Source organism: Balaenoptera borealis (genome assembly GCF_965194805.1).
Source record: "Balaenoptera borealis genome assembly, chromosome: 10".
Classification (NCBI taxonomy): Eukaryota; Metazoa; Chordata; class Mammalia; order Artiodactyla; family Balaenopteridae; genus Balaenoptera; species Balaenoptera borealis.
Genome location: NC_138874.1, coordinates 106,588,547 through 106,732,725, shown reverse-complemented (window position 1 = coordinate 106,732,725; position 144,179 = coordinate 106,588,547). Strand labels below are relative to the sequence as shown.

General features: G+C 43.3%; 1 protein-coding gene and 2 pseudogenes across 5 annotated transcripts in view; 2 read left to right on the top strand and 1 right to left on the bottom strand.

The window, feature by feature from the left end:
* LOC309635625 overlaps positions 1-1,014 on the top strand; it is a 1,730-nt pseudogene extending 716 nt beyond the window's left edge. Inside the window, exon 2 of the transcript in view lies at positions 187-1,014. The product of the transcript in view is annotated as an uncharacterized misc_RNA (transcript). The remainder of the gene's footprint in view (positions 1-186) is intronic.
* Positions 1,015-48,712: 47,698 nt separating this feature from the next.
* On the bottom strand, positions 48,713-60,288 carry LOC309635624 (N-alpha-acetyltransferase 50 pseudogene; annotated as a pseudogene). Its single transcript has 2 exons — positions 60,202-60,288; positions 48,713-59,993 (listed from the first exon to the last, which is right to left on the bottom strand). The product of its transcript is annotated as an N-alpha-acetyltransferase 50 pseudogene (transcript).
* Positions 60,289-67,786: 7,498 nt separating this feature from the next.
* CACUL1 (CDK2 associated cullin domain 1) lies at positions 67,787-133,657 on the top strand. Of its 3 annotated transcripts, XM_082407018.1 has the most exons (9): positions 68,504-69,461; positions 90,074-90,200; positions 91,089-91,191; positions 111,440-111,535; positions 113,907-114,009; positions 115,900-115,989; positions 119,633-119,771; positions 126,811-126,854; positions 127,267-133,657. In XM_082407018.1, exons 1-9 carry the CDS (start codon positions 69,095-69,097, stop codon positions 127,305-127,307), a joined length of 1,110 nt encoding a protein of 369 aa, XP_082263144.1. In that variant the 5' UTR covers positions 68,504-69,094; the 3' UTR covers positions 127,308-133,657. The 3 variants fall into 3 exon arrangements, with proteins under 3 accessions (XP_082263145.1, XP_082263146.1, XP_082263144.1); XM_082407019.1 differs by lacking the exons at positions 119,633-119,771; positions 126,811-126,854; positions 127,267-133,657 and adding an exon at positions 116,588-117,545 and having other exon boundaries at positions 67,787-69,461; XM_082407020.1 differs by lacking the exons at positions 119,633-119,771; positions 126,811-126,854; positions 127,267-133,657 and adding an exon at positions 116,679-117,545 and having other exon boundaries at positions 68,490-69,461.
* The last annotated feature ends 10,522 nt before the right edge of the window (positions 133,658-144,179 follow it).

Here is a 144,179-nt window from a genome sequence, read left to right as displayed (position 1 = left end):
CCCAGTTGCTCCGTGGCATGTGGGATCTTCCCAGACCAGGGCTCGAACCCGTGTCCCCTGCATTAGCAGGCAGATTCTCAACCACTGCGCCACCAGGGAAGCCCTCTTGGCTGGCTTTTTATCAGCTGTTTTGTTGGTCTGTTTTTGAGGTGTAATTCACATACCATAGTATTCACCGTTTTAAAGTGCACAATTCAGTGGTTTTCATTCTATTAACAAGGTTTGGCGACCATCACCACTGTCTAATTCCAGAACATTTTCATCGCTCTCTGCACTCAGGGATTTCCCCGGCGGTCCAGTGGTTAAGGTTCCGGGCTTCCAGCTGCCCGGACGAGGGACGGAGCTGGGAGATGGCGTGGGGGGGGGGGGGGCTCGCTGGCTGGCGTTGGCACCCGTCAGATCTGGGGCTTTCCGGGGCCGGCTGAGCCTGAGGAAAGGTGGTGAGGTCTCCGACGGACGACGGATGGGGCGGCTGAGTTCAGAGTCTGGTACCATGAGGTCAGTCATCGCTACTCTCAGCGGCACCATTTTGCCCAAACCGGTGAAATGTCCTTCTCCCTTCTCCGTGTGTTCTCCATCGTGATCCCCTTTCCCTCTGTCGGGACGCTCATTAGCAAGAACTTTGCTGCTCTACTTGAGGAGCATGATATCTTTGTTCCAGAGGATGAGGATGAGGATGACTAACAGGGCATGGAGGAAGTGTAGAAAGGAGAAAGTCCTGACGTAAGAAATGGAGATGCTTGCACCCTCTCCTCCTTCCCTATCAGCACATGGGCCCCGGGAAAGCCCTCAGCCTCCCAACCCTAGTGAAGCCTCCTGCGTGGTCTGTGACCGTAGCTCAGATCCCCCGGCTCCGGGAGGTTCCTGGAGATGTGCTGCCCACTGAGCATAATCAAATTATGAATAAACATAATAAATATCAAAAAAAAAAAAAAGGATTCTGTACTTCCACTGCAGGGGGCGCGGGTTCGAGGAACTAAGATCCCACATGCCGTGCAGTGCTGACAAAAAATTTTTTTAAAAAAATTCTGTACTCAAAGCAGTCCCTTCCCGTTTCCCCTCCCCCCAGCCCCAGGCAGCCACTGATCTACTTTCTATCCCTATGGATTTGCCTTTTCTGGACATTTCATATAAATGGAGTCATACAATATGTAGCTTTTTGTGTTTGTCTTCTTTTACTTAGCATAATAATTTCAAGGTTCATGTATATTGTGTAGCACGAATCAGTACTATGCCTGAATAATATTTAATTTACGAATATACCATATTTTATTTTTCCATTCATCAGCTGATGGACATATGTGTTGTTTCTACTTTTTGGCTATTATGAATAATGCTGCTATGAATATTTGTGTACAGTTTTTAGGTGAACACATATTTTCATTTCTCTTGTGTAGATATCTAGGAGTGGAATTGCTGAGTTATATGACACTTCTTTTCCCTTTTTTTTTTATAAATATAATTAGCGTTTTTTAAAAAATATTTTTATTTATTTTATTTATTATTTTTTGGCTGTGTTGGGTCTTCGTTTCTGTGCGAGGGCTTTCTCTAGTTGCGGCGAGTGGGGGCCACTCTTCATCGCGGTGCACGGGCCTCTCACTGTCGTGGCCTCTCTCGTTGCGGAGCACAGGCTCCAGATGCGCAGGCTCAGTAGTTGTGGCTCACGGGCCCAGTTGCTCCGCAGCATGTGGGATCTTCCCAGACCAGGGCTCGAACCCATGTACCCTGCATTGGCAGGCAGATTCTCAACCACTGCACCACCAGGGAAGCCCTGACACTTCTATATTTATCTTTTTTTTTTTTTTTTTTTTGCCACACCACTTCCTAACCACTGGACCACCAGGGAATTCCCTATATTTATCTTTCTGAGGAACTGCCAGACTGTTTGCCAAAGTGTCTGCACCATTTTACATTCCCACCAACAGCGTACGAGAGCTCCAACTTTTCCATATCCTCGCCAACACTTATTATCTGTCTTTCTGAGTATAGCCGTCCTGTGGGTGTGAAGTGGTATTTCACTGTGGTTTTGATTTGCATTTCCCCAGTGGCTAATGATTTGAGTATCTTTTCATGTACTTATTGGCCACTTGATACCTTCTTCGGAGAAATGTCTATTCGAATCTTTGCTCATTAAAAAAATTTGACTTGTCTTTCATTAATTTACTAGCTGTTTGACCTTGGGCTCATTGCTAAATCTCTCTGGGACTAAATTTTCTCACCTTAACAGTGGGGGTACCTACCTCTCAAGGTTGTTGGGGGCATTACATGAAGTCACGCATGTCAGTGTCTTCCTTACACAGTGCCTGATGGATGGAAAAAACTCAACTTACTATTGTTGCGCCACTGTGAAGACTAACTTAATTTCTCAATAGCATAATCTCTCCTCCACAAAGGAAACTGTTTTGCGGGGAGGGAGAAGGGACTTATGGAGAACAATCTGATCAGCAGCGGAGAAGCTGTGTCTGGATGGAGGGCGAGGATTCTCATCCCCACCAAGGGACAAGCGTCAGTTACAAGAGATGCTTAATGCCTTTTTTGCTCAGTAGGGTTTCAGGCCAGGGCTGAGGACAATAGAAGAATTTGGGAAGTGACAAAAGGAGATAAGCTTGGGGGGGACATATGCAGAGAAGAGAGAATCTTTAAAGGTGGTTTTTATGGAGCTTCACCTTGTGATGTATAAAATGTCTTCCTTGTCTTCCCACCAAAGTGTTAGTAAAATCTACATCTCACTAAGAATTGTAGAGTTGGATTTTTTTGAGAGAATGCTGTGAAATGCTTCTGGTTGGAGGGGGTGGGGAATGAATGGGGTCAGCCACACCTGGAGTTGCACCGTGATTAGTGGAAGATGTGAATCCAGGAAGTGCAGGGGGTCAGGTCGCTTTCCTAGCTGCGCGCTGCAGCTGTGTGACGTGGGGCAGGCTGGCCCCGTCAGCCTCCATGGTTCAGGGTGGGTATATTCAGGGCAGAGATCTCCTAGCCCTATTGGGTGTGGTGCTTCGGAGTCTGGCCCCCAACCGACTGAATGAGCATGGGGGTTTTACTTCTGCTGTGCTGGTGTCACTTCCTCTTGGCTGGTGCATAAACCCACTCCAGGCTGGGTCTGCAGCTGGTGCAGTTCCTTTGACAGTGGCTGTCCCCCGGGGCCACAGAAGGGGATTCTCAGCCTTTCCGATTTCAGTAGGGAGAACTTGTTTTGGCTGGGCACTGCCTGCAAGATTCCTGTGGGCTACAACAATTGTCTCCCATCAACGGATGCTGAAGTTAAAACTATCCCCATATCAAGAAAGTACTGCCTTGCTGGGGCATGGGCATTTCATGCCCTCAACATGGGATTCCATGTCAACGCTAGGATCATCCCTCCTGGCATGCGTGATGGCTGGCATGTGTGCAAGTGCCACCTGAAGAACTATTAGAGAACAAGCTCTCTTATAAAAACACCCAAGAGGACAATTTATTTGTCAGTCAACAAACACGGATTAAATAGCACCTGCTGTGTAACGTGCACTGAACCAGGCATTGTGGAAAAGACAGAGGTGAATGAATGAGATCTGCCATTCCATCTAGTGGGAGGGATAGAGTTAGACCAAGAGGGAAACAACATGCAGAGTTCATGATAGGATGAAATAAACGTCATTGTACAGTTCAAAGTAACCTGCTGTGGGTGGAGAGAGCACTTCACTGTGACTAGAGCACGAGGGAAAATGTGGTAAAGGGTGATGGGGCCTTGGAAGGGTAGGATGCTTCCGGCTGAGGGACTGCCGGTAGCAAAGTGCCGTGGGTAGGTGGTGTGGGGTGTGAGCAGAGAAGGGTGTTTAAGTTCTTGTGGCTGGAGCACAGGAGGTGTGGACAGCTGACCGGGAGAGGACGCTGAAGAGGTGAGCTGGGGTCAGGTGGCGGGAATCTTTGGTGTCAGGCCAAGAGGTTTAGACTTTATTCTGGAGGCAAAAAGGAGACCAAAGAGGACTTCAAACAGGGGCTGTAGCATGGTCCTGCCTCTTTTTAGGAAGAAAGTGAGACAGAAGGAAGACAGCTAGGAAAGGTGAGAGGCTCAGAAGATTAGTAAGATGAATCAATCATTGTTAATTATATTTAGGAGTGAGAATTCCATTATAGATTTTTTTTTAAACAAATAAGAGTCCTCATCAGATGCATCCTTATCTCAGACCCATATTGAAATATTTACAACGACTCTGTAATTGAACCCTGAATAATGCTGGCCACTGGAAGATCTCAGGGGCTGGGCTTCAGGGGGGTGATGGTGGAGTAGGGATTATTGGGATGGTCCAAGGGAGATGGGAAGCCCTGGTCCAGGATAGGGCCAGGTGAGGATGGAGGGGAGGGTGGATGAAGGAGAGGATGTGAAGTAAAGCTGATTAGACTCTGAGTCCCTTTGGGGCAGGGGCCAGGTCTTCTGTTTCCTGCGCAAGGTCTGGGGCATAAAGAAGGGGCCTGCTCCATCCTCAGAGGTCAACCATCCCCATCCCCAAGTCATCATTCTACCAGGTGGTCCCTCCCTCTTCTTGGATCCACGGGAAGATAGAGCAGCTGGGCAGTTTGGAAATTCTGTAATCAGCTGGTCAGGACAGCGGGGAAACGTCATGACCGTCAGCTGGCCTTGGTCATGGGCCTGTAATCTGGGCCCACTCTTGAGGCTTCAGCACCTTCGAGACACAGAGCGAGCACCTGCCTTACAGGACAGAGGCACAGGGGCTTTGAATGTCCCGAGTTTGAACAAATGGGAAGGGGAGAGGGAGGTCTGCTTTTCCTTCTTCTTCTTCTTTTGAGCCTTTCCTGGAGGTCTATGAGTTTGTTAAGGGCCCTGGTTCTCCTAGACCCACCCATAAAGGTCTGGGGTGGTGGATGACCCAGAACCTGTATTTTTAACAAGTGAGTCCGATGCCTTCCAAAGTTTGAGCACTACTGATATGAGAAAAATTTTCTAAGGAAAAGGAAGGGTCTGTGTATTTAAACCCAAATATACTAGGGTTTAAATGACCTTGAATAGAAGAAGCCATTGGATTCTCTTTTCTTGCGGGAAACTGTCAAGAAATTTGAGTATTTAGAAAAAGTCCTTCCAGGTTTGTACAAGAAACTGTCACCTTTTTGTGAATAATATGCTGCCTGAATTTCTGTAGACCTTGCCAGCCTGTGCATATGGAAGAGCCGTGTTACAAGTAATAATCCCAACTAACCTGATTCTACCCCAGCTGTAGGCACAGCGTCTCTAGCGTTTCCCATGAGGTAACTTAAGCATGCTCAGGATCAAGTTCTCATCCGCCAGGTGGCGCCATGGGCTTCCCAAGGTTCCGCTAGGCATTGGCCATCTTCCACCAGGCGCCATCTCTTGGATACCCCAGAACTGGCATCATCACCCCCACTGAAGCCTAGGCTCTGAGGTTTTCCAGTAGCCAACACTATTCAGAGTTCAACTGCAGAGTCACGTAAATATTTCAGTATGTGTCTGAGATAAGGATGCATTGGCTATTTCTAAAAAGACATACCCAAATAGAATTACCACCCCTAAAAGAAATTTGTAATGATTTCTTAATATCATCCAATACCAAGTCAGTGTTCAAATTTCCAGCTGTCTCATAGATGTCAAATTTTTTAAACAGTTTGCTTATTTGAATCAGGATCCGCAAAATTTCGTACATCGTGACTGGTTCATTTGTTTCTAAATTTGTCGTTCTTTTTTTCTACAGTCTCCCCCTCCATCTGTTTTTTTCCTTCTTGCAATTTAATCATACAAGAAACCAGGCTGTTTGTGGGGCTTCCCCAGTCTGGGTTTTGCTGATTGCGGCCCCTTGGTGTCCTTTAACATGCTCGTCTGCTGTATTTCCTATAAATTGGTAGTTGAATCCAGAAGCTTGATCAGATTCAAGTTCATTTTTTTTTTAGTCATTACTATTTCATAGATGGTGCTGTGTTCTTCTATCAGAAGGCAGTTAACGTCTGATTCTCTCTGTCTCTATCTCTATCTCTATCTCTGTAGCTATCTCTATCTCTCTGTGATATTAGCAGCCATTGAGGAGCAATGCTTAGGTCCATTAGTTTATTAGGGACTGTAAAATGGGACATTCTAATTCTATCATTGTTCTTTATTTATTAGCTCAGTTACTTCTATAATGAGAAATGTCCCTCTACCAACTCTTTGCTTCCTCAGTGGCACAGTCCTTTTTGGAAAGATAGGTTAAATGCTTGATTGCTTTAATTTTATCAGTTTTCAAAATAAGGAATGGGTTCTCTAGCATCCTCTAATGGTAACCAGTTAGGTTTAGCGCCATTAATGATCTCATAGATTTAAGTATATTTGGTGTGTTTCGATCCACGGCAGTTATTACCCTTAGGGATGCTCAGATTTTGCAACTTGAGCCAGTGGCCCTTGAGTCCTTTGTCATGACCCTTTGATGGCTTAGTCTCATCTTGTATATTTCCTGAGCCAGTCCTGGAACCAATCATTTCTCCAAGTAGCCCTGGTTCCTTCCAGTAGGAAATGGTATTTTAAAAGTGCTATCTGGGTGTGAGGGATGCTTATTTCTCTTGGGTTGGTGATTGTTTCTAGGCCTTTTCAGTGAATAAATCTCAGAACTAGTTCTTTTCTTTCGTTAAAGTTAAAATGCATCATGAATACTTACTGATACTTCCTATTCAAATTCAACTACAGGATTTTTACCAGATTTCTTCTATCTTACACATGTCTCCTTTCTGCCATGCCAAGGATACAAGAATGATAGAATTAGAAAATCACAAAATCACTCATTTTCTTCATCCCACATACACACAAGGAAGTCAAGTGACTTACACAGGTCATGTGTGTATTAGGAGGGGGCAGCAGGCATAGGTTCAGTCTGCCTGGCCTCAGAACCTGAGTCTTAATGAGCACACAGTAAGCTCCCTTTCTCTTACCAACTCTGCTCTGTGTAAAGTTCCGTCATGGATCCATGGGGCCGGCTGAGGGACCAACCAGTGCAAACAACAAATCCCTCACCGAAATCAGAGTCTCCCCTCCAACGAATCTGTTGACTGGGCCAAGAGCTTCCCCCTAGGCTCCCTTTCCCATGGAATGGGTTCTCTCAAGATGCAGCTTGACCTTGATGCCAGTAAAGCTCTCATGAACACCATGCGGGTTTCCCAGACATGGCCATGCAGTCTCTTCTCACTCAGATGAGAGTGGGTCTCCACTTGCTTTTATATGGCCCCCTCCCACTTCTTTTCCCCGTTCAAGGCCAGGTCCACTTCCCCATCCTCAGTGAGTCTCGGGCTGAGAGGTTGCTTGGGTTTGATGTGAGGGCTGAGGCATGGTGTATTGCAGGATACTGAGGGTCCTGTCTCCGTGGCATAATGAAAAGAGCTCAGGATTCAGTTTGCTGACTTGATTTCCAGCCCTCGCTCTGCCTCGATAACCTCCCTGAGCCTCAGTTTTCTCCACTGTAAGATGGGATTGTCACACGTGCAAGGTGGAGTGATGATAAAGCCTCCTCGCAGGGTGACTGTGAGGATTAAATGGGGGCATGTGTAGGGATAGGGCCGTGACATGAATCTGTTGACTGATTGTTTTCCTAAAGGGCCTCTGTACCCTGGGGTAGAGAAGGGGTGGCTGGGGAAGGGTTTGGGTCCCAAACATCATTTGTTGCTGGTGGCAGATCAGGACCAGAGCATCTGCTGGCCGAGCTGAGAGGGAATTTATTTTGGCTCTAGCTACCTGGGCAGCCCAGCCGCCTGGGTGGTCCCCGTGCGCAGTGGGTATGCTGAGATCATAGCTCAAGTACTTTGTTAAAAGAGAAAAGCTCTCCACGTTTCCATTAACTGCCCACGTGGGGCAGTTTCAGCTCACTGCTCCAGGTTCCATTTACAGTCGAATTTCTCAGTTGTGATGGACGGAAATACCTGACTTGCTTCTGCTTCTCTCCACGAACCACACGCATCCACAAACGGCAGAGATTCATCAGCTCACTCCTCACCCGTCCTTTCTTGTTCAAGTCATTGCCTCCTCCTCATCTTTCTTCCCCTTGTCCTCTTCAAATGATAGAGCCATGAATGCATTTCACTTTGAATTTCAAATGTCCCATGAAGTGCTTTCATCCACATTGGGGACTGATGAGTTAATTTCTTAGCAAATAAGCTGAGCACGCAGGAGCTGTTATAATTCCCTACCCCCAATGCCAACATCACAAAGAATAGCACAGCAGCACATAAATCTATTACTTGCATATGTTTACTTAATCACATTGGAATTCTCTTTGAACTTGACCCCAGGGGAGAGAGATCCCAGAACTGGCTGGTAGCTAAAATAATCCACTGAAAAAAAAGTTCAGTGTCACACTAGAACTGCAGGGGCTGTTTGTGAAAAGCATGGAACCAGTGTGACTTCTGCACTGTTTGATTCTGACAACAGGCTTACCCAGGGCTGGGTATGCCTCCCCACCATAGGCTGTGGGTTGCAAACTGACTGGGAGGATATGATTTTCTTTTAAAATAAATAGGTGCCCTTACCTTGAATTTCCAAATGGTAGGCAATTAATGTGTCTGATCTCTGGAAAGCACAACGGGCAGTGGGGCCCTGGGCTAGACTTGTTAAGGCAAGATGGCAGAGTGGTTAGTACTGACTATGCTTGGGGATCCAAGGGGTGCGTGCAAATCTGGGAATCAAAGAGGTCAGGCTGGGCAGGCCCAAGGACAAGCAAAGAGGAGCACGGGGCAGGGCAAGGGGTGGGGGAGTGAAGTGATGGGTCTGAGACCAAAACTGCACACAGGGCCCAGATACCCCAGCTCATTGCTACGGAGGGTTGCTTGCCTATATGTGGATGGATTAGTGCAGGCAAAACTACGGCCAGTGCCGAATCTGACCTGATGCCTGTTTTTGTATGGCCTGTGAGCTAAGAATGGTTTTTATATTTTTAAATGGTTGGTATCAATGAAAAAATTAATCAGTAGTCAATCTAAGAAAGAAATGGAAAATTTTATTCAAGCCAACCTGAAGATTATAACCCGGGAGACAGCCTCTCAGAAAGCCCTGAGGACGGCTCTGCCCGGGAGAGGTCAAAGCACAGTTATATAATTTTTGAGACAAATGACGTATTGACAGTTTACGCAACCCAGATCCGGAGGTACAAGAAGTAGCGGGTCATTGTGACCCCTTACAAGATTAAGAAGGAAGGTTATCTTCTAAGGAATTATGGGTCATCATGACCCTTTACAAGGTTAAGAAGGAGTGTTATCTCCTAAGGAGGTCTGGATAATGCAGGTGCACAGTATACGCTAAAGGGCAGGGAGGAGGCCCAAATGGGCAGAGAAAAATTTTATGAGTTTTTTTGTCTTTCCATAAAATATGAATTTTATTTCATCATTGGAAAAAAATCAAAAGGAGAAAAATATTTTGTGATGTAAAATGTATGAAATTCAGGGGCTTCCCTGGTGGCGCAGTGGTTGAGAATCTGCCTGCTAATGCAGGGCACACGGGTTCGAGCCCTGGTCTGGGAAGATCCCACATGCCACGGAGCAACTGGGCCCCGTGAGCCACAATTTACTGAGCCTGCGCGTCTGGAGCCTGTGCTCCGCAACAAGAGAGGCCGCGATAGTGAGAGGCCCGCGCACCGCAATGAAGAGTGGCCCCCACTTGCCACAACTGGAGAAAGCCCTCGCACAGAAACGAAGACCCAACACAGCCATAAATAAATAAATAAATAATTAAAAAAAAAAAAGTCATTAAAAAAATGTATGAAATTCAAATTTCACTGTCTAGCAATAAAGTTTTATTAGAACACAGCTGCACTTGCTCATTTACATAATGTCTAAGGCTGCTTTTGTGCTGCTGTGGCAGGGTCAAGCTGCTGCATCAGAGGCTGTGTGGACCACAGAGCCTGAGATGTACTGTCTTGCCCTTTGCAGGAAAAGTTTGCCCACCTGTGGATTAGTTTAAGATGCACAGATGTGAAGCACAGGTTTGAGACAACTTGGGTTCTGGGTGGAATTAAGACCAAGTGAAATGAGCCATGAACTAGCTGGCCTTAGTGTGGGCTAGTTTCCTAATCTGTGAAATGGGTGTATTAACATTACCGGTCTCATAAGGTAGCTGCCCACTGAGAACCTGCTGACGGACTCCTCATGTGTATTTCAAGATATTTGCGTGGCTGGGAGGGGCCACAGAAATTGGCTGGAGATAATTTGCAGACCCGGGTCATCATCTGAACCGCTTGCTGAGCTCTAAAAACAGGGAGCCCTGGGCCACCATTCCTTGGAGAGACTGATGCAGTAGGTCTGGGGTGGGACTGAGAGGCCGTGATGTCACCAAGCTGCCCCGGGTTGGGGAAGCGGTGATCTGGCTATGCACCTCGAGCCACAGGTGAAGACACAGGGGTTTGATCAATCCTTCCAGGTCCATCTTCAGTGACTCCTCTGCCTGCACCCTTTCTTCCTGAGATCTCATGGCCCCATGTTCTTCTTTTGTCCCCACACTGAGCTCAGGCTGTCCTGTGGCATCACAGTTTGTGGACGCCATTCCCTGCCCCTTTAGGCTGAGAGCTTGCTAAGGCCAGGCTCGGGGGAACACTTTTGTCTCCCCACTAAAGCCCTAGGCCAAGGCCACTCCTGGTTCCACACCCAGGGAGGAGTGGGCAGCTGTGCCACAGGTGGGAGGTGTGGCTTTGACTTCTACTTGGCTCTTCCCTAGCTGGGGGCACTCAGGCCAACCATTTAACAGTGCCTCCCTTTCCCCCCATCCAAGGCCTCAATTTCCTCATCTATGATATGTGGCTGGTCCTTCTCATGGACTGTTGTAGGGCCCAGAGAGACAATAGTCATAAGAGCACTCAGTAAAAGGAGAATACTGTGCAGGTGGAGATGCGGCTCTTAGATGCTCAGTAATTGTGTTCCCGTTTGCCCAGAACCAGGGGGATGTGCATTCAGCCCATTCTCTGGACATTGTGTCTTACACTTTCCAAACTACCTCCCAAGGCTGTTGACTTCCCCTGCCAACATGGATGTTGGGCGTAGGGTGACCAGCACTGAAAGTCCTTTGTCCGGGGAAACCCCTCAATCCTAGGCAAACTGGACGCTTGGTCACTCCGGTTGGGCCTGACCTGGGAACTGAGCTTTTACTCACTGGCACAAGGTGATCAGCTGAGTGCGAGGGAAGGTCCTGGAAGGATGGTAAATTAGGGGTGTGGGCTTTTGGCATCCTGCCAAGGCCCCTTTCCTCCTGGCCAGGACCTCCAACCCTGCTCCTAGGACCCCTCTCCTTCTGGCCTCTGCTGAGTTGACATGGAGCCCAATCTAAGCCCATATTTAGAACTTGTCCACTTTTCTCCATCTCCCACTCCTTCCCAAGTCTGAGCCGCCATCATTTCTCACCTGGAGGCAGCTTCTGAACTTGTCCACCTGTTTCCACTCTGACCCTCATCAAACGTACCCTCCACAGTCTACACGACCAATACACTGATTGCCTTAAAATGCCAGTATAATCATGTAGTCTATGCCTACGTTTTTTTCTTTTTTAAATTAATTAATTAATTAATTTATTTTATTTTTGGCTGTGTTGGGTCTTCGTTTCTGTGCGAGGGCTTTCTCTAGTTGCAGCAAGTGGAGTCCACTCTTCATCGCAGCGCACGGGTCTCTCACTATCGCGGCCTCTCTTGTTGCGGAGCACAGGCTCCAGACGCGCAGGCTCAGTAGTTGTGGCTCACGGGCCTAGTTGTTCCGTGGCATGTGGGATCTTCCCAGACCAGGGCTCGAACCTGTGTCCCCTGCATTGGCAGGCAGATTCTCAACCACTGCACCACCAGGGAAGCCCCTATGCCTACGTTTTTTAATCGCCCTCAGTCCTCTTAGGATACAGACCGAACTCCTTACCTGACCTGCAGGACTGGCCCCTGGTCCCTCCTCCTCTCCAGTCTTAGCTCTTGCCCCTTCCCACTGCTCACCTCCTTCCTGCTTTGGGGTCCGAATCTTGGAATGCTCTTTCTCCTGCTTAGCCTGGCCAACTCCACTCCTTTTCAGGCCCCAGCTCCAACATCATTTCCTCACGGAAACTTTCCTTAGCCTCCCTGGTTTTACCTGAACTTCTTCATAGCAGTTAAGACAAATGTAATTCTGATTTGTGTGTGTGTGTGTAATTACTTGTTGTCTGTCTCCCCACAAGGCTGTAAACTTCATGAGGGTAGAAACCACATTTTCCTTGTTCCCAGCTGCATTCCCAGCAGCTGGCACAGTGCCCAGGATATAATAGCTGCTCAATAAATATTCTTGAACAAATGAATGAAGGGTTGAATGGATTATCAGATGGATAGATGGATGAAGGTTGCAGGGGGTGGATGGTGGATAGATTATGATTGGATGGTGGATGGAAAGATAAGTGGAATGAATGGGTAACTGGAAGAATAAGTGGTTAGATAGTGGATGGGTGAGATGGATGGTTGGATGGGTATACAGTGGACAGGGGCCCCTGAGACCCTTGTCCTTGGATGGCTCTCTGTCTCAGCCTCATTCCATCTGTGCTCTTGTTTTGTTCTCATCAACAATAATAGCTACCAGCATTCCTGGCAAAGGGGACTTAACTTTCCCCATCTCTTTGGGAAGATGTTTGCCTTCAAGGAGGCAGCAGAGTGGTTGGCAGGCCCCAGGGAAAATGAGGTCCAATGCTGTGACATCACTTTCACCAAATCCTACTATCTGTTAGGATCACTTGGATGTCATCTGGGAATATGACCCTCAGTAGCTGCTGAGGTCCTAGGCGCTCCTCCCTGGGGATGGGCCCTCTTTGGTCAGATTCTGCAGTTGTGAGTGGCAGAAGCCAGCTGATGGTGCTGGTGCTTTGGCTCCAAACACCCTGAACCCTACTTATTCCCTAAAACACAGGTCAGCAAACCTTTTCTGTACAGGACCAAATAGTAAATATTTAGGCCTTATAGACCATACGATCTTTGTTGCAACTATTCAACTCTGCTTTGGGAGCATGAAAGTAGGCATAGAGAATATGTAAATAAATAAGCATGGCTGCATTCCAATAAAACTTTACAAAAGCAGGTAGGTTTGGCCCAGAGGATATAGTTTGCTGACTTCTGCCTTAGAGCAGTAGGTCTTAAAGTGTAGTCTTTGGCCCAAAAGCATTAGCATTACCTGGGAACATGTTAGCAATGCAAGTTCTTGGGCCCTATTCTAGACCTACTGAATCAGAATAAATATTTTCTGTTTGCATCCCCACTTCCTTCTGGGACTCCAATTACATGTATGTTAGGTTGCTGGAAGTTGTTCCAGAGCTCACTGATACTCCTTTAATTTTTTTTAAGATCTTTTTTCTCCTCTCTGTTTCATTTTAGATAAGTTCTGTTACTGTCTTCAAGTTCACTAATCTTTTCTTTCGTAATGTCTAATCTTCCACTAATCCCATCCAATATTGCTTTTTATCTGAGACACTGTAGTATTGAGATGAAGTTTGATTTTGGTCTTTTAAAAATATTCTCCATGGTTAGGGACTTCCGTGGTGGTCCAGTGGTAAAGAATCTGCCTTACAATGCAGGGGATGTGGGTTTGATCCCTGGTCAGGGAACTAAGATCCCACATGCCGCGGGGCAACTAAGCCCGCATGCCACAACTACTGAGCTTGTGAGCCTCAACTAGAGCCCGGGTGCCGCAAACTACAGAGCCCATGTGCCCTGGAGACTGCGTGCCACAGCTAGAGAAGAGAAAACCCACATGCCACAACTAGAGAGAAGCCCACGCACAGCAAAGAAAGATCCCACATGCCTCAGCGAAGATCCTGTGTGCTGCAAATAAGACCCTACGCAGCCAAATATAAATAAAATAAATAAATAATAAATCTTAAAAAAAATAAAACTATTCTCCATGGTTTTATGTAGCTTTTCAACATATGGAATACAATTATAATAATTGTTTTCATGTCTTTGTGTGCTAACTCTGACATCTGTGTCAATTCTGGGTTGATTTCAGTTGATTGCTTTTTGTTCCTCACTATAGTCATGTTTTTCTGCTTCATTGCATGTCTAGTAATCTTTGACTGGATGTCAGATATTGTGATTTTACCTTGTTGGGTGCTGGATATTTTTAAATTCTTGAGCTTTTTTCTGGGATGCAGTTAAATCATCTTTTGACTCTTTTGAGTGTTGCTTTAAGATTGGGTAGGCAGGACCAGAGCAGTGCTGTCTGGGGTTAATTATTCTCCACTACTGAGGCAAGACCTTTCTGAATGCTCAATGTCCATGTTTTCCAGTCTGGCTGGTGGGAATAGGCACTGTTCCTGGCCCTCCTTTTGGAAGGTTCTTTCCATGACAGTGGGTAGTTTCCTCACATGCATGAGCTGATCAGTCTCGGCAAATACTCAAAGGCAATCCTTTGCAGGTCTCTGGAGATCTCTCTGTACAGCTCTCTTCTCTCCAGGACTCTGTCCTTCGACCTCTAGCTGCATGGGTCTCCCCCAACTCTCAGCTCCATCTCTTCAACTCAGAGAGTCCACTGGGCTCCTCCTGGGTTTCCCTTTTCTGCACCGCCCCGGGAAAATTTCTGAAGGCAGCAAGCTGGGCGATCATAGGTCTTATCTTGTTTATTTCCTGAGTCTCAGGGTCACTGTCCCTCATTACCTGATGCCCAGTGGTATTACAAATCCTTACTCCATCTTGGTTAAATGCACTTCTGTAAGCAGATGTATTGATCGCTGATATTCTGATGGCTCAAAAACAGCAATTCAGACTTTATAAATGTTAGGACATTTGATTCCTCAGAAACTCCAGTGAAGTACTGTAGTTATTTTCATTTTGTAGCTGAGGAAACCGAGGCTCAGACAGGTGAAGTGACCATTTGCCTGACCCCCAAGCTCTCATATTTTCATTGCTTGATGCTGCTCCCCTTCCGCATCTGCCAGCCCCTGCTGGGATATCTTCTCTTTGAACCAAAGCACACCCTGGGAGTGCAGTAGACGGGGTTGTGCAGTAGACGGGGAGTGCAGTAGACGGGGAGTGCAGTAGACAGGGAGTGCAGTAGACGGAGTTGTGCAGTAGACGGGGAGTGCAGTAGATGGGGTTGTGCAGTAGACGGGGTTGTGCAGTAGATGGGGTGTGCAGTAGACGGGGAGTGCAGTAGATGGGGAGTGCAGTAGACAGGGAGTGCAGTAGACGGGGAGTGCAGTAGATGGGGAGTGCAGTAGACGGGGAGTGCAGTAGACGGGGTTGTGCAGTAGACGGGGAGTGCAGTAGACGGGGTTGTGCAGTAGACAGGGTTGTGCAGTAGACAGGGTTGTGCAGTAGACGGGGTTGTGCAGTAGACTGGGTTGTGCAGTAGACGGGGTGTGCAGTAGATGGGGTTGTGCAGTAGACGGGGAGTGCAGTAGACGGGGTTGTGCAGTAGACGGGGTTGTGCAGTAGACGGGGTTGTGCAGTAGACTGGGTTGTGCAGTAGACGGGGTTGTGCAGTAGACGGGGAGTGCAGTAGACGGGGTTGTGCAGTAGACGGGGTTGTGCAGTAGATGGGGTGTGCAGTAGACGGGGTTGTGCAGTAGACGGGATTGTGCAGTAGATGGGGTTGTGCAGTAGACGGGGTGTGCAGTAGACGGGGTTGTGCAGTAGACGGGGAGTGCAGTAGACGGGGTTGTGCAGTAGACGGGGTTGTGCAGTAGACGGGGTTGTGCAGTAGACTGGGTTGTGCAGTAGACGGGGTGTGCAGTAGACGGGGTTGTGCAGTAGACGGGGTTGTGCAGTAGACGGGGTGTGCAGTAGACGGGGTTGTGCAGTAGACGGGATTGTGCAGTAGACGGGGTTGTGCAGTAGACGGGGTTGTGCAGTAGACGGGGTTGTGCAGTAGACGGGGTGTGCAGTAGACGGGGTTGTGCAGTAGACGGGGTTGTGCAGTAGACGGGGAGTGCAGTAGACGGGGTTGTGCAGTAGACGGGGTTGTGCAGTAGACGGGGTTGTGCAGTAGACGGGATTGTGCAGTAGACGGGGTTGTGCAGTAGACTGGGTTGTGCAGTAGACGGGGTTGTGCAGTAGACGGGGAGTGCAGTAGACGGGGTTGTGCAGTAGACGGGGTTGGATCCTCCCAATACTCAAAGTGTGGGCTGGCAGCCAGCATCATCTGCATCCCCAGGAACTTGTTAGCAGAGGCTTGGCTCCTCCCAGGCCTGCTGAATGAGAACCTGCACGTTAGCAAGATCTTAGGTGACTTTTTGCAGGTGTTACAGTTTGAGACACATTCAGTCAGAAACTATTTCCTGTTCCTTATCTCCTGAGCCCAGTGCTGGCTCCGTGGGAGCAGAGAACGGAGCTGAACTGGGAGGAGGCACAGCCAGAAGCTGGGTCTCACACCCAGGGTGAGCAGGTAGGTCCCCACCTCTCTTCCAATGGCAGTTTGTGTGCCTGGCCCAGCACATACTGGACAAGGCTGCTGGAGAAGCTGGTTGGACATGGCCTCTGCCCTCTGGGAGTTTGTCTAGAACACAGTTTTCCAGGAAGTTGTGACTCACCTGCCTTCATCCACCTGCCAGGTGCTAGCCTGGCTGGAGGCCAGTGGGCCGAGCTCTGGGAGAAGCGGCCAGGAAGGCCTCCAGGGGAGGGGAGCGGAGAGAAAGTAGATGGTGGTGGGGAGCAGCCGCTGGCTGTGGTGCCTTCCCTGCAGGCCTGGCCCGGGCTGCCTGGGGGCCACTGCGGCGTCGCCTGCCCCACTCCCTTGCCCCCCGCCTCGCCACAGCCAGAGGCGGGTCATAAAACAGCTGGACAGGTCCCTCTGCACTTACCTTCTGAGGCTTTGTCTCTGCATTTTGAGAATCTTTATGAAAATGCCTCTGGATTCCTTCTCAGGACAGGACACAACTGATGGTTCTACTGGACCAAAACCACCGGGGAGGAGAAGGCAGGGCTGTTAAAGGACTATTTCTTGTTTATTTCCTCTGAGACCCTTACCCCTTACCTTGCAATTCACATAAACTGCCTCCAGGAGGAGGGTGGTACCCGAAGGTCCAAAAAGCTGGGAGAGACTTAACAGAGTTCTAGATCAGCCTACTCTTCCCAGGTAAGCATGCTTGTTCTCTAAAGAGGGGGTTCCAGGCACTGGTAGAATTTTTCTCCTAACCAGATACCCTGCAACCCCTCTCTAGGCCCCTCTTTTCTCCTAACCAGATACCCTGCAACCCCTCTCTAGGGGTTCCCAGACTTCTCTAACCAGTACCCACACCTGCACAGTATTTACGAACCATACTGCAGCCAGGTGCCAGGGAAAAATGAACCAGCACAGCTGTGAAGTCAGAGAGCCCTGGCTTTGGATCTGGCACACACTGTGACAAGCTGTGTGGCTTTTGGCAAGCTTAGAAGCTTTGAGCCTCAAATTCTTCATCTAGACCATGGAGTGACAATCAGAGCCACCTGAAAGAGTTTCAGTAAAGTGAGTTAATGTATGGACCGGGCGTGATGGTTCATTTTAGGTGTCAACTTGACTGGGTCATAGGGTGCCCAGATTGTTTGGCTAAACATTTCTGGGTGTGTCTGTGAGGGTGTTTCCAGATGAGATTAGCATTTGAATTGGTAGACTCAAATAGCTAAATAATCCAGGCTATAATAGCACCTGATTGAACTGTGAATTTATGCCTCATTTCTCTGGGGTTTTGCTCCAAATCCCTGCTTTTGTTGTCCAAATGCACCTCACTGTTAAGACAGCTCTGCATCTTATGACAGTAACTGAAGCCACTTAGAAATAACTCCACTGTGATATTCAGCAAATTATTTTTTATCTGATGGGTAAACTCACCTTAGTGCAGCTTTCATGTCAAAGAGAAGGGAACAGAGTGAGGGGTGTTCAGGGCGCCTGCTGGGCTCGCTTCATAAAAGGTGCCTTGTTATTTTGCATTCTGTCTCCAGTCGTGCTATTTCTGCTGAGCTAAGCTGTCACTGACGTGTCGCTGGTGGCAATAATAAAACTTGAGGAATGGGGGGAATATCCTAATTCAGCTAGAAGGCCCGGACTGAACAAGTGAGGCAGTTTTCCAGATGAAGGAAGATCCTGGCCCCAGTCTCATTTTCCCAAGCCTCATGCTAGGCAGGCTTCCTGCCCATCCACCTCTGCATCATGTTTTCTTTTCCTTCTGCACAGCCCACTCCCAAGCAGAGAGCACCAGCTGCCTCCTTTTCTGGCCAGTTGGGTTTGCCTGCCGCTGGGGCTGAGATCTCCCAGCCGAGGTCCTGGAATCATAGCCTTCATAATTGCTGTTCCTTCAGCTGCAGACAGGCTTCCCCTGGGTATCTGCATGGCTGTCTCCTCACCATTCAGGCCTCAGCTAAAATGTCACCTCCTCAGGGAAGCCCTCCCTGACCACCTCTATAAAGCAACCCCCACTCCCACCAGCAGTCTCATCCACTGTCAGCCCTGTGAGTGAGCTGTCTTGGACACCCAGCTCAGCCAAGCTTCAGGTGGCCGCAGCTAGCCGATATCTGACTATAAGGACATGAAACACCAAGTGAGACCCGCCCAGCTGAGCCTTGTCAACTCACTGAACCGTGAGAAATGCTGTCCCCTGTTGAAAGACACTGAGTGTTAGCTAACTTCATCCTCACCACAACCCTGTGAGGAGGGACATTCTTATTCCCTTTATTTTATTTTTTTAATATCTTTATTGGAGTATAATTGCTTTACAATGTTGTGTCAGTTTCTGCTGTACAAGAAAGTGAATCAGCTATACATATACATATATCCCCATATCTCCTCCCTCTTGTGTCTCCCTCCCACCCTCCTTATCCCACCCCTCTAGGTGGTCACAAAGCATCAAGCTGATCTCCTTGTGCTATGCAGCTGCTTCCCACTAGCTATCTATTTTACGTTTGGTAGTGTATATATGTCAGTGCTACTCTCTCACTTCGTCCCAGCTTACCCTTCCCCCTCCCCGTGTCCTCAAGTCCATTCTCTACGTCTGCATCTTTATTCCCGCCCTGCCACTAGGTTCATCAGTACCGCTTTTTTAGATTCCATACATATGCCTTAGCATACGGTATTTGTTCTTCTCTTTCTGACTTACTTCATTCTGTCTTATTCCCTTTAGAAAGAAGGAAAGGGAGCCACAGAGAGGCAGTTGAATCCCCACAACTGTGCTATGAGGCACGAAGATCCTCATTTTATAGAGGGGAACTGAGGTTCTGCAGAGTTAGGAAGTCTGCCCGGGGATCCCCACTGGGGACTGTGGGGTGGGTGAGAGGTCTGAGGGGCTCAAGGCCTGAGCCTCCACCCCCCACCCGCTGCGGCTCTGCCCTACCTGTCCCTCAAGTGCGGCTCTTTTCCAGCCCTGCTTCTGCATTTCTCACTCAACAGGCCCTTTCCAGGGAGCTCCTCCCTCCCCAAACAAGCACCAGGGGCTGACATTTTGTAAGCTGTGCTCGGAACAGTGCTGGGTGAAAATAAATTCCATATGCAGCAATGAGCTAAACAAACAAAAAACCAGCATAGAATATTTGCAGAAAATATAGGAGAATATTTTTGTCACCCTGGGGAGTGTGAGCCGTCCTCACCGATTCACAAAACCCAGATGCTACCAAGGGAAAGACTGACATACTTGACTACAGAAAACCAAAAAGTGTTCAGATTGACGAAGGCACGATAGAGTGAAGTGCAGACCAGAGAAAACGTTTTCTTCATATCTGACAAAGAATTAATATTCAAAATATACCATGAGAAAAAGTCAAAGTGCCCAACTTAAAAAATGGGCAAAGGGGACCTCCCTGGCGGTCCAGTGGTTAGGACTCTGCTATTTCACTGCCGAGGGCCCGGGTTCCATCCCTGGTCGGGGAACTAAGATCCCACAGGCTGCACGGTGCGGCCAAAAAACAAACAAACAAAAAAACCCAAAATGGGCAAAGGATCTGGCTAAGACAATTCACAGAAGACAACTGTGATTAGCAGTCAACCTATAAAAATGGACTTGGCCACTTCCCTCATGGTCAGGGAAGGGCAAACTAAAACAAAGACACTTCATTAAAAACAGATGGACAATTTTTAAAAAATTGCTGCTATCAAGTGGTGTTGAGGATTAGGAGAAAAGGCATTTTCAGCCCAGGCTGGTCTTCGTCATTGCATGTGTGTATTCACAAAGCGCTTTGTATTTTTGAGGACTTGAAGCTTTCCCACCAACCGTCAGGCAGGACCCCTGCTGTTCCATACGGGAGCCACTCACCACCTGTGGCTATTGAGCCCTTGAAGTGTGGCTAGTCTCAACCGAAGCGTGCTGTAAGTGCAAAACACATACCGATATTAACGCCCTAGTACGAAAAAGATAATGTAAAACAGCTCGTTAGACATAGGGCGCTCCTGACAGCAGCCCTCCTGGCCTGACTCGACGAGTCAGATGGACAGACTTCTGGGACTTGGAAGGAGGCCGCCTCACTGGTCAGCGGCATCAGATGGAGGGCTGCCAAGGAGAGCGGGATGAGGGTGGGGTCCAGGAAGCGAGGGCCCTGGCAGCCCAACTCCCACCCAAACCCCAAGGCCATGTGGGTCCCATTTACCTGAGCCCATAGGGACAATGGGGCTTGAACCTCAGGAGAGCTAGAATGTTCTGAGCCAGTGAGAGGAGGGAGAGCAGGGCCAGTGGGCCTAGAACGTGTTGTGGTGCGGAGTCACCATGGCCAGATTCCTGCTCCCCCCTTTCACGTGGCTGCCCCCTCATAAATAGGTGCTTCTCCTTCCAGCCTGACAAACTTTGAGTGAATCAAACCTTTGGGGCTACCCACTGCCAGTGCTGAGATGGCCATATTCCTCATTTCATGACTTAGAAATAGTACTCAACTCTGAGCAGAGACAAGACTCCCCACACCCCACCCCTCCCGCCCTGCAATAAAAACCGCAGCGCAGAAACATCACCTCAGGTGTTTTGTTTTCCCTCCCACATACAAGTCCAGAGGACGGTGTTTCAGGGCTGATGCCGGGCTCCACAGTGATCAGAGACGGGGGCTTCTTCTGTCTTTCTGATCCACCCTTGTTAGTGAGTGGCTTTCATCCTCAAGTTTGCTTCTGCTCCAAAATGATTGTTGGAGCACCAGCCATCATGTCTATATTCCAGGCAGGGAAAAGGGAAGAGCAAAAATGTGCATCCCAGCTTTCTGTTCTCCTCAGCTGTCATACCCAGTAATCTCTGCTTATATTTCATTGACCAGAATTTAGTCACTCAGGTGCAGGTGAGGCTGGGAAATGTAGTTTTCTAGCTGGACACATTGCCACTTTGAATTAAACAAGAGTTCTGTTTCTAAGGAAGAACAGGAGAATGAATACTGGTAGACAACTAGAAATTTCTGCCTCACTTAGCATGGCAGTCAAGGCCTTGAATGAACTTTCAGAACCAGTGAGCTCATTCTGTTTTTCCTCCTGCATTGCAGGCCTGGCTCACGGTTGGGAGGACACGGAAAGTCGGTCATTCAGTTCTGTTAGGCTTGTCCGCTGACTTGGATAATCAACACGTGACCAAGCCCGAACATTCTGCCTTCCCGCTCAGCTTTTCTGCTGCTTCCAAGGTAGCATCTGGAAGCCCACGTGAAGGGCAGAGCTGCTAAGGGCTCCTATCCTGTTCCCCAGCGAGTAGGGCAGTTCCCGTTCAGCTAGCCTGGAGTCGCCCGCTGGGAAGACACTGCTGCTGTAGCGCCATGGGCTGGAGCCTACTGCGTGTTTGCACGCGTGCACACCCCACGCACACATTCCCCCAACTCTCCGTCTTCACCAACACTTACATTTCTCCTAGCTTTCTCTCTCTTGCTTCTACACATACACCCCAAGGAAAGAAACCTCTTCTAGTGTTAGTATCTTTCCACCTGGAGCAGGTTACAGGGCTCCCACATGTGAGCAGATCTTTGAAAGACTTGAGTGCAGTGGAGGGGTGATGGTGACGGCAGCCTGTGGTCCAGAGTCCCTCAGGTCCCCCGTGGCAGGCTGCGGGTGCCTTTGTGATTCATCCTTTCAGCTGGGCAACCTCACAAATCAAATATCGGGTCTAATTGTTAAAGCTGTTTTCATGACAGTGGTTTTCCATTCAATCCCCCAGAGCTAACAATATGTAATCAGTTTTCCTTAACAAATGACCTCCTTTAACTTCATTAGTTCATAATTAATTTGCTAGCATGTAGCAAGATAATTAACACTCCTGATTAGAGACAGGCAAAAGAAGGAACCTCTTTTTTTCATGGCCAAGGCAAATATTGATTAAAATCCGAGCTGTTTTCTAATTTTCCTTTCAATTTAATTCATTGAAGATGGTGGTTGGTGATTCGTGGGTTTTGTTTAAAAAAGTAAAATGGAGGTGAGATGAATGAGTCTTGCTACAGAGCACTTTATTACCAACTCATGTTTTGGATACTTTTGCTGTCTTTCCCTCGGATATAAAGACGTGAAACCAGAGAATCAAGGGGCAATTGAATATGTTTAATAGAGGCTTTAAATAACTGGAGAGACTTTCAGCTCATTAGGAGGGGAACTGAGGGGTGGGCTGGGGTGAGGAGAATGGAGAAATCCTCCCAGAACGTAATACTAACCATCCTGACGGTGAGCCTCGTCTTTTGAGTGGTCTGATCCATCTAGTTTACAAAGCCCTTTCACTCCCTTATCTCACTTGGTCCCCACACAGTTCTGAGTTGGGGATGGTGGGGAGGGACCCACTGTGGGAGCCTCAGCGTCTCTGATGTGTAAACAGGCCCAGAGATGTGAGGAGAGTTGAGGAAGTGGAGCCAAACTAGGAACTGCGCCCTCTGCAGGCTGGACCCTGCGTCTTCCTACCCTTTGTGAAGACAGATGCAAATGGCTGATTCCGGCTTTTTGCATCTCTCAGCTTCACCTGTGCATTATCAGTGAGGTAAGCCAGGTGCCAGGCCACGAGATTTAAGGTGCCCTCACTCTCGGGCCCCTGCACTCTGTGCCCTCGCTACCTCGCTTGTTCCACTCCAGCCCGGGCCCTGCGTCCAGGCCCTGTGCTACTTCTTCATGTTTCATGCACTATTTAATCCTCACGACCTGGTGAAATGGGTGTTTTGGGTATCTCCATTTTTACTGACGAGGATAATGGGGCTTAGAGAGGGAGTAACTTGTCCAAAGTCACGAGGCTGGAAAGGCGGAACTTGTTTGGAGTCCTGGCTGGCTGGCTCCAGGGCCTTTGCTCTTGAGGCAGAATCCCAGATTTCCCAGGAGGAGAAATGCTTGGACCTGGGCATCATCTACCCACAGGCTGCTTGCTTGGCCTGCCCTGGCTGTGGGTTCCTCAGAGAGGGGCCGGGGAAGGGAGAGAAAGCCCAGTGCAGGTGGGTCTTGGGAACGTGGCTGGGATGTGTGTGTGTGGAGGGGGGAAGGCGAGTGGCCACAGGAAAGAAGTGAGGAATCTTGCTCAGTCCCCTCAGGTGGGCAGACCCTGCTGATGAAAACAGGGCTGCTCTCACTTTGGCCTCTTGCAGCCTCCCAATTTTTTTTTTTTGGAGTTTATTTATTTATTTATTTATTTTTGGCTATGTTGGGTCTTCGTTTCTGTGCGAGAGCTTTCCCTAGTTGCAGCAAGCGGGGGCCACTCTTCATCGCAGTGCGCGGGCCTCTCACTGTCGCAGCCTCTCTTGTTGCGGAGCACAGGCTCCAGACGCGCAGGCTCAGTAGTTGTGGCTCACGGGCCCAGTTGCTCCGCGGCATGTGGGATCTTCCCAGACCAGGGCTCGAACCCGTGTCCCCTGCATTGGCAGGCAGATTCTCAACCACTGCGCCACCAGGGAAGCCCCCAGCCTCCCAATCTTAAACACAAAATTCCCTCAGGGCATTGGGTTCCTCTTCTGGAGATGGAGCCTTTCCTGGGGGATGGAGGATGGAGTGGGCATGCTCACAGGGGCTGGGGTTTGGGGCTCAGGCTGTGGCCCTCCGATGGGTGGGCAGCTTTCTGGAAGTCCTTCCAGGGCATCCCCTCACCCCCAGCCCAAGGAGCATAGCAAATGCTTGGGGGAAGGAAAGCTAGGGGCAGGAGGTAGGCAGTGCAGGGGTAGCAAGATCCCCCCCAACCCAGGGCCATGAACAGCACTCTGAGGGGACCCTCCCAGACCTCTGTCCACAAGGGGGTGAGAACCAGAACAGTGGCTGATCCAAAAGACTGTGATCTATAATTTATCCCCAACTCCTTCCAGAAAAGACTGGCGGCTGCCTGCCAGGGGATTTGTAACGGAGGATTTTGCTTTGATGTAGCTAAGGGGATTTCAGGTGGTCCCTCGGGTTAGGTGCTACTGAATTAAGACCATCTGTGAAGCAGATTCCTATGTATTGACTTCTCTATGCTCACGGCACTGCTGCAGTCAGGATGATTGTCTCCGTGTGACAGACGGGGAAACTGAGGCTCAGGGGGTGAAGTAACTTGCCTAAGGTCCCATACCTAGGGAAGGCAGGATTACAGTTCAGGTCCATTTAACTTGGGCAACATCGAGGACTCTTCCCTGGAAGCAGATGGTGATACCATTTAAAATCTGACTGAAATCTCTTTGGTGCCTACAGCCATTTGAGGCATGACCCAGGTTACCCAGATGGTTCTAGCCACCCACTGAGCACTGGCCTGTATTTCCCTGGGACCATTTCCACCCAAAACATGGGTGTTGGCTAGTCCTGAATGGACTGTCTTTTGTTATGCAGAATAGGAGGGAAGGGGGTGAGATTTGGCAATCTGTATACTTTGTACACACAGGCTCAGTCGTAAGGAGATCCACTACCCACCTCTCCAGTCAGAGTCAACTTGTAGATGGTGAAGTTCTTATGGACATGGCCCTGAAGTCAGATTGACTGGTTCCAGTGATGGCTCTGCCATCGGGAGATGTGTCAGCTTGGGCTGCCATTACAAAATACCACAGTCTGAGTGGCTTAAACAACAGAAATTTATTCTCTCACGATTCTGGAGGCTGGATGTCCAAGATCAAGCGTTAGCAGGATTGGTTTCTTTTGATGCCCTCTACCTGGCTTGCAGATGGCCACCTTCTCCATGTCCTCACGTGGTCTTTTCTGTGTACGAATCCCTCCTGTCCTTTCTTATAAGGAAACCTATCCTATTGGATTAGGGCTCCACCCATATGACCTCATGTAACCTTGTTTACCCCTATAAAGGTCCTATCTCCAAATACAGTCACATTGGGGGTAGGGCTTCAACATATGAATTTTGGAGGGATACAGTTCCGTCCGTAATAGGTGAACATAGGCGTGTGTCTCCCTAAGCCTCAGTTTCCTCGTCTGTTACATGAGGTTAATAAAAGTAACTATTGCATAGAGTTTTTGAGGGAATTCAATGAGGTACTACATGAGGACAGTGATGGCATGCGACTAGTGCTCAGTGTGCTACGTACCATCACCATCACTTTTATCATCCCCATCACCACTGCATCATCTCCATCAGTCTAGAGATCTGCTGGTTTCAGACCTCTGGGTCCTGCTTGTCATTTGTGGTTCAAGGCTGCAGTTAGTGAGGATCAGAGCTGCAAGGATCTGGACCTTTAACACCAAAGGCTGATTTTACAAATGAGGAAACTGAGGCCGAGCTAGTGGTCATCTGGAATCAGAATGCTGGTAACCTGTCCCCTGGCCTGGTGATCTTGAACCATTTCAGTGTCTAGGAGGGGCCAGGAGAAGGCTCCCTTCCCTGTTGGGACCACCCATGGAGTATGTGGACAATTCAGTTAGTTTTATCCCCTTAGTATTTTATGGACTGTTTCCCTCATGTCTTAATGGAGTGCCTGTCACATAGTGAATGAATAAAAGCCATTCATTACCAAATCCCTACACATGGGTCCTCAGCCCAGCCCCTCTCCATAAACCCAGAGTCCCAGCTCCTGGTGTGATGGCATCAAACCCTTCCAAGGGCAGCCTAACATTTCCTTGCTTCATCCCATCCAGACATATGTGTCTCCCTGGGAATTTGGATGGCAGTATTAATAAGCCATAAGGCTTCAGTCAGAAGGGCATGGTGACTCACTCGTTTTGACAGTATAATATCTCTAGTTAAAAATAACGCAGAAGCTGAAAAACAAAAATCCCAACAAGCCCTGGCAGTTCGGTTGGTTTCCAACCGAATGTCCACTCCCACCATCTTCCTTCCAACAGAATCCCAGCTGTGCTCAGGATGGGGTGCCGTGTACTCAGTGGGGGTCAGCCTGGAGCCCGGCTCTCGCCTGTTCGCCAGCGATTGCTTTGGGACTGGACATGTGACCCAGTTCTGGCCAATGGGACTTAAGGGAAATCTCCTGAGGACTTGATTTGGTTGAGAAGCCCCCGCCCCCCGACTTCCGGTCTTGGGACGCAGTTGTCTGCGGAAGTGACGCCGGCAGCAGGTGCCTTGCAACCAGGCAGGCGAGGCCGACAGCACGGACTCTCAGGGGATGTGACCTGGAGCCCAGACCTTATAGAGCTGTGAACCTGCCCTGGAACCTCCCACACCTCCAGGTTTCTCATTACATACTGTTTAGGCCTGGCTCACTGAGGTGCTACTTGCAGCCAAAGCCAGGCCAGCTGAAGCCGGGCTGGTGGTGACGCCCTTGGCCAGGCGCAGGTGAGGGGAAGCGTGTGTTCCCACTCAGGGATGGAGGTGGCTGTGAGGATACTGGATGCAGCTCTCAGTCTTGATACCTTACCTGGTGACTGTGGTCAGGTGATCCTCCCACTTCCTGCCTCCCCGCCCCCCTCCCCCACCTTTGTGCGCTGCACCACCAGGCACCGCCCTGAGGAATGAAGTGGGGTCGTTCTGAGCTCAGCCTTGCTTGGGCTCCCTCCTCATCGGCCTCAGGTCAGCTGCACTCTGCCTTCGCACGGTTGTTTCTGCACCGGCGTCTCCATAGCTCATCCTATTTCTGGACCTCAATTTTATATGCAGATCCAGTAAGCAGCTGCTGAAGACTACACATGTTCCAGGTCATAGACGCCCTATGCTGGGCCCCTCCTCCTCCAGTGAGTGTCTGATTTATGGGCACCTGAGCTGGGCACGGCGATCACTGCATTTCACAGATGGGGAGCTGTGGCTGAGCGGCTGGCTCCCAGGTCCTGCGGCCAGGGCTCTGACCCAGGCTGTCCGGTGCCACCCCCAGGCCTCTTTCTGCTAGTTTTTCCCTGTAAGATGGGGTGGAGTGGGCAATATAATCTAGAAGGCCAGGGTCCCAGCATGAGGCTAAGTAGATTCAGATGCAGCTGGGGCTTGGGCACTGGAGCTACCAGAAGTGTGTTTGTCTGATGGACTAAGGAGTTTGCTGGGAGAGAAGTCACCTAAGGGAGAGGGAATCAGGAAGACAGTCTTAGCCCGTCACCAAACGTGGCACAGGGGAGGGGGGCATCGCGACCACAGCAGCCTGGGCACAGCTGGGGGCCTCGGCAGTCCCTGAGGTAGGGCAGCGTCGCCGGTAAGGACCGGGAGGTGTCAGGACGGTCACGTTGCAGCTCGGGGGCCCTGTGGGACTAAGTGGGTGGGGGTGGGGAGAGAGGCCACAGCATGGCACAGGTGGCAGGCCAGGGCTGGGGAGGGAAGAGACCGACACACACACAGTCTGTCCCCAACTAAGGTAGCCATGCACGGGGGCTGTGGAGCTTGGCTAGCCCCAGACCTTCATGGCTCTGCCTTGGAGGAAAGCTGTAGGTGGCCTCTCGTGCTGGATCCCTTGCCCAGGATCCCTTGTCCAGAGGTTGGCAAGTCTGGCCCACGGCCTGGTTTTGTATGGCTTGTGAACTAAGAATCTTTTTTATATTTTTAAGTGGTTACATTTTAAATATTTATGCAAGTACCTACACAGTATACTCAAATTTTGCCTCTTGGGTCGTAAAGCCTGAACTATTTACTACCTAGGCCTTTACAAAGTCTGTTGGCCCCTGGGGTGGTCGGTTTTTAGAGTCCAACCTTGGGGGCCACAGGTTGCTGGTGGAGACACCTGGCCTTGCCTGCGTCTTGGCCCTGGGGGTGCGGGATGCCGGACCTCCTTGGCCTCAGGCTCAGTGTACACACATGCCCTCCACGTTTTCTTAAGGCCCCCCCAAGCACAGAGGGGTAGGTCTGGGAGAGGGTACCAAGCCCCAAGAGCAAGCCCATGGCTCCAGCCTTCCCACCAAAGTCTTCCCAGAGCCATCCGTGCTTCTGGAGGCTGCCCTTGCTGGGGGCAGGTGTGTTCCCGCCAACGGAGAAGCATCTTGCTGATAAAACCTGATGAGCTGCAGTTAACAACACGGCCCTGCCATGTGGCTTCCTCCCAGGGCTGCCCATCTGTTGGCCCTGGGGGACCACTCTTGGTGTAGCTGAATCCCACCCCACCCCACCCCACCCCGGCATCACCATCGAATCAGGAGAGAGCCCAGGTCCCCGGGGCCAGGCCCAGCACACAGGCCAGCAAATCTCTGTGCTTAGCCTGTGCCAGCTCCTGGCCACCCTCCAGGCTCTCAATGACACCTCCAGATGGTGGCTAACGGAGGGTGAAAAGCTCCTGGGAAGGTCTGGGCACAGAGCAGTAGAGGGAGGCCAGCCAAAGGCACCCTGACCATGGCCGTGGGGAGGGCTCCAGGTGTGGCCTGCCTTTGCTCGGGCCAAGCTGCTTTTATTCCTGACCCCTTGCCAGCCGTCCTTCTTCTCCTCTCCTTGTCACTAAACCCAGGGACCTGCCAGCTGGGCACTTATCCCCTGCAAAGGACAAGCAAAGGCAAGGTGTGGGTAGACGTGTGCAGTCCACAGGCCCGGGCCAGGGTATTCCGGGAGGGAACTGCTCAGTGGCCTCATACCTACAGGTGTCCTAGCAGCCCAGCCTTCCTTTTCTCCAGGAGTGAAGGAGTGGGGCCGTCACACATCCGGGAACTCTGCAGCTCATCCTGAGCCACAGACTGGGCTGTTCAGGTGAAATGGTTTGACCTAACCCGGCAGGGCTGTGATTGACGTTCTCTTCATCCTCTGATGGCGTCAAGCATCGTGCTAGACAGGCCAGTTCACAAACACATCCAGTGCCCCCTGGGCCAGGGTCTTCTTCCTCCAGACCCACCCCCAGTCCCTTTGGGCTGGAGGACCAGATAGGTCAGGCCAGATGAGAGAACAGGGCTGGATGAGGGCAGATCCAGCTCCACAGGATGGAAAAAATATCATCATAAAAAAAATCCAAGCCAACGCTAGGATGCCTGTCTTCCTAGGGGGAACGAGGGGCGTCCTTCCCAGTTGCTTGAGGAAGCGGATGTGCATCTGTGTCACGTGGGACGGGAGAAAGGCAGAGGCTGCCTGGACGGTGTACGGTTCCGAGGACATGCTGTGGTGGACACACAAAGGGGTTCCGGGGCTGTTTGGAGCTGGAGGAAGCTGGGCTCCTCTGCACTGTAAAGTGGGGGGGGGGGGGGTTGCAGTTGCAGGGGAACCAGCCACGAGAGGAGCCTGAGCAGCCTGGAAGGTGCTGGCACCCAGGCTGGTGAAATTGCTAGGGTCTATTTGAGAGCAAGCACATCCATCCAAGATTTAATTTTAAACCTGTTTTGTGGATCCATCTGCCTTTCATGTTTCCAAATCACCGGTGTGGACTGCTGCCCTCTCACGGCCTGGTGGGTCTGGGCCCTGTGGCTGGGGGGGCCACACGGGCACAGAAACCTGTAGGGGGACGGGGGAAGGGGGCAGGAAGCAGGATGGGCCGAGCAGTGATGCGGGCTCACGAGAAACCTCAGCTGATCTGCGGGGAGTTCTGAGTTGGGATGACGCTTGAGGGCTGTTCCAGTCTGAGGCGAGAGGGCCAGGCCTTTGTGGCGCACGCCCATCGGTCACTGGGCGTGAACTGTGTGGGGCAGGAGGTGTCACCTTGGCTGAGGCACTTGCTTTGGCTGAACATCCTGGAGGGCGCTGCCAGCTGAGGGCTGTCCTTTGTTCTGACTGCGTTTTTTAATTCTCAAGACAAGCATCAAAACCTCTCCCACTGGGGGTTGGGGACGTTCTCTGGGAGAAGGTGCTTTTTGAGGACAGATGACAAGAAGGGCAGCAGGACTGGAGCGGTGTGGAGGGGGGGCCGGTGGTGGCAGAGGTTTAAGTGGTAGCAGTGAGCAGATCACACAGAGCCTTGAATCCATGGATGTGGCTTTTTCCCCCAAGTGAGAGGGGAAGCCCTTGGTGAGTTTTGAACAGAGGAGGGCACAATTTGACTTCAGATCAAGGGCTGGCCCTCACTACCTCGTGGAGAACAGGCAGTGAGTGAGGGGCAAACAGGGAGACCAGCCAAGAGGCTACGGTCGCAGTAGGGAGGGTAGGATGGGTTGGGCGTGAGGTGTGAGAGAGAGAGGGGTCTGGAACCAAGATTTGGCCTGACTCACTGGAAGAATGGACTTGGCCATTATGAGATGGGGGGAACCATAGAGAAGGGAGCCTGGGGTGGGGGCCCCTTATCTTCTCAGGACTCCATCCCTCCCTGTGGGCACTCTTTGGGGCCGTACTCAGCTGAACTCCCGCCGCTGAGGCTCTGGAAGCCTCCCTGGAGCTCTGCAAGCTCCTGAAAGGTAGGGCTGTGTCTATGTTTATCTTTGGAGTGACTGCTCGTGGAATGGGTGCATGGATGAAGGGATTCAGGAGAGTCCCATCATTCAGGTAGAAGTGATGCTTGGCTCAGCTAAGGATGAGGTGATAGCATTTTCTGGGCTTCCTGACTTCTGCTGGTGGGAGTGGGATGTGGAAAGTGAATTCTCAGAGGGGCTGGTCTGACCAGATTCTATGCTGCCTTTTCTTTTCTCTTCACTCTATCATCACTTGATCCAAGTCTCCTGGAGAAAGAAAACAGGCAGATATGGGCTGCCACTGCGAAGGGGAAAGGGGGAGCTCTGGGCTTCTCCCCAGCCCCTGGGTTCGCTCTGTGAGCAGCCTGCCCCACACAATGAGGAGAAAGAGGTCTGAGTCATCCCTGGAGAGCAGATTCCCATCTGATCAGGCTCAGAGTCTCCACGGTGCCCGTTGCCATGGCAAACAGCCATTTACTGAGAGTCAAGCAGATCATTCCAGAACCCGTGCCCCACTGGTTACCCTGTGACCGAGCACAGTGAATAGGCTACGCTTTGAAGATGCCGAGTCCCTAACCTGCCTCTGAGCTCAGTGTGCGACCTCCCCTTTGATAGGCACTGCTCACGCTCCTGCTTTGTACCTGGAAAAAGCTTTCTCTTCACCTGCTGTTCTGGGGGAAGGAAGTGTGATGTTCAGATGCTCACAGTCCCTCGGCCTTAGAAAAGAGCATTACTCTCTGTGCTGATGAGGCTGAATCCCCGGATGTGAGCTGTCACTGAAGGCCAATCCTGAGCTAGTTTTCCTTCTGGGCCTTGCATGTCCCCGCATCAAACACTCAAGGGCAACTCACTGGTCAATGACTAAGGTTGGATTATTGTTTTGTTGGGTCAACCAGAATGTCTCCTTTTTTTGGGCTCCTTGGTGGATAGAATGGGGTATATTATACCAAGGGTTCAGCACAGGGCCCCGCCCCAGGGAGGGGCAAAATGCATGCTTGTCCCTGTTTATTATCCTTATTCCCTTCCTCGCCCCCCCGCCTCCATCCCTTACACTCTCCTCTGCCCTTTCTTTCCCAGCAAAGTACTCCAGAAACTTGAAAGAGAGCCTAGAGGGTTTCCTGGAGGTGGTGTTCCTATAACCAAAGCTGGTTGTATGTTTTTTCCAATAAAATAATGGCCCCTATTTCTAGAGTGTCTACTGTATGCCATGCATGGGCTATATGCTTCTCACTGGATTCTTATTGCAACCCTTTAAGGTTTTATTATCCTTATTTTTTAGATGAGGAAATTCGGATGAGACTCAGAGAAATTAAGTAACTTACCCAAGATCACATAGGTTATTTGGACCTGGGAAGTCTTATTCCAGAGCTTGGGCATTTACCCCACATGCAGTCCTTTTTTGTTGTCATATTTGTGTTTGGATTTGCTTTGGGCCTCTTCGCAGCTCCCCTTCACACCCCTCTTCCTGGTTCCCCTGCGTAGCAGTGCCTGCCTTCCTCAGGGACACGGGGGCACTTCACGCCTCTGCTCCCTTTTGGCTCCTCTCTGCCCTCAGTAAGGCAGTGACCACTTGACCAGCCACTGGACCACACCTTCCACTCCACTGAATGAATATGGAAAGAGAAGGGAAAGAAAGGAAACAAGCCCAAGTGTGAGACTGACTGGGGCCACAGCCATGTGGTCGACAGGATCATGAGAAGGGAGAAGGCCCCAGGACCAAGGGGAATGGGGCAGGTGTGGTCCTGGCAAGGCCAGCTGTCCAGGGTCCAATGGCAAGCTCTGGGCAGTTTGGGAAGCAAGCTCCAGCCTCTAGGGAAGGGCTGGAAAAAACTCAAGCAGAGTGTTAGGTCCCCACGTCAGCAGACGAAGGGGAATTCGAGCTGGGCTTGAGGTCTGTAGGGCAACAGAGTGCTGGGTAGGGAAATTGAGTTAGGAATCTTGTCCTCCATGCTGGGTCAACTCATGGGTCCACATGCAGGCTTCTGACTCCCAGGGTGACCTGGCTATACAAGCCTTAGGCCCATGGGCAATAGAATTTTACCCCAGCCCCAGGGGCTGGCATTACTCAGGCTGCCAAGACACTTGCTGCCCGTCAGAATGGTCTCAGACCTGGGTAGTGCTGAGTCTGCATGGGCATTCCAGCTTTGGGAGCAGGGAGGAAAAATTGGGTGAGAAGAGATGAAGATGGCACCTCTCAGCACCCTATCTCTCCCACCACAGGATCCTGGCTACACAGAGCTCCCCCTCCCCAACATATTATCCAGAGCTCCCAGGCCCCCAAAACCTACTACTTAAGAACACGTAGGGGTGGTGTCACCTAGGGCTTTGGAAGGAAGAACCTGATAACTTGATTGTGGGACTTCATACTAAAGTGTCAAGGACTACTTGTTTTTTTAAAAAAGGGTCTAAGAACCTCAAAGAAGCCCCTCCTTGGTGTGATGTGGGGCTGGGGGTGTTGATGAAGCTGGGGGGTGCTATACACACCCTGATCACTTCCTGGGCACTTGTCCCGTAGTTCTGGCCTATTATGAATTCACACGTTGTGACGTGGCTCTCCCAGACTGAGAAGCCGGCTACAGAAAAAGCCGCAGGGAGAGACGAGGGAGGCCACGCCTCAGGGGCTCTTTGCTGTCTGGCTCCCGTGGGTGATGTTCATTATCCCTAAACCCACAGCGCTGGAAGTCAGCCACGCCGGCCTCTGCCTGCAGCCGTGGACGCCTGTCTCTGCTCCACCAGCTTCCTTCCACCTGATGACCGCTGCCGCCCGCACAGGAAGATGGATGGCTGCTGCAATCCAGGCAGGCGTGTGATGCAGAGGCACAGACCGGGGGTGACAAGGGGCAAAGGTGGCCAGTGCAGACAGGCTGGAGCTGGTATGGGGCTCTTGGGAGGACGGATGCCCCAGCCAGCCCAGCCCTCTCCTGGAATGCAGTTGCCACTCTGACCTCCTTGCCTTTTCCTCTTCACCTCGTTTCTGGAAGCCTCTCCCCTTGGGACCAGCAGGCTGGTGGTACATGGGCACCATGGGCTGTCCTGCAGCTCCCCTGCTTCCCCACTCCCTGCCCCCCGTGGGTGGCTCCACTGTCTCTGGTGACCCGTGTGCTGGCTCTGCCTGCTGTCTTTAGCCTGATGCTATCATTACGATTTCCACCCTTGTTGTTACCGGGGAGAAAGAGGAGGAGAAGGAAGTGGAGGACGAGCAGAAGTGGGGGGGGGAGGAGAAAGGGGTGGGGTGTCACTGACTCCCAGGGGACACTCCCTCCCATTGAGCTGTGCAACTAGTGACCAACCACTTCAACTTGCCTGGGACCAAGGAGGTTCCCAGGAAGTGGGGCTTTGAGTTTTAAAACTGAGGAAGTCCCTGGCAAGCTGGGACGAGTTGGTCACCCTGTGTGGAAAGCTGGGGTTGGGTGGGGCTGGAAGCGGCGCCTTGCTGCTCTGGAAGAACACAGCCTGTCTCTCCTGCTCCCCTGCGCCTCTCCAGGAATGCAGCTTTGTGGTCGCCTGGCCGTGTGAATCTGGCTGTGGCTCCTGGGGGATGAAGTCTTCATTTGCCTCTGCACTCAGAGTCCCTCTGGTGAAGGTCCCAAGAACTGGTGTGCTTGGAACCTTGGCAATGCCCTGAGAACGAGATGGCCCCATGTCACTGGCACCATCCCATCCCCTGGATGGGGGACCAGAGCCTGTCCCCGAGAGCTTAAGGTCCAAACCAGAGAAGCAGAGGCATTGTCAAGTCCAAGGGTGGGGTAGGAAGTGAAGAGGTCAAGGGCTTCTAAGAGCCTGAGACAAAGCCAGGTCAGGAGTTGAGAAGATCCAGAGGAAGACTGCTGAGTTGACCATGTGGACCATGAGAGAGAGGGTGGGCTTTGTTATGGGACAAGAATGGCCAGGGAGACAGCCCTGACCAGCCATCACAAGTCACCCCTTCACATGATGGGACTTACGGAAGGCACACAGTCTAACAGACAATGGAGAATGTCGACTATTTGCCAGCCCTGTGCTTGACAACGCGTGGCATGCAGAAGTGAATTTCACAAACGCAAGCTTCATGAAGCAGAGACTCTGCTCATCTTTTACATTCCTAACTTTCCGAGCACCAAATAGTATTAGCTAACACTTATTTAGTACTTAATATGTGTTAGGCATTGTTCTAAGACATTTTAAAAACAGCTTTAGTGAGATATAATTCACCAATTTAAAGTAAACAATTCAGTGGCTTTTAGTATATTCACAGAGTTGTGCAACCATTACCACAATCAGTTTTAGAACATTTTCATCACCCCAAAAGGAAACCCTGCACCCACGAGCAGTCACTCCTCATTCTCCCCTCCCCCTGCCCAGGCAACTACTAATCTACTTTCTGTCTCTCTAGATTTCCCTGTTCTGGACCTTTCGTACAAATGGAATCATATAATACATGATCCTTCGTGACTGGCTTCTTTCACTTAGCATAATGTTCTCAAGGCTTATCCTTATTGTGTTTGTCTGTACTTCATTCCTTTTTATTTCAGGATAATCTTCTATTGTATAGATGTACCACATTTTATTTACCCATTCTTCAGACGGACATTTGGGTTGTTTCTACTTTTTGGCTGTTACGAACATCTGTGTACGAGTTTTGTGTGGATATATGTTCTCATTCCTTGTTCTCAGAAACTTATATATATACCATATGATCCTTAAAACCCTATGAGGTAGGTAATATTACTACCCCTAAGGCTCAGAGAAGTTAATTAACTTGCCCAAGGTCACGCAGCTTGTAAGTGATGGAGCTGAGACAAGAACCAGGCAGTCTGGCCCCAGAGTCTGTGCCCAGAACCACTCTGCTCTATTACCTGGAAGAATGCCTGGCACATCCAATAAGTATTTATGGAACGAGTGGCTGAATTAGACAGGGGCCCTGCTCTCCAGAGACTCATAATGTAGTTGCCTTCTTGCAGACAGCTTCTCTCTAATTAATCTCTGCAATACTCTCGGGGTTGGAAACAGGAAGAGGAGGTGGTTGGCTGGAATCAGCTGTTAAAAAGCTGAATGTAGTTGACGCCGATTGCATAAAGGGACCCTTTCAGCCGCGCTGAGGCTGCAGGTTCCTAAGGGAGAGAAGAGCCAGCATAAGGGCTGAAATTTTTGAGAAGTTACAGAAAACTTCTGCTTCAGAGTGGCAAACAGGAAATCTGCTTTTTTGGTTGTTTTTTCAAGTGAGTGATGTTGAAGTTCATTTGTGTGCCTGGTAACATCTCTGCCTGAGGTCCTGGACTGCCCGTTCCATGTTACCTGTCACCAGATGACCAGGAGAGCTGATTCTGGGGTGGGCGGCTGAGCCGAATATTCTAGAGCAGCAACTGGTAGGAAAGTGCAGAGGTTCAAAGCCAGAGAGGCGGAAATCCTCATCCCAGCTCCAGGTGAGCAGGGAGACAAAGACCCCAGCGGAGCATGTTCCCCAGAGCCCAGTCCTGCTGCCCTGCTGCGTCCTCCGCAAAGCCAGCGCTCCCTCTGTACCAGCACCCACTCCACAGGCACTCCGATGCTTCTGGGAGGTGACACTGACTTTTACGAATCAGGCAGTCATCAACATGAATCTTAAAAAAATTTTTTCGCTCATTGAAGTACAGTTGATTTACAATGTTGTGTTAGTTTCAGGGGTACAGCAAAGTGATTGAGTTTTATATATATATATACACATACATATATACATAAAATATTTATTCTCTTTCAGATTCTTTTCCATTATAGTTTATTACAAGGCATTGAATATAGTTCCCTGTGCTATACAGTAGGTCCTTGTTGGTTATCTATTTTATATAGAGTAGTGTGTATCTGTTAATCCCAAACTCCTAATTTATCCTCCACCCCCCCACCCCCTGCCACTTTCCCCTTTGGTAACCATAAGTTTGTTTTCTATGACTGTGAGTCTATTTCTGTTTTGTAAATAAGTTCATTTATCAACGTGAGTCTTAAACACAGCTCTGACCCTTTTACCCTGGACTCAAAAACCTTCACTGTCCAGAGAATTAAGTACAAATCTCTACACCTGACCCTCAGCACTCTCAGGGCCAGCCCCCGTCTCCACTGTCAGCTCTGACCTCTTGGCTCTCCTGCCCACCTCTCCCTCCACCCATACCCTCCACCCACCCGCTCCACCGTAGCATTCTGGGTCCCAGCCTCTCCTCTCTCCCTGCACAAGCCCACTTTTCTTTTGCTTCCCAATCTTTGCTCAAGTTGTTTGTCTTGTCTGGAATGGCCCCTCTGGACTGTTCAATTCCCCAGATCAATTCCCGCCTCCTCCAGGAAGCTTTCCCAGTCCCTCTGGCCATAGAGAATCTCTCCCTTCCTCAGGGACCATGTTACTCCCACCTCTTTTTTAAAAAAAAAATAAATTTATTTATTTATTTATTTATTTTTGGCTGTGTTGAGTCTTCGTTGCTGTGCCCAGACTTTCTCTAGTTGCAGCGAGTGGGGCTACTCTTCGTTGTGGTGCGTGGGCTTCTCATTGAGGTGGCTTCTCTTGTTGCGGAGCCTGGGCTCTAGGCACGTGAGCTTCAGTAGTTGTGGCACGCAGGCTCAGTAGTTGTGGCTCACAGGCTCTAGAGCGCAGGCTCAGTAGTTGTGGTGCACAGGCTTAGTGGCTCCGCGGCATGTGGGATCTTCCCGGACCAGGGCCCGAACCCGTGTCCCCTACATTGGCGGCGGATTCTTAACCACTGTGCCTCTAGGGAAGCCTACTCCCACCTTTTTTAGCACTTCCCCCTGGTCTACAGTTGTGAAAATTATTTATGTTTATCTTGTTCCTGGGGAGAAGAGACAAAATTGCACTTTGTGTCTGCTCTTTCCCCAGGCCTGGCATAGTGTCAGCACACAGTAGGTGTTCAGTTTCTGGACTGAGCTGGCAGCCTCTAGCGAAGAGTTTGTCTTCATGTGGCCTGAGTCCACAGACAACCAGGTGTCCTAATGCCCTTTGTGTCTCATTCTGGCACAAGAACATATGCCCCCATGGGGAATGTGGTTTACTATAGACTCAATGGTAAAGGAAAAGAACATCATAAATGAAAATGCTATAAATATCTGATAGGAATTTTAAAATATTTTTTAACCTCTCAGAATCAGGGCCACTTCTAGCCAACATGGTGTCTTGTGCAAATCAGAAAAAAGGACTCCTTTTTTTCCTGGATAAATACAACCCTGCACCAGGGCACATAACTGGATTTCTGTCCTCACTTACCCCCTTGGCCAGGTGCCCTTGCACAGTGCACAACCTAGCCAACCTTACGGTGCCATTTGGGATGAAACAACTACTTATAATGTGTAAGTCTTTTGTTCCGCTTCTATACAGTTACTTTCATACATATTTTTATATTTATTAAAGCAGAGGACTGCCTATGTACAGTATTTCCTGTTCATTTACTCTTTAAATTAGACAAGTTGTCCCATATTCAAGACATCCCTAGGAAAGTTGAGAAAGCTGGGCCATGAAACTATGAAAATTGCCTGAAGGGTGGTGCTCTACTTCTAAGACCAGAGTTCGTGTTCCCTTCCTTCAGCAATTCTCCTGCCCCTTTAGCGCAAGAGCCACCCTTCATCTTGTTTCCTAGTTATCTGTATCATTTCTTCTTCCTTCTACTAGATTGTCAACTCTCTGAAGATAAGCACCAGCAAACAGCACAGAGACCTGAGGGAGTTTGCTGGCTGTGCTTTGATAGAAAATGAGAAGAATTGATATATTTTCTTCAGGTACTTACGTCTCTGGACTCTCGTAGCCTTTTGGGCATAAGCAACCCTTGGCATACCGATTTGCTTCCATTTCTTCTTCCTCCCAGCAGCTGACGGGAAAACCTTTGCTGACACCAACAGGGCTTGTGGATGATGGAAGATTGGTAACTGTCAGATCTTCCTTAGGATTGAGTCATGCCTTCCCAAAAGGATTGCATTCAGGGACTGGTAGATTCCAGCACTTTCTGTGAACAGGGGCTCTGTATGTTTTCTGTAGTTTGTTTCTTCCCAGTTGTGTGGAGGAGCCTGGGCTGAGCCAAAGGAGAGAAAAGTTCAGGTGTGGGAAAAAAGAAGTGGAACCCACCATGCCAGGCAACCTTCTAGATCTCGCTGGGCTAGGAACATCCCCTCTCAGGCCTCATCTTCCTCTCCTCTAAAGCAAGCAGGAACTCAAGGTCATGTACAGCCATGCTCATCAAAGTGTGGTTCTGGGACCAGCAGCATCTGCAATGCTTGTAAGAAATGCACACAAATCTCAGGCACCGCCCCAGAACTGCTGCATCAGAGCCTGTGTTTTGACAGGATCCCCAGGTGATTCACTGGACATCGAAGGTTGAGAAGAGCTATTCTGAAGCCCCTTCTGGCTATAAAGCTTTACGATTCTGTAGGAAGGTATCCAGTAACAACAGCCAAAACATATTGAGCCTTTACTCTGTGCCAGGGCCTCTCCCATGAGCTCTGCTCATTCCCGGCACAAGCCAGAGGCAGGGGCAATCAGGATACGTATTTTACAAGGAGAGGAAGCTAAGACGTGGCTCAGAAAAGCTGGGCTCCTTGGCTGAGGTCACCTAGCTAATTGGGGGCAGAAGTGAATCCAAATTCAGCTGGGCCTGACTTCATGCCTTGTGCAGCATTGTCTCAAGGGTCCAGGCAAAGCTTCAGAGAGGAAATGATGTTCGAATTTTGCACTGCCAGATGCTGAGGAGTTTGCCAGGCAGTGAGTGAGTGGGAGGGAGATATTCCAGGGGAGAAAAAGAACGAGGGCAGTGGCCCCAGGGCAGGAGGAACTATGGCAAGTCCAGAGAGTGGCCTGAAGTTTTGTTCTAATAAAATGAATGATAATTTGGCATGAGCTGGTTTCTGCTGAGCACAGCATGGGAAGAGGGGGAGATAATCAAGTTACCCAAATTATCAGCAAGTTTAAATAAAATCTAATGACATTTTAATGTGTTTTCTGAAGGTGCCGTCTACTGCAGTGAGATGTACCATACTGAGCAGATGTATCACGTGCTCGTTGTGCTAGAGAAAGAGCATGCTTGTGGATTGAATTTGCTTTTTATAATTTAGCTACCGCTACTTTAAAAGGGTCAATTTCACCCCTGGGAGTCTCTCTTTGGAAGGAGGAACCATCACCGAAGAACCTTATGCTTGTTGAAATTCTTCCTGCACTTACCTGTCAGCCCAAGCTTCTGAAGTTGTCCTCAGGGGGTCCTCACATCAGTGGGTAAAGCATCACAGACTCATGTGGTGAGGTCAGAAGTCCTTTTATAACATACTGTAGCCATGGTGACACCCCTTAAAGTCAAATTTCAGAGGCATCTATTGGAGCAAACATTTTGTAAGCTCATCTTTAAAGATTTTGTGAGAGGCCTTGCCCCAATGATGAATCACTTGATAAAAACATACGAAAGAAAAGAAAATCAACACATCTGTCTCTTTAACTTGGATTTTCCTTTTCTGAGGAAGCACCTGAATCAGGAAGGTTTGAGTTGTAAGGGACAGAAACTGTAAGGAAACGAGACCTAAATAACAAGTAGCCCAGAGTTGGGACAGTGCCAAAGACTCACTATGGGATGGCTACTCAGTAACATCTGGACACAGCCTTTTCCCAATCTGTCCTCTTCAAAATGTTGGTTTGTCCTGTTGTCAGCTCCCCTCATGGTCCCAAGATGGCGGCAGCAGTTCTAAGAGTCTAGTGGCATAAAAAAAGGAGGCATCATCTCATGAGTTTCTTATAAAGAGAAGAGAAGCCGTTTCAGAAAGCCCCTAGCAGCCTCTTCACATTTCACTGGCCATAACTGTGTTATATGCTCTCTCCTAAACCAATCGCCAGCAAACTACAATTGGCTTAGATGAATGGAGATTTGCCCCTTGAGGTTGAAGAGGATACCTTCTCTGAGCAGTTGTCTGGGTTGGGCATAGGGTGAACTCCTGAAAATAAAATCAAGGCTCTACCAGCGGGAAAGAATGGCAGGGGACATGGATTTGGGTAGACAACCATTAGAATTTGCCATTAATAATCATATAGGGCTTCCCTGGTGGCGCAGTGGTTAAGAATCCGCCTGTCAATGCAGGGGACACGGGTTCGAGCCCTGATCTGGGAAGATCCCACATACCACAGAGCAACTTGGCCCGTGCGCCACAACTACTGATCCTGCGCGTCTGGAGCCTGTGCTCCGCAAGAAGAGAGGCCGCGATAGTGAGAGGCCCGCACACCGCGATGAAGAGTGGCCCCCGCTCGCCGCAACTAGAAAAAGCCCTCACACAGAAACAAAGACACAACACAGCCATAAATAAATAAATAAATAAATATAAAAACAATCATATATTCATGGTAATGAAAAATATCTTGAAATTCTGAAATCAAAGGGGGGGACAGTCAACTGTTGGTACAAAAGTGCTGCATAACAAACAATCACAAAATTTCAGACGAGCTGAAAAATAATTAACTCATTGGTGTGTGGGTCAGCTGGTGGTTGTCTAATCTAGACTGTTTGGCTGGGGCGGCTCAGCTCCACCTGACTCTCATCCTCTTCCTGTGACCAGCATGTTCTTCTTATGGAGGTGGCAGAGGGGCAGGGGCCCAAGCCCCAGAGACCAAGCCTGTTTCAAACCTCTGCTTGCATGGTATCTGCTAATATCCCATTGGCCAAAGCAGGTCACATGACCAAATTCAACATCACGAGGCTCCACCCATTTAGTGGGAGGTGCTGCAGAGTCAAAGGGCTGAGGGCCTGGAGGCAGGGAAGGGTGACAAATTGATGCAGGCTACCGCAAGGGGAAACAAGGTGTTGTCAAAAAGAAAATTAAGGGCAACTTTAACAGTACTCTTGTTTTTAAACTGCACTTTAAAGATACAAAGCCTTTCCATAGGATATAAAAGAACTTGGGGATGTTCAGGTGAATATAAACATTAAAAATATGTGTGTGTGTGTATAGGTTGCAAAGGGTCTCAAAAAGCAGATTTTTCTAGCTCTGAATAACCCACTATGTGTGGTTATATTAACACCACATATCAGGGTATCAGTTTCCGCAGAGCTAACTGTTCCCATTGCCCCCTCTCCCTCTTCCACAAAGCAATACCTGTGGTCTGTACTGTGGAGATAAATGAAGACACCACTTAAATGAGAATAAACAAGCTGTTTATTTAGAGCAGAAACTCAAAGGCAAGTGGGGGAGAGGAAAGCTTTTCAAAGGCTGCAGGTGTGCCCTGATTGGCGGTTGTCCTGAGGAAGCTGGAAGCAGGTAACTAGAAATAGGGCATTTTATGTGATTGGTCCTGAATTGGAAGCAGGGACAAAAAATTGGGAAGCTGGGAGGCGTTGACCGAGTCCTGACATTTCTGGCCAGATTGCTGCAGAGGCTGTGATTTGTATTACCCCGCAGGTTGCTGCAGAGGTTGTGGTCTTAGTTCTAGGTCACCTATGATCTGAACTTTGTCCATTTGTGTGTTCGGTCTCTCAGGACCCATCTGAGAAAGCCCCAACTCCTCAGCATGAGGTAAAGACCCCTTCACTCTCCAAACAACACTTCTGGCCCCCACTCCTGACATCAGTGGTGCCAGCAATCCGCCCACCCGTTTCTCTCCCAGACACACACAGCTCCCACGTCAGCAACCCGGCCTCAGCGGGACCTCCGCTGCACACTCCCAGAGCCCGACATGTCCTCCTCAGGTCATGCCTTCCGTTGCTTTACACCTGTCCATGGAGTCAGCTCAAGAGCCCCTGCCCCTGTGCCTTCTCTCGAGCTTTTCTTCCACCTCATCTGACTCTTCCCCATACAGAATCGCTGCTGCTTCTGTGTCCCCCAAATCATTTGCATAAATATTTATTAGGACAGGGATGGATCTCATTGTGCAGAAAGCACCTGTTACTGTTTGTCTCCTCCCCTAGGCTGTGAATACCTTGAAGGCAAGCATTATGCTTTATTTTTGCCTACTATAGGAGAGTAGCCTTTTTGCAAGGAAGGAAGGGAGGAAAGAAGGAAGGGAGGGAGGGAAGGGAGAGAGGGAAGTTCATAGGTAGGGTTGACAGATAAAATGCAGGATACTCAGTTGAATTTAAATTTCAGATAAACAATTTTTTAAAACATAAGTATGTTCCAAATATTGCATATTAAGTAGATTTTTAAATAAGCATGAGAAACAAGTATACTAAAAAACTACTCATTGTCTATCCAAAATACAAATTCAGCTGGGTATCTTGCATTCTTATTTGCTAAATACAGCAACCTTGATCATAGGGCAAACACCTAGTTGAACTTGAAAGCGGTTAGACTCTGAGGCCAAGACGCAATGTCCCCAGTCCACTCTTCCCTTCCCTGTTGGCCAGAGCTCTGCCCTGGGGCTGGCCAGGCTTTGTTGCTGTTGTGCCCAATAAAACCCCAATGATAAAACCCCTAATAGCTGTCTCCCTCCTTGGAAATCAGAAACCAGGCTGGTAGTTTCCGAGAGAATGCTTTGAAGAGTTCTAGAGGAGAAGAAATGCATGGAAATGGTAGTGGAAAGACAGGAGGAAGGAGGAAGGAGCCTTAATGGCCCTTAAAGGGCAAGAAATTGCATTTCTAAGCCTCAGGCATTTCCTTCACTTGGGAAGACATGAGTTAATTATGAAGGACAGCCAGGAAGGGCTTCTTTGCCAGGGGAAGCATTCTGTAGAGAAGCACTGTGTTCAGAGAAGCTCAGCAGGTCCATGAGGGAGGGAGAGACAGAAGCTGGTCTACACTGTGTCCCGACTCCCCTTCTGGGCCCCACTGCATCCATTAAAATTGTGGGAAGGATGTGTGCATTGGGTTGAATGGTGACCCTCAAAACCTGCAAATGGGACCTTATTTGGAAATGGGGGCTTTGCAGATGTAATTAAGGGTTCTGAGATGAGGAGATCATCCTGAATTATCTGGGTAGGCCCTATATCCAATGACGAATGTCCTGGTAAAGGGCACACAGAGGAGAAGACAAACACACCGGGGAAAAGTCAATGTGAAGACATTGCGGGGTGATGCAAGCCAAGGAATGCTGACAACACTGGAAGCTGGAGTCTAGGAAGGATTCTCCCTGGAGCCACCAGAGGGAGCAGAGCCCTGCCCACTCCTTGGTTTCAGATCCCCAGCCTCCAGAATTGTGAGAGAATAAATTTCTGTTCTTTTAAACCACCAGTTTGGGCATAAGCCATCATTTTAAATCTTAGTATCGGACTTCCCTGGTGGCACAGTGGTTAAGAATCTGCCTGCCAATGCAGGCGACACGGGTCCGAGCCCTGGTCCGGGAAGATCCCGCATGCCGCGGAGCAACTAAACCCATGCACCACAACTACTGACCCTATGCTCTAGAGCCCGTGCTCCGCAACAAGAGAAGCCACCGCAATGGGAAGCCCGTGCACCATAACGAAGAGTAACCCCTGCTCATCGCAACTAGAGAAAGCCCGCACGCAGCAATGAAGACCCAATGCAGCCAAAAATAAATAAATAAATTTAAATCTTAGTATCATGTGTGAAACCTCATATTCGTCTTTACAAAACAAATCATTGGTCTCCAAGTGGGGTGATCAACACAATTGGGTTGTGGGGAAAAAGTGAAACTTTGGGGCAAAAAAAAAATATAACGCAATTATACTTTCCTAACCTTTTGAAGTTCAGATCAGCACTAGTAGCTTCCTTCAGTGGGAATGTCAAAGGGTCCGATGTCACCCATGGCACAGGTAGGCCTTTCAAGGGCTCCACAATCAGGGGCTGATGGAAGTAACCTCACATATGCATTACCTCCCAGGGGAATTTGAGGTATTGTGCTCGACATGTGCTTGGGTAAGTGGATTTACAAATTATGCAATCTAGCTTTAGCTAAACTAATCCCTCTAAAATGGAAAAATGGTTTTAATAGATTATTGTAGAGAGACTGAGGATTGAAGACAATACTAATAGTACAAGACCTGGTAAAAACCAGAAACATTAGCTGATGTGGTAGTATGAACTCTGTATTAGCACATCACGAGGTAAAAATGCGATCAGACAAGAAGTCAGTCCCCTTGCCCCCCAATTTAAAATTATCAAGGTTACTTGGAAGATGGATTTACATGCAGTGTCGTTAATGATGAAACTCACCCTTAGTGTATATTGTGCCTTGGAATATTAGTAATTAATAGTATAGAGTCATCAAAATTAACACTTAAAATATTACTTTTTACCTTTAACTCATCTGCTTACATTTTCTATTTAATAGAGTGTGTATATAATGTATACATAAATATGCATATATTAGAGATGCAAAATTTTTAAAAATTAGGGACTGCTATGGACTGAATTGCCCTAACTCCCATCATGACTGGATTTGGAATTAGGGCTTTTAGAAGGTAATCAAGGTTAAATGAGGTCATGAGGATGGAGTCCTAATCTAATAGATTGGTGGCCTTATAGGAAGAGGAGGAGAGAGCTCTCTCTCTCTCCATGCACACACACACAGAGGAAAGGCCATGCGAGCTCACATCGAGCAGGTGGTCATCTGCAAGCCAGGACGAGAGATCTCAGCAGAACCCAATCGTGATGGCACCCTGATCTCAGACTTCCAGTCTCCAGAAGTGTGAGAAGAAAATTTGTCTTCTTTAACCCCTCACCCCACCCCCGAGTCTGTGGTATTCTGTTATGGCAGCTGGAGCTGACTAATACAGGGATAAGTGATCATAAGCATTTGGGGATCACTGCAGTACATAATACGTGGTTGCCATGTATTCCTTCTCTGATTCTTTATCATCAAATTCTTTTTCCTCTGGAAAGTGGAAATGGCTCAGAGTAGTTGACTGTAGCAGTGACCGCCCCCATTTGTTTGTGCTTCCCTCATTCCATGCCCTTGGGCGGTCCCCTCCCATACAGACCCTGGCCTTGGCCTTGTGACTTGCTTTGGCCAATGGAACAATAGCTAATGTGTCACAGGCAGAGGCTGGGAAAGTGCTGGTGAGTTGGAGCTTGCCTCCTCTCTTACTGTGGGGCCTTCTGGCATCTAGTGAACGAGCCCACCAATAGCCTCCTGGAGGCTCTGAGATCACAGGGAGAGCAGCTGCACACGTCCCAGCTGAGGCCCAGGACCTGTGCGTGGAGCCGACTTGGCCCACCCAGCTCTGGCCAGACTGGCCCAGACCAGAAGAACTGCCTAGGTATCCCACAGAGTCATGAGAAAGTAGAAACGTTTATTGCTGGAAGTCACCGAGTTTTGGAACGGTTTGTTACCCGGCGTAAGCTAAGTGATAGCGAGTGGGGTAGGTAGATCATAGGGCCTTTTGCCCAGTTTAGATGCATTGCAGTCTAAAAACGGATGGTCACCAGATGAGATGACTTTCAACAGTCCTTCCAGCTTTGCTATTTGTCTTTGCATTTCCCGAGTCTAGAACAGAGCCTCACACATATTAGATGCTCAGAAACATTTGTGGAGTGAAGAAGATGGGTCAAAGAAAACACACATTTCCTAAAAGTGAATTATTTTACTTACTGCACCCCTCCCCCCCCAGTTTGGGGTAGGTATTGTGATTACCATGCTCATTTTAAGACGGGGCAACCAAGGCTTAAGGAGGTTAAATAACGTTGACCAAGACCAGGCACCTGGAAACAGCTGAGGAAGATTCCCACAGGTCTGCTTTCATAGTACCCGCTTAGGTTCTATGCAGTCCCTCCAATTCTGGACTGCCTGTCTTTCTGTACTGCCTGAAATTCTAAGGGAGGAAAGCCAGAAAGGTAATTTTCAGAGTCCCTCTGTTGCTTAAGTTGTCCACAGCGCACACACCCAGTGCCTCCAGGCACATAGTGGTGGATGGGGTCTGATCACTTAGCTCTGAGAACCAGGTTTCTTATGATAATGACAGCTGTGGGCCTGGTGGGTCCTGCCTGATGGAAAAGAGGTCACCAATGGAGGCCGTTAGGAGTAAATGACACACAGCCCAGGAGCTGGCGGTTCCCGATGCCACTAACCGGGAGGGGATCCAGGGTGCTGCTCCAGCTTGGGCTCAATGAGAACTAATTGATGCCAGTTGCCTTCCCTGGGACCCAGGTGGTGCCCATTAGGCACAGGGACAAAGCCAGCTTGGTGGCGGGTCTGTGCCACGTAGGGTCTGCAGCCAATAGCTTTCCCTGCTGGCAGTCTGTGTGAGCCCTCTGTCCAGCCTCCGTCTCTCCATCCTCAGATGGACAGAAAAAGCACAGATTGGATTACCCTGGTAGGAACTGTGCACAAGCTACATGGGGTATGGGGCTGGCCTTTGGCTTTGTTAATACTCCCCATGAGGGGAGCAGGTGTGGAAGATTCCAGGTAAGGGCTATAATAGTAACTAGTGCGTGTGCTCAGAGCTTTACCTGAGGTTTGTCTTTTAGCCCTCAAAGGGGAGGATTTCCCATTTCCCAGGGCTCCCACACTCTGTTATTCTCTGTTACGGTAAACTGGTTACTGTGATTATTTTGTTTGCTTATTTATTTGCTTCCTTTATCATCTCTCCCTCACTGGACTTCAAGCCCCTTGTTTTTTTCTCCATGGTGTCTCCAGCTTAATGTCATGCAGAAAGTGGATGTTCAATAAAAATTTGTTAGGTGAACTCTTCAAGACAGACTTTACTATTCTTATTGAATAGAACAGGGAACTAAAGTTCAGAAATGTTGGGTAACCTGCTCAAGGTTACACAGCTGGGGAAATCTTAGAAACCAAATTCTAACCTGGGTTTGGCTGACTTTGGAATCTGTGAGGTTATTCTAAAGCATGAGGCAGGTACCACCCATGGCAGGAGAGATAACGTTAAGTAGCACACAAACATGTTTAAAGAATATCAAATCATAATGCAAAAGTCATTTCCTTTGCATTTATCTTTTAATCCTGGTTATCTCAAGAAAATAATTTTTCCAATAAAGAGAGACTTCAAGCTTAGAGCCAGACTATCTGCATGAGTTTTGGCTGTAAGAGAAAGAAAGTTTGAAAAGATTGGTTGAATATAATAAGGTATATTTCTCTCTTATGTAAGTAGACCCAAATAGCCCAGGGTTGGAAAGGCAGTTCCATGATTGTGAAGAAGCCATACTCCTTCTACTCTGTAGCTCTGGCATCTTTATCATGTAGAGTCTACTTTGTAGCCCAAGATAGTTGCTGTAGCTCCAGCCATCATGTTCATCAGGTCCACCTTCTAGCCATCAGGAAGTAGGGAAGATCCTGCTCCTTTCTTTAAGGGTCACTTCTTAAAAGTCAGTTTATATTCCTTCAGCCCCTGGAGAACTGAAGAAAGACGGAGGGGAGGAAGGAACCAATAATTTTATTCCTATGGCTCTGTTAGGAGCCTGGCTTTTACAAGGTTCATGAACTCATTGCACTTGGCAGGGCCTCCAAACCTGGAAGCTTTGATCAGAAGATCAAGAAGTGCTTGGTTGTTGGACAGCCTGTAAATTGGGACTTGTCCTGTGGCTCTGGGCCCAAGACTGATGAGGACACAGAGTCACCATATTGGGCTGTGTGAGGGAGGGTCACAAGGGGCAGCTTCCTTTCCTCCCCAAGGTGTGGTGGGGGGAGGGCGGTTGCTCCTTTGTGTTTCTACCCTCATTGTGCAGTCAAGGGTTGCAGAAGAATCCCTTATGGGGACTGGGGGGGCCACTCCATCCCGATCGGATAGTGCTCAGTCCCTGGACGTGCCGATCTCCAGATAAGCCCCACTGAGCAGGGGAGAAGAGGGCTGGAGAGAAATGGCAGGGCTAGGGCAGGTGCCTGTCTACCCATGTGTGCCTGGAACACCCACGTGTGTGAGTTTCTCAGGCATCCAGGGGACACAGTGGGAGGTGGCTGCTTCCAGACAAAAGGACCCCAGTAGCAAGAGGCTGTGAGTATAACTGCCAGTGGGGGCAGCTTAGGTGTGGTGGAGTAGAACTGGATTGCTCACTCGGGAACATCCAGGGGAACCCATGCCTGCAGCAACCCAAGGCACTGGCATCTAGAAGCTGCTCCCAGTGAGGGTCAGCCAGACCAGCGACACCTGCTAACCCAGAGAGGACTGCAAAGCACCAGCTACACTAGGAGATGTGCCCCCCATCCCTTTCCCTTGATCGCTGACTCCCAGCCCCCAACCCCTGACAACCTGAGTCAGGGGAAGGTTATCTCCAAGTCACACCAGGCTTCCCTTCACTCTCAGGTGTGTGGGGGGGGAGGAGGTGTAAAGCAGACTGCCTGTCCCTTTTCAAGTCCCCAGAGCCCCAAGTCCAATCATGATGGGGAAGGGGTGACCTTGGAATCAGATAAGAGATTAGAGCTCTAAACCAGACTGGGCTGGGTTTTAATAAGGAAAGGGACCTGAAAGCTCTGAGATCTGCCCCACACCTTGTTAAGGGATGGGAATGGGAGATTCAATAGAGGCTGGTTCATTCTCTTCTTCACCATATGTGCTAGTCACCGCCACATGCCTCAAGGGGTCGGGGAGACAGATGATGAACAATAAACACACACTCCAGGTCGGGTAGTGAAAAGTGCTACGAAGGACAAGGAAGGGGATGGAGGGAGACAGCTACCCCTCCAAGGAAGAGATCTTGAGCAAGGGCTTGAATGAGGGAGGAGGAAGTCTTGTGGCTGCAGGGGGATGACGACGTTAGGCCGAGATTGGCCTTTTCTCCCTACTTCCTCGCCAGCCCGGTGGGGTCTCCCCTAGGGTGCCGAACCTGGCTGATTATTAGAATCTTAGATTCCTAAGCCCAACCCTGGGATTCTGATCCAGGTGCATGGGGGAGAGGGCAGGAACCTTTCCTAAAGCTCCTCATCTGATTCTGCTCATCTGAAAGTCTGAGGACCAGACTGATTCAATGATCACATCTGCTACTCCCCAAGCACTGCAAGGCTGAGGAGGGAGATGGAACCGAGAGCTCTCACTGTGTATCAGGAACGCTACTAAGCACTTTGCCTGCATTACCTTTTAAAATATGTATATATATATAATATTTGCAAGAACTCTGAGGTAGGTACAATTATTCTACCCATTTTGTAGATGAAAAAATTGAGGCCCTGAAATACTATATAATTTGCCTGTGATCACAAAATATCATGTGGGGGTGCCAGGTTCTGACCCAGGCATGAAACTCTGGCACCATATCCTCCCTGCAGAGATGAGATAAACACTCACTAGAAAGGGAACAAGCCACGCAAGGCGATAATTCTAGGTGACAGATGGAGTGGGCCCTGTGGCACTTAAGATTTCAGAGGCAACGAAGAAGCCAGTGAGGTCTGGATATTCAGGAATTAGTTAAGATAATGCCAGCTGCTGGGACAGGTAAACCTAGAAACCTTAGTGGTTTAACACAATAGATGTTTATTTCTTGTTTACACCATGGTGTGTGGGTGTTCCTGGTCAGGCAGCCTTCATCGAGGGACCCAGATTCCTCCATCTTATGGTTCCTCCCTCCTGTACAACTTTGGAGTCCACTGAGTAGGCTGAGACTGGGGGGAAGTACTCCTGCCCAGATGTGACGAAGATCCTTCCACCCACTTGCCATTGTAGAGACTAAGTTGTCAGTCACACAATCCCACCAAAATGCAAGAGGGCTGACGCTGTGGAAAACAATATGGGGGTTCCTCAAAAAGTAACAGAGTTACCACCTGACCCAGCAATTTCACTCCAAGGTGTATACCCAAAAGAATTGACAGTAGATGTTCAAACAAATTCTTGTACACAAATGTTCATTGCAGCATTATTCACAATAGCCAAAAGGTGGAAACAGCCCAAATGCCCATCAACCGATGAATGGATAAACAACTTGTGGTAGAAATGGTCACAGATGTAGAAAGCAAACTTATGGTTACCAGGGGATAAGTGGGGGAGGGATAAATTGGGAGACTGGGACTGACATATACACACTACCATATGTAAAATAGATAACTAATAAGAACCTGCTGTATAGCACAGGGAACTCTACTCAATATTCTGTAATGGCCTATATGGGAAAATAATCTAAAAGAAAAAAAAGAGTGGATATATGTATATATGTAACTGATTCACTTTGCTGTACACCTGAAACTAACACAACACTGTTAAATCAACTACACTTCAATAAAAATTAAAAACAGAACAAAAACAACAACAACAACAAAAAGCAACTTGTGGTAAATCCATACAATAGAATACTATTCAGTCATAAAAGGAATGAAGTACTGACAGCCTACAACACAGATGAACACGGAAAACATTTTGCAAAGTGAAAGAAGCCAAACACAAAAGGCCACATATTGAATGATTCATCTTATAAGAAATATCCAGAATAGGTAAATCCGTAGAGACAGAAAGCAGATTGGTGGTTGCCAGGAGCTGGAAAGACGAAGGAATGGGGTGTAACTGTTTAATAGGTACAGAGTTTGCTTTGGGGATGATGAAAATATTTTGGAACTTGATATAGAGGGTGGCTGCACAACATTGTGACTGGACTAAATACCATTGAATGGTACATTTTAAAACAGTTAATTGTATGTTATGTGAATTTCGTGTCAATTAAACAAAAAGTGCAAGGGGCTGGGAAACGTCATCAGGGCAGCTGCTGCTCCCCAGTGACAACTCCACAGTCCAGGGGGGATCACGTGTCACTGGTGACCAGCTAACATCTGTGCGCACTTTTCTTCCTCCTTCCCCCAGAGCACACTCGTCTCCTCCCCAAAGGAGATAATCCAAAGACCTCTCAGGTCATTGCACCCAGCTCAGAGCTGAGGATGTGCGGTCCTCCCTTGGGTTTGGATGTGGCTTCTCTTGCTTTAGTGACATATAAACTAAAAGGGCAAGTTATCTGAATCCCCCCACCTCCATACCCAATACACAGAGGCAGAGCAGAAACAGCATGACTGCAATACCAACTTGTATTCAGAAAGGGGAAGGCTGGCTTACGGAGCAGCTCCTGGCCCCTGGCAATTATGAGCTCCTGCCGGGCAGGCACTGAGAAGGTGGGCCCATGGGTGGAGAAGTTCCTTCGTTACGCCCTATTCTGATTTCTGGGAGGAGCTCCCTGGTCCATTGTTCTTTATGGCTGACTCCACCCTCTGGGAGATTTCTCCTTGATTATTATCTCCTGGGCCACATCTAAAGTGAATGTTGGGCCTCTGGTGGCGCAGTGGTTAAGAATCCGCCTGCCAATGCAGGGGGCACGGGTTCGAGCCCTGGTCCAGGAAGATCCCACATGCTGCGGAGCAACTAAGCCCATGCGCCACAACTAATGAGCCTGCGCTCTAGAGCCCGCGAGCCACAAGCCCATGCACCGCAACTACTGAAGCCCACACGCCTAGAGCCCGTGCTCCACGATAAGAGAAGCCACCGCAATGAGAAGCCTGCACATCTCAACGTAGAGTAGCCCCTACTCGCCGCAACCAGAGAAAGCCTGCGGGCAGCAACAAAGACCCAATGCAGCCAAAAATAAATAAATTAAATAAATAAATTTTTAAAAAAAATAAAGTGAATGTTGGGGGAGTTTGCCCTACTTAGAGGCTGTACAGCTTGCACAAGCCAACTTCCTGTCTGTGCAATCTCGGGGGCCTGAGGGTGGTTTAATGCTTGAACAGTCAAAATCTTTGCTAGTTTGGGCTCGTCATTTCTTCGGCAATAAAATACCCTAAAAAATTGTAGTAGGTTTCAAACTAGACACACAAAAAAATGCATCGCCTCTGATCTTAGTTACATGATGCTCAAGAACAGGTAAAATGAATCACTGACGACCCTTTGTGTTTGATTGGAATCCTACAAATAAGAAGACTCAGAGGGGCTAAGGGGCTCACCTAAAGTCACACAGCCAGTTTGAGCAGAGGCAGGATTAGAACCCAGGTTTCCAAATTTACAGCTCAGGGAGCTTCCTTTCACACTTGGTCCTCATAGGGAATGAAGAGACACAGCAGTTTCCAAATGGAGCTTTTTCTTTTGGTGCTTTTAATTAGCAAATATGAAATACACTGCCAATCTAATTTAATTATAATTAGTTAACCAGAAGGCTGATTATGTTGTAAATTTAGATTAAAGAGCTGCTGTTTTCAATTAGATTTGATTGTAAAGTGCTTTGACACTTTTCCCGGCCTCAGGGAAAGTTCATTATATAATTTCCCACTTGTTCACTTGCATTTTACCCACAGGTCTACGGTGGTGGTAATGGGACTAAATTCCCAGGGCACCCCCAGCCTGGTGCAGATTTGGACGTGGTACCCCATCGATGACAAGGGCCACCAGATGTTACTGAGCTGTTGTAGCAGGGTGATTTCAGCTGCATGTAATAGAGGATCCAACCAAAAAAGGCTCGAACCTCAAGGGGACTTAAAGTCTCATGTGATAAGAAGTATGGAGGTAAGGCAGTTCCAGGGTTAGTTAATTTACTTTCAAAACACCCAGGCTCATTCCATCTTCCTGCTCTATTAACTTCAGCATGTTGGCTTCTAACCTCAAGTTTGTGGTTGTGTGACCGTTGCTGCATCTCCAAGCTTTCCCATGTCCCTAGAAGAGGACATGCCTTCCTTGCATCCCTTGAGTCTCCAGTAGATTAATCATGACTCCTTGGCAGGACTGCCACCCAGGCCCATTCCTAAGTCAACCACTGTTCCTAAGGAATCACCATGATTGGCTTGGGCAAGTCAAGACCCATTTTGTAGAGCCCATGGTTGCCTGATACCTGCCAGCCACTTAGTAGACCTGTGGGGAGAGGGAGTAGCTGTCGGTTAGGCTACCAACTGTCCTTGCCTGGAGCCAGTGTGCCCACGGAAGATCTGGCTGGACCCAGCCTGGCTCTGCAATATTGTGATCAAGGGAATCCAGCTGCAAATCATTGCTTCTTGACTTTCCATCCGTTGTCTGCTATCTCTGTATTCCTCAGGGCTAAGCTTTAGTTTTGCTTGTAGGTGGTGTTGGCAATATAAGGCACAGCAAGGCAGGGAAAAAGGATGGAAAAGAGCAGTTAAAGAGGGACTTCCCTGGTGGCACAGTGGTTAAGAATCTGCCTCCCAATGCAGGGGACATGGGTTCGAGCCCTGGTCTGGAAAGATCCCACATGCCGCGGAGCAACTAGGCCCGTGAGCCACAACTACTGAGCCTGCGCTCTGGAACCCTCGGGCCACAACTACTGAGCCCATGTGCTGCAACTACTGAAGCCCGCGCGCCTAGAGCCCGTGCTCCGCAACAAGAGAAGCCACCGCAGTGAGAAGCCCGCACACCGGGACAAAGAGCAGCCCCCGCTTGATGCAACTAGAGAAAGCCTGCGTGTACCAACGAAGACCCAACGCAGCCAAAAATAAATTAAAAAAAAAAGAGTGGTTAAAGAGAGGACTGTTTAGAAGATGACGGAGGAGGCAAGCTGACTGGAGGATGAGAGACGTGCGTATGGCTCTGAGGGTGGCCAAGCTGACCCCGTTGCCTCTGGGGAATATCGAGAGCTCTGCCTTGGGAAGAGGGTATCAGAGAGAATGGGACTGGCCCTCAGCACCTCAGGAAATGCTCCCTCTAAGGTGGTATTATCTTTCTGACCCAAACTCTGCTGTTCTGCCATACCAGGCTGCCTGTCTCTCCTGTCAGGCCTCCAGAATGATGCTTAAGCGATCACCTTGGAGACACCGCGCTCCAGGAGAGAGGTTTCCATTTTGAATCTCTGCTGACAGCCCAGGCAGCCTCCGCTTCCCTACAAAACATGTTCTTCAAGATGCTGGGACAACTGTATGCATGAAGTTCAACATTGGACCCACAAAGTTATAAAAGGCTGTTCCATTCTCAGAAAGCTAAAAATACCATAAAATCCTCAATCACGATTGTCCTTTTTAACACTCCTTGATGATATTCTGTTGCCTTTTGAATTTCATTTTGTTCTTTTATCTTGCAATTAAGCACGTGAGTAACTGGCTGAAGTCCAGTGACTGACCAGTAGAGATTAGACTTCCTGCGGCACTCCTAATCGTTTCCATCTGTGTCTAAACGGGATTAACTTTACAGCTTTCTAAAAATCACTAGTATCAGTTCATCCAGTTTTCCATTTTCCACTCATTTTTACAGAACAGTATGGCAAAAACATGCAATTCTCATAAACATATACTGTTGACCAGATAATGAAAGGGAGCTGCCCAAACTGACCAGTTGGCTGACAGGAGGCACAACTGTGCCAAACCTGGAAATGTTTGGGTTTAGAATATGAAAGGCAATTTGGGGTATAATGTATGAAAGTGCCAATTGTGTGCAAAACAGATGGAGTTGAGGCCCATTTATGTCTGTCCCTTCTTAAACATGACAAGATGGATGTCGGCTGCTACCAGATGATCAGTGTGGCCTTTAAAAGGCTCTGGGCCCTGCCCAGGGCTAATCCATTGAGTATTGGCCCCAAGATCATGACGCATCTTGGTCCAACCACCTGGAATGCTGATGAGAATTGCTTGGATTGATTGGCCATGAAGAACCAGGTGTTTTGTGCTCACCGCTGCCAACCATGTTTATGTCCATGGCACCTGCTGGTGCTGGCTGATGGCGGAGGGCCAGTCCTGAATTTCAGTCTCAGGAAGGCCTTACTTCCAGGCCACAGCTGAACTGTGTTAGGACCAGATGTTCCCTTCCCCTAAGACTCCATCGGGCTTAGATGCACTGGACCTTTCAATGCCATTTTATCACTCTAGGTGCAAGCGGTAACTTTTAATAAACTTCTAATTCTCATCTCCAAACTTCTCTGTAATCTTCTCCCCTGACACAATCCTTCACCCCTTTCCTCCTTCATAATCCCTTTCACTGTGCCTTCTAGAATACTTGTTCCATGATCAGCACATTCTTTCATGTATTTTTCCTTCAAATATTCCCTCCACGTCATTGCCTTAACCCAGACTTAGCTCTCCCCTGAGCTCAGCTTCCCTGTGACCTCCCAAAGGGACACATTTCTTGTTGCCTGTGTTCCTCCGACGGGGAGGTGGCCTTGGTGTCCTCCTTGTTCCATTCCATTCCTTCCCGTGCCCCTCGTGAGCTCCACTGAGGCTCACACCATTGGAGTTTTCTACCCCACCTCCTCATAGTGACCACCTCCTGGTCATTAGCACTCCCATCACTTTCGTTTCCAGATTCCCGTTATCTCCATGTCAGCCCCTGCCGTCATTCCCATGAGGGAAACACCAGCTTCTGTGCGAACGGCCCTTCCAGCCCCTCTAGCTTTGTATGTCGCTGACCTCCTCACCAGGCCCATTTCTAATATTCGCTGCAAGAGTACAGATGAAGGCTCATCTCTGTGTCCAAATATTGACATGTTATCCATCCAGCTAACAGAATATTAAATAACACATATCCCCTTTTCTTGACAAATATACCTTTATATGATGACAAGATTAAAAAATGTATAAAGTGATGGTAAAATTTCAAAGATGACCGAATTTAACTTTTTTTTTTAAATTTATTTATTTATTCATTTATTTTTGGCTGTGTTGGGTCTTCGTTTCTGTGCGAGGGCTTCCTCTAGTTGCGGCGAGCAGGGGCCACTCTTCATCGCAGTGCGCGGGCCTCTCACTATTGCGGCCTCTATTGTTGTGGAGCACAGGCTCCAGATGCGCAGGCTCAGTAGTTGTGGCTCATGGGCCTAGTTGCTCCGTGGCATGTGGGATCCTCCCAGACCAGGGCTCGAACCCGTGTCCCCTGCATTGGGGGGCAGATTCTCAACCACTGCGCCACCAGGGAAGCCCTAACTATTTTTTGTGTATGGCTGGGTGTTCTTTCTATGACCTTATTATTTGGATAAGTAATAAAATGAACTCATACAAAATTCGTAAATTATATTTACTCCATGAAAGTTAATCTTCTTGCCTTCATTTAAGTAAATTATTAATTATGCTGTTATAATCAAGACTTTCACATAATTTGTGTTCTATTGACAGTAATGATGACTTAGGCAAACTTCTGGGGACGTTGTGGTTCTTAGGGTGTTCTTCATTAATTTCAAAATGAAGAAACTATATTTGGCTGAGGTTGGAACAACTGGAATTGTCAATTAAATTCTTAAAGCAATACTTAGATTGGAAATGAACTGTGAGTCTAACATATCATGTTCATATGATCATGATTTATCATGAGTTTAATACATCATGTTTAATATAGAACATTTTGATGGGGTTAGGTTGTATATGATTAATTATTGTTACAGAAAATAGCACAAAATATTTTAATTTCATTATGAAAGTTTCTTTCACCAATATCATGAGTTTCACTCTCTCTTAAAAGCAAGATCAAGATTCATACATTCTTTTTTTTTTTTTTTACCAGAACATCATGTAAGTTTATTTGAGATATAACAGCCATGTTAAAATCAACAAGTTTAAATCTTAACTGCACTAAGTAAACTCAGCTATTTAAGTGTTTTTAAAGTTATTCCCTCCAAAAAACTGAGGGAGCTTTTCTTTTCCACCCCATATGTCATGGTTTCCCAATAGTTCTTTTTTTGGAGGACTTTCAGTTGATGAGTAAACTACTTTGGGGATATTTCAGAATTCTTTCTGCAAATGAAAACTAACCTGGACAAATTATATATTGCATAGATTTCTCTGCAGATTCTTTTCTTTAGAACCTAAATGCAATTACCATACAATATCATTTTTACCTATTTGCCCCGCAGAAAAAACTATCTGCCCTGAAAAATATGGTGGATATATCCTGTGATCTTCCAGTTAATAGAATTGTTTTACCTCAGTGATAATTTTTATCATATTTCAAAATAACCGACTCAACATGGGACATTATTTCAATCTTTACTGACTCACAGGCACATGAACTAGCGCCCAGCTTGTACATCTTCTACATCCTCCTCCTCCGTAAGTGGATGGAATTATTTCATGTAAGTTTGATATAGGACAATTCACCCTTTACAAACACTTACACTTTAGGTTAAAGTCAGTGACTAATGTGGAAAAAGAAACACTAAAATGACAGGGAGCCTACACACTCAATTCAAAATTTGATATTTTTTCCTCCATAAATAATATGTACTTAATTGTCATGAGGCAGCTATTCGGTTTTCATTAACCACATTTAGGGATATATTCATAGGACTGATTAGATAGTCCAGGTGAAATGGTTATAGAAATAGAGGCAGTGTCATCTCACAAGAGTCATTTATATATCAAAATCTATTTTGATATGTGAAGTTTACAAAAAGGCTGAATTTTCAAACTAATTATGCCTTCTGTAACTCAAGCACTCTTCTCTTGGCAAGAGCAAGCTGAAGCTTATGCATGAAGGTAAAGGTGCTTAATGCTAAACTTTTCTTCTAAGCTTAGATTTGGACTGCTTAAGAAACTGATACCCAAGAAACCAGCATGGTCTTTCTACATTTTTACCACCTTAAGATTATAACCCTATAAACTCATTTATCAGCTATCTTCCTTTTCTATATTATTCTTGGCACTCAACTAAGACTGTTGAAGTCTATTGTACCTTGTATTTTTACATTCTCAAATAAGAACTTAAGATTATAAAATGTGCATAAACATTGTGTAAAATAATTTTGCCATTCCACATATTTGAAGAGATGAAACTTTTATGCCAGAATTTACATAAGAGGATAAATATTATGAAGCAACCTTCCTTTTAAAGTCAAATGACAGAAAATTCAAGCCCTGTGCATTGTTTTAAAGTCTAATGAAAACATTTCTTGGTCCAGCAATATTGGCAATGTAGAAAATTTTAAATATTGGAGATGGGATTATGGAGGAAAATATGAAAATTTCAGATGTCTTCTATCTTACAAAAAGTTATCGACCCATCAAAGCCACTCCCTATGTGCCAGAAAACGATCTGGCATAACCAGTCCTGTCACTAGAGGAGGTCACAGTGACATTTGCGTTATTAACATTTCTAGACTTCTACTTTTTCCAAGAATAGAAGAAATATGTTTAATAATTCCCCCACCTCCAAATCCTTAAACTCAATATCACAAGCACAGAGTGTAACCAAATCTGGGATGTTCTTCAACAGATAAGCAATAGCACAGCTATGTTATTCTCAAAAATACTGTCTAGATATTCCTTCCTCTAAAATCAAATGCTCAGTGGCCACACTTCTAACAGTCTGCATCAGCTGACATTAAATGCATTTGTTGTGCCACAAGTCCATCTAAGCTTCCTTTTAGGTATCTTTTAATATGTCCAAGAGACAGCACCTGCTTCACGTTTATTTAGGGGCACTGACCTATAAGGACATCAACTCCATTTTTAAGGTTTGACTAACTATTGTGGGTTTACTGAAGAAAAAGGACAGGAGAGAAAATAGCAAATCACAACAAACCTCTTTAGGTCAGTTAAAGGTCATATCTCTAGCTAGGATATTAAAAAAAATTAATCTCACCAGCCCACACTCTAAAAGTTAATGCCACTTCTAACAATCAACAGCAGGAAAAATAAACCTGCTAACAACTAGACCACTCATTAGCAAAAAGCAGCTCAACTCAAATGCTGAGACCAAAGTATAATACTACCTACTCAGACTGTCCCACCTACCCTCAGCCACCAGCGAGGAAGGAAGAAATAACTGCTTAACAGAACAAAATAAGCTTAGGATTTCTTACAAGGATAACAGTGGTCCAACTCCTGAGCTAATACTCAGAAGGACAAAAGGTGGAGTGAAGGCAATGTATAGGGATTAGTAGCCCACAAAATCTTGAAAAACCCTAAGTACCACAAACACACTAAACTTGTCTATGAGTTAGAGAACAGGATATTGCTGCTGCTGCTTCTTGGCCTTTGAAATATACAATATTTTGTAGGCTCTGCCCTTCAATGTGAAAGCAGGACATTAAAAAAAAAATTGAAATTGACGCTCAAGTTTTGGGGACCATATATCTTAACTGTGAAACTAAACAGATCTATACCTTCTCCTTCCTACAATCAAACCACCTCACAAAAATAAGAAAACTAAAACAATCCAAACACGATTAATAAGTCCTTAAAAGTTTAAAACTTTTAGAGGAAAGGGAAGGAAGTTTTGAAAGGAAGAAACACAAGAACACGGAAGAGGGAAAGCTTTAAAAGAAAAAAAGGGAGGGGGGGGGAATCAGTGGGCCTCTCTTTTATTTGGTGACCAGCAAGTGCAAGAAAGTTCATCTGTAATTTGTTCAGTTGTCTGTCTTTTGCACATCTGCATTCTGGCCAGAAGGGACTTGGAGGTTTTTCTGCAGCACATGAGTGTCAGCGGGCTCTATCCTCTTATAGTAGTTCTTCTTTGTCTCAATAATGTCCAAGCCAAGCTTTCTGTAGAAGTCAACTGCAGACTCACTGCTGATCTGGACATGCAGATAGTTGTTGTCAAAAGTGCCATCTTTTTCACAGATGTTTAAGACATGATTTAACATTTTAGTTCCTACTCCTAGCCTTCCGTATGGTGCCAGACATCCTAGTGTCATGATGTAAAGTCTCTTCTGATTCTGTGAATGATCCACCCTACAGGATACTGACCTACTGCAACATCATTGAAATAGGCAAGTTTTGCTAGCTCGCCAACCTCCAGCGCATCCTTATAGAACTTGTCATTGTAGCTGACTGGAAAGATGACCTGGTTTAATCTCTTCAGCCGTTTAACATTGTGTGGTGTCACATCTCCCAGCTCGATTGATCCGGCCTTTCATCTTCCCCGCCTGCTGAGGACGTTGTTACCTCCGATATCAACGCCCGTTGTCGTCGCCGCCCTGAGCTCTCCGCGCCCTCAGCTCGGGCCACTCAACCCGGCAAGCCGGCCTCCTGGCCTAGGGCAGGGAGGGAGCTGAGCCGGGTGACCGAGGCCGCGAGAGTGGAGCGCGGCCCTGCGTTTCCGGAGAGGGCGGAGGTACCTCCCGCCGCCGCGCTGGTGCAGCCTCTTCTCCACACGTGCGCACGGGGCACTCACCTCCCGCTGGCCACGCCGCCGCGCTGTCCATACATTATCTTAAAGTATCTTCCTTTCAAATTCCCCAATGCTGAGATAGAATAAGAAAACTGACGATGGCAGCGTGTTATTTAATTTGTTAAAATCTTTCTTCAGATTGCATTTTGATCTATAATGGCCAAAAATAGTCTCCAAAAAACTAGCTTGGGGAAATTTCGTCCAAGGCTTTCTGCAGTCGTGCAAACATTTCTGTTTCCCTTAAATTTTTCTTTAAAAATAAAAATATTAATGCTTTAAAAAGTGAAATACACAAACAACTGTGTATGGTTTTCTTTCGTAAGCAGCAGTTCACACCAAACACCTGCAGACGGTGCAAATACAAATACACAAAAAAGTAATTTTATTTTCCACTAAAAACTACAGTTCACTCATACTTGAGGATCTTCTATTGTTTCACTTAACTTTTCAAGTGTATCTCATCTATCTTGTCTCAACTAAATCAGATGGCTTTAACATAGGGAGTAGCTCCAAGACTATGAATTAGAACACGAAAATGGACACTTGTCACAACTGGGAGATGATACTTTGTTATGCAAGAATCCATCACGTTAATGCCAAGCGGAAAGGATTTCAGGAGTTATAACTTGTCTTCTCTTTCAGTTAAGCACTTCCGTTGCTCAGATCCTCCTTGCACTCTAATATGTCACTGTCTTGTGTGTAGGTGGTAGACCCCACCCAGAAACCTTCATGGCATCTGGAAGCTGTTGCTTGTTGTTTCGAGGATGTGGGGTGGGGAGAAGCAATACTGACTTGCTAATTCAAACATTCTACCCTTCGGTCATCATCTATCCTGCTGGTTTCTTAAGGACAGACATCCTTGCAGTAGCTCTTCAACATCATGGAGACCTCTCATCCCTAAACAACTCTCCCTCCTCTCTAGCCATCTGCCCCATCTGTCTTTATTTTCTTATCCAGCTTGAAGTCCATGGCTGATTCATCTTTTTCCTAACTAATCCAACTCCCCTTCCATTGCACGCCTCTGACAAAACCCCAGCTTTAGAGAAACATGATCATCTATATCAGAGCAGCTGCGTCATCCTTGAAACCTTTCTTTCCCTCACCTTCAAACTTTAACCCATCAAGTCCTGTCCATTCAAATGCCAAAAGAGGGACTTCCCTGGTGGTCCAGTGGTTAAGAATCTGCCTTCCAATGCAGGGGACATGGGTTTGATCCCTTATTGGGGAACTAAGAGCCCACATCCCACATGCCACGGGGCAGGTAAGCCCGCTCACCACAGCAAGAGAAAAGCCTGCGCGCCGCAACGAAAGGTCCCGCCGCAACGAAAGGTCCCGCCGCAACGAAAGGTCCCGCCGCAACGAAAGGTCCCACATGCCTCAACTAAGACCCGACGCAGCCAAAAACAAATAAATAAATATTTTTTTAAAATGCCCAAAGAAACCTGCAGTCTACCACATCTTTCTATGACCATTACCGTCCCCATAGTCCAAGCCACCATCATCTCTTTCCTGAAGTATTGCTTTAACCCCCTAATTGGTCTCTCTTTCCACTCTTTCCTTCCCTATAGGCCACTCCCCTCAGGGCAGTGAGATGCTCCTATAAAATGTAAGTTACATCTTACAGCACTTCCTTACCTCTTTTCCATTCAAACAGAAACACAGAATCCTCAACAGGACTTACAAGAGTACCCATAACGTGGCTATTTCCTACCTTTCCTCCATATGCCAGATCCCTTTCTCTCTCCTTCACGCCACTAGAGTCTCATTACCTTTCTTTCAGTTCCTAGATGATGTCAAACGCTTTCTGCCTGGAAAGTTCTCTCCCTAACTTGTTGACTAACTTCTACCCATCCTTTTATCTTGGCAGAAATACACTGTTTTCAGGACGATTCTCCTTGATCACCCAAAGTAAAATAACTTTCTCTGTTATGCCCTCTCATAGCACCTGGTATCAATATTTTCCTTTATTGTGCTTGTCAGGCTTTGGTTCCTGTGGTTAATTGTTAAACCTGGACGCTTCAGAGGACTGGAAACTCCATGAGGGGCAGAAACCCTTTTTGTCTGTTTACTCTTGTAGCCCCAGCACAGTGCCTCAACACAGAAATATTTGTGAATGACTGAATGAAAGGAATAGGCCAGCAACAGGGTGCTGGTAGGGAAAGCTTTTATCCTACAGCCTCCTTCAGCCTGACGTCCTTTCCTTCAGCTCCTAGATTCATCAGGTTTACAGAAAGAATCTGCATCATTATCTTTGTTCCCCTGCTAGGATGGAATTTGGATTCAGATGCTAAGATATAAAAGGAAGGAACAAAATCCAACATGGAAAGAAATATCGAATAGAGAATACTCCCCCGAGTGGCTACACATCCTCACTGTAAGCAGTAATCTCAGTGTGCAGCTACTGAGGCTTGCTTCAGTTATTTACGTATCTCTAATCCTCTTACCTTCTAACTGAGATCATTCCAATAGCTTTGCCTTTAGACTTCCAATTGCCTTATGCATTCACAAGTCATTTCTTTGTCAAATGCTGTATTGTAATCTCCTAGGGAGATTATAAAAAAAGTATTCATTCTTCTTTATCCTAATATAGTTTATCTATCTGCATCGAAGTTGTGTTTTAAATTTTTCTGTGCTAATGCCTTCATGAAATTAATAGTAAATTTAAAATGAAATAGAAATTAAAATAATTAAAATTAAAACATCATCTATAGGTATGTTGTCTACCACAGCTTGTCTGATTCAATGAGTTCAGACTTGACTACTTAGAAGAAGCATGTATGGTCTGTGGATTTTTTCATATAATTTTTCATCTCTTCTTTCCTCTTCCTGCTCACCTCTGAGCAATTTCATTTCTTTCTAACAATGCAAGAATTAGGATGAAAAGATGTAAAAATGGCAATAATAAGTTTGCTTTCTCTTAGGAAAAATGTATCTCTCATCATACAGATGATGTTTTAAGAGTTGACTAAAGAAAAAAGGACTATTGATATAAAATAAGATTGGGCTTCCCTGGTGGCGCAGTGGTTGGGAGTCTGCCTGCTAATGCAGGGGACACCGGTTCGAGCCCCGGCCTGGGAAGATCCCACATGCCGCGGAGCAGCTGGGCCCGTGAGCCACAACTACTGAGCGTGCGCGTCTGGAGCCTGTGCTCCGCAACAAGAGAGGCCACAATAGTGAGAGGCCCGCGCACCGCGATGAAGAGTGGCCCCCGCTTGCCACAACTGGAGAGAGCCCTCGCACAGAAACGAAGACCCAACACAGCCATAAATTAATTAATTAATTAATTAATTTAAAAAAAAAAAACCAACACATTAAAAAAAAAAATAAGATTTCAAGTAGATTTAAGGTAGTCATGCATTTATTCATTCAAAAATGTTGAACAACTGTAATGACATATTCTGTGGGAAAGGCGACATAAAGGTATTTAAAGCCATAATAAACAAAGACTAATTCTTAGTGACAAAATCTCTGTGCCACGACCTCCACCCCCATTTTAACTATTTTAGATAATTAGCTACATATTTATTTTGTAATTGTCTTTCTTGATTCTAATCAGAACATACACAATTTTGCATACATATATTTATTAGGGAGATATTTGTGAGGGGGAGGGAGTCGAGTGGTTGGGATGAGGTAATGTAATGGATAGGCTTTGGGGCTTAGGTACTTGGGCCTATAATGGGCATTGCACCCATTTCAACCTCCCTACTTGACCCCAGATTTTATTCTTGCGTCCCACTCTGAGTACCAGGAGTGGGCCTCATTTTCCAGGAATAAATCCATACCCTTTCCAGTAAATGGCTTTGGAATTCAGGCGTAAATGCCATGTAGATTGGTTCAGGAATGAGTCAATGTGACATTGGAAAAGAAGTATGCTGAGGACTTCTGTGAAAGAACTTGCTTGCTCACAATAGATGTCTACCAGAAGTCACGGGTCCTCTTCTTCTGGACATTGTTGTCCAAATATATGAGGTCTGGGGCTGTGGCAGCCATTTTGTTGGCAGCCTAAGGATGAAGCTTGCAAAAGAGGAGATCAGGTCAAATAACAAGGCAGAGAACAGAGCTGGAGACCTGACTGAACCACGCCTCACCTTTGCCCTTCCTAGACCCTGTCAGTATGTTAGCCAATGAATAGCCTTGACTTTTAAGCAATATTTTAGTTGAGATTTCTGTTTCTGGAAGCCAAAATAAATATTTTAATGTACAGAATCCCAATTTATAAATTCTTTTTTATTTTTTTTAATTTTATTTATTTATTTATTTATGGTTGTGTTGTGTCTTCGTTTCTGTGTGAGGGCTTTCTCTAGTTGTGGCAAGCGGGGACCACTCTTCATCGCGGTGTGCTGGCCTCTCACTATCGCGGCCTCTCTTGTTGCGGAGCACAGGCTCCAGACGCGCAGGCTCAGTAACTGTGGCTCACGGGCCCAGCTGCTCCGCGGGATGTGGGATCTTCCCAGACCAGGGCTCGAACCCGTGTCCCCTGCATTGGCAGGCAGATTCTCAACCACTGCGCCACCAGGGAAGCCCAATTTATACATTCTTAATATTGTTTTTATTTTTTAAACTTTAAGGTTAAGAATGTTTTTCTGATTATAAAAATAATATGTGCTCACTGTAGAGAATATAGAAAAGATCAAAAGATACGAAGAGGATACAAACCATCTATAAGCCTATTAGCCCTAGATAATTGCTATTGATGTTTTGAATTAGTCTTCTCTTTACATAAACAAACTTACATATATATTTTACATATATATGTATTCTGCTAAATATAGATTTTTTTATAATGGTGTGTTTAACCAATTACAGTTTAAATAAATGTCTTATATAGATTATTTTGGCAGTATACATGTAAAGGGTTCAGTGTTCACCAGTATGCTGGGTAAAACCCCCTGGAGTAGGGCCTTACTAGATGGAAGTTATATTGCTGTGATAGTACCAATCCCTTCAGTTCTAAATGTCTTCTAGTTTCCATCATGATTTTCTGACCCATATGTTGACTGGAAGACTAGAAATACTAGCTGTCTGTTGGTTATTGATTTCTAACTTAACTACACAGTGGGCAGAGAATGTGGTTGCTATGATACCAGTCCTTAGACATGTTGAGAAACTTGCTTTATGACCCAGTATGTTCAATTTTTGTAATGTTTCACATATTCTTGAAAGGAAAGTATATTTTGCAGTTGTTGAGTACTCATTAAATCAAGCTTGGTAATCGTGTTGTTCAAATCCTCTAGTCCCTTAAAGATCTTCTGGTCCCTTTGATCTGTGTGTTAGTTTCCTGTGGCTGCTGTTAACAAATTAGCACAAATGGGTGGGTTTAAACAACAGAAAGGTATTCTCTCCCAGTTCCAGAAGCTAGAAGTCTGAAATCAAGGCACTGGCAGGGCTGCCTTCCCTCTGAAGACTCTAGGGGAGAATTCATTCTTTTCCTCCTCTGGCTTTGGGTGGCTGTAAGCATGTGGTGTGAGTGTAGTTGCATCACTCCAACCTCTGCCTCTGTGGTCACACTGCCTTCTTCTCTTCTGTTTCTGGCTCAGATCTCCTCCTCCTTTCTCTAAAGAGGACACTTGTCATTGGTTTTATGTTCCGCCTGGATAATCCAGGAAGCTATCCTCATCGCAAGATCTTTAATTACATCTACAAAGACCTTATTTTCAAATAAAGTAACACATAGGTTCCAGGGATTAAGACACTGGAGATATCTTTTTTGGGAGCTACTATTCAACCCACTGCAATCTGATACAGAGATATGTAAAAATCACCTACTCTGATGATAGATTTCTCTTTCTTCTTCTACTTCCGTCAACTTTTGCTTCATATATTTTGTGACCATATTATTAGAGACACATTTATGACTCTCATATCTTGTGTATTGAGTGTTATCTAGTCACACCCACCCACCCACCTCAGAAGTCTATTGATGACAAACTGTCAGCAGTTGTTTGTCTGAAAAAGACTATAATTTGTCTTTCCTCTTACATTCTTTACTTGCAGGGCATAGACTTCTAAGGTTACCTTTTTTTCCTCCTCAGCATTTCACTCAGGTGTCTTTTACTTGAAAAAAATTTATTTACATATTCCTAAAATGTCCCAGGGCCAGAAAATTAGTACGGTTCCAAGCCCAGAGAATCAAAACCGTGTGCTGATTCAAAAAATATATGCCATTAATTAATATGAGGGAGCGTTGTCTGAAATTAAATCATTCTAAGTGATTGGTCAAAACATTTCATTTAGTGCAGAATATATTGGGAAAAAATGTGTAGAGAAGATGAAACAAATGTGGACACTGAAGTATATCAGAGACAATTTCTCAGTGACTGAAGTGATTCTTCACTTCACACTAATTGCATATCTGTGGAAATAAAGATTCATTATTCTCATATAATATACTGCTATTGCAGAGGAATCAAATAAATTATAATAGAGTTACATAATCTTTCTTCCTTGCCCCTCAAGACTCTCATACATAATCTCAAATTTGTAGTTAGATTTGTGAAACAGCATACAGAGACAGGCATTTTTTTTTTTAAACATCTTTATTGGAGTATAATTGCTTTACAATGGTGTGTTAGTTTCTGATGTATAACAAAGTGAATCAGCTATACATATACATATATCCCCATATCTCTTCCCTCTTGCATCTCCCTCCCTCCCACCCTCCCTATCCCACCCCTCTAGGTGGTCACAAAGCACCGAGCTGATCTCCCTGTGCTATGCGGCTGCTTCCCACTAGCTATCTATTTTACATTTGGTAGTGTATATATGTCCATAACACTCTCTCACCCTGTCACATCTCACCCCTCCCCCTCCCCACATCCTCAAGTCCATTCTCTAGTAGGTCTGTGTCTTTATTCCCGTCTTGCCACTAGGTTCTTCATGACCTTTTTTTTCCCCCTTAGATTCCATATATATGTGTTAGCATACTGTATTTGTTTTTCTCTGACTTACTTCACTCTGTATGACAGACTCTAACTCCATCCACCTCACTACAAATACCTCCATTTTGTTTCTTTTTATGGCTGAGTAATATTCCATTGTATATATGTGCCACATCTTCTTTATCCATTCATCCGATGATGGACACTTAGGTTGCTTCCATGTCCTGGCTATTGTAAATAGAGCTGCAATGAACATTTTGGTACATGACTCTTTTTGAATTATGGTTTTCTCAGGGTATATGCCCAGTAGTGGGACTGCTGGGTCGTATGGTAGTTCTATTTGTAGTTTTTTAAGGAACCTCCATACTGTTCTCCATAGTGGCTGTATCAATTTACGTTCCCACCAACAGTGCAAGAGTGTTCCCTTTTCTCCACACCCTCTCCAGCATTTATTGTTTCTAGATTTTTTGATGATGGCCATTCTGACCGGTGTGAGATGATACCTCAATGTAGTTTTGATTTGCATTTCTCTAATGATTAATGATGTTGAGAATTCTTTTATGTGTCTATTGGCCATCTGTGTATCTTCTTTGGAGAAATGTCTGTTTAGGTCTTCTGCCCATTATTGGATTGGGTTGTTTGTTTTTTTGTTATTGAGCTGCATGAGCTGCTTGTAAATCTTGGAGATTAATCCTTTGTCAGTTGCTTCATTTGCAAATATTTTCTCCCATTCTGAGGGTTGTCTTTTGGTCTTGTTTATGGTTTCCTTTGCTGTGCAAAAGCTTTTAAGTTTCATTAGGTCCCATTTGTTTATTTGTGTTTTTATTTCCATTTATCTAGGGGCTGGGTCAAAAAGGATCTTGCTGTGATTTATGTCATAGAGTGTTCTGCCTATGTTTTCCTCTAAGAGTTTGATAGTGTCTGGCCTTACACTTAGGTCTTTAATCCATTTTGAGTTTATTTTTGTGTATGGTGTCAGGGAGTGTTCTAATTTAATACTTTTACATGTAGCAGACAGGCATTTTTAAGTTTAAAATTTCTGGCCTCAGTGTCCGGAGGAGTTAAGGAACTTTTAAAAAGTTCTTGAATAGCTCAAACACATTTATTTTTTTAAGCCACTCTGCTGTCTCGGTTGTTATCCTCGATTTTGAGGGTTTGGGTCGTGTGGGCTGAGGCTCAAGAGCAATCCTGCCAAGGGCCGCCCTGGGCAGTCCCACCCGTTTATAATGTGCGACGCGGAGCTTCTACTGGCCCCCTAGCTCCGTGGTCAAGCAAAAGCTGGGGCTGCAAGGCCCTCTGCAGTGCGAAACCCTGTAAATCGGACGAGCGGAAGAAAAACACCGCCGAGACAGGGAGCCTGGAGCACACCGACCGAGGGCCAGGCTTTGAGCGCGTCTTCATTCCCCGGCTCATCTCCCCGTAGTCCTGGTAACCAAACTCTGAATGCGCGTGCGCAGCCAAACTCCCTTATCACGTGAGGCCGGGCCGGGGGCGGGGCCGACGAATGCTCCTCAGGACTAGTTGCCCAGTTCCTCTCTGCATGGGACCAGCCGAGGCGGGGCGAACCTCCACTGTACTGCGTTGGGGTGGCTCACAGCTCCCGCCCCTTTTCGCTTAGCTTTCTCGCGGCTGGTTCCTCGCACCACGTGCCCTCCTGGCCGCTCCCCCAGCTGCCCTTTCCAACTGCCTGTTGGAAGCTGCTGTAAAATGTCGTGAGGGGCGGTGCTGCTTTACGGCTGCCTCTCCCAGACTGGAGCCCGGGAGCGCCCACCGCCGTCAGCCCTGTCTCTACAAGTCGGCCCGGCGGAGATTGAGAGACCCGGCGCGCCGCTGCCCTCTCCGTCGCGCCCGTTCCGGCCTTCGGCGATGTGAGCTCGAGGAGGCTGCGGTGCCCCCCGGCCCGGGGTTGAGACGGGCGGCAGGTGCCTGTGAGGCGGGCGGGTGCTGGGGGCCTGCAGGATGGAGGAAAGCATGGAAGAGGAGGAGGGGAGCAGCTACGAGGCGATGATGGACGACCAGAACCACAACAACTGGGAGGCCGCCGTGGACGGCTTCCGGCAGCCCCCCCCACCCCCTCCGCCCCCCTCTTCGATCCCAGCCCCTGCCCGAGAGCCTCCGGGGGGTCAGCTGCTGGCGATGCCTGCGGTCTCCGTGGACAGGAAGGGCCCCAAGGAGGGGCTCCCGATGGGGCCGCCGCCACCGCCGGAGCCGAATGGGGTGATCATGATGTTGAAGAGCTGCGACGCGGCTGCCGCCGTGGCCAAGGCGGCCCCCGCCGCCACCCCCACCTCCAGCATCAACATCAACACCTCCACCTCCAAGTTCTGTGAGTGCAGCCTTTCGTCAGAAGCCTTGGCTTTTCTCCTCCCCACCCGGACGCCGAATCCTTCCCTCTCGGCCGTCCCGCTTCCTTTGTTTCAGGCCTGGGTCTCTCCTCCCCTCCCCGCCTCCCTCCCCCCCGCGTTCGGTGTCCGCGGCTGGCGCCGGAGCGGCCCTGGCTTCTTGTATTACCTGGCCTGAAAGAGCAGCCTGGTTACGCACACAGCCCCAAGTTCTCCTACAAACGCGATTCGTATCACGACTGGCTATCTCTCAGCATCAGGAAGCTCTTTTCTTCTCCGTTCCCCCTTAAGTTTCACCTCAAACGTGAAGGGAAAATAAGGCTGTCCGAGTTTCGTTAGGGAGAAGCCTTCAGTGTTTTTTTTTTTGCAACCAGGGGAAAAAGAAATCTGGCCACTTGTGTTTCTGTGCTTTTAGCCAGTCTGCGTTAAACAAGTCAGGAATTAGAAAGTTGACCTATATCTACACTTCGTTCTTTCCCTTCTCCAGTGCACGCCTTCTGCATCCCGGTAGGGAAATGTATGAGTTGCTTCTTGAGTAACAGCAGCGCAGTGGGAGCTGCGACATCCGTTTTGAAGCTAATAATGTATAAAATTACTTTTTCAAAGCCTACACTCATAAGAATAAGCCATTCGTTATGTGTCCAATTCTAAGCTTCTGTTCAATGTTGAACTTTTATGTTAGTGATCTGCCTTAACGCTCAACTGCAGGCAGAAAGATTTAAGACCAAAATCTGTTTTGTAACCGAAACTATCTCCAACCAAGGATGTATGCTGCCACAGCTAGGAAGAAAAGTGCGTTTGCTTTAAGTGGTGTTTTTGGGGGCTGGTGATGGTGGAAATTGACCGTCACAGCCAGAGTTTTCTCTCCTATTAATAACTGCAAGTTTTGAATGGCATCTGGTAAAGCAACTGGAGATTTCATTTCTAGTTGCTAATTTTATCAAGCTGTACCAGTAATTGTGCAATTAGCTGTGCAGAGAAAATATCTGCCTTGGTTCAGATGTATAGTCATAGCTTTACACATTTTTTTTTTTTTTTTTGGAACAAGCGCATATTTGCCTTCAAGATACTGCTTTAGTCAGAGACGTTCATATGTAGGTATGGTTGGTAAGATTTGTCTCCGATTTTTTCCGTATTATGTGTGAAAATAATGTTTATATTGTATAGTTTGTGTGTTGAAGTCTATGTAGTGAAACCAGACCTGGGACACAGTGGCAGGGTGACTTATCTAAATGCTGAAGGAAGCTTGCTTTAGTGTTTCAACCAAGTTCATTTTAAGAGTTCAGAAAACAGCATACAGCTAAGAGCAAAAATTAGTGAAATTAGGAACAAAAGAAAGATTTGCCAAACCAAAAGATTGTTTTTTGAAATTAATAAGCTAAACGGACCTCCGATTTTTTAAATGCAAATACAATAAGTGATAAATGGGAAAAAGGTACAAACATGAGGTGTTTAAAAGAAGAGTTTTATGAATTGCTATGGGTTTATAAATTTGAAAGCCTAGAGGAAATGTGTAAATTCTTAGAAAACTACAAACTATGAAAGTTGGTAACAGAAGAAGTAGATAGCTTGAGCTGACTAATAAATATTTTTTTTAATTTATTTTATTTTATTTATTTTTATTTTTGGCTGCGTTTTGGGTCTTTGTTGCTGCGTGTGGGCTTTTCTCTATTTGTGGCGAGCGGGGGCTACTCTTCGATGCGGTGCGTGGGCTTCTCATTGCGGTGGATTCTCTTGTTGCGGAGCTCAGTCTCTAGGCGTGCGGGCTTCAGTACTTGTGGCACACGGGCTCAGTAGTTGTGCCTCGCGGGCTCTAGAGCTCAGGCTCAGTTGTTGTGGCGCATGGGCTTAGTTGCTCCGCGGCATGTGGGATCTTCGCGGACCAGGGTTCGAACCTGTGTCCCCTGCATTGGCAGGCGGATTCTTAGCCACTGCACCACCAGGGAAGCCCGAGCTGACTAATAAATATTTAAAAACTGAAATAGTAAAACGTCCCCTTTCAAAAACTCTGGATGAAGATAATCTTATAATTGAGGTGCAATGAGCTTCTAAATAACAATTCCTTTTTAAAAGTTGTTCTGGGAAATAGGAAAAAGAGAGAGAGAGAGATGCCAAGCTCATTTTATGAAGTTAGTGAAATCTTGATTCCAAAACTAGGTAAAGTTAATATGAGAAAGTTATACATCTGTTTTCCGTTATTAGCATAAATGTAAAAATCCTACACAAAATACTAGCTCTTCAAACCCAACAATGTGTTAGAAGAATCTTGATCCGTAGAGTTTGTTTTAGGAATGTAAGTGTGGTTCAACATCTATTTATCTGTTAATGGAATTTATCTTATTAATAGACTAAAGGAGAGTATGTGGGTTCATCATTCTCTCTACTTTTGTATATGTACTTGAAAATTCCCATATTAAAAAGTTAAAAAAAAAATAGACTAAAGGAGAGAAGTCATCATTATTTCGATACCATAAAATTATTTGATAAGATCCAGCACCCATATATGATAAAAACTCTTGGCAAGCTTGGAGCGCAGGATAACTAAATGATGGTCATTACCAAAAACCTACAGCAAATAATAATACTTAACAGAGAAATTTTAGATACATGTACTTCAAGATCAGTAACAAGGGACTTCCCTGGTGGTCCAGTGGTTAAGACTCAGCGCTTCCACTGCAGTGGGCACGGGTTCAAACCCTGCTTGTGGAACTAATCCTGCATGTGGCACAGCAAAAAAATAAATAAAAAGATCAGTAACAAGATAAGGATGCCCTCTGTCATTGTTACTGTTTAACATGGTAAGAAAGGTCCTGACGAACACTACAGGGGGAAAAATTAAAAGTATAAGGATAAGAAGGGAAGCAATAAAACTCATTATTTGCAGATAATATCACTTATCTAGAAGAACCATTAGAATCAAGAGAAGCTATTAGAACTAGTAAGAGCTTAGCAGGGTTACTGGACTTAAGATCACCCTACAAAAGTTAGCAGCATTTACTACACTAGCAATAACCAATTAGTAAAGGTAATCAAAAGTAAATATTGTAGGGCTTCCCTGGTGGCACAGTGGTTAAGAATCCGCCTGCCAATGCAGGGGACACGGGTTCGAGCCCTGGTCTGGGGAGATCCCACATGCTGTGGAGCAACTAAGCCCATGCACCACAACTACTGAGCCTACGCTCTAGAGCCCACGAGCCACTACTACTGAGCCCACGCGCTGCAAATTACTGAAGCCCGCACGCCTAGAGCCTGTGCTCCACAACAAGAGAAGCCACCGCAATGAGAAGCCCACGCACCGCAAGGAAGAGTAGCCCCCGCTCACTGCAACTAGAGAAAGCCTGCGCGCTGCAACAAAGACCCAACACAGCCAAAAATAAATAAATAAAATAAATAAATTTTTTTTAAAAAAGTAAATATTGTATACAATAATAGCAAGAAAACTATAGTCTCTAGGAATTACCCTAAGTACATAAGATCTTTAAGGAGAGAACTTTAATAAGGAGCTAGAAGAGGACCTAAATAAATGGGAAAACTTTCCATGCTCTTGGGATTAGATTACTTATTGTTGTAAGGAAGTCACTTTTCTCCATTTTAATCTATAAATTTGATTAAACTGCCATCAAAATTCCAGTTGGTTTGTCTGACAAACTCAATAACCTGATCTAAAATTTATATGGCAGGTGGGATAAAGTCTGTGAATAGCTAAATCAGTCTTAAAGATCTGCTTTCGTGGGGGCTTGCCTTACCAGAGGTTAAGATACTGTTTCAAAACTATAGTAATAAAAACTAGTATAAGTGCAAGAACATAAAAAATACACTGGGGGAACAAATTGGAGAGCAGAGACTTACCTATATGTTCAGGAAGTTAAGATAAAGGTAGTATCATAAATCATCAGAGAAAGGAGTCATGTTGCTAGGAAGAGTGGCTCACTTTATGGAGAAAAACCTAACACCACAGATGGGATGAACTATGGATAATTAAAGATCTAAATGTGAAAGGAAAAGTTATAAAATTAATAGAAGACAATGTTGAAGAAGCTCTCTCCCTAGGGAAAGCTTTATCTCCTAAAACTTATAAAGGTGAAAAGGTAATGACTTTGATTATATAAAAATTAAAGGTTTTCATTCAGTGACAGACAGATGATAGAATTAGGGAAGATATTTGCAGTGCCCAAAATTGCCAAGGGATTTAGCCTTGAATTTATTCAGCTTTTGTTTGTCCCCAAAAGCATTTTACCTTCATTTTCTTAGGATATTTTTGCTGGATATAGAATTCTAGATTGATAATCTTGTTTTGTTTTTGTTTTTCCTTTCAATACTTTAAAGATGTCTTTCCGTTGTCTTCTGGCCTGCATTATTTCTTTTAATAAATGTCTGAATATTCTTATCTTTGTTCCTCTCTAGTAATGTGTCCTTTTTTTCTGGCTGCTTTTAAGATTTTCACTTTATCTTTCACTAAATCAAATTTAATTTGATTGTGATATTCCTTGTGGTAGAGTTTTCTTTAGGTTTATTCTTGTTAGTGTTCTTTGAGCTTCTTGGATCTGTGGGGTTCTAGAATTTGTCAAATCTGGAACATTATCATTCATTTTATATTTTTTCAGAATTACTGCCCCATGCCCCTCAGTTGCATATATGTTACGCCACTTGTTATTGTACACTAAATCACTGAGGCTCTGTTCATTATCTTTTTCAGCTTTTTCACCCCCCTCTGCTTCAGTTCAGATAGTTTCTATCGCTGTGTTGTCTCTGGTGTCTAATCTGTTGTTAATTCACTCTTAATCAGCAAGAGTTCCAACTGTTTTTAACATAGACTGTCATTGAGTCCGGGTTTCAGTCAGTTAACTGAGCAAATTGTTATAACCATATCTAGTTTCTTGAGATACTGCAGTGAATAAAGAATCTTCAGTAAGTGTATTCCTTTTGATAACTTAAGTCTTACCTAAAGTTATGTTTCAGTCTTTAGAATTCTTAAAGTCTTCCGAAAGTCCACAGTGGTGTACCTCAGAGATATTATGGGTTCTGTTCTAGACCACCACAGTAAAGTGAATATCACAATAAAGTGAATCACACAAATTTTTTCATTTCCCAGTGCATATAAAAGTTATGTTTACAGTATAGTGTAGTCTGTTAAGTGTGCAATAGCATTATGCCTAAGAAAAAAATTGAACATATCTTAATTGAAAAACACTTTATTGCTAAAAAATGCTAAATATCATCTGAGCCTTTAGCAAATCATTATCTTTTCGCTGGTAGAGGGTTTGAAATATTGCGAGAATTACCAAAATGTGACAGAGATGCAAAGTGAGCAAATGCTGTTGGAAAAATGGCACCGATAGACTTGCTAGACTCAGAGTTGCCACAAAACTTCAATTTGTAAAAAGCGCAGTATCTGCAAAGTACAATAAAACGAGGTATGCCTGTAGTTCTTTTGGAATGAAGGCTGGCTCCTGTTTGTTTAGATTTGGTGCTTCTCCCCCTGGGAAATTTGATTTATAATAGTTGGAGGTTTAGAGGCGGTGAGAGCTGCTTGGAGGTAAGGCATGAGGAGAATCTGCATTCCCTTGGAAGGCTGCAGGTAATATTACAGCAGGGGAGCAGGGGCTTCAGTCAAGGAAAGATTAGCCTCATTTTGGGTGGGAAGGGTGCTTCTCAGGTATGGAAGGCTCAGTGAGTTTTGTGAGGTCAGGTTTCTCAGATTGATCAAACTCCACCAAACTGACCCCATTTCAGGCCTCAGGGTCTTATCATTTCACAATCAGTGCCCAAACTTTTACTTAAGAGATCTGTCTAGGCTTTGAGTTATTTTTATATGGTAATTCTGTAACTTGCAGAATCACTGTTTGATTTTTGGCTATATCAACCCTGTGCCTGTAAGAATTAAGAGGTTCTTTTATGCATTCATGGATGCTCTTTGGTCCTTTGTTTATTGAGTTAATCATTTTCTTAAAGCTTTCACCTGTCCTCAGAATCAGCCCACTCCACAGTCCTTGTCTTTCTTGTTTCCATCATAATGCACTTAGCAGTCTGCCATGTTGTTTTCTTCGAGAAGAACTTTATTCCAGGTATCTACAGGTGATAAGTAATTCTTTGCTGCTACATGCCATGTGCTATTAGTATTATGTTATCTAATGGTGGCAACGTCATCATTGCCTTTAAATCCAACTAGATTGGAAAACCAAAGCCAGGTTCCTAGCTTTCAAGAGTCTGTGTCCTGTAACCACTCTGGTACCAAATACTTTATCAGTCGCAGTTCAGCGCAAGAAAACACTCTAGATATCTAAAGCAACAGGAGATTTAATAGCAGAAATTGGGTCCATTGTAAATTGTTGGAAAGGTCAGAGGTATGAAGTCAGCGAGGCTGCCCGACTAAAGCTGCATTCCAGAGGGCAGGCTGCTGCTGCCACTACCGCCTTTCTTACATCGTCACACTTGCCTCCCTCATCCTTGAAGTTGGTGACCAGACACTGGAACTTGGAGTTCGGCTGCCACGAATTCTGACGTCTCTAACCTTACTTGCCAGAACCACCAGCAGCAATGATCTGTCCTTTGCCTCCCTTTGGCCTTGCAAATCGCATTCAAATGTATCTCATTGATGGAATGTAATTTGGGAAGTAATTATTTAGTTTAGTTTTTCATTGCACATTAGTCAGCTTGATAATTACCCCCAAATTTCAGGAGCTTATGGACCAACAAAGGCTTATTTCTTGCTCATGTTATGTTAGTGGCTGACAGTTGGTTGTGGCTTTTCACATGTCATCTCATTCTGAAGCGCAGCTCTTTTCTGGGTCCTGTCACTCTTGGCAGAGACAAAGAGAAGAGAGTGGACAGCAACACACAATGGCTTTTAAAGCCTCTGCTCAGATGTAGCATATGTCACATCTGTTTACATTCCAGATATATTAAACAAGCTAGAATGGTTCCCTGTCTGAACGTGTTGGGGCAGGTGGGACTGGAGCGTGAGGATAAAAGGCACTGAATGGCTGGATGGAAGGAGGGAGGGGGGTGGGTGGGATCTTCCCTTGACTGATGGTACTGTGCCATGATCTCAGGATAATTATGAATCCAGTGCACCAAAAGCTTCTCCAGATGAATAAAAGCTTCACAGTATTTTTTAACTGAACTCAATGAAATTATTCTTTTTTTTAAATTAATGACTCAGAAGTATGTTAAAATTGACTTTTGAATTTAGTGAAAGTGTTAACTGATTTTAGTAAATCCTAAATAAAGCTGCTCTACTTGATCAGGTCCTATCTGCCAGTTTCCAGATTGGTTGATTCTTTTACAAGTGGATCAGTTAATGTATTCAGGCCTTAAAATATGCACTGTTCGCAGCATCCGCGGTGGTTATTTGGTATCTTGCCTTCCAGCTTAGTGGGGTTGTGCTGCAGCAAGCATCACTATGGTATCGATCGATTGTCCAAATTTCAGGATCTCATTGGGGATCTTATCTTGCCGTTTTTTGACATGAATTGCACAAAGTGACGGTGATGAAACTGTAAGAGAAAGCCATTGTAATGTTTATGTAAGGCCCAGTCCCAAATCCCTAAAGAAAATGAATGCTGTTTACTTTCTCTTTAAACTGTAACTCTGTAAGCCGCAGACCATATATAATCACGTTGTGAACTGTTAAATGCTATATAAAAAATGATTGTGGATATTCTTTTATAATATGCCTTGGCAGAGCAAACTGGCCTTCCATTTTTCTTCCTACTTTTGTAGTTGTTTGGCTATTAACCTCTGTAGTTAAGAGTATAGATAAGTAATTTGTAGTTGCAGGTGTGCTGACTAGAATGGCATTTTATCCAAACAGATACTTAGGTATCGTCTTCTGTATGCCGAGGTAATATTTTAGCCTCTGGTGATGAATGAGACAGAGTTTAGTGTGGTGGTTGATGGACAGATGATTGTGATACATTATAATTAAATGCTGTGGTAAAGTTATGTATGTACATGGTAGCATAGAGGGAAAAAGAATCTTTGAAAATGAATAAAAGTTTGTTAGGAGGACTGAGGTGGCAGGGTTGGACTTGAAGAGACTTCCTTTGCAGAGGGAGAAGCCTGTGTGGAAGACCCAGAGTTGAAATTATTGTAGGAACATAGGGTGTGAGGAGGGAGTGGCACAAATTAAACCTAGATCGATAGAAAGGTCTAGATGCGAAGGGCATGCCAGGTTAGAGGTGGGATTTTCTTCTGCAGGAATAGGGGCCACTGAAGTAAATTAAGGGAGTCAACTTGGTAAAATTTGTCTTAGCATGTTAATATAGATTAGAAAGGAGAGAGAATGGAGGCATAGAGACTGGTTAGGGGGTTTAATTATTGTAGTCTAGGCAAGAGATGACAGCCTGAACAAATAAAGCATTGGAAGAGAGGTGCTTTCCGACTTTGGAAACATTTGGGGACTACAGTCTGTAAAATTTGGGTGGGAAGAAGGGAGGATAAGGATTTGGTAGGCGTATAGGTAGGGGTGTGTGTCTTTTTTAAGTTATCTGTGGAACATTTGGGTGGAGAGGTCCAGTAGGCAGTGGGTAAATGAGCTTTCTCATTTCATGTGCCTTAGAATATTGGAAGTACTGAAACAAAAATCTGGTTTCACCAGATTTGTTTTTCCCTTTCTGAGGATTTGAGTTTCACCAAACTCTTTGGCCTTAGAACAAAACAACACAGAACTTTGCTTTTATATAGGCTTATACTTTAAAAACTTAAACTGTATGAAAAGATATATAATGAAAATCAGTGATTCCTTCCCTTGTTCCTTCCCATTCCTGGACCTGTGAGCCAGAGTCAATTATTTTTAATTCATTTAGTTGTCTCTTCTGGTATTTATCCACACATTTCAGTGTGTTAATGTTGTTATTGATTAATTAGTTAGTTTTATGTTACCTGTTGACCTGTTATTTCCACGATGTTTTAGTTCTCTTATACCTCTACACACCTTACCTCTTTAATTCTTTAAATACCACAATTTTTGGTTCAAAATAAACCATATTTACATTACAACTAAATATTCACTGAAGGGCCAGGAGTGTACTCAGATTACATTTTCTTTCACATAGAACTCTGCTGTTAAGTTGCCTTGTTTATACTTGCATAGTTTTTGAAAAACTGATTCTTAAAGTTTTTCAGCATCTTTATCACATCCACCATATACCTGTCACTGGTGTCTTTGAAATGCTCAGTTAATCAGTATTTTCTTTTTGTCTGCTTGTGGAGCTGTTAATCTTCTTGTTCCTGTCTATTTCTTAGGGCCCACAGTTGCCACTCATGGACTTCCCAACAGGTGGAATGATTGTTACTTGATGTCTTCCTTTTTATTTATTTATTTATTAGAAGTTTTGTTAAAAGTTGAAATATAGTTGATGTACAATATTATGTTAGCTTCAGGTGTACTGCATAGTGATTTGACATTTGCATACATCATGAAATGTTCACCACAATAAATCTAGTAACCGTCTCTCCCCATACAAAGTTATTACAATATTATTGACCACGTATCTTAAGCTGTATATATGGTACAACATATATACATATGTGATTGTTTTCAGTTGATGATCTCTTAAGTTTGAATGCCTTCTAACAACGATACATTTTTATTCCCCCCATCATGTTGAATGTTTTTGATGTATTTTCCATCTTTTTGTTTTGTATATCCCTGAACTATTTATTGTGGTTTTAGATGATTTTACTACTTTTGTCTTTTAACCTTCCTACTAACTTTATAAGTGGCTGATCTACTACCTTTACTATATGTTCATCTTTACTAGTGACATTTTTCCTTTCACAATTTTCATATTTTGAGTTGTGGCCTTTTCTGCTTAGAGAAGCCCTTTATCATTTCTTGTAAAGCTGGTTTAGTGGCGCTGAACTCTTAGCTTTTGCTTGTCTGTAAAACTCTTTATCTCGCCTTCAAATCTGAATGATACCCTTGTCAGGTAGAGTATTTTTGGTTGTAAGTTTTTTCTTTCATCACTTTGCAAATATCATGCCATTCGCTTCTGGCCTGCAAAGTTTCTGCTGAGAAGTCAGCTGTGAGTCTTTATGGGAGTTCCCTTGTATGTAACTAGTTGCTTTTCTCTTCTGCTTTTAAGATTCTCTCTTTATCTTTAATTTTGCAATTTTAATTATTATGTGTCTTAACGTGGACTTGTTTGAGTTCAACTTGTTTGGGAGTCTCTGTGCTTCTTGGAATTGGATGTCTGTTTCCTTCCCCAGGATAGGGAAGTTTTTAGCTATTATTTCTTCAAATAAGTTCTTTTCCTCTTTCTTCTCCTTCTGAGACCCCTGTAAAGTTAATATGCTTGATGTTGTACCAGAGGTCTCTTAAATTATCCTCATTTTTAAAAATTATTTTTTCTCTTTTTCTGTTCAACTTGGGTGATTTCTACTACTGTCTTCCAGATCACAGTCTGTTACTCTGTGTCATCTAATCTACTGTTGATTCCTTCTAGTGTAATTTTAATTTTAGTTAATTGTATTCTTCAGCTCTGTTTGGTTCTCAGTATTTTCCAACTATTTGTTGAAATTCTCACCATGTTCATCCATTCTTCTGAGCTAGGGAGCATCTTTATGATCATTACCTTGAACTCTTTGTTGAGTAGATTGCCTGTCTCCACTTCGTTTAGTTCTTTTTCTGAGGTTTTGTCTTGTTTCTTTGTTTGGGGCATGTTCCTCTGTCTGCTCATTTTGCCCAGTTTTCTGTGTTAGGTTGGTTACATTTCCCAATTTTAGAGAAGTGGCCTCATGTAGGAGACATCCAATGGGTTCCAGTAGCACACTCCCTTCTGGTCACCAGAGCTATATGCTCAAGGGGTGCCCCCGTAGGGCTGCCTGTGCCCTTCTTTTGTGGCAGGGCTGCTATGGTGGGTGTGCTGGTAGGCGGGGCTGGCCCCCAGCCTGGCTGTGAGGCCCTGCCTCATGCAGTGGCTGCAGGGCTGCTGGAGGGCGGGGTAGGCTTCCCAGCTGTCTGCCTGGCCCTGGGGCTGCGGCTGGCCTGCTGGTGGGCGGGTAAGCCCCCAGTGCTAATAATCTAGGGGGAGGATTCCAAAATGTCACTTGCCAGTGCTGTGTTATCTTGGTAGAACGAGCTCCCCAAAATGGCTACTGCCAGCATCTCCATCCCCAGGGGGAGTTCCAGTTGCCTCCTGCCTCACCAGGAGGCTATCCAAGATCAGCAAATGGGTCTCACCCAGGCTCCTTTCAATTTACTGCCTCTGTGCTGAGATTTGAAGTGTGTGATATTTAACGTATGCCCTTTAAGAGCAGAGTCTGTTTCCTACAGCTCTCTGGCTCTCCTGGACATAAGCCCTGCTGGTTTTCAAAGTCAGATGTTCTGGGGGCTCATCTTTCTGATGCAGGAACCCTGGGCAGGGGAGCCTGATGTGGGGCTCAGAAAGAATCCTCAGTCCTTGGGGAGAACCTCTTTGATTGTGATATTGCTCCCATTTGTGGATCGCTGACCTGGAGTTGTGAGTCCTGATAATACCGCGTCTCAACCCCTCTTACTCAGCTCGTTGTGGTTCCTTGTTTAGGTGTGCAGTTGTGGAATATCTTTTCTGCTAGTTTTTAGGCCGTTGTCGTAGATAGTTGCTCTGTAAGTAGCTGTAATTTTGGTGTATCCATGGGAGGAGGAGTGAGTTCAGGGTTTTCCTACTCTGCCGTCTTGACCACTTCACTTCATGTCTTTCTTTTTACTGGTGTGTTCCCATGTATGTGTGTGTATGTACAGAACATATCTGCTGGCAGTCTGTTGGGAAAATGTGTATGGATAATAATATCAGGTCTTGACTATATAAAAATGCTCACTTGATTGACTGTTTGGGTATAGAATTCTTACCTAAATAATTTTTTTTTTTAGTTTTATTTATTTTTGGCTGCGTTGGGTCTTCATTGCTGTGCGTTGCAGCGAGTGGGGACCACTCTTCACTGCGGTGCGTGGGCCTCTCACTGCGTTGGCTTCTCTTGTTGTGGAGCACTGGCTCTAGGCACGCAGGCTTCAGTAGTTGTGGGACATGGGCTCAGTAGTTGTGGCTCGCGGGTTCCAGAGCGCAGGCTCACTAGTTGCAGTGCATGGGCTTAGTTGCTCTGCAGCATGTGGAATCCTCCGGGACCAGGGCTCGAACCCGTGTCCCCTGCATTGGCAGGAGGATTCTCAATTGCTGCGCCACCAGGGAAGCCCCCTAAATAATTTTCAAAGTGTTGCTTCATTGACTTTAAGCTTGCAGTGTTACAGTGGAGAATTCAGGTGCCATTTTTATTCTTGTTATTTAGTATGTGATCTTTTTTTCCCTTTGGAAAATTATTGGGATGTTTTCTTAGGTTAATGAGTCAGTGTTTTTCTCCCTTTACGTTTTCTCTCTTCTCCCTTTTCTCTGGAATTATTGGTAGTCCAATGTTGAATTTCCTGTTTTGATCTTCTAAGTCTGTTAACTATTTTTTAGAATATTCTATTTCTCTTAATGTTCTGGGAGAGTTTCTAGATGTTTACTTTTTTCTTTTGGATTTTTTTTATGATAAAGACATTTATGATGAGATAAATGCTTTTATTTATTTATTTATTTATTCATTTATTTATTTATTTATGGCTGTGTTGGGTCTTCGTCGCTGCATGCGGGCTTTCTCTAGTTGCATCGAGCAGGGGCTACTCTTCCTTATGGTGCACAGGCTTCTCATTGCGCAGGCTTCTCCCGCTTCAGAGCACGGGCTCTAGGATGCGTGGACTTCAGTAGTTGTAGCGAATGGGTTTAGCTGCTTTGTGGCATGTGGGATCTTCCTGGACTAGGGCTCGAACCCGTGTCTCCTGCATTGGCAGGCAGATTCCCGACCACTGCGCCACCAGGGAAGCCCTTCTTTTGGATTTTTAACAATGGCTATATTTTTAATTTGAAGACCATTTGGAATTCTCCTTTTTCATTACTGTTACTAATTTTTATCTTCTCAGCATAGTAATTATTGGGTTTTTAAAAAAGTTTTCTTTTGTTCTTTTAGTTATCTTTGCTTTTATCTTTGCAATTTTTGTTTGTTTTGATCTCTGATGTCTGAGACTTTGCAAATTTTGGTGATCCTTAGCTGTCTATTCGTATTTAAAAGTGAAAAAGGCTACTTGGTAGTTCTCTGTTTACGAGGGACCTTGCCAAGTGTAAGTGTTGGGCTTCACTTGGGGTTAATTGGATGCAAAGCTGCTGTTTCTTGGGGAACTGCCAAATAGTATGTGAATGTCTTTTCTTTGGGACTGTTCCGTTTCTCTAGGGAAGGATCTTCTTCCTTTCTGGGAGAATGGTACGGTTGGGTAGGTGGGGCAGGAAGTAAAGACACTTCTCCTGGCCGATGGCATTCTAGAATTAAAGAAAAGGAGCAGGGTTAGATGTTTGAACGTTTCTTATTTTGACTTTTGACTTAAATCTGCCAGCCCTGTGCTTCCCACCCACCCACCATGTATCTGTCCTGGAGTCCCAAGCTTTTACCTTTCAGTTTCTGTGCAGAATAACTCTTTTCTTTTTTTACTGTTTAGTCTACAGACTTGCAGCCAATCTTCACCCTTCCCACTCCAGCCACCAACTCTCTGCCTCTAAACCTCGCTCATTGTATCCTGTCCTTAGGTCCTGAACTTCTCAGGGTCCTGCAGGGCAAGATTAGCTCACCTATTGGTGTTTCCACCTCAGCACACACTGCCTTATGCTACTACTTCAGAGTTACTTTCCTGGTCTTAATGCCATGGAGAGTTTGACTTGTTTAAATCTTGCAGGAAAAACAGAATTTTAAACCTATGGCAGATGTGCAGTTAGCATGGTTTGCACATATGTAATCACAATTGAGCAGATACTTTCTATTTGAATATTATGAGATTTTGGATTAGTTGGAGTTGGAGCCATAATGGATGTTTTGATAGCACTTGACCTTTTCATATATGTACTTTCATAACATGTTCATAGTGAGAACTGTGTCACAGGCTCAAGTGTGATGTTGTAATTATAGAATAATGTTGTGCAGTAACTATTCTAAAATAATGTATGATAGATTTCAATCTTGCTGGTAGGCCCCTGCAGCTACTTTCTGTTTTTAAGATAGTAGTGATGAAGGAAGTTTCTACTGTTCTGTTTTTTCCTCAATTTGAGAAATGTGTCTATTTCTAAGCAGTAAAACAACAATGGAGTGTGTTTTCTATACAAGTTTTTCAGTGTTTGGGGGAAAGAAACATGTCATTTGAAACAAGGCAAAGCAGGTTATATGGTTTCATATAGTTCGTATGTTATAAGCCTTATCTGGACCAAAATGTTATGTAGTTATTTGTTTATATAAATGTAACCCTAAACCCCAAACCCTATAACTTAGAAACTTCCCAAACACATGCAATTTAGAACTTAAAACTTAGAAACTCCCCATAGAGCATATAACTTTAAAAAGTTTTTAGCTTACTTCAGAAACAGTTGCTTCATTAGGACTTAACGTTAGCTATCATCTTTTACTGGCGAATCAAAATATACCTGAGTAGCTGGCACAGCTTTTGTTTTTTTCCTCCTAATATGGAAAAGGATCTTTAAAGGATTTGGTCACTTCTATTACTTTTTTTTTCCCCAACTTGGCAGTTCTCTTAGGAGCAGCTAAGTATTACTCTTTCCTTTGCCAGGATCAAATTATTTTCCTTTTGAGAGAAATAAGTAACTGGGATTTTGTTTTTTTTAATAAAGAGTAAAACTCCATTTATTTGTTAGACTACACAACCTTGTTCTGATTCTGATTCTCTTCCACCCTGACTGATCTTTTTCTTTATTCCCAAAGGCTTCTCCCCATTCTGCAGGCCTTGTTCTTGGCCTTCAGCTTCTCTCTGTCCATTACTTGAAAGATTTCAGACATCCCCTTGTGCTGGAGGGAGAATAATATTCTACCAGGTGGTAATGTTTTGGACCACACAGATTTACAAGACTGTTATTGATAGATGGGCTTGCTGTGACAACAAGAAGTCGTAATTTTTCTCTTAGATCACATACCCTAGCCAGAGTTAAAAGCAAAGCCCAGAGCTTTTTTCTCCTAGTCCATTTGTCAGATTATCTAATTGTAATTAGTACAATTAATCTAAAAGGCCACTATGTTTGAGACACAATTTAGCCTGTTTAATTTGGCTTAATCATTTATTTCATAATTGCCAATGCTGTATTCTTCTTAAGGAGCCAATTCTTAATGAAAGTGGCCTTTTTGGTGGGGAGAAGGGACATGGAAGAGTAGAACTTTAATGCTTTTTTGACATAAAACAGTTCCTAGCTGCCCTTTAAATTTTTTTCTGTGCTACATTTACACCTTTATTTGACTCTCCAGTTTGAGTTGTTCGGAACCAACAACCATGTGCTAGCAATTGAGAACAGAGGAGCACTGTGACCCTTGGCTGTCCTGAGCTTGAGTAGGAGCATTAGGCAGTGGTTCTCAAAGTAGCAGGCATAAGAGTCACCTGGAGGGCTCAAATGGATTTCTGTATCATGTGTTACACGCTCCCCACTTTTCTGACTCCGTGAGTCTGGGTTGGGGCCTGGCAGGTTGCATTTACATTAAGTTAACAAGTTTCCAGGTGATGCTGATGCTGCTCTGGTATCAGATTTTGAGAGCCACTGATAGAAGGTAGTGGCCAGTCTTCGCAGTAGACCAAGGATGAATTAATAATACCTGCTGTAGTTGCTGAGTATATCCTCCCCTTACAAACAAGTAACAAGAAAAAAACTCAAAAGGAATATCTGGTAGGGCTTACCTGGTTTGCTTTAGCCCGTGTGAAACCAAATGCACTTCAATTTTTAATTCCAGAGCTACTAATAAGTAGTATGCCTTGGACTGTTTTTATATTAAACATTTATTTTGACTTCCATTAAATTAATTTACTTCACATACATTATTGAATACCAAATCATATGATAGTTTGGAGTTGGGGCTCTAGCGCTGAATTCCTTCTCCAAGGGGCTTATGTCTAGTTTGAGGAAGATTGATAATAAACACATAATATGTCAAGTGTTGATAAGTTACTTGGATAACCAAGTATGAGAGTTGAACATATTTATTCCTGCCTGGTATGAATTACATATCCCTAATAGTTTCTCATTTATTAGCAACCTGATAGTATTTCCTGAACCTTAGATTCCAGCTATTCCATGTGTTTTAGATTTTATTTCACTTTATTTTAGTAAAGGTCAGTTGTAGTACTTTCTCAATAGAACTGAGGCTATGTGAGCTTGTTATTTTATGAGTTTCAAGGTTTAAGCCTTGTGGCGTGATGTTTTGAGGGCAACCTGAGGGTTTTTACATTTTGTGAACTTGAATGTCTCTAGAGGGCATATGCATTCTCCAGCTCATTGAAATGCTCACTGCTCTTTTTTATTCTTATACCAGGCCTGTTTTACTCATTTATGTTAATGGCCTGGGCCTTGTAGGCATTTGAGTTTAGAATACCTTCTTTAAACAGTTTAAAAAATAGTGCATTTTTTTCAAGCTGGAAAATCTAACCTAGATAAAATTTAGTTATTTAATGGTAATTTCATTTTTGTTTAGGTTCCATGTTTCATATTTTTTTTGGTTAGTCTGAACGTTTCTGTGGGCAAAGTTGAAAGCGATTGATTACATTTCTCTAGCTAGAGGATCTAGTTTTAGAATTCAGGACTGCACGCACGCACACACACACACACACACACACACACACACACACATACACACACACTTTGAGGCTGTGCGTGTCAAATGTTAGATAAACCAAACAGCTAATATATTTTGTTTGTTTTAAGTCAGAGATTGGGTTGAGATTAGCACGGAATTCAATATCTTAAAATTTTCTGGATTGTCATTTTAAGTGTTGACCACAGATTGGTATGAAAAACCTTCCTAATCTTTGGCTAAGTGTATGAATACCAACTAGTGCTCATTCTTCAAACTCCCTGTAGCTCTGCAGATGCTTCTCTGTATTCTGCTTTCCTTTGCTACTATGGTGAAGATTGGGTGGCTCCTGAGAAGAAAGTCATGTTAGCCAGTGTCTTAAGTCTGTTCATGCTGCTGTACCAGACTGTCATAGACTGGGTGGCTTATTTATCTCTCACACTTTTGGAGGATGAGAAGTCTAAGATCAAGACGCTGGCAGATTCAGAGTCTGGTGAGAGAGCCTGCTTCCTGGTTCATAGAAGGCCATCTTCTCACTGGGTCCTCACATGGCAGAAGGGTGAGGGAGTTCTCTAGAGACTCTAAATCCATTCATGTGAGGGCTCCACCCCATGACCTAAACACCTCCCAAAGGCTCCACCTCCTAATGCCATCACATTGGGGGTTAGGATTTCAACACAGGGGTCTTGGGGGGACACAAACATTCACTCCGTAATAGCTAGCATGTAAGCAAATTGGTTTTCTGTTGTTTTTCAAGCAAAATATATGTGGAAATAGATATAGCTTCTTTTTAGATGCTTAGTTAGGATTTAAGATTTTCTACTGTGACTTGTGCCTTTTTCGTTTTGGTTTGAAAGTCTGTTTTCAAAGATATTTAAAACCAGAGCAGTTTTTGTTTTTTTGTTTTTTTTTTAATGCCACATGAAAGACACCTGAGAGGTATCAGAAATCATTGCTTCTGTGGAACTTCATTCTGTCCTTACAGCTGCGGGACTTCACACCTTAGGTTCTTTTTCCTCTGTCATATCTTTGACTTGGAGATTTGCCGAAGTGTGAAACGTGTGCTTGGAAAGAAGGTGTCTCCCCACCTTCAGCGCAGGGTGGAGTTAATTGAACCGAGCGGTCCAGGAACCCATGGGGTTGGTGTGTTCATTCTTGGCTTTCAGTACTTAAAGTTTTCTTTCTGAGCTTGTCACTTACGTTCCTTAATTCCCAGCATTTGGCGTAGAGCAGGTGTATGATGTGGTTTAGGTGATAAACACTTGATAGGAGGTTCAATAACCTAGAATCACATAGTGAGAAAGTTCTTTGTTTTTCAGTTATTTTTAAAAAAAAATTTTATTTTATTTTTTTAAATCCTTCTGAAAGCAGAAAGGTGATATTTTGGAGCTAGTGTGTAACACTTCTCAGCATCTGCCGATCTCCTTTATTCACAGGGAAAGCAAGCTTCACTCAGAACCTTTAAAGGCAGTAGGACCTAGCTAGAATTTAATAACACTGTGTTTATTTCTGTATTGCAAATGACACTACTTTTCTGTTTTTGATCAATTCTTACTTTAAGTGCGAGTAGTTTTATGCACAAGGGGGTGATTCTAGGAAGCACCTGCAGGAGTGTGGAGACAGAGACAGGGATGGTAAGGACGCCGTAAAGAAGGCAGCGCTGCGGGACTGGAGGGAGTCCCAGTGGGGACTTGGGAGTCAGTGCATACTCACCCAGAGTAAAGGGAGACGCTGGGTATTTGCACTGAGTTCTCATTAGTCGTTACCTGATGGTGGCTCCTGGGGGTGTTAATTCTCTAGAACTTCCAACCTACCTCTCCTTCAGGCAGAGCAACCCCGGCAGCCAGAGAGAACACTGGCAAATAATGGTAGGTGTTGACAGTGGCCTTTGTGGATCACTGTAAATGGGTGGGGTACCAACAGTTTCAGCTTCACTCCCAGACGTGCTAAGCTTCTCCTACATCCTCCTCATCTTAGTCAACGGCAACCCCATCCTTCGGTGCTGAAGGCTAAAAACTTCAGAGTCATCCTTGACCCTTCTCTCACATCTCACATCCAAACCATCAGCAAATCTTGTTGGCTCTACCTTAAAATATATTCAAAATCTGACCTCTCCTCTTGCCCTCACTGCTACCACCTGCTCCAATCCCCCATCATCTCACAGCCTTCTAACTTAGTTTATTGCTAGTACAGAAGCTGGAATGATCCATAGAAAATCAAAGTCAGATTACATCACTGTCTGCTCAAAACCTTCCACATGTCCTCATCTTAGAGTGAAAGGCGAAGTCTTTCCATTGCCCATAAGGCCCTCCAGCATCTGGCCTCCTTCTACCTTTTGTGTATGTGCCTGTGTGTGCACACGCATGTACAGTTCTTTTTGTTTTTAGCCTTATATGTAGTCAAAACGTTCCTTTCTTCTCCATTTTCTTCCCTATTTTTTTTTTTTTTTTTTTTTTTTTTTTAGTGTGGGTTATGTGATTCATTTGTAAATTAGATTCATTTGCCACAGTTTGCCATTCCATCTTTACCACTACATCCTGGGTGAAATTTTTTTTTTTTCTTTCATACAGTGAATGTACTTTTTATAGTGTATAGTTCTGTTGGTTTTGATAAATGCATGGAGTGGTGTATCCGCTACCGCGGTTCCATACAAAAGAGTCCATTGTCTTAAAAATTCCTTCCTGCTTCCCCTTTGCAGACAGTCCTTCTTTCCACCTTCCAGTCCCTGGCAACCACTGATGTGTTTTCCTCCCTATAGTTATGCCTTTATAAATAAGAGAGAGTCTTACCATATGTAGCCTTTTTTGGTCTGATTCTTTGATTTAGCAGAATACATTTAAGATTATTCTGTGTTGTGTAAATCAATAGTTCACTCCTCAAGTGTCCTTTAAGTATATTTAAGCAAAAAAAAAAAAACAAGTGAACTGATTTAAAGAAAATATTGAACAAACATGATATAGGTGGCACATAGATATGAGAAACGTCTTGAACCTGAATGACTAAAATTTGGAAATGAGTAATGTGATAGAAAGATGCGAGGTCAAGGCTCTGCTTTGCCTGGTGCCTCTGCCAGTGATTAGCTGTGTGCTCTCGGGGAAGCCAACCTTCTGCTCTTGAGTTTCTGATAAAAATAAACAGTAAAATGGCTGATCTAGTAGTTGTTAGCTCCTACCATGGTTCATACGACACAGGGTATCTTAGGTGCTTTGGGTAGCTCTTCTTAACATTAGCATTTCATTGTTGTGAAGCACCCATCACCCCTGGATTTCACAGTTGTTAGGACAACCTGTTACAAATGCTTTATTAAATCTATCATGGAGGAATAAGAGCCAGCCATTAGGAATGAGGTACGCTTTTCAATGTAAGGCTCCAGTTCATCCACGTTTTTTTTCTGTTGGGCTTATCTAAAGGGTAGGCTAGGGAGAGCCTGAGTCAAGAGCTGTAGTCATGTCCAGGAGGTACTGGTGGTGCCATAAAATCTCTGTGAGTTTTTAGCACCGTAGCATTTGGAATTTAATTTCCATAGTCCATTCCCTAGGTTGATTCCCCAGAGCTGTCTGTAAAGATTGATTGGAGGTCATAGTTTCCCAGCACTTCATCGTGGTTCATGAGTAGGTCGTCTTGTCACATCATTGGCAATGTGTATTTGAGGGTCAGTGCGTGTTAAGAACTCTCCACTGATAACGGAAACCGGGAAAGGGACCCAGAGATAATTGCTTGTTTTGTTTTTATTTTTAAAGATGAACAGATTCATAGTAATTCTTTTTTAAATCATAATTAATGGCTGCTTAAAATCCCTTGCCAGGTTGGGTTTTTTGAAATTGGAAATGGGATAATAATTGAGTTGTATTTAGGTGACAGAGTGTCAATGTAAAATCAGAGAGTAAGTGAGAGGAATTTGAGAATGCAAAATTGATTTGTGTTTATTTTACATGTGGCACATAGTAATATTAATTTTACTTTTTACTTTTAGTAATGAATGTTATAACTATTGAAGATTATAAGAGCACATACTGGCCAAAATTGGATGGTGCCATAGATCAGCTTTTAACTCAGAGTCCTGGTGACTATATCCCCATATCCTATGAACAGATATACAGGTAAGTCAAGATTTAATTTGCTTGGGTTTTAGAGGGTATATTGAAGTTCACAGCACTTGAATTATGACAGTATGTATGCATATAATATATGATACCTACATTAAGGCTCTGTAAGTTATTTATATGTTCCATACTTGTGGATTGGGGGTTTGATTTATACTTTTTGCTTCAGAATTGGTTTTCAAATGAAGATAGTGTTAATCCTACCTCAGCCTGCCACACCTGCCATACCTAATGCAGAAATTATAGAGGTCAGTGAAAAAGGCAAAAAATATGTAGTTTTAGTATCACAGGGAGATGTTAGCTTAATCTGCTGATGTTTGTGGCACACAAGTTTAACTATCTTTGGTTATTTTGTTTCCCAGCTCCTGGTAGATGGAAGTAGCAAATTAGTGAGGACTGGGGTGGGTTGTGAGATCAGCCCAGTCACAAGAGGAGGAAGTGACAACTGTGCTGTTCTACACAAGTGATGCACAAAGAGGTTACATAGCAAACGTTTTTGTTAGTTAGAAACCTTCTGCTGATTGTCACTCTCTCTTCCTTATTTTGACATTCATGAAAACGAGAGAGAAACTGGCTTATAAGTAGTTATCTTAGTCAGACTCTCAGATTATCACCCAATATTAGATTATCTAATACTGATAAAAAATTTAATAGAATACTCAAAAAGATTATTTGTAGCTGGTGATAATGTCTCTGCCATATGAACACTGATTGGGGCAGGATAAATTTTTGTTTTAAGAGTTGCAGTTGGTCACTTTTTGAGGCCTGAATTAATTGTTTGACCAGTGGTTACATATTGAGGGTATGCCTTAACCTTAGGTTGAATTAAGTGCTTCAACCTTAAAATCATTAACTTGGTTTTTCTGTCTCCCCTCCTCCCCACAGTTGTGTGTATAAATGTGTATGCCAGCAGCACTCGGAACAGATGTATAGTGATCTGATTAAAAAGATAACTAATCACTTAGAAAGAGTCTCAAAGGAGCTGCAGGTAAAGAACTTATGGTATTGATTTTAGCTTCTTTGGGATTTTCTGACTGGTTGGAATTAGCTTGTATAGTATACCTTTGGAGGCTTGTTCATTTGATTATGACATAAATTTATAAATATTTTATAGATAAATATTGATCAAATTGTCTTATCTTTGGAATAGATTAATTTGAAAATTTGACATAAACTGTGGACATTTTTGGATTAAATGTATTTCCGATTTTAATCCTGTTTATTACCATGCAATATTTCTTTTATGTAAAACCTTATTTGTTCTGTTTACTTCAGTATTTGGTGACTTTTATATTATAAACGTGTATATTTTAATTTTTTTCTGGAACTTTTTTAAAAATTATTATCTTTAAAGTGTTATTTGCCTACCAGTTTCTAATATTTGCTAATATAAACAACTGAAGTCAGCATTTTGTTGATAAACCCTCTACAGATGAACATCATCCCAGCTGTAAAATCTGGGGCAAGTTGCAGGAAATATTTTATTTAAGGAAACACTTGGCTTCTTGATCCTACTCTGCCCCTCCCTGCCTCAGTAAAGTTTCCAGTGCTTGAAGGTCAGGTACTATGTTTATTCCAGGACCAGATCACATTTTAGTTGTGGTGTAGAAGTTACAAGATGTGCAGAAAAGTCACTCAGCAGTAGATCACCAGGGTCCACACCACAGTTAGGAAGTGCTCCAGCAATTCTAAGATATCCACAGTTTCTAGCAAGTGCTGGGTTGCTATTTTGGAGAATATTTGGATATTCTCCTCACTTACCTTGTGTTTTTGTTTTTTTTTTTAAAGTATAGCCAGAGCTGTGTTTATCATAGCCAAATATATCTTTTTCCTGTTGTTAGTGTAAATTGTTTTCTTCATCTTTTTGCCGTTAAATACAAAATCTTTATTCATTTAACAAATATATTTAGTGCTAGGCATTGTATGTAAACCGTAGATGAAACCTAAGATCTGCGCATTGTAGCTTTGAATGATTTGCTTACTAATTCTTGACTCTACCCTCTCTCTGAATCCCCATGTTTGATTTACTGCTGAATCCTACTTATGTTCTATTTCTCTCTTGGCTCCTGTCCACTCGGCCACCACCCAGCCCAGGCCACATCATCTCAAGTTTTACTAAAATGCTCATCTTAGTTGGTGCTCTGTCTCTAGTCTTAACACGTCTAACTAGAATCTTGCGTTTCAATCAGAGTGACTGTTTCTAAAGTACAGCTCTGATTATCATATTCCTATTAGAATAAAGTCTAAATTTCTTAATATGATTTAGGAAGCCTTTCACTTTCTGACTCCTGCTTATTTCTGCGCCTGATGTCTTACCTTTCTGCTCCTGCATACTGAACTTATTTCAGTTCCTTGAACATTTTAGGTACTATCTCACATCTTGGCTTTTGCCATGTTAACTTTACTGCCTGAAACATTCTTCCTTTTCCTCTGCCCTCTTATTTTTTCAGTCAGTGTGAACTTACCATTTAGGCTGCCGCTTAGACATCATTTGTTTTGGGAAACATTCTCTGATACCTTGTTCCCCAAGTCAGGTTTGGGAGCCCCTCATCTGTGCTTCTGTAACACCCAGTACATCATGGTAGTTCATCGTGTAATTTCTGGTTTAGCTGTTCTCCTTCCCCACATTCCCCACCCCAGTATTGTGTCCTGAGAGGGCAGAGGAGCATGTCTGTTTTCATTATTGTGCTGTTAGTACCTTGCCCAGTATCTCATGCATACTAAGCATCACTTGCTGAATGAAATGTATAGCAAATGAATGTTTATAAATATTTACTCTCTGTTGGATAGTGAAAGCTTTTCTAGTAGAAATCCGAGTTTGATCTCGTTTTTTAACCTGAAGTCTAGGTGGTCTTTGGGGTGCAGAGTGTACCAGAGATTTCATTAGATCAACAAAGAACGCATCTCAAAAAGGATTGTTTTATGAATACTGTTTTGCTATTATTGAAATAATATTAAATATTCTAAAACAGAAATGGAACCAGTTCAATTCAAATTATAAGGATAAAATAATTACTCGTCCTGCTTATAAAAGTTATCTATGAAATGTGAATTGGAAATTTTATAATATATTTTACACGTATGCTTTGCCATCACACGTGAGTCATTAATTTGACTGATAGAATTGTGATTTGCTAGTTATTTGTCATATTGCAGTTTCTGCTTGAGTAGAATTTTTTCTTGTACTTAATTTTGTAAGCACTATACGACTACATTTCATTCTTACAATTAGAATATTACTGTAAGATATTTTTTAAAGTTAGAGGGCACTATAGTACTGTGTTATCAAGCTCATATCTAATTGGCAGTTTTGGAAGGCCACTTGGCTACATTCTCTGGCATAAATTTGCTTGATCAATTGTCAGTAATACAAAGGTAACCTGTTACTTGCCCAGGATGGGCTGCACAGGGTACTAATACTTGAGAGTCACTGAGGTTCAGAGAGTAAGTTTCTGAGGTTTTGGAGAGTGATCCCTGTCAGCGTGTGCAGAGCTCCTTTATTCTTTATCAGGAATGCATAATAGTTCATTGTACCTTGCTTTATTGATGTACCTCAATATATTTAACCACTTTTTAATCAATGAATATTTAGGTTGCTTCCAGTCTTTTGCTGTTACTAACAGTGCTACAGTGAATGATCAATCTTGTAACTTTTACTGTGCTTCGCTTTATTGTACTTCACAGATATTGCATTTTTTACAAATTGAAGGTTTGAGGCAACCATGTGCTGAGCAAGTCTTTCGGCATCATTTTTCCAATGGCATTTGCTTGCTTCTTGTCTCTGTGTCACATTTTGGTAATTCTCGCAATATTTCAAACTTTTTCATTATTTCTGTATTTGTTATTGTGATTTGTGATCAGTGATCTTTGATATTACTGCTGTGACTTGCTGAAGGTTCAGATGACGGTTAGCATTTTTTAGCAATAAAGTATTTTAAAATTAAGGTATGTACATTGTTTTTTTTAGACATAATGCTATTGCACACTTAACAGACTATAGTATAGTGTAAATATAACGTCTGTATGCACTGTGAAACAAAAAATTCATGTGACTCGATTTATTGATATTTGCTTTATTGCAGTGGTCTGCAGTTGAACCTGCAGTATCTCCGAGGTCTGCCTGTCATGTCATTTACTATGTCCATATTTTGTGGTTCACAAAAGTTGTACCAAGTTATATGCTCCCACTGGTTCTGTATGTTTCAGAGTGCCTGTTTTCTCTACCATTACTAATACAGCGTATTAGGTAACCAAAGAATTTTTGCTTTATACTAATAATAGGAATAATTTTTATAAAAATAACATAGACAAGGGTGATAGCTCTTTTGATGCTAGTATTTAAAAAACCATATTGATAAATGTGAAGGTAATATACGATGTAAAACCAGGGAATTTAGCTTGTTTTTAGACTCAATAGATGTCCTACTTTGAGTTCAGCAATACGGGACTATAAAAAAGTCTTACTTTGAAATGATCTTTTTTGTGAAAGAGTGTAAACTCGAACCATTACTAAATAGCAGGGTAAAGTGGATAAAAACATGGGGACCTGGGCTCTGGTCTCAACTCTGCCACTCAGCAACTGTGTGCCTCTTGATTAAACATGCTAATACCATCTTGTGAATTTTCTCAACGTTGAAATGAAGTGGCTTTACTGAAACATCTGGTTGCTTTAAGCTCAGTTCTAAGATATTTTTTCTTTGCTTCCTGCTTGGCAAATGCTTCTTCATTCTTTTCTCAGGCTTAAACTCATTTGTATCCACCTGTGTAAAATCTTCCTAGAACCCTCGCACTCCCCTCAAACAAACAAACAAACAAAAAGGCCACTGGAACTTTTTCTTGTGTGCGTTCCTAGCGTCTTGGCAATAACAACTCTGTATTGTTTTTGCGTCCACGTGTGGCCACCTCACAGCCCTGTCCTCCTTTGAGGGCTTGTTTGTGTTTTTATCCTTAGTGCCTGGCACAGTTACAGCTCAGCAGAAGTTGAATGAATGCTCAGCATCAAATTTGACCAGTGGGCAGAGTAGCATAATTAGCCTCGTATGACCACTAATCTTTGTGTCTCTAGATGCTTAGGCAATGAATTTATTCATTGTTCAGTTAATCCAGTACATTAATTTATTCAGTGTTGCAAGTATGTGGCATAATCTTGGTGTAATCTCTACCTTATAGAGACCTTAAGGGCAGTTTTCACTGGGGACAGAACAAGAGTGTATGCCAGGCCCCATGAGCCAGAAAAGTTTTATTTGGGTGGAGTGTTTTGTTTGCAGTTGCAGCTCTGATTTTAGTAATGAAATATTGTTATTATGAGCTAAAACAGGAGTGTGGGATTAGTTGAATTTGGCAGATAATCAGAAATTTAGTGTTGCGGTTGATAAAATCAATGAGTTGAACCTTTAGGGCATCAGCCTCTTATCTCTCAAGGGCATCTTAAAATAGCTACTGGTGTGTGTATAGTTTACATGGCCCAGAGTGACTTACTTATCTCTATCAAAAGCCATTATCAGTGTTGGAGGGACTGAAGAGTGTATGAAATAATGTTTCCTATTCCCCAGTTATTGATTTAAAAGCTAGAGAATACTGGTTTTTAGAGATTGTAAAAGATTATTTTAATTTGTTGAACCTAAATGCTTTAATATAACAATGTAATCTAACTTGCTTCCTCTTTTAAAAAAATAAATATTGTTTTCATTTTGGAAACAATGACTTTTCAACCACTTCGGTAACTTTAAAATTTTTTTTGTTAAATTTATTAAACTACTTAGATAGCTAAACCTACTTAGTATTCTGCTTACTCTTGTATTTTATTACGTGTATATCTATACTTTTTACTTACTACTAGATTGTTTGAACTGTGACATATGTTTTGCCTTAGTATTTTTTTTAAACCGTTCTCTCCGCTTGTGCTTCACTCCTCTGTTCTTTAAATGTGGTAATGAACATCTCTATTTTATTTTCCTTTTTCCATGTCTCCAAAGCCTCAAAATGTGAATTTCCAGTTCTGATTTTTTGATATACCAAAATTGGTTTATTAGTTCAGTGAACAATATTCTGGTTAGTTTTGGCAAATTCTGTTGAAACTTTTAGCAATCACTATACTTTTGGTGAGGGCTCAAACCAGCTTTTCCAAATGCCTATTGGACATTTCAACTTGGATTTCTTCTTACAGATACTTCATATTCATGTCTGAATCTAAATTCCTCTTCTCTCAAATCAGTTTTACTCTCAGACTTGAGATTTTATATTCACCTTTGACTCCTTTTTTCTCCCTTACCTGTTATTTCCAGGTGATAGTCAAGGTTGATAGAATACGGTAACTTCATTTGCTTCTGTCCCCTTTCATTCCCATTGCTGTCACCTTTTTCCTTATTATTGGCTCATGCCTGCACTAGAGCAGTACTCTCCTTACTGGTCTGCCTTTCTGCAGTCTGTTCTTTTGACTGACTAATCCTCTAAAAATGCTAATTTTTGATGGGCATACTTTCTTGTTCCAAAACCTTAAGGACTCCCTGTTGCTTTTCTCAATCACAGTTGATTTCTTGGACAGTATAAAAACAACTGAGCTGGTTGATTGGTTACAGGGCTTCCTAGTGGGGAACCTAATATAGCTAGCTCTTTCCTATATAACTATGCAAGGTACTCTGTTAGGTACAGCCGTAGACATATGATTGATAAGGCTAGATAATTTTAGACCAACCCTCCTGCTGAGAACAATTTTTTAAATGGGCCAGGGAGCTGATTAAAAAATGAAGAATTGTAGGACGAAGACCTGGGAAAAGGAGGAAATCCAGAGATGGGAGACTAGCACTTGACCCATTTCTCTACTAGAGGCACCTATTTATTCTGGAAGAGGAAGCTAATAGGCTGAGAAATTTAATAGAGCTTTGATGGGTTTATGGGGATAGGGTAATAAAAATTGGAGTTCGGGTCCCACCAAACCTAAAGGATCACATCCCAGGTGTAGTAAGAATAATAAGTTACAGACTAGCTTGTTGTAGCTGGCACTTGATTCCTGATTGGATTAAGATGGTCTGGATTTGCTAGCTCCTCTAGTTGCTTACCAGAAGCGAAAGTAAATTCTTCCTGGAGAAAGAACATTATCCTAGACATCAAATTGTTTCCATAATTTTTCATAAACAGTGTCTGACGTTCAGTCAGAAATATGTAGTTATATTAGGAGGTGAGGTGATAATAAAACCAAGAGAAATGGAGAAATACATTTTTTAGACAAGAATTGGGAGAATTCATCACCAGTAGTCTCTAACTTTAAAGAAATACTGGAATGTTCTTCAGATAGAAAGAATATGTCCCTAGATGAAAATTTGGAGAATCAGTAGGAATGAAGGAAAACAAAGATAAATATGCAAGTGTAGAATAATAATAGTGATAATGTCTTATAGGGTATAATATAAATAACTCAAACACATGACAGTTGCATGGAAGATGGAAGAAGGTAAAAGGATTTAAAATGTTCTAAGGCCCTTGCATTGTTGAGGAAGAAGGTAAAAGGATTTTAAATGTTCTAAGGCCCTTGCATTGTTGAGGAAGAGGTAAAAGTACTCATTTATTTCAAACTATGGTAAGACAAGGATGCAGTCTATAACCTTAGGGTAATCACTAAAAAAAATAGTAAAAAGTGTAATTAACAAGATAATAGAGAAAATGGAATAATTTGAAAATAAAGGAGTCAAGAAAGGATAGAGAAAGGTACAGAGAACAGATGGGACAAATAGAAAAATAGTAAGATAATAAACTGACACATTATTTATAATAAACTGACACATGATTTATAATAAACACATTATTTTATTATTTTAATTTTATTTATTTTATTATTTTTATTTATTTTATTATTTTATTATAAACTGACACATTATTTATAATAAACTGACACTAATTATTTATTATAAACTGACACAAATAACACATTATTTATTTTTGGCTGCGTTGGGTCTTTGTTGCTGTGCACGGGCTTCCTCTAGTTGCGGTGAGCGGGGGCTACTCATCGTTGCGGTGCGCGGGTCTCACTGCAGTGGCTTCTCTTGTTGCGGAGCAGGGGCTCTAGGCACGCGGGCTTCAGTAATTGTAGCACACAGCCTCGGTAGTTGTGGCTCACGGGCTCTAAAGCGCAGGCTCAGTAGTTGTGGCGCACGGGCTTAGTTGCTCTGCGGCATGTGAGATCTTCCCGGACGAGGGCTCGAACCCGTGTCCCCTGCATTGGCAGGTGGATTCTTAACCACTGCCCCACCAGGGAAGCCCATGGGAGCTTCTTAAGGGCATGAATCCTGACTTACTTGTTTCTCTTGGCCTGTGTGGTATTGAACTAAGTGCTCATTAGATAAATATGCTGGTCTTAATGCTATTAACCAAATGTTTCCAGTCAGGAGTGTACTTCTCTATCCCATTGAAGTTAGACTTGGTCAAGTGCTTTGGCCTGTGGATTTTAAGAGAAAGTGAAGTGTGTTTGGTGAGGTATATACCCAAAGATCTGAAGCCTTTAAGATCGGCAGTGCAATTTTCCATGTTTCCCTTTCTCTGCCAAGTGTTCTAGGTGGTAGAGGCTCCCTTAACCTGCGTCCCTGAGTGCTTATAACATGAAGCAGACCCTCAAGATGGGCATGTAACATGGGAGAAAGAAAACTTTGCTATATATTTTTTTCTTTTTAAACACATTAAAAAATTTTGTTATTTTTTTATTGTGATACAATTCACATACCCTAACATTCACCTTTTTAAAGTGTACAACTCAGTGGTTTTTAGTACAGTCATGAAGTTGTGCAGCCATCATCACTAATTTCAGAACATTTCAGTCACCCCAGAAAGAAGCCAGCGCTTATTAGCAGCCACTCACTAATCTCCCCTCCTCTCAGCCACTGGCAGTAACGAATCTACTTTGTGGATTTGCCTATTCTGGACACTTCATAGAAATGGAATTAGTCAATATATGACCTTTTGTATCTGGCTTAATTAACTTATTAGCATGTTTTCAAGGTTCATTCATGTTTATAGTATGATACTTTATTCTTCTTTTTGGCTGAAAAACATTCCATTGTTTGGTTATACCACATTTTGTTTATCTAAGCTCTGTTTTGTTAAGTCACTGAGATTTTGGGGGGACGTTGACTGTTAAAATCAGTATTTGAATTGATAATACTTAGAAGATTCTGTTTTATCCCACTACCATTTGGATAATTGAACTTCATGGATATAACATCCTTTACTCTTAAAACTGTTTTCTTTTTTCTTTCTTTTTTTTTTTTTTAAGTATTTATTTATTTACTTTTGGCTGTGTTGGGTCTTCGTTTCTGTGCGAGGGCTTTCTCCAGTTGTGGCGAGCCGGGGCCACTCTTTATCGCGGTGCGCGGGCCTCTCACTATCGCGGCCTCTCTTGCTGAGGAGCACAGGCTCCAGACGCGCAGGCTCAGTAATTGTGGCTCACGGGCCCAGCTGCTCCGCGGCACGTGGGATCCTCCCAGACCAGGGCTCGAACCCATGCCCCCTGCATTGGCAGGCAGACTCTCAACCACTGCGCCACCAGGGAAGCCCTAAAACTGTTTTAAATGACACTTAGACAATTTGATTATTTTTGTGTACATCTGAATCTGGAATCCACTAGAGCAGTTGGGAGGCATTTTCTCCCCACGTAATGTTGATACATTTATTGTGTATGTTAATATACTTTATTAAATTGAGAGTATATTTTCGCTTTGGCCAAATAAAAATATTCTGATATTTTGATCTAGTAGCTTTATAGTCGGGAACCCACTAGCAAGTGTGTTTCTTCCAACAGTTTCTTTGTCAGTGGTTTGGAACTTACACTGTACATTACCACCAAGAAACAGTGTTTAAACAGAGATTTTGGCTCCCAGGCCAGGACAATAACATTGAAATGTTATTCGGAACAGCACTGATAATACTAACCTGAGTGCAGGGTCCTAAGGAGGAGAGACCACAAAGACAGAAGCAGAAAAGGAAAATGGTGCGATTTTTATTCTCAAATAAGGCAGAATTTAGAATAGTTTAAATGAGTGTTTGTCAACTCTTTTAAAGGAAGTTAACTAATTGCATTTAAACCATTCATTTAAATGAATTTAGAGTAATTTTAATGTCTTTTAAGCTAAATGTATCTTGGTTGAGTTAAATATAATTTGACTCTCAAACCAATTAATAATGGAAATTAATAGAAACTAAATCATAATCAGTCAACATGACTTAATTTTGATTCAGTCTTCGTAGACCCCAGATTACCTGTAAAAGCTTTATTGCCAAACTGCCAACAAATGAAACCAGGTTATCTTCGTGTTTAAAATGAGCCATGGATTGCTTTGCTATTTGTGTTTTGTCCAGTGGGTGGCAGCATAATTCAACTAGTTGTATGCAGTCATTTGAAAGCTTGTATATTTTTTAAAGGCTACAATTTCTATATCTGTTGAGCTACAAAGTGTGTTTAAAAATCTTTCATTCTCCCAAAATAATGCTGTTTACTCCGTGCTATAGTGAGGAAGATTTTTAGATAGTGAGAAGATTGTCTGTTATCCTTTTTACATAGATTTCAAGTAAGGTAAATATCATTGCCAACTGGTAACTATCTCTTCACAGAAAGTCTTTCTTTTTTTTTTTTTAATAAATTTATTTATTTTATTTACTTATTTTTGGCTGCGTTGGATCTTTGTTGCTGCGTGCGGTCTTTCTCTAGTTGCGGCGAGCAGGGGCTACTCTTCGTTGCAGTGCGTGGGCTTGTCACTGCGGTAGCTTCTCTTGTTGCGGAGCACGGGCTCTAGGTGCGCGGGCTTCAGTAGTTGTGTCACGCGGGCTCAGTAGTTGTGGCTCGCGGGCTCTAGAGCGCAGGCTCAGTAGTTGGGGCGCATGGGCTTAGTTGCTCCGCGGCATGTGGGATCTTCCTCGACCAGGGCTCAAACCCGTGTCCCCTGCATTGGCAGGTGGGTTCTTAACCACTGTGCCACCAGGGAAGTCCCCAGAAAGTCCTTCTGAATAAGTTATTTGGAGATCTATTTTTAAGTCCAAACTAGAACTTAAAGTAGTTGTTATAGCAGAGTTGTTCTTAGAGAATTTGCCAGTGAGACGCCTTAACCCTCTATCAGTCTATAGGCTTCCATTCAGACCATAATTCTAATAAGTTTACTACCATCCTTTGAAGGCAGGGTCTGTGTTTTCTTTTCATGTGTCCTTATAGAACTTAACATAGTGCCAGGCCCCAAAGAGATCCTGTAAAAGTACTTACTAGTTGACAAAAATAAAAACCATATGCTTGCCTTACAGCTGAGATTATTAGAACCATCTACTTATTCCAGTTAAAACAGCATCCTTAACTCAGGAAATGGAATTTATGATGAGCAGGAGAGTCAAATCACTCAAATAATGAATAATTATTTGCAGTTGTTTATTAATCAGAGTGTAAAGAGTACATTTAGGAGTTGTATTCTTTTTAAAATAAACTTTTTATTTTGAGACAGAGTTATGTACTTAAATTGGAAGTTTTGCTCAGTGGTAAAAGAGATGAGGCGTATAGGAAATTGAGAAGTCATCCTAGTTCATCTGACTTCGGATATTTTCTCTTATGAAGTAATCTTGAACCTTCTGTAACTGTTCTTTGTTACCTAGCTTGTCTGTTAAAAAGCTGAGATTAGAACCTAGGTTTATCTCATTGTTATGTGGATAAGCTAAAGGAATCCAGGATCACAGAGGCTTGGCTTTAATTATGTTTAGTGTTCAAGTCCAAATAGTATTTGGAAAAGGAGGCAAGTCTTATCTTAGAAATAAGTGTAATAGTAATGATAGTAGCAGTTAACTTTGAAAGTTAAGAGACCTAAGAGAGAAATGTCTTCTGCTGTCTTTTAGACTCACTTTGACTTTTTTATTGTTGCTTTTAATTAGAAAATCATCCTTACAACTTATATTAGGAGCATCTAATGTGTACATTATAGTTCTTACCAGCTCCCGAGATTCATTTACCTTCTACGTAACTTACGTTTTTTGGATACTTTACAGTGGAAACAATATCTGCACAGCAGGAATGGGAATGGATAAGAATATAATGCCAGATGTATGTATTTGTCTATTTGGAAAGAAATTCCAGTTTTATGTAGCATCTCCATCAGCCTTAGGTGTAATTAGTATTGCTTCTGGAGCCTTGATAAATCTGTCTGTTGGCAGAGTGGTATTGCTCTGGAAAGTCATGGAATAAGTTGGTTAGACTAAAAGTATATTACACGCTATTCATTTTTGCTAAAGTTAGTCATGTAGAGGCAAATTTTTTTAAAAAAGTAATTTCCAGTTTGATATAGAAAATGATATTAAGAGAGCATTCAGGTCCATTTGTATCGTATCCAAAATGCGGAAGTCATACTTGGTAATATAGGAATAAATGTTAAAATGTTAAAAGATTATGAAGGAACTATTTGAAAACTTTTAGCATTTCCATTTGACTTTAAAAAAAACCTTTTCATTTGTCTGCTGTAATTCCCCATCTTTTTATGCATGTTGCCCACCTCTTCTACTGGGTCATAACATACATTAGTCATAGTTATTTTAAAGTCTCTGTATGATAGTTCCAGCCTGTGGGCATCTCTGTGTCTGGGCCTGTTGACTGTTTAACTCTTGACAGTGGGTGTGTTTTCTTACTTTTTGGCGTTTTTAATTGAATGCTGGACATTGTATAAAAACATCAGTAGAGACTGACATAAATAATATTTATGCTTAGTAATGGGCCTGCCCCTCTTCTGTCGGGCTGTTGGTGTGAGGAGTTGAGTCAGTCGTATTAGTGGTTGACGTGGGTTTGCGTTTTATCGTTTCAGTAAACAGTAAGGCCTAGATTCTCTAGCAGTGGACGGTGACTGCTCTGTTCTTAGTGTGAATCAGGAGGGTTTTTTCCAGTGCTCCTGCTGTAGCCTCAGCCCTTAGCAGGCCCTCCTTTGTGGCGGGGGCCTTTCTTTGCACTATTGCCCTCTCCCAGCAGTGAGTGGATGGCCGTTGCCTGTTACTTGGTGCAAGGCTTCGGGGTGGGGAGCAGGATTTTGCGTTTGGGTTTTTTTCCCTGGTTCTCTTGCTCCTGCCTCAGTCATAGGTAGTCCCCGTGCACCTGAACCCTCGGAAGTGGGGCTTTCTCAGTGTTCTCGTCTCCCTCTTCCTCACCCCATTTGCAGATAGCCTTGTCCTTCTCAGTTCAAGGTCTAGAACTGGGGTTGGTAAACTTTTGCTGCCAAGGGCCAGGTAGTAGTTACCCTCACGGGCCTTGTGGTCTCTATTGCAGCATCTTTAACTCTGCTGTTGCAGCATGGAAGCAGCTGTGGACAATCCATACATGAATGGACATGACCGTCTTCCGGTCAGACTTTATTTATAAAAACAGGTGGTGGGCCGGATTTGGCCTGCAGGCTCTGGTTTGCTGACCCCTGGTCTAGAGCTCCGGAGGGCTTCTTGCTTTCTCCCTACTCCTGCACCTCTTGTCCCCCACACCCTGTGGCAGCCAAATTTCGCCTTGCATCCATGGGGGGCTTTGGGAGTGAGCAGGTTTCCTGCACTTCCCTCAGCAGCAGGATGCTTCTGTTTTGTAGTAGTGCAGAAACCTGGGCGTGAATGGATTTTCTGCTCCCTCCCCGCTGATTGCTGACCTTTGCCTGTGACAGGAGGGCTAGAGGATTCCCTGTCCATCCCCCCATAGTAGACAGTTTTTGCCTCAGGTAAAAGAGGGGTCACCAGGGTGCAGGTGGATCTCTTACCCCTTCCCTTCAACAAATGGCTTTTGCTTTGTAGGCGAGTAGGGTCCAGCGCACAGGCAGTTTTCATTCATGTCTTCCATTGGCAGCTAATCAGCAGCTGTTTACTCTTGACGGGCCCGCAGTGTGCATGGGTTTCCTTAGGGACTCCTGCCCCACCCTCAAACCTTGACAGGCCTAGCACATCTGTGCCATAGAAGGTGGCTTTCTGATCTCTTTCACTGCCCTCAATTATTCGTCTCAAAGGCCCAGTGGAAACCCATGGAAAAGAGCTGGGGAGTAGGTGTGGACTGCCCTTGTGTCGAGGCTCCCAGGGATTCTATACTGCTAGTTCACACTTGGCCTTTAATGGTTTATTTCAGCTTCTGTTGTTCTTGTACCAGCTTTTATGGCTGCCATCACCAGAGAGAAACAGTTCACGTGTCCTTTCTTTCCTTAGAAGAGCTTGTCACTCTTTGGAATTCAGTTCACTTGGTTGGACATGGCAGTTGTAAAATGTAGTGACCTCAGGTCTCTGATGAGCTCAGAAAATTGATTATGTAGGTTAACTAGCTTTTTCTTATCATCGGGGCAGGACTGATGTTCTCTGGTGGCTTTCTGCATTCTAAATGGAGTTAGAACTTCACCGTTGCACTTTAATAACTTCATAATCACTGAAGTTGATAATAATCAAGAAGCTGTTAAATTAAAAAGAACAATTCACCTATAGTCTTAACACTAATATTAAAATGTTAGTGTATCATATTTTTATTGATTTCAGTATAGTTTGCAGCTGCAGTGTCACTATTGTCATGTAATAAATGCCTTGTATAGGGTGGGTAATTACTGCTCTGCCCTCTCTTGGATCCTCTAGACTTCCTTCCCATAGAGCACCTCTCTTTCCTTTGAAGTGGTCTAAGGTACAGGCTTCTAAATGCTTAACAGCTGCTGGGCCAGCTGTTTAAAGAATCCCCTGAAGTTCTCTTTAAAAATATACACTTCTGGAAAGTTTCTGAGTCTGGACTTTGTGGCAAAGGAATCTGCATCATTAACAAGCCCTTCAGGTGACTTGGAGAGCAGCATTCTTTGAAATTCACTGGCCTAGGCAAATGTACCATAGTTCCCGAACCTGGTCTCTCTCAAGCAACGAGTGGTGTCATTTTTTGTTTAAACATAAGATTGTATTGTTGCTGAAGACACGCAACACATTTGCACCACCGAAGTGCTAATCTGGAGTAGAAGTACCACGCAAACCTGGATAATGCAGACAGCAGAGCTTGGTTTTAAGTATCTAATGAAGAGGGACTGATGAAGTAGACAGTGGTGGGGCCCGACAGTCATTATAATCACGTTGTTGAAATACATTTGGTCTGTGAGGTGTCGATGATATATATAGCTGAGTGATAATAGCAGATTACGAAATAATTCCATATTTGTTATAAAACATACACACAGAAGAACAGAAGAAAATGTTGATGGTAGTTATCTACCATTCTTGGTAGTGGTTGTTTTCCTATAATTGCATTGTTAATTTTAAAAATTTCAGTGAACATGTATTACTTCCACAAAGATATATGTTAGTGGCCTTGTTATGTTTATTAGATCCTTCCTTCCCGTCTTTTCTTCCTCCCTATTTCATTATAACATATGAAAGTCATCTCTTTATTTAAAGACAACTACAACGTTTTTGTGAACATAAAAGCATATATTCTTAAATTTTTTTCATGTTTCATTTTGGTGGGATGGGGATAGGGCGTAGATAGAAGAGGAGGGATATAATTATGAAATTGTGGAACTTATTTGTATTTTACATCTGCAGTGTCCAGTTTGGTTACCACTAGTCACATGTGACTTTAAAATTAAAATGACATAAAAATTCACTTTCTTAGTTTTATTAGATACATTTCAAGTGCTCAGTAGTCACACATGACTAGCGGCTGCCTTATCGGACAGTGCAGATATAGGACATTTCCATCATCACAGGAAGTTCTGTTGGGCAGTACTGACCTAGACCATAGTATATTTGTCTGTTGGCTAGTAAAATTATTTAAACAAGTCATGCTGTTCTAAAAATTAATATATGTCTAATTAGAGTAACTGACCAAGCTTCCTTATCTAGCTTTCAAAATTAGAGATAATTAAGGAATATACTTAGTAAGCAAATATATATATATGTGTATATGTATATATATTTTTAAGGGGTATTTAGCAGGTTGGTTCTATAAAACTCTTAAGTACCAAAATTATTTTGTTTTTATATGATGATACATGATTATCATCTAATTCTACTTTTTTTAAACTTAATTTTTCTTTAAAATTACTCTCTACAAAATAGCATCTGTATGAAGTAATCCATTGCAACATCTTGTGGTAATAAAAGATTAGCAACAAGCTATCAAATGGGGGACTGGTTAAATAAATAGTACATTCAAACATTGTACTTAAAAGAATAGATTTCTTTAAAAAGTGGTTTGAGGACCTCTAAGGGTCCCTGAAATCTTTTCAGGGCGTCTGTAAAATCAAAACTGTTTTTCTAATACTACTAAGATCTTATTTTCCCTTTTCACTATGCGGATATTTGGTCTGATGGTGCAAAAGCAATGGTGGGTAAAACTGCTTGGTGCCTTAGCATGAATCTTCACTTCTACAAACTCACAGCAGAAAACAAAAGCATTTCACTTAAGAATGTCCTAGATGAAGCAGTGAAAAATATTAATTTTATTGAATTGTGACTTTGCGTATACTTAGAAAAATATTCTTTGTGAAGAAATGGGAAGCTGTATACTAAAGTAACAGTGATTGTTTTGAGAAATAGCACTTCTGTGGTTATATGAGTTTTGAGCTAAACTAGCTATTAAGCTAGTGTTTTCCCCTATAAAACACTCCTTTTATTTGAAAGAATGACTGACAAACTATGGTTATTTAGACTGGTGTTTAATAGACATTTTCTGAAAAATGAAAGAAGTGTGTCACTTCAAGGAAAACAACTGATGGTATTTGTTGCCAATGATAAAATTTGAGCTTTGAAGTGAAAATTAGAATTTTGGAAAACCTGTATCTACAACGATGATCTTGATAACATCCCAATACTTAAAAAGACTTTTCTGATGAGATAGATGGTGATAATTTTTTTTTGATGTTGTATAGTGAAATGTGTCATCATTTAGATCTACATAACTCAGTGAGTCAGTATTTTTCAAATGACCGGTTTGTAATGCTATAAAATGTATCTGTAAAAGACCCATTCAAAGTAGAAGATAGAACAATGGGTTTTAATGTAATAGAGTATCAAGAATTCATTGATAGTTTCAGATTTCATATCCCAACTAACCTTTAAGAAACTACCACTTGTCAAGTTTCAGAGAAGAATATCTACAATTATTTGAAAAGGCTATTAAAATATGCCTTCCTTTTCTGACTACATATCTGTGTGAAGGTGGATTTTCTTCATTTACTTTAACCAAAACATCACATCACAACTGATTCATTACAGAAGCAGATATGAGAATCCAGCTGTCTTCTATTAAGCCACTCTCAAGAGACTTACAAAACTGTAAAAACAATACCACTCTTCTTACTAATTTTTTTGGGGGAAAATATAGTTATTTACATATAACTTAGTTTATAATATAAAATATTTAACTGTATTTTAACATTAAAATTGTTATAATGTGATGAGCTTATTATTGTCATTTTAGAATATATTAATACATAGTTTTAAAACCCAGTTTTAGTTTCTAATATGGTAAATATTAATAGATACAACCTACATTATAAATAAAAGCTTTTTGGAATTTCCAATTATTTTTAAGAGTATAAAGGGTTGCTGATATCAAAATGTTTGAGAAACACTAGAATAAAACAGTCTCCAAGATACATTGTTAGGAAAAGTGCAGATTAGTATGATTGTAAGTTAGCATTTGTGTGAAAAAGGATATAAATGGGATTCTTATTTTTTTGTATATATGTAAAATTCTTCTGGAAGGTTATAAAGGAATTAAGTGTTGGTTTGTTCAGTGCGGAAGGAATGAAAGGTAAATTCTTTACTCTAAACCCTTTTGAACTAATTTGAATTTTAAACCAGATGAATGAATTACTGATTTAAAAAAGAAGAAGAAGAAGAAATTAAAACATTCCTACCAGCTATATTACAAATTTCAGGGAATCTAAGTCTGTTATGAGAAGTTGGAGCATGTTTGGAGTAATGGTTATTTTTCTGGCCAATCGCTTTTTCTTACTTTATTTGAGAAGAAAATGAAGCTTATTTTAGGGGTAAAAAATTTCATTTAATGTCCAATCCAAATACATTCATGGTGAAATTATGTAAATCAAATAGGTAGCAATTTCCCCAATGGGACCCAAAGTATACTGAACTTAAGTTTTAAGGAGGAACAATTCGATTAGCTTTTTTACTGACAGGTATTTCTAGGTTTCTAGTAAAGAGAATGGATTTATTTTAGAAGACTATTATAATTTGTAGTCTGTCATTTAAGAGGTTTTGAATAAGTACTACATGTAATGTGGAAGTAAAAAAGCTAAGTAAATGTTCTGACATTTGATTCAGTACAAAAAGTACTTTTTAATACTCATAACCTTTGCGGCTTTGGGAAGTCTTGAAAAGAATAACTAAGGAATTCAATTTTATTTATTCTGTCTGCTATTAAATTTAAGTGTGGCTTTTGATCAATGTTCATACTTTTAACTTTTGGATAGATACAGTATCCTTTTATGAAAAAGGAAAATTATTTTAATGCAAAAACTCTTCAGATTTTCTTTTTTCATATCATACTTCTAAAATTTATTTCTTTGAATATTGAAATATCATTTCCAGAGTTCTTCGAAGCAGTTTAGAGAAAGATATTACATATGATTCTGTTCATTAGTTATAGTGAAAAGTTTGCCCATAATGTGGAACTATTTTCCCCAATTTTTTTAGTTACCAAAGAATGCCTTTAATAATGTTAATAGGTTTTTCTGAAGTATTAAACAAATAGGTAGTTAATTCATAAAGGAGTTTACTCTTGCTACTTGCATGTGCATGTGTAATAGTTGACATTTTTCTAAGCACACATTATTTTCTTTGATTCTCAGCACATCTTGGAAATGGCACAATTAGTGTTTTTCTTATTTTTTATATGTATGGAAATTGAAATTCAGAGGGCTAAATGAATTGTCGTATAGCCTTGTTAAATGATCAAATAGCAATTTAGATTTAAGCAAGGCTAGATTAGATTTAGATTTAAACAAGTTTAGATTTAAGCAAGACTGTCCTAAGTGCAAAAAAAAAAAAAAAGCATTTATCTATACCTACTATGTTCGGGTTCTGTGGTCTGCACTAGAGATATAAAGATAAGACACAGATCTTGCCCTCTAGGGGCTGAAAGTTTAGTGACAGAGACTACCCAGTGGAGAAGTGAATAAGTGTGGTGGTGCCCTGTTGAAGGGCCATATATCTCAGTTTCGAGGAAGTGACACAGATCTTGAAGGATGAGTAGAAGTTAGCCAGGGTGAGTCTGGTTGGGGGTGGTGATAAAAGGCGTCAGGTAGAAGATACAGTCAAGGAGGCCTAAGCAGCACACGGACATTGTTTGGGAACTGTTAGTAGTTCCATGTGATGACTGTGCTACGTGGGAGAAGGAGCAGGATGTGATAGCAGAGAGGTAGATAGTGGCCTAAGTTGGAAGTCTGAACTTTTTTCTGAAAGTTTCAGGGTGCTAAAAATTGATTATAAATAGTTGGAAGGACTGAGTTGGAACAAGGTTAGAATCTTAATTCTTGGGCTTATTAGCTGTAGGACTGTAATCAGTTGACTAAATATTTCTGAGCCCCAGTTGCCTCAGATGTTAAATGGAAATAACATTCAATTTATTGCAGTAGGAGGACTAAGAAAAATAAATGTTAAAAAAAAAAGCACCAAATGTGCACCAAACCTGTATGTAAAAACTCGGTAATGAAAGATGAATTAGAAGTAAGGACAGCTTGCTGCACATATCTAAGCTTTCTAAGTAGAACCGAAAAAAAATGAATTAAATTTTATTTTAAAATATTATTGGACTATTTGGACATTTCTAAAACAGCTTAGCTGAAATGGTTTTATAATTTCAATGTTTAAATTTAATATTTAGGAGTCTTTCAACGTGGTGTTTCTTTGTATACTTGTTTGAAAGCCGGACTTTGTGTATATGATGTGGTTGTCAGATGAGGAGACTGTTCCTGCGTTAGCCCTCGTGTGGAATCAGTTTAGTTTGTGTGATGTTTTGTACCATGCCATTCCCCCAACTCCCTGGCCCAGGAATGAGTTCATAGCTGGAAGACTTGGATCTGTCATTCTAATTTTAGGCAAATCCTTGCCCATTTGTGTGTTTCTTCAACATTAAAATGGTACTTAATTAATTTAGCTTTAGAGAATAAAATGAAATAGTACATGATACGTTTTTGTAAACCACAGTGTCTTAATCTGCTTGGGCTGCCATAACAAAATACTACAGACTGAGTGGTTTAAACAACGGAAATTTATTTCTCACCATTCTGGAGGCTGGGAAGTCCAAGATTAAGGTGCCAGCTGATTTGGTTCCTGATGAGAGCTCTCTTCCTGGCTTGTCGACAGCCATCCTCTTGCAGTGTGCTCACATGGCCTTTCCTCTGAGTGTGCTTTGGGGGAGGGGAGGGAGAGGAAGGGGAAAAGAATGAGCCCCTTGGTGTCTTTTCTCATAAGGACACTAATCCTGTAGGATAAGGGCTCTACTCCTATGACCTCATTTAGCCTTAATTACTTCCTTACTCTAAATAGAGCTGCACTGGTTAGGGTTTTAACATATGGATTTGTGTGTGGGGATATACACATTCACATTCATTCCACGATGTGCAGTTAAATTGGAAGTGTTCTCTTTTGATGGCTTTATGACATGGTATTTGATAACAATGAGTTAAATGCCAGTCATGTATTGTATTTATTTTAACTGCTCTCCAGAGCTGCAGATGTATATGGACCATTTGAGTCCTGCCTTCTAGCCAATAGGTTTATAATTGGTTAGCTACAGGAGTGGTACAACCAAGTTAGTATCAACTTAGAATATTACTGTACCTAAGGTAATTCTAACATATCAACAGACATTCTCATAGTATATTAAGCCTATATCACTTCCTTGAATTTCCCCCCCTATTGCAAGCCCAAATATAGTTTGATTCCCATAGTAAATGTCTGTAGTTTAGTGGTGATTTAAAAAATCATATCATTTATCTTAAGTGTAAATTTACCTTTTTACTTGTTAACAGAGCAAGCCTTTTAACTGACATGGTAAGGTTACACACATTTTAAAGGCAGCTAAATCAAACCTCAGTTTTGCATAGCAGATATTGGAATAGAGCTAGAAATCTTAACTAAACTTCAGGATATAAGCCTCCTCTTTTTCTTTATTGTGAATTTCAGTGTGAACTTTGATTGAGTTCTAAGTCTGCATTTTAGATTGTGCCGGAAGATCTTCTGGTTTCCTGGAATGATCACATTTATGTTCTTTTTCACAGGCCAGCCCTCCAGATCTCTATATTGAAAGATTTAATATAGCTCTTGGACAGTATATGGGAGCATTGCAGAGCATTGTGCCTCTTTTCATATATATGGTAAGTTAGAGCTGTTTCCCCTTTCCAGATACCTCGGTTTATTGGTCTAAGTGCAGATAGATGCAGAAAGTTAAGCATATTCTATTTTTCTTTTACTATGTTTTATGTTAGAAATGGAAATTAATCTATTTCAGCAGTGTTGATAGTGTTGGCATAGAAGACTTATTTAGCCTTTCACTGTTTTAAAATTTCATAAATACCATTGCTGAAACAGACAATTAGGCATTAATAATCAGCAGTCACCCAATTAACATTTATTTTGTTTCTGCCATATGGAAGATGCTGTGCTTGGAAAATAAAGATATATCAGAAAGATTTCTTACCTTCAGAAAGTAGAGAGTTAAGACATGTATCTAAAAACATGATGTATAATAAATGCCAAGGAAGTAACTCCATAAAAAGTAGAACAGTAAAGTTTGCTTTCATTGTGATAATCTTTTTCACTTGGAGAATTATGCCATGAGTACATCTTGTAGTCTGTTGACTTTGTTGAGGTGTCCCCGCCCTGTCCCCCACCCCCGCCTTTTAAATATATAAAGCTATAGGATCTTAATGTTAGTGTTCCTATTGAACAGAAGAGCCCTTAGAAACCAGTGTCCCACTTTCTCTTTGTTGATTAGATTAGGGAATGGGTTGTTTAGGTTGATCCTACATTCTGTAGCCTAGAGATAAACTATGTGTATAATACCAATCTTCAAAATGATTTATTCTCCATAAGATATGCTTTACTGAAAAAAACAGAACATTGGGAGGAATCTGTGTTATCAGTGGGAGACTACTATTTAAATAATTTATGGAGGATATTTACGGTAGAAAAATACACAGTTAAAAATAATGACATGTCTGTATGTTATTTTGGAGAGAATCTTTTCAACATACAATGTTAGGTGAAAAAGCAAGATGTAAAGCGGTGTGTGTTATATTTCTTCATTAGCAAGTGTTTTCTTCTTCATTTTAGAGGGCAAAAAAGCATATCCAAAAAAATGTAAGAACATTTTAGAAAGAGTATACAAAAGTTTTTGCAGTGTAGAATGGGACCTTTGGGAATGGGACAGAAAGTCTTCTGTGGGAGACTCCTTTTTATTGCATACCCTTTTGCATGGTTTTATTTTGTAATTATGTGCATGTTAGTTTTATAATTTTTTTTTTTTTTGGCTGCATTGGGTCTTCATTGCTGCGCGTGGGCTTTCCCTAGTTGCGGCGAGAGGGGGCTACTCTTCATTGTGGTGCGCGGGCTTCTCATTGCAGTGGCCTCTCTTGTTGTGGAGCATGGGCTCTAGGCGCGCGGGCTTCAGTATTTGCAGCACGTGAGCTCAGTAGTTGTGGTTCACGGGCTTAGTTGCTCTACGGCATGTGGGATCTTCGCAGACCAGGAAATGAACCTGTGTCCCCTGCATTGGCAGGCGGATTCTTAACCACTGCACCACCAGGGAAGTCCCTTATGATTTTTTTTAGAGAGAAAAAAACATGTTAAGAATTGAGAGAATCAGTGAGCAACTTATTGACATTCATTCCTCTTTGTATTTTCCACTCCTGTACATTGAGTTAACATTTAAACATGAACAAATTCAATCTTTTTGATTTGCCAATCATTCTAATTAGGATGCTTTTGGCTGCAAGAAACAGAAAACCTGATTCAAAGTGATTTGTAAATGAGAAAGGTATTATCTCTTGTAATAAAACTCCAGAAATACGGCAGTTTCCGGGTTGGTTGAATCCGTGGTTCAACAATGTTACCAAAGTCTCAGGTATTTTTTGTCTCTTTGCTTTATACATCTGTTTCATCTTGTTCTCCTCATGGTTGTGAGATGATTTTTACTCAAGCCTAGGTTTCCCTTAGTCTGATTGGGTTACCTTGGATCACTTGTCTACCTTTGAACCAAAGACCATCCATCCCTAAGGAATGCCATAAGCTGAATGACTTAGACTAATCATTAAAGTGAAATGTAGGGGAGTCAACCAGTGCATGCCCACTGCATGCTTTCAGCCTAGATCATTGATAAATAGGGTACCTTTCACTAGTGTTTCCTGGTGTTGCCTTTAGATGATGATGTAGTCATTTAAAAGGGCATATTAAGTGCCTGTCATACAATATGGTCCATTGCATCCCTGTCTAGTTAATGTTGAGTATCTTCCCATGTTCTTTTGTATGATTTATAGCATTTTATCTTGATGTGCTTTTAAACCCATGCTAGGAAGACTATAACTAATAGTGGCAGGGCTTTTGTTTTCTGATGTTGGGTTTTTATGTTTTAATTGATGCCTTTATGAATTGTTTCCTAAAATTATTTATTTTTTAGTGCTTCAGTTCATTAGACTAATCATTTCTCTCTAATTGATGCACTGAAAAATAACTTATTTTCTTTTTCAGAATAAGTTTTACATCGAAACCAAGCTTAACAGAGACTTAAAAGATGACCTTATTAAGCTGTTTACGGAACATGTTGCAGAAAAGCACATTTACAGCCTAATGCGTAAGTAATTAAACTTACAGGGATGGCATAACACTAGCAGTGTTTTGGGGTTTTTTTTTTGAATCAAAGAGCATTGGCATCTAACCCCCAATGTTGATGTCTTCTGAATCTTACAGCGATCATAAAGCCCAATTCTATAGAGAGAGACACTGAGGAATTGAAAATGTGACTTGAAGATCACCCAGTGAGCTGGGAGCAGCCAGGTCATTGGACAGTGCCTTCGTATCTGGCATGATACTTGCTGCCTTTTTTTTTTTCTGTGACATTGGGGGAAATATTAAGAAGTTCACCCATAACTTAGTTACTAGTAATTCTAGGAGTGTAATGTTAATATCTTTGAAATGGTAGCACAGTATCCTCTCAGTTTCCTTATTTGTACTAAAAAAAGATAGATGACAATTAGCTTGTGAGAAAGTAAATCCTAAATTAAATAAAGCATATGAGAATTAAATATATTGTAAAGTACCTAGCACCTGTAGGAAAGACTTTTCCTACAACGAATTTTAAGTGGAGAGGATCTTAGTGAAATGTTATACCTTCTTAACTTTACCTTTTGTTGCTGAATGTGATTATTTTTCAGTTAATTCATCCCAAATTAATTTATATACATTTTATGTATAACTTAACCTGTGAATTTATCATTTCCTTATAGCTATCAAATTTGACATAGGTGGTTATACTTATGTAGAAGTTGTTTGCAAATGTATATATTTGACCACATAATGAATGTGTGATTGAACATGAAGAGTTGGTGGAAACAACACTTACTGAAAACCAAACGATCGGTCAAAAAGTAGGAGGAAGATGGATTAATAGAGATAGACCCTGGGTTTGGGGTACATGTTGAAATTAGAGAGAACCTTGAGTAGAAGAGCCTCTAAGAACATAAAATTTAGAATTTCAGTTTTTAAACATGACATTTAAAATTTTTCTGCAATGCCTAGCATTGCAAATGTAACTCACATTGCATGTTTGAAAGTACAGAAATCATTGTTGGCCAAGTGAGATGGTGTTTCCATTTTTAAAAAGGTGGGGATAGAAGAAAACAACTTATATAATTTTACAAGCTGGCTTAGATGAAAATTATGCCAAGTTTCATGGGTATTTGGTTAGTAAATTACAGGTCTGTGAGAGATGAATTAAAAATGAGCCGTTTTGAGTCAGTAGTATCTGTCCTATTCATTAAATGATGGAGTTCGTTTGTATATGTTTTGTCTAGAGGAAGTCTTTGTATCCATTTAACATATTTTAATAAGATTTTTTGTGTGACCATAGATAACCTAAAAGAAAACTGACTCTGTTGTCATGTTTAGTCAGGGTCACATGGTTAGACAGTGTGATGTCTTGCCTTTACCTTTAGTAAGGAAAAGTACCTGCAGTTGTAGCATTTGGGAAAGTGAGTTTCTGACTCTGATCTCAGTTACTAGAATTACTAATAACATGTCTTTCAGAAAAATTCCAAGAGCCTCATATATGGGTGATTTGGGGGAAAGGGAAATGATGGAGGGAGTTAGAGAATGTTTCATTCCCCAAATGTAAATCTTTTGAATCGTGAACTTAATGGGAAGTATTTATAGCTCACTCACTAAGTACCATGAATACTGTTGCTTTTAGAAAGCTTTACTTATTTTCAGAACCTCCATCAATTGAATCATTTCCGTTAGTGTTTCAACAGGTACGCACATATCTACTTGTTGGATTGAGCTCTACTGCACTGGATTAAAAAAAAAAAATCTTTACTGTACAAATACTTGGTTTGCCCTCTTGGGTTGTTCTTTTCTTGCCCTTGTTTACCCTTCAGTCTTTGGGAGAAATAGTGATAGAAAGTGAAACCTTGACAATCAATAAAGTGTTGTATCATTTTTATAACCCATTTTCTCTCTATTTCAGCTTTACTTTTAGAAGCCCAGTCAACACCATTTCAGGTCACACCTTCAACTATGGCAAATATTGTGAAAGGCCTGTACACTCTCAGACCAGGTAAACATTCATCATTTCTTTAGGGGTTGGACTTGTTTGTTTGTTTATGGCACTTCCAGCCCTATCTGCGAGAGGATAGTGTTTCTTTGTGTTTTCTGAGGCCTGATGGTATTTGGATTTGTTATAGCAAAAAAATTGAGTAGATACTCATCATTGTGAAATGTAAACTCAGGACCTCACTTGGAAATCTTTCTATGCTAGTGAAAACCAACTAGTTTGGGGAATACAAGAAATAGTTTGTAGGAGACACTTTAGATAAAGTAGAATCTTATGTCTGGCTTTAATCTCTTTTTTTGTTGTGAGGTTCTTCTTCACTTCTACCCCATATTGCAAATATGCACGGGCATACACATTCACAACTCCATCTTGTTAGGCCTATTATATAACTTACAAGGAATCTAGAAGTGTTGGTAAAGTTACAGTCATTTCATAACGATAGTTTGAGGAGAAAGATAGTCAGAATAGCAGAAACAAAAATCAAAGATCACTGTATTCAAAGGCATGGTTTGTAAATTATCTTAATGTATCTGTCTTATAATAAAAACATTGTGGGACTTCCCTGGTGACGCAATGGTTGGGAATCCGCCTGCCAACGCAGGGGACACGGGTTCAAGCCCTGGTCCGGGAAGATTCCACATGCTGCAGAGCAACTGGGCCCTTGTGCCACAACTACTGAGCCTGTGTTCTAGAGCCCGCGAGCCACAACTGCTGAGCCCTCATGCCACAACTACTGAAGCCCACGCGCCTAGAGCCTGTGCTCCGCAACAAGAGAGGCCACCGCAATGAGAAGCCCGCGCACCGCAATGAAGAGTAGCCCCCGCTCAACGCAACTAGAGAAAAGCCTGCGCACAGCAGTGAAGACCCAACACAACCAAAAATAAATAGATAAATAAATTTTAAAAAAACATTGTGAATTTAAAGGACTCTCAAGATGCTTTTGTATGTTTCTTTCTGTTTTTAACCCAGACCCTCAAACTTACCATACAGTTGTCTAGCCAATTAAAAAATGTCCATAGGAGAGAGATTGCAGAAGTTCAGGGTAGAAAATCGTTTTTCAATGTAGAAACTTAAGGTTTGCTTTTTTGACAGCAATTATCTTTTTATGAAATTCTTTTGTCATTTGGGGATTGAATGAAATAAAACGTGATCTAAAGAGCTTAACGTAGTACCTGATAATGTAATGAGCATGCTAATATTAACTGTTGTTACTACTATTCATTTGGGTCCAGTGGTTATTTTATTTTAATTAATTGATGTCTGGATAGTTTACTTACTTAATTTAAAAGATATATCAGAATTTAGCTTGCTAAAATGGAAACCAATTAAAAACTGATACTAGGGGTTAGTCTGTGATGCCCAGAAGTACCATCTTTCTCAGGCTTCTTTCAGCAGTTAGTGACTTCTAGAGGAGTCAAATGTAATGTTACTTAAATTTGGATCAGTTCTTGCTCTATTCTTCATAATTTTTAGACAAATTACTCCTATAAAGTAATTATATAAAGTAGCAAAAATATTGCATGTGTCCAATAAACTGATATATTTCTTTTTCTAGTTTCTTAGAATTTTGAATTTCATTTTACTAAATGTGATGAAAATAGCTCATGAGTTTTTCTTTTAGTGCTGGGTTATGAATGATTTTTTTCTTCTTCTTTTGGAAGACATCCAAATACAATATGACAGATTTCTAAATTCTCCCTCCCAAGTGGGCAGCTTTATCAGCTCTGGCTTTTATCATAAGTAACAAAATTGCAGAATAAAACCAGTCACTAAGGGTAGAAAAACTTGTAGATACTTCTTTATCTAAATGCTATTTTTATCCAGGTTTGAGCTCTTGTAATAGGTTTCATACTACTTGTGAGGAGAAATCTGTATTTAAGAACTGTCCTTTTGAAAAGGTGAATTTTATCACAGACTAACCTTTTGCTGTCCTAGCTATTTTCTGAGATACTATTAAACATATTTTGATGTTTACTTGACTTGCCCGTACCCATTGTGTTCCTAGTTTGTTAAAGCAGATTTATTCATTCACCTGACAGATTAAGGTTAAAATATTTTAAAAGTTGAATTTTAAATGTAAAAGTTTCTTTCATTGCAGTAGTTCTTAAGTGCTGATTTTTATATAATGAATGCATCTGAATCACCCAAAAAAGTTTGTTAAACTGTAGATTCCTGGGCCCTAATCCTTGGAGATTCTGATAACATCTCTTATTTAGATGTGTTTCTACCTAGTCTTTAGAAGCTCAGTCTAGGAATAGTTCCCATCATCCCATCCTGCATTTCTTCATTTAATACACACACTTTTCATTGTTTCTTTATCTTTATTTTAATGATTGCCTGGAGTTCCACAAAATGTCAGACTGGTTTGACTCCTTGCCAACTCTGACTGGTGGGTTAGTGGTTCCCCAGGGCACTGAATTGAGACTCTTTCTAAAGCCATATTTGAACTGAGCTTGAAGGAGGGACACTATTGAGAACATTTTGACATGAGTTTGTACAGAGGGTGAGTGGATTGGCCTTGGTGGTGTTTGTGGTATTGGGATTTTTTTTGTTTTTTTCTTTCCCCATCTTTAATTTAGCTATTCTTTTGGGCATTTTTTTTTTTTTTAACTTGCCAGTGACCCAGCATTGCATAGCATTAAATGTGTTTTTTTCAGATTTAGAATTATTTACTTAGATTACAGTTTTTAAAATGAGCATGCTGGATTACATAGAGCATTGACATTTTATGGGTTTTGAGATATATATATATATACAAATATATATATATATATATACACACACACACACACACACAGCCAAGATGTTTTCCAAAAGGGAAAACTTGAAAGGGCTCGATTAAAAGAATCCAGAGGGCATAGAGATGGGCAGTATTTATATTTAGTGTTCACTGACTAGGGGAAGAGTATCTGATCTGTTAAAACGCTTTATAATAAAGATACTAATTTATCTTTGTCATGTCTGATGCAGATATTTTCCTTAGACTTCTCTTTGTCTTTTTATTTTGATGAATGAATGTTTATTTTTCTGTAGATTATTCTGTTGATCTTTTATCTTTTCCTTAATAATTTGATAGCCATTTAATTCTGTTTTCTTTCACTGTTATATATGTTTAATTTGCTATAATTTAATATGAGTCAAAGTAGGTTTATATTTTAAAAGTACTTACCAGTTATCTCTCCCATCTCCCTCCGCATTTTTGTGGTACTTTTTTTATATGTCTGCTTACTACCACATGTACTATTCTATTCTTAGGCTAGTGTATTGTTTTAATTAATGCTTTATAGGGCTAAGTATTTCCACCAAATCCCTTCCCTCCAAGCCCCCTCCTGCTCAGAATTCTTTGGTTATTTCATTCATGTTTTCTTCCATATTTAGAATTTTTGATAAGGTTCCTTCAAAAATTCTCTAGGGATTTTTGTTAATGTTGTTAAATCATAAAAAATATAAAAATATCCACTTTCTGTAAATTCTATTTAGAAAGGAAACTTAACCTCTTTATCAGAAGGGGTTGCACTAGTTTTTATCCCCATTTTAAGTTTGGTTTAATACATAATCTTGTTCTTCGGGAAGAAAACTTTCCCTTTCCTATTTAATTTAATTTGTCTATACGGTCTCCTTAATGAATCTTTTCCTTCCCTCACAGAGTGGGTTCAGATGGCTCCGACTCTATTTTCTAAATTTATTCCAAACATTCTCCCTCGTGCGGTGGAGTCTGAACTTTCTGAATATGCTGCTCAAGATCAGAAACTTCAAAGAGAACTTATACAGAATGGTTTTGCAAGGCAAGTTTTCTTTTCCTTTTGTGACAAAATATGTCCATTTCCTTTGACTTGGCAGGGGAGGGATGCCAGCATTCTTAGAATGGGAGACAGCTGTGTGAGAGTCAAGGTGGTGTTGCTGGGAGAGGTGGTGAGCTCCCTTCTGTAGAAGTGCTGAAGCTGGGTTTTGACTTTATGGGAGCTGCTCTTCACTTAAGTGGAGTTTGAAGAAGGGATTTCTCATTGGGTGGGCAGTTAGGCTGGGCAGCCTCCAAAGAGCTCTTCCAACTTTGATCCGCTTATACTAGTTTTGAATATTTGGAAAAACCTTGTAGAAATTTTATGATTGGTTATGATGTACATTTATGACTAAACTAGCAAATGATTTTTGACTAAACTGACAAATGATATTGTAACTAAACTGGTAAAGAGCCTTCAGATTCTGTTTTTCATATTTCCATTTTTCCCCTAAATTCTAGCTGTTTCTTCTTAAAAAGTAGGTTATCACTTACATGTGTCCACAGAATTTGCCTCCCTTGATTTTTTTTTTTTTTTTTTTTTTAATTTTCTCCTGTTCATTTTTTATTTTTGGCTGCGTTGGGTCTTTGTTGCTGCATGCGGGCTTTCTCTAGTTTTAGCAAGCGGGGACTACTCTTTGTTGCAGAGTGCAGGCTTCTCATTGCAGTGGCTTCTCTTGTTGTGGAGCACGGGCTCTAGGCACGCAGGCTTCAGTAGTTGCAGCACGTGCGCTCAGTAGTTGTGGCGCACGGACTTAGTTGCTCCGCGGCATGTGGGATCTTCCCGGACCAGGGATCGAACCCATGTCCCCTGCATTGGCAGGCGGATTCTTAACCACTGTGCCACCAGGGAAGTCCACCCTCCCTTGATTTTGATATAAACACTTCGCTAATTTTTCTAAAATTTGCAATTCAGTATCATGGCTTTATCCCAGAAAATCTTTCAAAGTGCATATTTTCAACCAAAATTATGTAAAAATTTTGTGATTCCCTATGGGAAAGCACCCTGTTCTGTCACCAAATCATTAAAGGGTACAGTAGTACTTTTTTTGTTTGTTTTTGTTTTTTTGTTTTTTTAATATCTTTATTGGAATAAGTAGTACTTTATATTTTCATAATCCTGGCCCTCTACTTAGCACTTTTACTTATCTTCTCTTATTTGAGTCCCTCGCATTAAAGGAAGAAAGTTGTGGAAAGGAAGACACCTGGGTTCCTACTGAGGCATAGTTGTGACCACAAGGAGTGGGTTGGGTATTGATTCACTTACCTGGCTGGGGCAGAGGATGGACACTGTCTTTCATAGACTCTGAGGCCATGCTCAGTCTCAGAATACCAGCCTTGATCAAGATCACTGTTCCTAAGTTTCTAATTTCAGCACAGGTTAGGAAAGAAAGCAGATAATTTGTTCTCTGTTGGCCCATAGATTGGCATTTATTCCCTTTTTGTCCTGGTGGCATCTTTATTCATGTGGTAGAGGGGGCACTGAGTAATCCATGGGTCATTACCCTCCTCACTGGCAGCTCACACTGGAAAGGCTCAGTCAGCCATCACAGGGAAGCTATGTAGACAGGCCTGCTAACCCTGCCTTTCCTATGGCAAGGAAAGGCCAGTGGGAGATTCTGCATGTAAACAGCTGACTTCTCTCCCCAATGTCCGGTGGTCAGGGGTCTCCTGACATCAATTGTAGTATTTCTAACAATTATTTTCATACACCGAATGAGGCCATTTAATGTTATAGTAATTTTACTCGTTCATTTTTGAAGAGCTGATATATTTATTTATAGGGTTTTTTTAAAAAGGTATAAAAAGTACATACTGAGAAGTTTTATTCCCACCTCTCTCCTTGTCTGCTCCCAGCTTTTAGGCAACTGTTTTTATTAGTGTCTTATGATTCCCTCCAGTGCTTATTTTATATACAGATATAAGCGAACGCAGTATATATTCTTATTTTTATTCCTTTCTTACACATTCCATTGTGTAGATGTACTATAACTTATTTAACCCGTCCCCCGTAGACGGCAACCTGAATTATTTCCAGTCTTCTGCTGTTACAGAGAGCACTGCATGCGTAACTTTGTACCTGTTGTCAGTATGTTTGGAGAGTAACTCCCTTAAGTTAGATTGCTGGGTCAAGAGTAAATGCAGCAGTAATTTTGATTAAATTGCCAAATTGCCCTCCATAGGGGATTGTGCCATTTTGCATATCCACTAGCAAAGTTTAAAAGTGCCTGTTCTTCATGGCCTTGCCTATGGAGTATGTTGTTACACTTTGAATTTTTGCCAATCTGGCAGGTGAAAAATAATTAGTCAGAGTTGGTTTCATTTGCATTTCTCTTATTATATGAGTGAGGCTGAGCATATTTTCATATGTTTGTATTTCTTTTCCTGTAAACTGTTCTGGTTTTCTCATTTTTCTATTTGATTGTTAGTCTTCTTTTCTTGGTTTCTAGGAGCTCTTTCTATAGTGAGGAGATTGTTTGCCCAAGATAAGAGTTATTTTTCTGTTTCTTTTGACTTCGCTTATGGTGGTTTTTTGTTTTATTTGAAGTCATGCAGAAGTTTTTTACTTTATGTAGCTAACTTTATCAGGTTTTTTTCTGTATGGCTTATGTATTTTGAATTATAGTTAAAAGTTTTTCCTTAAATGTTTTTAAATAAATGCAGAATAGACTAGTATACCTCTTATGTTTTTGCCTAGGCTCACCATAATTTTGAAGTCTTTTATGCTTTTTTTCATGTTTTATTTGAATGTTTGCTTTTAATTTTAGAGATGAGCTTACTGATGCCTTTAACAAATAAACAGCCTTCTGAAAACTTTTATTTCTGTGAAGCAGTGTAGGAAGATAGCTCTTGTAGATTTCTCTGAACACCTTGAATTCACCTTCCAGAAGAGTGTGTGGAACTATTTAAACATATCCAGAGATATTTTTGTAATCCTAATTTTGGAACTGGAATAAGAGAACAGGGTGCAGGACTGTTTGGTGTGTAGTTGCTTGGGATGACTGACTCCATAAAGAGTCTCATTTAACATTGCCTTTGAAGGACTAGCCTAGCACTGTTCTGACAAGGCCAAGTTGGTCATATTCAGGGAAATGCCTTGGATTTTTGGTGTAAATGTGAATTTTTGTTTCTCTTAGTGGAATTCTTTCATATGAAGTTTAAATGCTAGTATTCCAAAACTTGATAAAATTAAAATGTTTTATTTTACAAAATGAATTGAACCATTTCTAGAATTAAGCTAACAAATTATTATACATTTACTGTGAGGATTAAAGGCTGCCTCATGACTTATTCTGATGGGTGCTTTGCACAGAGTAGGCCCCGCTTTACCTGACATTCTGGACTCATGCTGGACTAGCTCAGACGGGTCAGAAAGGGTGTGCCCGCACCATATACTTAGCAGCTGAAGACATTTTGCCTGTGCTTCCAGCACTTGTGTATGGACCTTCCATATTCTGCCCTGCCAAACTTGATGCTGCCTTTGATCATTATTTGGCTAGGATTGTTTTGGAAGAAATGATGTCCACTGATGCAAAAATATAGTCTAAGCTATCTAACAAAAATTCTGTTACTGGCTGTCCTGATATGAGCAGTCATTTTATGGTTTGTGTCTAGCCTATCACATGATTCCTGTTCAGCTTTGCGAACTATTTTTTTATTTAAGGCTGTGTTCCATTTATGTGATGTAGGGAGTAGGCAGCACACAGCTTTAATGTGGATGGCACAGAGAAAGTCTTTGAAATGTTTTGAAATAATATGTGAATATTGTCAAATAGATCCTCTTTTGCAGTTAATGGACAGATTCTTGTTTGGGCTGGAGTTTATGTGAAACATCTTTAGGTTCATGGAAATATAGTGTGGAGTTATTTCAAAGCTAAAAGTAACATACAAGCTAAGAGCAATATTTTCTTTTTATGTGTTACCTGCACAATTGAATTGCTTACTGGGGGAAGGGCAGGTTGGTGTTTGTTGTCAGAGATTACATTATGGAAGATGAGCTCATTTGGGAACTTCTAGCGTGCAGGCCCTCAGATGGAGCATCCTCATTCAAACCAGCCTATGGGCCTCTTCAGAGGATATGCCAAATAGCTTTTAAAGGCAAGTAAAATGTTCTTGCTGAGTGATTGTTGCCTGGATTTCTGGAACAAAATAGAACGTTGTTAGGAGTATTATTGGTCTTTTAGCTGAGAGGGTCACTCCAGGATTGGGGCTTTTTCATTTAGTAGCAGGGGTCTGGTTTTGAGGGCAGCTTATAGCTTTCTAGACTTGTGGCATTATTAGGTAATATCTCTGGCAGCCTCTCACATGCATACACCACATTTACATTCTTTGTGCCTCCTGTTGTTTTCACATCTGCAGTTTTCTCCTGCTAATTTTGCATGTTCCATTTTTAAAAAATTTTGGGGGGGTGGGAATGAAGGCTGTCTGTAGAAGTTGAGGTTCCAGATACAAGATCCATCCTGTATCTTCCTTTTTTGCTCAGCATTAACTTACTTGTTTCCGGATATTTGGTGAATGCTCCTGTGATGATACTAGTGTAAGACTCTCAGCGGGCTTTGGCCAGATACTGTGTTAACAATAGAGGTGTTTAAAAGCGGTATTAAGGTGGATCTGTTTAGGGCTCTTTAGGCTGTCTAAAGCTAGTTTGTGCTAAGTTTTTCTCTAAATGCTCAGCCTAGAGAAAAACCCTGCAGAGACCCTTTGGTGTGTTCTCTTCCTGCTGGTCCTTAAGACTCCTCACCCAGCTCAGCAAGAGGTTTCTGTCCTGGTCTTGAGTGTAACCAGAGAAAGAAAGTGGGAAACTTTGGTAACTGGAGGATTACACAAAAGCATGAAATAATTACTTGGGCTGCATTTTAATCCATCTGTAGAGGCTATTTATGAATTATTTACTTATTTGTTAATTCAGCAAGTATTTTGTATTTTCTACTATGTGCTAGACGCTGCTCTAGGTACTGGGTGAACAAGACAGGCAGAGTTCCTGTTTTTGTGGAGCTTATGCTCTGCTGTTGGGAGATAAGTAACAAACATGTAAACAGATTATTTCAAGTAATAATAAGTGCTAGGCAGAAAATGAAACAGAGTATGGGATAGAGAGTGAGTGACCAAGGCATGCACGAGGGGCTGTCCCAGCTAACTTGGTGATGTAATGCCCCTGAGGAGGAGAATTCCAGCTAAATGGTAAGGCGATAGCCATGTGGCTAACTCGGGGGAAGAGTGTTGCAGGCAGAGAAAGTAGTAAGTGCAGAAGTGCTAAGATGTCCAAGGGACAGAAAGAGAGCCAGAGTGGTTGAAGTATAATGAACAGGGGTAGAAAATGAGCTTGGAGAGGTAGGCAGGAGCCATATCTCACAGGACTGGGAAAATGAATTTTTTATATATATATAAATTTATTTATTTTATTTATTTATTTTTGGCTGCATTGGGTCTTCGTTGCTGCACGTGGGCTTTCTCTAGTTCCGGCGAGCGGGGGGCTACTCTTCCCGGAGGTGCGCGGGCTTCTCATTGCAGTGGCTTCTCTTGTTGCGGAGCATGGGCTCTAGGTACGCGGGCTTCAGTAGTTGTGGCTCACAAGCTCTAGAGCGCAGGCTCAGTAGTTGTGGCGCACAGGCTTAGTTGCTCCGCGGCATGTGGGATCTTCCCGGACCAGGGCTCGAACTCATGTCCCCTGCATTGGCAGGCGGATTCTTAACCACTGCGCCACCAGGGAAGCCCTGGGAAAATGAATTTGCATTGACTTTTTTTAACTATGATGGAAAGCCACTGAAGGACTTTAATCAGAGGCATGAAATAATCTTATGTATGCTTTTACATAAGATTGCTCTGGCTCTTGTCTGGACTAATACTAAGACTCTTGCAGTGGTGTAGGGGAGAGATGATAGTGGTTTGGATTGGGATTGTAGCCGTGGGGCTGAGGAGTGGTTGGTTTTGGATTATGTGCTGGGACAGAATGCTCCAGAGTGAGGGAAAGAGAGGAATCAAGGATGAGCTAGGATTTTGGCCTGAATAATTGGACGGGTGGTGGTGTGATTTATTGAGGAAGTCTGAGGAAGGAGTGAGGATGGAGTGCATTCTGGCCATGGTAAACTTGCAGTACATGGAAGTCATCCAAGTAACAGTGGCTGTGAGGCAGTTGGACCTACAGGTCCGAAGTGTCAGGAGGAAGTCAGAGCTGGAGATAGAAATCTGGGAGCCATTGGCATATGGATCGTATTTCAAGTCACAGGACTGGTATGACTGCTGTCCTAGGTGAAGGAGAATTTTACATGGAGAAGAAAAAGTGGCCAAGGACAGAGTGTTGGGCAGAGCTTGGAGTGTTTCAGGAAGGAAGAGGTCAACTGTGTAAATGTTGCTAAGAGACCAGGGAAGAAAAAGCTAGTGGATTGGTTATTATTACTCATTACTTAAGCATTTTAGTCATTTGTCTGAGAACCTGGAGAGACAAAAATAGGATTTACAGACAGCATAGGACTTAATCAGACCTCTATTTTATTATCTCTAAAGTAGAACTAGAACTTCTGTGGGTGTTTAAGAAGAACTGGTTATTCTCTGTAAAAGGTTCACGTTCTTCTGTCCGCAAGAGGGTATTCATGTCCATTAAGATCCTGAGATTTTTCAAAAGCTTTAAGCAGCTTTTGGTCCCGTAATACGGCTTTTAGCGGAAGATTTTGAATTTTTCTATTCCATATTTGAAATTTTCCCTGTTATGTGCAGGTCACCAGGGATGTCGATAGTAGAGCCAGATGTGTCTTCAAAGATGTTTTAGTCAATCGATTTCTAGGACCCAGGGTAAACCATCTTTATAGATAGTCCTTCCTTCATTTAATAGCTTTCTATATTTAAAAGATAGCACCTTTTAGCTAAGAATAGTCATTATAAATGACTCAGCTACTGCTTAAGTTTAATGTCTGTTTTAAAATAAGTTGTTAGAATTGAAATACCTGCTCTACTTCCATTGTCAATTATGCCAATTCATTTCTCCTACTTTGTTGTGTGAAGCTGTCAGTCAGTTCTGTTGACTCCCTCTTCTTTTTTTTAATCCCCAGAGGTGACCAGTCCCGGAAGAGAGCTGGCGATGAGTTGGCTTATAGTAAGTAATGATGTTCCTTACCATCCTTGATGGTTTTGTGATGTAAGGCAGCCACTGGCTATAATGATATCCAGTGTTCTTGGTTGTGGTCTCCAAGGGCACTGTGTGCGGTCAGGGTCAGACTGTTCTGTAAGCTGTGGCAGCTCTGAAGCCCAGTTGCTGGTGGCAGTTTTCAGGCAGTTGTCAAGAGGCTGCCAGTTCTTTAGTCTCCACTAGAATGAGATAAGGGCCCAGACTCAGCTCCTGATTATTTGGTCCCCTTTCACTTCATTCAAAACCACATGGTTTTGAGGTTTTCTCTGATCTCCTTTTGGGGGATTGGGAGAGGGGTGAGAAATATATGTCAAATAAACAGATTCCTACCATTATCAAATGCTGTCTGCTGTTGATACTTTAACGATGTTTTTTTCAGACAGCTCATCAGCATGTGCAAGTTCCAGAGGGTACAGATAGTGAATGTATTGAATGTACTTTCCTTCCTGAAAAGAGGACACACTGGAGCTGCAGAGACTGTATTCAGAGCACAGCGGGGTCCTGCAGACACTCAGGAGCTCTGTCACCAAGCTGTTCTTGGAAGAGGATGTTGGAGTTCTTACTTTGGTTTGTAATTTTAAAAAACAAAAAACTAACAAACAAAAACAAAACAGTTGCTGCTAGACTTGGGGATGATTTTGAAATGGGACAATCTTCTAATGACTTTATCTACAGATTCCATGAGGAACAAGCATCATGAAGAGTGACCCTTGCTAAGTGAGATCCAGCAGCCAAAGTCAGCAGCTTCCTCCAAAAATATAAGAGCAGAAGAATCTTTTTTATTTTTTTTTTAAAGCACTTGTTTTGTTCATTTGCGGACTTGGCACTTTGGCATATTGGTTTCACACAGCAAGATATCTTTTGCTTTAAAATCAAGCAGATCATTACAATACAGTATTTTTCACCCCTAACCAAAACAAACCCCTTTAAAAGAGTTGGTCTTTGTTTCGCATTAGGAAGTCTTCTTACAGGAAGACGCTAACTCTGCTTCCAGTGTAACTTCTCCCCCCACCCCCGCCCGCACCATCAGTTCACAATCCTTTTCTACTCTGTGCCTTGAGCTTTGTGCACTTTGCAGCTCTGTGACCATGTTGTCAAACTCACAAATGCTTCCTGAAAAAGTTGATGGTATCACAGACTAACTTGCCAAGATGTCAGGTGTGACTTCATAGCAGGATGCTCAATAAGTGGGAAAATAGAAACATGTTGCACGTTGGTCAGATTTCCTCCTGCCTCACCGTGGCTTGTTCATGTTAATGTTGGGGACCAACTCTCGTAGACCATTTCCATTCCCTCCGTCACTTAACATGCTCTCAGCGGCTGCTGGAGTGTTGGCATTACGCTAGTTTAGGGCTGGCCGGTACTTTAGCACTAACGCTCCCTTTTTAATATTGTTGAGAATTACCCAGTGGTAAAAGCTGATTCCTGTGATGCTCTAGGAAGCAGATATGGTAATTAAATTCAAACATAGTCAATGGTGTGGGATTCCTGATTGATTTCATTTTTAATGGGTGAGATAAGTACTTAAAAAAAGTTTGCAGTCTGCATCTTTTAAAACATCATATTCGAGTATAATAGAGAAAAAGTAGCACTGCTGTTTTAAGGCCCCCTTCCCCTGTGGCCAAGCTATATTTTCTGTTTCCATACACCCACAGTGCTACTTAGTTCCTTGTAAAAGACTCTGAAGCTTATTCTAAGTTGTTTTTGAAAGGCAGAGTAAAATAGAAAGATGTGGCAAGGGAAAAACATTTTTCTTCTCAGTTTTGCGTAAATCTAAATTGAGCATGTGCTTGACCCTCTTTGGCTGTGTCAGCTATGTTAGACTAATATTTACCTCTTCAGAGGACTAGGGGCAAAAAAAGAAGACACATCAGGGGTGCCGACCATCACGCTTCTGATCTGCAGGTTGTTCATAGAGTTGTCTCTGCCAATTCACTTGGTCCTTTTTTGGGGGAGCAGGCTAGGGGGCGAGTTTGAAGTGTTAGGAGCAAGTCAGTCATATTATAGAAGAAGTCCTTTGTAACATGAGTATTCAGAGAAGTAAAAGTAAGGTCATCAGATTTATTTTTTTAAGTACTTATCAACCAGGGTTGGTGGATTTTGAGGAGGACTTTGAATTGGGCTCATTTCACTCTGTGAGCATCTTGGGTTATATTGAGAAACACTGAATTACTGTAAGAATAAATACAGGCTCTCACTGTGCCCTGTACAGTTTGACTTGCTACACCAGTAACATTCTGATATCAAGGAAGAATTCAATTTTATCAAGAAGTTCAATTTTACTTAATGGAATGCTTGCTGCAGGCTTATAAATAACACCTGCAACTGAACTCTTGAGCAGTTTTAATAATGTTTCTGAAAGGAATGAAATTGGAATGTTTCTTTAAATGTGGGTGAATTCTTCAGTATCCTAGTAATATACCCAAATGCTTTTTCTGGGAAGGGAGTATTCTTTGGCCAACAACGGAACTTTCCCTCTAAAAGCATTGTATTAGGATGTGGATAGGCATTAAAATCTTTGGATGCTTTTTGCATTATTAAGTTAATGGAGAGATATTTTATATTGTCTTCTTTTTAGTATTACGTATGTGTTAACAAAGTGGGCAGAGTAAAGTTTGCAGAAGTTAGTTTCTCTGTACATTTTTGCACAGTGGCTGCAGCTTGCTGTGGGTGAGGGCTTAGTGGCACAAAGCTGTGATTGGAAGGCACTGTAGAAAGAATATACACATCCTCCCAGTGCATTCGACCTGCTTCTTACTCATTTTGGCCCCTTGAGGTACATTGCAGTATGAAGAAACTATTCCTTTAAGTCTTTGTTGACCTTGCTTATTAAATTGGGATTCTTAACAAAATTCTTAGTTTGCAACATGAGGGGAATAAGATTTGCCTCCATTTTGTATTGACTAAGCACTGTTTGCCTAAAAGTATTTTCTTCTCGTGTTTACTTGTATTCTTCCTGCCAGTACAGTATATAGTTTCTGCACTCCAGTTAAACACTGGCTTTTTGTGGGGTCCAAATCATCGAAGGCAGAACATTGTAAAGCAGATTGATTGTCTCATGAGTCAACACATGCAGTTGGTTTGGCCATACTGACTGGTGTGTGTGTGCAGCCTGAAACCAGACCCTCCGAAGAAAGCCAGTTCACTCACCTTGGAATGATGACACGTGACGTCAGTAGATGATTGTCGTTTTGAGAGACGGTGCTTATTTTCAAGGTTGGCCTTAAGCTTCAGTAACAGTGTCATCTCATATCCTCTGTTGTCACAGCTGCACCCTAACCCGACTGCTTTGTTTTCTGTGGGGCAGAGAGCAAAACTTGGTGTTGTGATTCTTAATCTGCTAGTTCTTAGGTAGAGTTAGTGAGAAGAAACAAAAACCTGGGTGCATGAGTTGTGCATTATTAAATTTTGTGGAAAAGTTACTTTTTTTTCCTGTCCCTTTTGCAAGTTTGAGGAGGTTCCCCTCCCTTTCTTTGGGGGCATGGGATGAAAGGCAATTTGTGAGTAAGTGAGATTGCGGAAGACTGGATGCCCAGTGCTTGTGGACACCGCACGTGCATCTCCAGCACTACAGCCCCGTAAAGCTGTCACTCCCCGTGCTACATGCCATGCTTTCTGTCAGGTTGCAAATTTGCACACATAAAGAATTCCTCAGGAAGAGTTTGCACATGCATCACCTCGCAATATTCTGTACTGACCGAACAAGGGATTTGAAAGTTTTTCAGCACAAAAGGAGAACTTCAGAGTGGTGGTCTGTGCCCATGTACTAGCAAAGGTAACGGTGATCTGACAAACACGATTGGTTTCTGGCGTTAAAAAGTGAACAGGAGCACTTGTATCATAGTATTTAAATAAGCCTGTTTAATCTCCCAGGGTAACCCTTCCAGATTTTGTCATCTTCTCATTGAGACTAGCTCTATTTTCTTCTATGTTTCTTCTGTTTTATTGTAGTTTATTATTTCCATGATTATTATGCAAGAGGCATTGCCCTTGAGCTAAAATTCAATTGTCTAATAAAGCAGCTATTATTAGATAACATTGTTTTATGAATATACACTAATCTGAGATATTGAAAAAACTTTACAATTAAAAAGCAAAACAGAACCCCTACATGAGCTATCCAGTCATTGTTTCGATGTTTTGGGTTTCTTTTTCTTTTTCTTTTTTTTTTTTTTTTTTTTTTTTATGGTGTCTCTTTGAGCTTCAGAGTATTATGTTTACTTTAAACCAGGTTTAGGCCTCTTAAGGGGACTTGAAAATTTAAGATCGGAGTATGAATCACTTGACTGACACCTAGAAGAGGTTTATAAGGACCTTTTTGGTTGTGATTACTGTTTTCAATAAGATTGCATAAGTTGAAGTTCATGTTTATCAGAAGTTAAAATAGAGGTCATAGGAGTTTGTGGAGAAATGGCTTTCCTATTATTTTCACTACCTTGTTGAAATTTGCCCCAGTTTCTGGCCACCAAGATATATGAAAGGACCCTTGTTCTTTCCAAAGGAAATGATTCCTCTTCTGTCCCCACTGTTTATTAACTAAGTCATTGACACTTTGCCACCTCCACTGGCCAAGACCCTATTTTGAACCTCTTTCCAGAGCCAAGTGGCACAAGTACATATACTGTTTCTACTTATGTTGGTGGAGTGGTTGTGGGAGAATTAAAGAAAATGCTAATCAGAGGTACATTCTTCTAGGACCCTAGTATATATTGTACCCCTGCTGATTGGAAGTTATCTTCATTTCTGGTTGGATTGCATTGTTTAGAAATGCAATGTTAATGGCTTACAATTCTGGGAAATTTATGGTGTGGCTCTGGGGTGAATTCTGTGGTTTGAAAAATAAATAAATATTTTGTATTGATTCTCACATGTCATTTCAATGTTGTGACTATGTACTAAATGCAGTAAGACTGGATATTCTCTTAGAAGGGTATGTTTTGTTAAACAGATGGCAATTGAATTGCTCTCATTAGTCCTGTTTGTCAATATCACAGCCATGCAATTCAGACGTGATATTGTGGGGAGCTGTGGCTGGAGACAGGAATGCTTAAGAATAAACGGGAGGCCAAATGCAGACAAGAGGCTTTTGCCACCCACCAGCGTAGCCAGAGCAAGGATGAAGCAATGAAATCTAGTCCCTGGTGGTCCTTGTTTGTTGGAAAGCATAGTGGAGCTTAGAACAGGGTGTTCTGTACGTCAACTGTTTTATTAATCCAAGAAAAACAAAATGGTGGATGAAACTCTTATTGACCGGGGATTCAAAGCCACTGACTTTGGCTCTGACCTTTAACTCTTGATGGATTTTGAATCACTCCTTCTGTATTAGGGTGCATACCATCACTCTAAAACATTGTGGTTAATGAAATAAATCTTGTACAGATGTCCTTGGCCTTGTTATGTTGATACCTGGTTTATTAGAACTTTGTTTTAATATAGAATATATGGTTTTGCTTACAGTACATTCATGATGCCTCATAAATGATAACGACACTCAGTATTCTACCACGGTCAGTTAGCCCTCAGGATGAGTGTCCATCTTCACCTCTGTACCAGGGATTAAAAAAAACTCTCTCTGTGTGTGTGTGTGTGTGTGTGTGTGTGTGTGTGTGTGATGATGATGATGATCAATGATGACCAAATTGGATTTATCTCAGGAATGCAGATTTGTTAATGTTAGGAAATCAATTAATGTGACTCATCTACTAACAGATTGATGTTGTATGATCAGATTATCTGTGAAAATCCAAAATATCTACAAGGCAAATTAGAAGACTTACGAGTTTATCAAGGTTGCTGGACCAAAATCAATATCCAAATGTTAATTACATTTTCATGCAGCAGCCACAAGCAGTAATGGCTTTAAATTTTTTTAATGTTATTAAATAGAATTTACAGTAGGAATGAAAAAGTCATAAAAGTACCTAAAAATCTTAATAAAATGTATATAAGCCTTTTAATGAGAAAATGATAATTTTAAAAAAGCACCTTTGTTGACCTAAATAAATGGAGAGATGGGTAAGAAGATCATCTAGGTCTCAACTCTTTCTCCAAATTTGTTAATAGATTAAAGGAATTCCAGCCAAAAATCCCAATGGTACTTGACAAAGCTGATCCTAACATATAAATGGAAGAGCAAAGGACCAAGGATATCCAAGATATTCCTAAAAAAGGTGAAGCGTGAGGGGAGCTAGCACTACCAGAGTGTAAAACTTACTGTAAAATACTGTGAGTGATTAAAACACTGTGCAGTTGGCGCAGAGGTTATAAGTAGATGAATGGACAGGAATAAAGAGCTCGGAAACTGACCCACTCACGTGCAAGAACCTAATTTTTTTAAAGGTAGTCATTGCAGAGCAGTGGGGAGGAGGATGGATTATTTAATAAATGGGGCTTCAGTAATTCTTCACAAAGGAAAGAAATGAATTGGACTTCAGCCTTGCACCAGGCACAGAAGTCAGTCCCAAGTGGATTAAAGATTTACTGGATTAAAGTTAAAACTATAAAACTTAGAAGATGATACAGAAGAATATTTTTATGACTTTGGGGAAGGGAGGATAGAAAGTGCAAACCATGAGTTAAAAGATAAATAATTTAGCTGCATTGATAGTAAGTACTTTTGTTTACCAAACATGCCACAGAGTGAAAAAATAAGCCCAAACTGGAATAAGATACAGATAATCACGATGTATACATAACTGTTAAAAAGCACCAGAATGCAAATCAGTAACAAAGCAAGAACTCAGGAGAGAAATAGGCAAAAAAAAAAACAAGTAGGCATATCACAGAAGAAAAAACAGAAATGGCCCATAAACATGAAAAGATGTCCAACCTTATTAGTGAACAGGAAACGCACATTGAAACCATAAATATAATACCATTTCCTAGTCACCAAATTGGCAACAGTTAAAAAGTCAGAAAAGTAGGGAGGGATAAACTAGGAGTTTGGGATTAGCAGATAAAAACTACTATATATAAAATAAACTACAAGGTCCTGCTGTGTAGCACAGGGAACTATATTCATTATCCTATAATAAACCATAATGGAAAAGAACATGAACAAGTATATATATATATATATATAATATATATATATTATATATATATATATATATCTGAATCACTTTGCTATACATCAGAAGTAATGCAGCATTGAAAATTAACTACAGTAGAAAAATAAACGGGGGGAAAAAGTCAGAAAATACCAAAAATTGGAGAGGTTATGACAACAGGAGCTTTCACCTGCTACTCTTGGTGTAAGTCAGTACTACCACTTTGAAAAACAGCATTATCTAATGAAGTTGAACAGGTGTATCTTATAGCCCAGGATTCCTGCTTTTAGAGAAACTCATGTCAGGTGTATATACCCAGGAAACATGCCCAGGAATGGTCACAACAGCATTATTTGCAATAACCAAAAAGGAGGGAAAGAGAGAGCCAGCTGTCCATCTACAGTAAAATGAATAGATGAAGTATATGTGTGCAGTGGGATTCTGTGGAACCCTAAGTGCAGCGTAGAGCTTTGTGCATCAACGTGGGTGAGTCTCAGAAATCATGTTGAGTTAAAAAGAAGCAAGTCGGAAGAGTCCAGTCAGCCTATATTGTTTAGGGATTCATAAGTAGTAAAACTGTAGAGAAAAGAAAGAATTATTAACATTCAAGATCATGGTTTCCTTGGGGGTGGGGTAGAGAGGAATGAGAATGGAGAGGAACATGGGCTTATAAGCATTTGAGAATAGGAACATTTTGACCATTGTAAACATGTCAGTTCTTGAGTTAATATCTAAATTCAGCACAAAGCCAATCCAAATGCCAACAGTATTTTACATATAAATTTAAAATTCATATGGAAGTATAAGCTGATGAGAAAATAAAGTCTTCATCGAAAGGGGGGGGAAAGAAGAGGAACTTGCTGTACCAAGAAAACATTTTTTTAATTACAATTAAATTTTTACACTGGTATAAAAATAGACAAATTAATAGAAGGTCGTTTAAAATAGAAAGACTCAAATGCTTTTAAGAATTTTTAGTACATTAAAGGTGGCTTTTTGAAATGATTCTGATCATGATGGATTATTCAGTAAAAGGTGCTGATATAACTGGAGAAAATTCAGTCACACCATTTGCCAAAAAGAAATTCCAGATGGACTAAAAATGGAAAAGTAAGTTATAAAAACTAGAATATGATGCAGTTTATATTTTCTTGAGGTGGGAGAAGTTTGTTCTAAGAATGTAAGCAATGGTCTGAAAACAGAACCCTGTGTAAACCAGTCACCTGACTGCACTAGGTAGAGCACCACCCCCAGTATTTGTATATACATATATATTTTTAAATTAATGTCTGTGCACTATACTAATACATGTAAGACAAAAAAATAGAAAAGAAAAAAGATGAGGTGAAAATGTTTTAAAATATTTTTTGTGTGTATTGTGGTAAAAAAACAACCTTTTACTTTTTTTGAAAAGTTTAGTGAGAGCCATATGATTAAAAATGCTTCATTATTTTTGAAACTCCTAGTTTTAACCCTTAATGATAAAAACAACTTAATGTCTGATTCTAAGGTAAGTTTATTTTAATGCTAGTTTTTAATGGCTATTGTAGCTGAAAAAGCCACTTCATTAAGATCTGTGGATCCAGATGACTCTGCTTTCTGAAAAGCAGTACTCAGTTTTCAGTTCCATCTACTAGTCTTAAAAAAAGTGTTTGTTGAAATCTTTATAATAAATTTCCATCTTTCTCACTGTCACTAACTTGTTCTGGCTCAATAATTGCGTGTGTGGTATTTTTATTGTTAACAAACGGGTTCAAAACCTACTGAAACATCACTTTTGAATTTTAGTTCCCAAGTTCATGTGTGCACTTACGAGAGTTTTTATAGGTGACAGTTTTTGGCAACACATTTTCATAAAGCTGGAAACATGTCTAGCCATTTTCAAGATACTCTTAACGTGAATTTCTTTAGGAAAAACAGCTGCTTTCTTACTCATAGTTAGTATATCATCTTTACCTTGAAGGGTCGGATAAAGTCTTTTTTTGTTTGTTTTTTAAAGTCTGGGGTTTTTTTTCATAAATTTATTTTATTTATTTATTTTTGGCCGTGTTGGGTCTTCGTTGTTGTGCACAGGCTTTCTTTAGTTGCGGAGCGGTGGCTTCTCTTGTTGCAGAGCACGGGCTCTAGGCGCGCGGGCGTAGTAGTTGTGGCTCGTGGGCTCTAGAGCGCAGGCTCAGTAGTTGTGGCACACAGGCTTAGTTGCTCTGCGGCATGTGGGATCTTCCCAGACCAGGGATGGAACCTGTGTCCCCTGTGTTGGCAGGCGGATTCTTAACCACTGCGCCACCAGGGAAGCCCCTGTTTGTTTTAATACCTTCTTGATTGCATATTACTGACAGGGACTTGTCACCGCAAGAAAGGTTGGCAAATTGCAGACGTTTGTGTTTTTATCAATAAAAAATATATAACATTTAATATTGACAATACTTTTAAAAATGTTGCTATAACCAACAAACCTCTTTTGGGATTTAAATTTCTCCATCTCATAAAATGTTGTAAAGACACTCTTATGTGAGATAATAAAATCTAAGTCCGGTTGCCTTGTGGGAGCACACAGACTACAATTTTCTGGAAGAGAATGACGTCACTGTCAGTCCTCCGCATTGTGGAGTCCCACCGCTCCTTTCAGGATACCTTGCTTTTTTTTTTTTTTTTTAAACCAACCATGGGGAAATGGGGGAATAGAATAGAATGGGGGAAATAGAAAATCCTTTAGAGAACTGCAGTAATAATTGCTATAGATAAGATCCGCTGATGGATGCTAAATTAGTGGATGGACGTTGTTTAAGGAGAAATAGGATAGTTGCATAAGTTCAAAGTTATCCCACCCCCCAAATATTTATTAGTTACATTTTAACACATGTATACAAATGCTTTGATATTCCTGCCTTCAGGAGATGGAGCTTAATTACCCTTCGCCTGGGTGTGGGCTGGACTCAGTGACTGGCTTCTGAGTATGGAAAAGAGAAAATACTAACATCATCACAGAGACACCTGGGGGCAGCCCCTTAACCAAGTGGTCACGGTTCACAACCCAGCAATGAGTCATGTTGGTATCCTACCCCCTGATATGATGCCCTGAGAAGGACTTCACCTCTGTGGTATTTTCTCCCAAATCCATAACCTCAGTCTACACATGAGAAAAGTCAGACAAATCCAAATGGGGGACTTTCTCCAGGACACCTGACTGCTCCTCTTCAAAGGTGTCAAGGTCATGAAAAACCAGGGAAGACCAAAAAGCTGTCACAGGTGAAGGTAACTACAGAGTCATAGTGACTAAACACCATGTGGGATCCTGGGGTCAAAGAAGGATGTGAGTGGAGAAACTGGAGAAATTCAGATAAAATCTGTGGCTTGGTTAATGGCGTTGCACCAATGATGATTTCTCAGTTTTGATAAGTGTACCTTGGTTATGTGAGGTTTTAACCCTAGGGGAAGCTGGGGGAAGGATTTATAGAAACGCTGTACTGTCTTTGCAACTCTTGCATATGTAAATCTAAAACTGTTTCCCCAGGAGAGTTGTTTTTGGTTTTTTTTTTTTTTAATCCCATGGGTTTCTCAGAATTATAAGGGGGCATGAAATAATAGTTCTTGCAGGATCTGAGCTTCTAATTCCTCTTTTAGAAGCCGTACAGGGAGCCACAGTAATTTCAATGGCACGTGGCTACTGGGGCTGGTGGCTCATTTCTAAGCTCTGTCATCAAAAGTCTGTTCTGAGATGAGTTAAAGTGTTCATCTTCAAATTGAAAGGTCTGAGCTTCACAAGCTGTCGTGTGAATCACTTGTGTTTTGTTCATAGCATCCTCTTGCTGTCGTTGATGGTAAATGTTGGCTTCCAATCAGGGTTAGAGAATTGGATTGACATTGGTATCACTGGCTCGACTTTGGAGAAAATGTCATTGCAACCCATCAGAGGAAGTTTTGATGGAGGGGCAGTTGGCATCCTGGGCGCCCGGTCTCCGAGCTGGAGGTCATCCCCGGACACTAAAGGGGCCCCCTCTCTTCTGGGTTCCTCACACTCTCCGCTCTCAGGCTTTCCAAAGATAACCTGGTTAGAGTCAGACCCTCCCAAGTTCCCACAGGCCTGGAGTTCTCAAGTCTACCGAAAATCATGCTAAATCAAGTGTGAAGTGGGGAATTGCTTCAGAACTACAAGTACAGCAAGAAGGTTAAAGGCACCAGACCCATCTGCTAATATAGGAAAGGAGATCAAAGAGAAGAAAGCAGGCGTTGAAAGGGCTTTCCACTATGGGGTGCCATCTTATCGGGGGTGCGAGGGGGCCTTGGAAAGAGAAATGGGAAAATTCAGGTGCAAGGCAGGTGCTCTGGGGAGGGTTGATGTAAAAGCATTTTTAGGGCCCAAGACTGCCCGTCACATTAGGCCATCTCGGGCCCGGGCCCAGGGTGAGCTCTCGTGGGCAAGAGACATGGGGGACCTGGAGACACAGACTGGCTAGAGGGCAAGTGCAGACATGGACCAGGACTTCTGAGAGGCCATGTGGTGCAGTAGAGATGACATAAGCTCTGGACTCAGATGCGTTTGGGGTCAGTAGCTCCCCGTCCTTCGTGTTGTGTGTCCCCATGCAGGTCACTTCAGCTCTCTGAGCCTCAGTTTCCTCGACTATAAAACCAAAGTGCTCTCACCTTCACTTTTTCCATGGCTTCGATGTTTCTCATCCTCAGGTCTCAGAATAACAACTTCCACTACTGTTACACTGCTTCCACTGTTACACTGACCCAGTCATCACTGCGTGCCTGCCACTGTGGGAAGCACTCTATTCCTCTGTCTCAATTGACACCTGTGACAGCTCCATTTTCCAGTGAGAAAGCTGGACCTCACAGGCGTGAAGTGACCTGTCCAAGGCCAGCCAGCTGTCACAAAGCAGCTGGTCCTTAATGATCACACACCGGCAGGAGTTGATGTAAGGGCTTCAAGACGGAACCCTAACACAGGGCCTGGTACAGAGTGGGCGCCCGGCAGGTGCTCCTCTCCTCCTGTGGGAGCTGCCTAGATGGCAGGGGTGTCCAAGGGGTGTGAGCTCAGCCACCTCGAGACCGGACAGCATCGTCGTCATGGGTGCTGAGCCCTCAGCCTGCAGCCCGTCTCCGTGTCAGCAGCATTCTCTGCCCCTAAGCTCCGAGTGGCCTCTGGGCCTGCAGACAGAGCCCCGGCCTAGTGCCCCAGCATTTGGGAAGGGGGGACATTTGGGGCACACGGAGAGAAAGGTGCCCGACAGGTCTGTCAAGAGTGAGCGCTCTCAGCAGGGCCAGAGACACTCCCCTAGCTAAAACGACTGTCCTGCCAGCACAACCAGAAAACACGATTGAGTGGCTAATCATTGCTGTTTGGAGGGAGAGAGATGTAGGCCAAGGTCAAAGGTACTCAGGGAGGCTGAACCCTGGTGTAGGGAAACCTCTTCCCAGAATCTGGATCCAGCTGGGAATTTTGGCTCCACCATTCATTCACCAGGCAAGTCACTGAAACACTCTGACCTCCAGGCTCATCTGTAAAACAAAGAAATTGGCTCATGGTGGGCCACCGTTGTATGCGTTTGCTCGGCCTCCATTCCCCTTCTGCTGTAATTTACTTCAGAGAATTGCTCCTCCCCATTCAGCACAGTGTTTGGACAGGGCACGTGACGGTGTCCCGCCTTCCTCGGCCTTTGGATGGGCATGTTGCCTGAGCCAATCAGCTTTCTCCCCTGAAGATGGAATTGTGAATAGAGCCATTTGAGGCCTGAAGGGGCAGGAGCTGGCCCTTCCCAAGGGTGGAGACCCCAGGAACCAGGCTGCCGTTCCGGCTGGTGAGTTCCTGGAGCTGCTGGGCTCTTGTCCTCCCGAAGGCTGGCCCTGCCTTCCACTGGGTGACCACCCTTCCTTCACCGTAAGGGGTGAAGGTCAGTGTTTGCTGCTTGCAGCCCAAGTGCCCTAAGGCCTCCAGAAGATCTCTCGGGCGCTCTTGCTTCTGTGTGATCACTTCCCTGTAAATGGGGTCTTTGTTACCCACTTTGGAGCTTTTCTGAAACAAAGTGGCGAACAAATAAATTAATACATTTAAAAGATGGAGATGATTTCTTCCTCCTCTGCATTTCCTCTCTGGAGGGAAATGGGAGATGTCTCAGTTGATCCCAAATCCAAGGTTCCCGGGGTGGAGTAACCAGGCACACAGTCCCTAAGAGGCCCCATCCTTGGTCACCCACCCGCAGAGAAACCCTGGTGTAGGCTCACCCAGACACTCACTGCATGTCTCATAGCCCTGGTCAGCACTGTTTAATAAACTGCAAAACACTTCCAGCCCGCGCTCTCCTCCGGCTGACCGTTTGTAAATTGCTTTTGCCCTGGTGCCTGACAGAGTGAAAAACGCATTTTCAGTCTCCAGGCAGCGGTAGGTATATTTCTTTTTCTTTTTCTTTTTTTTTCTGAATTTTATTTTATTTATTTTTTATATAGCTGGTTCTTATTAGTTATCTATTTTATACATATTAGTGTATGTATTTCTATGACAGCGTTTCTGAGCTCACAGGGACTACCTGACATCCTGGGCTGGGTCCCGGGCGCTGGGTCCCCTGGGCTTCAGAGTACAGGTGATGTTCTGGGAGAGTGGGAGCCAGGTCGGGGGGGGATGGAGAGGGCGGGTGACAGGCACCGTTTGTTGACCGTTGTCCCCATACACAGCGGGCTCTAATGGCACTCTCATTCTCTGCCAGGCGAGATCTGGAAGGAGACCCCACTGGCCCCGGGCCTCAGTGTGTCCTGAGCAGGACACTGAATTGAAGGCCTTGGTGTCTGTTCTCGAAATGAGGCCAATTGAGGAATAAAGCCCCCTTTAGCGAGCCCTTGCCTTGTGCCAAGCACTGTGCCAGGCGCTTTGCACACTTTGTGTCACGTGTCCTCACTCTGCTAACTATTACTACCCCGTCTCACTCTGCTACTATTACTACCCCTGTTGTCCACGTGAGGCTCAGACCTGGGTCCCGACCGGGGCTGTCTGGCTCCGCACCGGCCATCAGGTGGTGGCCCTGGGGAGCCAGCTGGCGATAAACCCAAGTGCCCGCACTTTCCCACAGGGCCATCACCTGCCGACGCTGCCGCATCCACGCACCTGGACACTGCCGGCGCCTGCTGTGGCGGTATCGTGGTGTCCGCTCACTTAGCAAGTGATGTTGGAGGGCTGCTTTGGGCTGCATCCCTCTGTCCCCTTCCCCAGGGGAGACACAGAGGTGTGAGAACTGGTGCTGTGCCAGCTGCCGTTGGGTTTTCCTCCTGATGTTCAGTGCACAGTGCTTGTTAGGAAGGAACATGGTTCCAGGAAGGCAGATACATTTCAGCTCTGCCACTTAGAGCTGTGACCCTGCTCCGCGTTTCCCCACCTGTAGATACACTGGGCTTGTACTAGAAGTGGGGCTAGTAATTATCCTGGGGAAAATGAAAGTAGCTACAATTATAGTGAATGTAAGTGACTTTTTTTCTTTAAGGGAAAGCAGTTATTACATAGTAAGTGCTGGAAACCGCCACAGTTACTATCATGCTGTCTGGCCAGAGCCCATTACTCAAGTTGCCATTTAACTTTCTCTTCTTTGGGCTAAAATTAGATTCCTGTTTTCTTTTAACTCAATAAGCAGCCACTGAGCAGCCTCTACAGATTAGATTAGACGATCCCCACGGTAATCCGAAGTGGCTCCATCTTAGTACCTCCATACCTAGGCATTGAAGGCTTCGGGAGCGGGAAGGAAGGCCTTGGGTAGAAACAGTAGCTTTCAATTATTGAGCTTGATTGTCATCAGGCAGTGAGTGAAGCACGTTACATACACTGTGGCATTTAATCCCCAAGGCGGTCCAGGAGGGAGCTATGAACATTTTCAGCCCCATTTTACAGATGGGGTAAATGGGGTTCAGAGAAATTCAGTAACTTATTCAAAGTCCCTCAGCTACTAGGGGACAGAGCTATGGTCCAACCTGGGTCTGTCCCCAAAGGCTGTGCTCTCCGTCCTGGGCCACACTGCAGACCCCAGTTTGGGAACGAGGCTCTGAGCCACCTCAGCATTTTAGGACCCTCACTAGAAACCAATGATTTACCCCCAAAATGCTGCCCAGATTGGCTCATTTGTCAGCTGGGGCGCTATTAACTGCAGTGGCCACCTTGGCAGTCTCACTGTGGTCTAACTGATCCTGATGGGCAGTTAAAGATGTGATTAATAAAACAGTGCATGCGTTAGCACTTTACTGCAGGGTGGGGAGCCTCTTCCCAAGCAAGGAGTCTGGTGGGGGCCAGGAACCGGGAAGGAAGCGATGGGGCTCTGCCCCCAGGCGGGAGGTTTGGGGGGCTTAGGGCTGGGAGCAGAGTTGGAGCTCCCGTCTGCCCCTCCTCCCCTTTGTCTGCTCAGAAACAGGGAGAGATGAGGGTGGGCATCGGGGAACCAGCAAGGACCTGAGAGCAAACGCAATTGAACAGCTGCATTATCTCTCGCTCCTCCCCACCCCCGCCCTCAGCTTCCCCAGGGAGCAGGAACCCCAGCTAGTCCCAATTTTTGGATGAGGAGCTGAGAGTCAGAGAAGTACCCAGGGTCACACAGCTGTTGGGTGGCAGAGCCAAAGTGGCCAGACCCAAAGCAGAGCCCCACCTGAGCCACTCCCTGCGCTGTCAACTCCGCTGCCCGGTGGCTGCCCCACGGCAGCAGAGCCCAGCCAGTGGATGTGCTCCTTCCCGAAGACCCCCTGGGCTGAGACTCCACCTGCCAGGCTGAAAGAGCTGCCAGAGCCCGAGTCCCCTTAGGTCCAGAACCTTCCATCTACCTGCCTCCCGAAGAATCAAGGCCTGGCCGCCACCCCTCTCCCCTCTCAGCAATGGCAGCGTTTCTCAGAGCTGTTCCCCAGGCCTCCTCCTGACATTACTTTACTGGGGGCCCCTGGCCGACTGGCTGCCCCTCTTCTTCTCACTGATGAGAAGAGGGCGTTCCTGGACTTCGGCATCGCCCAGGGGGATTGTTCCCCGCTACCCGCCACCCTGGAGGTTCTGATTCTGTAGGTCTGGAGCAGGGCCCAGAAACCTGCATTTCAGCCTCACGCTCCAGGTGACTCAGATGCATTTGGGGCCCAGCCCACGTGGCGACACAGGCTAGACCAAGTCTAAGGTTCTGACTTCTATGAAGTCTTCTAATTGAAGACTAATTCTTAAGTCATCTTTCAACGTTTCTCATCTAGGGCTAAAATTAGAATCCCAGATTTAGTTGATCTTTTTATTCAGTTCTGTCACTGTGCCCTGGGCACCCACGCTGGTGCCAGGACCCGGGGTGGGGGGCTGATGGGGCACCTTGTGTTGTAGGTTTACACACAGAGCCCTTGGTGGCAGCTGGGAGGAGCTGAGCATTTCAGCGAGGGCCTAGCAGGCAGGGTACATTTTCTGGAATTCGTGATGGTTTTCTCCCTGTGCCTTCTCAGCCTCCCCGGATTGGGGTCCCCGTCTCCAGCAAGCCCTGTGAGCTCCACTGCAGCTCAGCCCTGGGGGGCCGGTTGTCTGCTGGCCCAGTTAGAGTGGAGTGATTACCCCAGCTAGCTGGGATGGATGGGACAGGACGGGAGGAAGCTTTGATTTGGACCCGTTCCTCCAGAGCCCTCTGCCATCAAAGGCTTTATTACTATAGATTAATGGGCATAAACAGGATTCTTGATTTCCTCTAATAAATGGATTTTGAATGGTTGCTCTGGCAACCAGGCCTGGCTGCATTCGTTATCCAGGGGAAGGAGTGAGCTTGGTAGGATCTCTGTTCTTGCCCTTGTAGTTTGCAATCTGTGAGTCTGGGGTGGGCAGAGCATTCAGTCCAGCCTGGATGAGGTAATACAGAATCTTGCAACCACTAACTTTGTTAAGGTCAATGCGCTCTCTACGCAATGCCTGAAACAGCAAGGAGACTGCTTCCTTCCCCACCGGAGGCAAAGAACTTACCTCTTGCATATGGCAGACCCAAAGCCATTAACCAAGAGATGTTTAAACTCTCATCCCTGGATGTTACTCACGCGGCCTTGGTGAATAAATTCTGGGATGGCAAGAGGAGGGTTGTTATTCAAGGGGGTCCATTGGCCTCTTGGTATGAGGAGAAATAAGGCAGGTCTGGTGTGGACTCGATGAGCTCCGAGTTCTGGGCCAGTGGGCTAGGGCCCTTGAATACTAGCAGCAGTTGTTCTGACATTTGAAGACAACAGGGGGATTGTCTCTGGAGCACTGACCCCGAGAGGATTTGAGGCC

Coding starts and splice junctions, on each gene's coding strand:
- CACUL1 (XM_082407018.1), top strand. CDS start 69,095: ATGGAGGAAAGCATGGAAGAGGAGGAGGGGAGCAGCTACGAGGCGATG. Junction 115,990..119,632: donor CCTGTACACTCTCAGACCAG/GTAAACATTCAT, acceptor CTTCCCTCACAG/AGTGGGTTCAGATGGCTCCG. Junction 126,855..127,266: donor TGGCGATGAGTTGGCTTATA/GTAAGTAATGAT, acceptor TGTTTTTTTCAG/ACAGCTCATCAGCATGTGCA.